We start from the raw sequence: 121,896 nt of genomic DNA, 5'->3' as shown, positions 1-121,896 counted from the left end.
AGACTTCTTTCATTTAGGGGGAAACAAATTTCCATAATCCTAGGAAGAAACTGTTGGATAGAAAATCGAGGAAGTCTAGCCTTTTCCCCAAGAAACTTGAAGAAAAGCTGTGGTAAAACAGAACGGACATGTGAATGCCCGGACCCTGTGCCCGCGACACACCCCAGGCACTGCAGACCCGACGGGGAGTCCGCGTGGGGGACTCGCCGTCCGCACACCTGCTCACAGTGCCTGATGCCTGCTGGTGTCTCTCCAGAGAGGTGTGGGATTCCAGCTCAGAAGCCGTGTCTCTGAAAGAAAAGCTGCTTTAAGCAACCGTTTCAACCAGGACCATGAACTTTGTCCAGAGCTAGCTTCACAGCAAACAATCTGCATCAAACTGTTCTGAGAAATGAATGTAAATTGTGAGAAAGGCAGCGAATGAAGAAATCCAGGAAACAGAACAAGGCTATTAGATAGTAAGCGCATGGGCTTAAGTGAAAGGTGACAAAAACAAGGTCAACGGTACTATAAGAGAGAGACGATAGTTCAAAATCCAAGCCACGAGAAGGCCGCTGACGCCAGGAAGTGCGGATGTGCTCTGGCTGGGGCTGCAAAAGTGACGTTCAGGAGAGACCCTGGAAGCGGACACGTGGGCTCCGATGGGCAGGGGCCTGGCCCACAGCTGTGTGCACAGCAGGGCCACCAATGGTTTCAACTGATTGACTTAAATACAGAAAAAGGAAAGAAAGGTGTCAGCATTTTTTTAATCTTAAGAAGCAAAATAAAACAAGATTAGGATGCTAGTGGTGAGGCCTTTTGAAAAGAGAGTTTCAGAGGCTGGTTCAATTCCCAAAACACTTGACTTTTGTTAATTTAGTTTTTAAAGAAAGGCTCAGAGACAAGCGACGTCAGCACAGGGAAGACTGGCAGCCCCTCGGGCTGAGCCCCGCCCGCCTGGCCCACAGCACGCCCAGACCCCACAACCCCAAGGGACTGGCCGGCTGGGGGCAGACAGGGTCCTGGCACACTTCTGAAAGTCGGGTGAGAGGGTGTGAAGGACTCAGTGGGCCGAGGGGCTTCTGCGCGCATCGCCGAGTGGCTCGGCTCACCCTCTCACTGAGCCCGGGCGTGAAGAGACGGCCAGGACGCGGCTCGCACAACACACGCTCGGGGGGAGCCCGGGCTTCTGGGGGGCCAGCTGGGGTGGGGGACCCGGGGCCTGGGGGGCCTGCAGTGCGCGTGCTGGCCGGGGGGGTGCAGCCACAGCCCAAGGAAGGCGAGGCCCTGGGGGCTCTGACAAGAGGTGCAGCAGGAGGGGGCTCATGACAGACGCGGCTCTGCACCTGCTGTGCGCCGCGCCGGCCCTGAGAAGCTGGGGTCCCGGGCCGGCGGGTCCCTGTGTTGGAAATGTGCTTGGTAGGTAACAAGGGCCCACTGGACGGCACAGGGAACTGTGTTCAATGTCTGGTGATAACCTACAGGGGAAAACAATCTGAAGAAGTACATATATAAAGCTGAGCCACTTTGCTGTACACTTGAAATTAACATGTTTTAGTAAATCAACTGTAATTTTTAAAAAGGAATAAAGACACTTGGCAATCTTTGGCACAGAAGAAGGGTGTGCTTTATGACTGGGAGTCACTTCACAAACCTCACAAACATCTAAATTAGGTCCCATCACCAAACAGGTGCATTGTGAGTTTGGCAATGGAGGAGGTATGTTCACAGAATTTTTATAAATCTGAGTCTCTGAAAGGCACTAGGAGAGATGGCAGTTTAAAGACATGCTGATGGGAATTCTGTGACAAGGAGAAAGGGGATGCTTCAGCCTCCGTTTACCTCCAGTGAGATGTAGGTTTTCCTACACAAGCCTCTTACCGGAAGGGTCTCACACAGGAGCAGGCAAAGATGCCAGGAAACAAAGCAGCTCTCCCATCCAGGGGTCTCAAAAATGACCACAGCAATCTTCAATTATCTTTGAAGAAAGGACCAGAAAAAAATGAAACGAACGTGTGAAAAGTCAGTTGACTTTTAAATTGTGTCTCTATAGAGAAAATGAAATGGAAATAATTGGCCAAGTCTCAGGAGTCAGTAAATGAGATAAAAACCAAATCAGAATGGCGGCAGGCACTGAGGGACAGGCCACAGGGAGACCAGCAGGCCTCAGGGCCGCGGCATTTCCTAAGGACCTGTGAGCACCGGTCGCACATGGCATGTGTGACACCAGAGTCCTCTGGAATGAAGGAGAAAAGAAACAATGCTGTGAAAGTGGATTTTTTTTGTATTTTACATTTATTGACATGCCAATAAATAAATAAGAACAAAAACAAAATAATATCATGGTAAAAAAAAAAAAAAGGAAAAAGCCATGGACGAATACTTTCAAACTGCAATAAAGTGTATTTGAAAAAATATGCCTCTATGTTGGTCTGTCACACTAATGCATAATTTCTGCAAATTTGTCAGTGATTTTGTCAAAACTGAACTTCTCTTTTTTTGTTTAAGTATAGTCAGTTTACAGTGTTATATCAATTTCTGGTTACAGCATAATGTTTCAGTCACACATATAAACTCGTTTTCATGTTTTTTCATTATAGGTCACTACAAGACATTGAACGTAGCTCCCTGTGCTGTATGAAGAAGCTTGTTGTTTATCTACTTTATGTGTAGTAGTTAGTGTCTGCAAACCTCAAACTCCCAGTTTATCCCTGCCCACTCCTCTTCCCTCTCTGGTCACCGTAAGACTGCTCTCTCTGTCTGAGAGTTTGTTTCTGTTTTGTAAGTAAGTTCATTAGTGTCTTCTGTTTTCTTTTTTTAGATTCCACATATGAGTGATATCATGTGGCATTTTTCTTTCTCTTTCTGGCTGACTTCACGTAGAATGACGATCTCCAGGTCCATCCATGGTGCTGCAAATGGCGTGACTTCATTCTTTTTCACAGCCGACTAGAAAACTGAACTTCTCTTTATGTCAGACTTGCCAGTCTACCTTCATTCATCATTGATCATAGACCAATTTGGCTTTAATTTTGAAAATTTCCTTTCATGTTAAGCAACATACATACAAATAGGAAAACTATTAAACAGAAGGGTAAGATTGGGAGAGGTTCATAGAAACCCCATTTCTCTTCAGATTCCACAAAGAGCATGTCTGTGCTTCTTTGGGACCAATTCTGGTGGCTCTCAAACGTCTGTGCAGCCAACAACTCGTCAAGGCAAGTAAACGTTCAAGTGGCCGCACGTGGTCACGCAGGAGCCAGGCTGAAGTCGCTGGCGGTCCCCTCCTTGGCTATTCTGAATCTACTCTACAGGCTGGAGGCCAAACTTCCCCACGGGGCTTGTGCGGCAAATCTTCGGAACTTGGAAGAAGAAGAAGACAGAACAAAGAGGGCGGATCCCCTCCCGCCAGCGCTGCTGATAACCGGGAGTTCTCCACATTCGCGTCCGTGGAGGATGCACTGCTAACTAAAGGCTGTGTAATAAAACCCTGCACGTATGAAGCTGGTGTTATTTATCAAAACTCTACAGCAGGCACAGCCTTAGACTCATACAGACCTAGAACTTAGACCTACAGAAGAATTTGGGTGCGGTGTATTTCAACATTGGAACGGTTCAGGGCGGCTGGCTCTTGGTGGTGGTAAAAAGCAGACCGACTTTCAGTTGTGTATCACTGAAAATAATCTTTAATAAATGCTCTGTGGCCAGTGTGTCTCCACATCTCCCGCACAGGGAACGGCGGACCCCTGTGAGGAGAACAGGCCTCCCCCATGTCCTGGGGCTGCACCCGGGGGAAGGGGTATGTCAGGTCTTGAGGGGCACCCAGTGACCCAGCGCCCGGAAGCCCCAGCACTGGGGGGCTCGTCCTGCAGGTGGCATGTTTGTGCAGAAGCACCTCTGCAGGGTCGCACTTCAGCACCTGGTCACCCTGCAGATCCCGTGAGCGCGGTGAGTACCACTGGCCACACTTCTGGGGCGCCCAGCCGCCCCCCAGGGCCCTGTGGCTGGGAGCAGGTAGTCCCTCTGCCCTGTGAGCCTGCTTCCCCTCGCTCACAGGTGTGACCACCAATAACCTTCACGCCCTGACTGTTTCTGCCTCTGAGAACTCGAACCGGCACCACCTGCCAATTCTTCAAGGTGACAATGAAACACGTTGTCAGGCACCTCGCTTGGCAGGTTGTCTTTGGGGGCTCCTGTGGGCTGTCCACCTGGGCTGGGATGCCTGTCCCCCCAACTCTGCCTCCTGCCTGTAGCCCAACCTGCATGGCCTGTCATCGCCAGGCCCGCCCTTGGCTGCCGCTGCACTTCCCTCCTAACGAGTGCACCCGTCCTGCCTGCACCTCCGCCCCCCGCCCCACCGCCAACGTGCCGCAAGCTCCCACCTCGGCCCCACCCCCAGCACACTCTCCACCAGGCAGTGGTCTTCTTGGCCTGTGCTGGTGCTTCCATGTGCAGCATCTGGGCACAGAACACTCCAGATTGACTGCCTTCTCCCCTCAATTCAACAGTCTCTGAAGACAGGGCTGCCAAGGCTAACTCCTCCGCTCCCTCTGGGCAGCCCTGGGGACCGTGGGGTGACAGGTGCGAGCTCTCCTCCCCTTCACGGACGGGCATGGTTCACAGCAGAAGTCAGATGCTGCCTGACCCCGACGGCCGTCCCTTGGAGGGTGTCTTTTCTCTGGAGAGGCCACGGGAAAGTACAGATCAGGGGCACACGGGCAGGCGTGGATGCTTCTAGGTTGCTTTTTAAAGATGAAAGCAGTGAGTCACAGGCCAAGCTCCTGATGGCCTGCTTTTGGCGCAGAGTGTGTAGGAGAACCCAGGCTGCCTCTCAGACCGGCTGCGGCACTGGCGCCGACAGCCAGCTGCTTCTTGGAAGCGGTGGCACTTCCTCCATCCTATCACTGTGTGTCCGCCCCCCAGTGCTGAGGGTCAGGGCTACCTGTAGGAGGGAGTCACGCTGCTGTGCCCCCCACAGCCCACAGTGTGCAGAACTCCCCGCTGGCCAGCTTTGCATCGGTTTGGGTGGACAGGACAGGACACAGAGTGGGAACTCCTCCCTGATGTGGCCTCCCGCCCTGCCCAAATCCGGCTGGGCCCTGCACCCCAGTCCTCAGCAGGCTCTCTCTGTAACCCTGTCTCCCCGACCTGCCGTCAGCCCCAGGGGTCGCAAGGAGGTCACCGCCTCTGCTCCAATGTCCACTTTGCCTCCCTCACCTCTGTCTTCGATGAGGGTCTCCATTGAGTGATCTGAGCTGAACGACAGCAAATCCCTGAGCTTCTTGCAAAAACCCCACTGGATCTCCTCAATGCATTCATCCACGGGGCATCAAGGGCAGAGCCCCACCGCTTAGGGTGCGGGTTCCAAGCCCCCCGGGCAGGGCCAATTCTGTGTTCCTGCAGAGGCCTCCAGAGCCCTGGGACCCTGTCCACCTCTCCAGGCTAAGTCAGGCCCGCCAGTGGAGGCAGAAGGCAGGCACAGGGGCCACGCTCGGGGCTCCGGCGGAAAGAAGAAACAGCTTTTCCTCGTGCCAGCCTGTGTTCCTCCCTGGCCTCCCCACGAGGCCCCTGACCTTCAGGAGAGAGCCCCAGCATGGCCCCTCCAGGCGTGCTGGCATTTTGAAGGGAGCGGTGGCCTGGTGCGGCTGGGCCAGGCTGCCTGGACTCCAGGCCTCATCGGCCACTTTCCGGCCTGAGACCAGGCAACACTCAAGTTCTCAAGAATTTGGCTTCTTTGTCTGGAAACTGGGGATAACAGTAAAACTTATCCCATGAGTTGTCGAAAGGATGTGGTTTCAAGGAAATGTCACACTCTGAGTGCTCAGTGACGGCTGACCTTCCTGAGGCTGACCTTCCTGAGGCTGACCGTCTTGTCACCTAGCCGGGGGCAGAAGGGCCTTCCTAGGCCACACGGCGACACCCGGGCAGCCGTGAGGTGGGCTGTGGCAGCAGCACCGAGCTCCCGGGGGGCACCGTCCAGCTCTGCTCACCCCTCTAGGGGGTTTCTTCCACGCCGGTCCGGAGAAGTTCCCCACATGAGTGGGCTGCCTCCTCGGGGACTTCCCCAAGGTATTCCAGAGAACTGGGATCAAAGCACACCGCAGCCAGGCCGCCTGGTCACCTCTGCCCTGACCTGTGCATCAGGACCGGCACCGCCGAGCTCCCGGCGGGCGGGCGATTCGGGAAGGGCGCGGCAGGGCAGAGCCCAGGCCCCTGTGCTGCGCGACCGTGAGTATTGAGGCAGGAGAGAGGCAGCCACCGCTGCAGGCCCCCTGAGATGCACCTGGCCTCTGGAGGTTCACGAGGGCCTCTGCGGACAGGGAGCACTGATCCTGCCTCACACCTCCTTACCACCACATCAGCGTGGCTTCACACAGACTGAGGAGGGCCGACCATCTGGCCCAGTACATGGCGAGGCTCTGCAGACTCCCTTCTGAGGAAGCTCCGCACCCCGTGGCCTCTCGCTGTGAAGGGCACACCCTTTGCAAAGCAGAAGATGACATTTCTCTGGTGCACACATGGAGGCCTTTTGATTTTTATTTTCCAAAAGGCTCCCCACTGGTGCCTTGGGGAAACCCAGAGCCTACTGAGAGGCAGGCCCGCTCACCAGAAAGCACGGTTCCTGTTTGTGCTGGTCTGGCCACGTCTGAGGTGAGCGGACGCTGGGGGGGGGGGGGGCACACACATCAGTGTTCCATCACACGTGCCACTTGTCATGCGTGTGCGTCCCAGAGGCTGGGCGCTGAGCCCCCGTGAGCTGTGAGCCTCCCTGGGTCGAGCTGGGCAAATGCCCTTGGCGTGATCAGCATTGTTTCCAAAAACTGTCCCAAATTAGAAGGAATTGTTCACCCCCAGAATCAGTCCCCTCTACCCCTACAGTCTTCCCAAACAGGCCTTGGCATAAAGGATGTGCTCAGGTCCAATCCCATCCCATCTCCCCTACCAAACCTGCCCCCACACATGCAGCCGGACCACCTGGATCAGAACACGGGAGGCCCTGGGCTTCCAGTTACGAGAGCCCTTTAGATACCCTCTCTCACAGCCGAGCCCGAGGCTCCAGGAAAGTGAACTGCCTACTGCTAACTCTTCTGACCCACAATTTGTCCAGAGCCGAAGCAGCCCAGGCTTGCAGGTGTTCAGCCTGGACTGTGACTCTTCCCCCGGCAGACGGCCCCGACCAGCACTGCAGCCTCTAATCCACTGCTGCCCGACGTGGCTGAGGCCACGCTGCAGCCAGAACACTGACTCTGACACTGGCTGAAATAATCACGTCCTGCCGTTGCAGCCACAGTTCTCAAAATCTCACTGGGAGGAAAGCAAGAAAGCAAAGGGTCCGGGTGAAATGCGGCCGGTGTCCCCGGAGTCAAGCATCTGACAGCTGGTGGGCCCGGGGCCTAAGGAGGCCCCAGCAGACCCTCAGAAGGGACAGTGGACATTCTCAAGCCTCCAGCACAAGTCAAAGGCAGTTTTTTTTTCTCCGTTTCTCCTTGTCTCTGGGCCATAAAAAGGAAAGGGAAGAGGAACTTCCCTCTGAAGTCTTGGTGATTTCTTGTTAAGTACGTCTGTAAATACAAGCGTGTTGAAAGCACATTCTTGATAAAATTATTAATAACTCAGAGTCAGGATGGGAGGGGTCATCCAGTGTGGGATCACAGGATGTTGAGTCTCTGTGTGTTCCCCGTTTCCAAGACTAGGTGCTAGTGTGTAGGGCAGCCCGTGGTGACCAGCTCTGCCTTTCCTGGGCTCCCTGGCCACGCCGTCTAAGGAACCTGGGCTCACAGGATTCCTCAAAGGCTAAGGATTTCTCCAAAATAAAGCGAAAAAGCAACAAAAGACAGCTGTGCATGCGCGCGCGCGCGCACACACACACACACACACACACATAGGCACACCAACCACCAGAACTCGCAGGCTGTCTCCGTGCACCAGCAGCAGGAAGCAGCCCCAGAAGTCAGGTGTGGGGTTCCCTGCTGAGATAGAAGCTGGAAAGAACCAGCACCTTTTACACAAAAAAGCCACCAGCGGGAACCAGACCCGGCGAAGCCGAAGGTTAACAAAGGTGCTCTGAGAAACGGAGTTAAGTCAGAAGCCGCTGGGCAGGGGCAGGCGGCCTGTGAGGACCAGCACAGGGACGTCAGGAGGGACTGGAGGCTGCAGACATGCCCCAGGTGGCACGCGGCCCACACCTCTCGGGACACCAGGTGTCAGCCCCACGTCCATAGCACAGGGCAGTGTCTCAGGACTGAACATGCTTTCCCTTTTTTTTTCAGCTTTATTGAGACATAACTGACATATAACATTGTGTACGTCACGGTGTACATCTGCTGGTTTCCAAAAATCTTGATAATGAGAGACAGACAGCCTGGTTAGGGGATAAAATCAGTCTTCACAAAGCAAATATTTTATCTTTCCCAATAAATTAAGAAGCTGGACATTTGAATTGAACATTAAGTGTCACAAGTCTGCTTCCTGGAAGTCGGTTATGGGTGTGAGGACAGACCTGAGCACCCTTTGTGCAAAGCAGGGTCCCACCAGGGGTGCACCTGTGGGGGTCTTGGGCCGGCAGCACCCTTCAGTCCCTCCTGGACAGGGAAGAGCCCACACCCTGCCACGGCGGGGGAGACCAGACTTGGGAGAGCCGCACCAGGAGCATCCCTCCTCCCCCAGCCTCCTCAGCCCCTTCCCCTCCACACCACAGTCCCCTTCCAGGCCCCCGTTTGTCACCTGGATGGCCGTGGTCATGGCCTCCTGACCAGCCCCTCATGGACCCCCACTCCCCTCTGCACACCTGCCACTGTGCCAGTGCGCCCAGCACATTCAGGAGCCCCCTCCGTGTCTGCAGACCGGTTGCTCACAAGGCTCCACGCTCGGGACCAGACCTCTGAGCTGGTCAGCTCCAAGGCAGGTGTGAGGGGTCACCAGTCATCGGACAGCAGCACCAAGTGGACAGTGGACGCCTGGGCCTCTGTCTGTGTCTGCAGCCTTGTCTGCAGCCCCCATCACCGCCCACCCGCACCGGTTCCCGTCACACACAGTGACTGTGCGGCCTCTGCCTGGACTCCCCTCTGCCCATAGTGCCGCCCGCTCAGCACCCGTCTTCAGGCCTCCAATTCAGTACCACCTTCTCTGAGGTGCCTTCCCGAACACGATCTCCCTCCCCCAAACTGGAAAGGTATCTCCCCTCCCCACATGGCACAGAAGCACCTGCCCGGTGCTCACAGCCTGCTCTGCAACTGCCAGTTTTCCTAGCTGCCACCCCCACCAAGCTAGTCTTCTGAGAACCAGGGGTGGGTCTGTGTGTCCTGCCTGAGTCCCACAGCACCTGCTGGGACAAAAGAGCCTTCGTCAAGCGAACCAACAAGGGGCTGGATGACGGAGGCAGGGCAGGCCTCCCTCATGGTGGACCTGGGCTGGGCGGACCGGTGTTCGAAGAAAACCACAGAAGAGGCAGCCTGAGAAAACTGCCCGGAGCCATGGCCCCCTTACCCGACAAGGAGGGCCCTTGGGGCAGGGGGAGTCCACCGTCCCCATCTCCACGAGACCCAGACACCTGGTCTGGTCACAGGAACTGACCACCACCCCACAGTGGCCCAAAACCACCCCCACAGAGAGAGCGGGGGAAACAGGCAAACAGAGGCTCCAGCTTCATGGCCACGCATGCTGCAGTGGTGCTGGCCCTTCCCCAGAGGCCCTGGCGCTGGGGCCTCAAAACCTCTGCGTGCAGAGCCTGGGGCACCCGGCCTCTCCCTCTCACCCTGCCCACTGACTTGGGACCAGGAAACGCAGGTTCAAGCAAAGCATCGCTAACATCTTTAGTTTCTGGTATGTTTCTTGGGCTCTCTGAGCCTCAGGTGAATGAAATACTATCTTCTCTCCGGTCTACACCACTGCGGGGGATGGTCTATGGCCTGCAGAGCACCGGACAGCCACCTGGCGAGGGGCCTGTGCACCGCCCAGGGGTCTTCCAAGGCTCGCCCTGGGCTAGGCTGCTGCTCAAGTCTGATCTTCACAGGAGGGGACTGGGGGGCATCTCAGGGCTTCCAGGTCCAGCACCTACACCTGGATTACCCATGCTTCACCCAGGCGGGCCTGTTGAGTCAGAACAAGCCTTTTAATGCTCCAAACGGATCTGAACTGTCATCCCACACTGGCCAGGGGCTGCTGGGCACAAGGGGTCCTCTTCACCCAACTCATCGCCCCGCCCCAGCCCCGACTCAGAACACAGGCCAAGCACACACCTCCGCCAATGAGCCCACCCTGTCAGCTCCCTGAGCTCAAGCCAAACCTAGCCTTTAAGTAAAAGCTGGGTTTCCTGCTCCCCTGCTGGACTGAGACGAGAAACGCTGAGAAGCTGACCTCTTCCCACCAGTCAGTGCCCTCAGGTCGAAGCCGAGCACGGAACCGGGAGGGGGCTCTGGACGCCGCATCCCCCGGGAACCCCGCCCGCGGGGATCCACGCTCTCCCGCAGGAAAGCAGGTCACCACCCCACCCTCTGGAAAGCAGCGTCCCTGCCGCAGCAGCCCCCAGACAGCCTGGTGGCGTGGGGTCCCCACCCGGCTGAGGAGGAAGGCGGGCGGTGCGGCTCAACGTGAAGGCTGCCTTCACCAGCAGAAACGCGTGCGGGCGCCAAGGCCACACGGGGAACAAAACCGTAAGAAACACAGCCCGGGAGCCAGCTCTCCAGGAGCAGAGGGGGCACGGCAGGCCGCAGGGCTCAGGGCAAACAGGGAGCCGCAGCAGTGGGACCAGGTGAAGACAGGTCTCTCTTGCCAGAGACGGCACATGGCTGGCGACATGTTGTACTGGTTTGAGAGGAAAACAGGCAGGTTCACAAACCACTTCTGGACACTTAAACTCTGGGTTGCTTTTCTTCCTGGCAGCACCAGCCTAAACTCTGTGGCTCTGCAACATTTCAGAAACGCCAGGAACATTACAGTCTTCGGAGAAAGGCCCAGGACTTCAGAATCCCCGAGGCGGCTGTGAAGAAAGAACATTGCTGGCAACAAATGTAAAACGACACTTTAAGACACAGGAATACGTTTAGGGTCCACGCTGGACACACATATTTACGCGTTCAAGCTGATATCCTAGTACTTTTTCTGTTAACATGTTTGCACTCTCTCTCTCTCTCTCTCTTTTTTCGGTTTAAGGAAAAGTCACTTTTGAGGCAAACTGTCTTGGCTGCAGACGGGTAACTCCACGTGCAGGCCTCCCTTCTCCTGGCCCCGAGGAGGTCGCCTATGACACACTTTCTTTTTATTCAGGGACCCTTTTGTGGTGGAATTCGGAGAAACTGGGCTGCAACGTCTGTTTAGGGAGAGGCTGAGTGTGTGTCTTCACCTGCGTGGCTCCTCATGCTGAGACCACCTGAGTCAGCACAGAGGCCTGGACCGCGGGGCTGCTCACCGCGCACAGGTCACGCCTGGCTGGTGACTCGGTCTGATGTCAGGTTTACCCACCAGGAGGCACCCCTGCAGCCCAAGTCAGAAACTCTGAGTAGCCCAGTGATGTGATCCTTTGCCCTCTGGCTTCAGAAGCAGTTGTGATGGAACAGTTCCAGCTGCGAGGCAGAACTGACTGGAATAATGAAAACACCTCGAAAACACTTAACGAGGTAGCTGAGAGCAGGTGTCGAATCCACAGCACACACAAAGGGGCCTGATAGGTGCTCAGGGACTTTTAAACGCATATTCAAGCGGAAACCGTGACGGTGCCCAGAACCGTTCCTTCTTCCAGCTCTGAGGTGCGTGCAGACCTCGCAGAGAGGCCCTGGCAGCAAGCGGCAGGCGGCGGGGAGGGGCGCAGCTGGACAGAGGCAGAGGGCGGACGTGGGGCTGCTCCCCATGCGGTGAAAGCACGGCTGGTGCGGAAGGACAACCACCAAGGGGCACTCAGGGTGTGAAAGGCCGAGAAGGGGCTGACTTGGGCGGGAGGGGTCGAGGCCGGGCTCACCACTGCCCCAACCTCCAAGGGTCCCAGAAACATCCTCAGGAGGCAGCCTGGGCCCCTGCCGCCCAGCACCAGCACCCTGGGCTCCAGGGAGGCCGCTGCCCCCCGAGCCCTCCCCACCGTCTGCTCACAGGCACGGGCTGCCCTGGCTAAATGGCTCTCCCAAGGCCAACTCCAAACGCCCCCCCCGCCCCGTGGAACCTTGGGAAAAGCAGCGCAGCCAGTCCCACGGTGTGGGGTTTGTGATGGTTCCCGTAACGTGAACATTCAGAGTTCACACTCACACATGCACAGACATGCTCACATACGCATGTGCACACAGGTGTGCACACGCACCCCAGCTCGCCAGGACACGAGGGGCAGCAGCATCCAGGCAGCGCAGAAGCTGGGGGGGGGGTTCTTGGGAGGGGCCTGATCCACCGGACACCCACTTCCAGTCCTTGGGCCAGGCCAGCAACCAGGGTGCCCAGCAGGACGGCACGGAGGGCGAGCGGGAGTGGCAGGAGCGAGGCTCAGGCTAGGTCTCTGTGGTGTGGCTGCTGTGGGGCAGAGGAGCCAGGGCCTGGAAGCTGCTCCAGCGCCTGGTGCCAGGCGGGGGCTCTGCACGCCCCTGCTCTTTATATTTACCCAGGATGCTTCTGGCTGCTTCTGCGTCCCGCAGAGGGTTCTCTCCATACTCCTCCCTCAGCCACTGCCGGAACTGGAGAAGGTGGAAAAAAAAACCGAGATGCCACAAAGCTGCACCCCAGGACCCCCACCTACTACCTGACGGGCAGGTTCTGCCACTGTAAATGGGAGCATATGCGTGCTGAGGCTGCCAGCCAGGGGCAAGGAGGAAGAATGACTGCTTCTCCCAGGTCTGGGCTTGAGAACATAAAAGCAAGCACACTGAGAAGGTGCTCGACCCAAAGGGAGAGAAACAGATGCCCATGTGAGGCTGAGGAAGGAGGCGAAGGGCAGTGAACAAGAGGCCAGTGGTGGCTGCAGTGGGGATGAGGGCGACCTGCCCCAGATGACCTCTAGGCCTCTCCGACCTCCAGGAGTCTAGCGTGTGCGCAAAGACCGAGGAATCTTCCCAGGGCCGCCGCCGCCGCCGCCGCCGCCGCCGCCGCCGCCGCCGCCGCCGCCGCCGCCGGCCCCCAAGCGTAGTTACCTGGTGGACTTGGTGCTTCTCGAACTCCTGGAGCTGCCTCTGGAAGCCCAGGTTGGGGTTGGCGCAGGACCTCCCTGCACGCACGGTGTGGAGGGCGTCTTCCCAGCCAAAGTCGGTGACTGTCATGATGTACGCGACCACCAGGGTCACACTTCGGGAGACGCCAGCCAGGCTGCAGGGCCGAAAGCCGCAGGGCAAGGGAGGGTCAGTGACTCTGTGGACTTGTTTAGGAGCCCTCCTGTCTTGGATCATGGGTGGACAGCAAGCCAGTACGTTACCAGGAAATCACCCAGACACACACCGGCTTCTCTCTACTTTGGGATGCTAGAATCTCAGGCATTCTTTTTCTGTGTGAGCCTCATTTTTTATTGGTTTTCTACTGGCTCTGGCTCCAGACACTCTGCTTCATGATCCCCTACTTTTCCTGAGCCCCTCTTCAGATGCTCCCCACTCCGCTGGGCAGTACCATCACTAAAGCCCGTCAAGGAAGCACGGGGGTCTGAGAATAAACCCGGTTACAAACTGCAGCCGTCTAGAAGGTGTCACTCTTTAGGTCTGGTTTCTCAGCTACACAAGGGCCAAGCCTACAACTTAGAAGTTCGTTGAGCGTTCTGTGCTCTGCACACCCCTCGGCAGGGCACCGGAGCCGGCAGTCCACGTGCTCTGGGGGGCGGGGGGACGCTCTGCAGGCGGTAACGGGCAGTTTCTCCAGCAGGCTGAGGACGGGGACCGATTTTAAATGCACATGCAAATGAAGGCGGTCACAGAGGGGTTGTGCTGCGTCAGACTTGGAGTGTGCAGCAACGGTTTACGATGGGGAAGTGTAAGCGAGTGTCTCATTTTTAGAAAGGCCTATGTTCAGATTTACACAACTCTACGAAATACGAATTCCTAGAATATCAGGCCTGCACACAGTCAAATATAAATAATAGTAATAGTAAAAATAAAAGAACCGCTCTCAAGTAGCGGTTCTGCCCTCAGGCTTTGTGTCAGAAATATCGAGAGAGCTTGTTTTAAAAAGGCATCCTCTTGGGCTGCACCTGGGGAGATGCTAACGCCAGGCACTGCACCCAGGACCCCTGGAATGGCTCCGACGGCAGCGTGAAGTGCTGTGAAGCAAACGCGAGTGAGTGTCACAAAACCTGCACTTTGTGTTCATTACATGTCCTGCTCTTCCTAAAAGTAAAATGAGGAACCACACTATGCCAAGCAGCCGTCGAACTGCCCAGTGCCCTCTCCCCTGCTGCGGGATGCTGGTCTCAGAACCGACCGTGGCTCTCGTGAGGCTCCTCTGGGCACCACCAAGGGGACCCCCGGCCCCTCGTCCGGGCGGTGGCTGTCCTGGGAGACAGCGCCTGCATCTGCCAAGAGCTCTCCCTGCAGGAGCCGCTCTTTAGGGGAATTCAGAAGAGTGTTGCGCCCTCAGTAAACTCATTCAAGAGCTCGAACCTCATTCAAGAGGCAGCAGCCCTCTGCTCCAGAACGCTGGCTGCTGGTTCCCTGGACCTGTTACCCCTGCGAAGACTAGCTTATGTTACCCTTATTAGCTATGTTATCAGTACAAGCGCTGGTGGTAATAAAATGAGAGCTGACCTGCCCTGGGTGCCTGCTGTGTGCCAGGCAGGTGCAGCTACGTGTGCTGGAACAGCTTTCCCGGCACAACATGTGTGTGCACAGGTGTGTGCACACGGCCCACACAACGCGTAGCTGAATGTAGGCGGACGGCTGCATGTAACTGCTTAATTCTAAGAGTCTAGTCGGTTCTCTTCAAAGTACAAGGCAAACACACACAAAAGCCCCAGTCTGTCAAGGGAGAAGAAATGGTCATTCTGGTGTGACAGGAATGCAATGCTGAACACCCGCCCATGTATGCAATCAAAGCTCCAGAAGGAAACAGTGTGGTGAAAGCCACTGAGGTTCAGAGCTGAGTGTATGTTCCCTGGAAAGGGGGTTTCTGCTGCCCAGTCTGTCCCTGCGGAAACCCAACTGAGAAAATGAAAATCCTGAGTGAAAAGAAAAAAGAATGAGACAGTGACTAACAGCCAGCAGGGTCGGGGGGTGTGTGTCCGCGGTTCGGGGAGATGCAGGAGCCCTTCGCACACGGAGCGGGACTGCTCAGCTGCTGCTGCTGGCCAGAGGTGCACGTACCAGTGTACGAGGCAGCCCTCGCCCCCGAGCCGGCACTCATGGATGAATTTAATACTTTCTCTGAAATGTCTTGTCCTGGGGGAGGAAAAAGAGAGAAGTGACATCTCTCTACTTTACTCAACATACGATGAAAAGAAAAGTCCACCTGAGGTTTCTTGAAAAGGTCTCCAAGCCCCACGGCATCAAACCCTGGTCAGCGCCTGGGCTGGAGCTGCCTCGGCTGTGGGTCCGAGGAGGGCAGCCCCCACCGCTGAGTGCGGCGGGAGTTCTCTGCAAGGAGTTCCCGAGACACACAGCTGCCGCTGACTTGTTGGGGGTGGGCCCCGCCCCAGGGTCCGTCTGGGCCCCTGAACGCTCACTGCACACAGAGACCCCAAACAGCCACCCCGTGAGGGAGGCGCCCACCCAGTGCAGGTTCCCCGAGCCCTAAAGCCAGTCTGCCTGACCATCCAAAAACCTCATCTTCTCCCCAGCCTGCTCCCCCTCGCGGAGGTGGGTCCTGTCTGCTCCTGCCCCAGTGCTGGGAGGTGGGAACTGCAGCTCCGACCCTGCCCGGCCTCACTGGCTGAGTGGCCCCAGGAACCTCACTCAGCCTCCCTTGGCCTCACTTACGAAGCAGGAGTGATGCCTTACAGGCTGAGATGAAGGAACAAAGGCCAACATGCTTTGCAAACTCTGAAGGGCTGCACGAGGACGGCTCTGCGCTCTCTCCTTCTGACCCTGAGCTTTTCAACCATTCACGCCCAGCTGTGTGCGCCAGCCTGTTCCGGACGGGTCGGGGGGTGAAGTACGAACTACAGACTACGTGCTCTTCCAGGTCTCCTGCCTCTGAATGGCTTATAAAGAGCAAAACACCTCAAGCTGACCACGGACCAAGTTCACAACACCTACTGAGGACTGACTGTTTAGCAGGAGCTCTGCTGAACTGCAAGGGATTCAGAGGTGAGTAAAGTGTGGTTCCAGCTGCACTAACCAGGTCTGAGTCTCATGAGGGCAAACGAAGCCAACAAGAGTGGGAGCAGGTGGGGCACAACCAGCTGGGCGGGTGCCTGGCTGGACCAGGGCAGCCGGCACAGAGGACACTGAGTGGCAGCCATCGCCCACAGGCTCCAGGCTCTTGCCTGAAACCTGACTGCCCAGCAGGGCGAGGTGTGCTTCTGCTAACGTTCCCAGGAACAAGCACTCTCAGACGTGAACCCACCGAGTGACTCAGGGCATCGCGACTCTACCCCCAAAGCCCGCTTGGTGTAAAACAGGTGAGGAAAGATTCCTGCTGGAACCCTGAAACCTGAAGACCTCAGAGCAGGGCTGTGAAGCAGAAGCCACGGGGGCCGGGCTGCGAGGCAGGCAGGGGTGCAGGGTGGGCCCCGGGGCCACGCACCGCAGCGGGGGTGAAGGCGGGGGTCTGGGAGCGTCCACCCTGCCTCCCAAGTGACACCAGCCATGGCGCCGGCGGCGAGCTCCCTGGTGACGGACGTGCTGACGCCGGGCAGATGCCTTCCATCACAGCGATGCTGCCTGGGCGGCAGAGCGCCCCGTCCCATCTTCCCTCCCGTCCAGCCACGGGGCAGGCGGTGGGGTGGGGCTCCCGGAAACTTCCCCTTCGTGGTAACTGGAAGGTGACTCCGCCCCAGGTTTCCTGCCAGGGAGGCTGAGGAGTGGGCTTACACCCGTAAGTGTGTCCCCCGCCCTGCGACCACAGGGGGTGGAGGGTGGCGGGATGGGGTTGGAAGGAGGGCTCCCAGGAGCTGCTGCCCAGGCCTGAAGCACCCACGAGGCTTCTTGTAAATCACTCTCTTTATAACTTAAAACACTGTCAGTCAGATATTCTGCTACTTACAGAGGATACAAGCTACGTGGTATCGGGTGCAACAGCTTAACAGACGCTGAGCCACTGGATTGGCCGAGAAGCGGCTCCAGGCTGCCCGCCTGCCATCTGCCTTGTGGTTTATGCAGTGTGGCAGTCGTCTGCCTCCGCATAGAGGCAGACCGTGTAGAGCAGACAGGCCAGACGGCCCTGTAGGTCCAGGGCCAGTCCGCCCAGAACCCAGGCCCACCCCAACTGCAGGCTAGAAGCTGGCGGGTGCAGCTAGAGGGCACACACCTCTGTCCACTAGGCCGGCCACATTGGGGTACCCAAGAGTTTCCAAGAGGCCCTCCCCATGCCTGCAGCCCATGCTTTTGCCAGAACACCTTCCCAGAAAAGGAAGAGCAAATCCAGAAGTAAATGAACACACTGAGAAGGCCCCACCAGCTGGGCGGACTCACCGTTCGGGGACGTGTCGGTGCTGAGGGGTCTCCAACATTTTGCAAAGATGACAGCTGAGTGCCTTGACTGAAACCTCAGAGTGAGAACAGCGTCTTATGTCTGCCTTTTACACCTGCAGGTCCCGAACCACAAGCACTACGGAACCAGGTCATAAATACGGTGTAGGATGGGGTTCAGGAGTCAGAGTAAGAGACTGGGGGTGGGATGTGGTCAGCAGGGTGACATCCAAGGAACTGACAGCCAAGGAAGCCGGGAAGAGGTGCCCCCGGCCTTTCTGCACCAAGTGTCAAGTCCAGAAAAATCCAGATGGCCCCTGTCAGCACAGTGTGGGGACAAGACTGCAGGGCCCCGCCCAGGAGGGCCGATGTCAACGAAGGGGCTGCTCAGAGCCCTGCCACGTACTTAGCTCACGAACATAACTGGCACGAGGCCAGGCCAGGAGGACATTCCTAGAAGTGCCGCTTCCAAGGAAAGCCAGGAGCAGGCGCACTCAGTGCTGCTGGGGTGGGTTATTTCCAGGGAAGCTCATGACATGAGCCTGAGCCCGGTCACCACACTTCCTCCTCCAGGGCGGGAAACACCCAGGGCTCCAGCCCGCACATTGCTCAACTCCTGACTGCGGAGCGCGTCCCACCACCAGCTATTTATTTCAGTGACACCGGTTCCCCATTCCTGAGCTTCGCTCTTCACCTTTACTTAGTTCCGTCGCAGGAGAGCCAGCTGGGCTCGTCCAGAAGCGAGCGCGCCTACACACTTGTGCTGCTGCCGGCAGCCGCAGGGAACTTGTGGGCTGGCGAGAGACGTCCTCAGGGCCCAGCTAACAGCCTGGCCACTGCCACCGTCCCTCCCTCCTCTGTGTCACTGACCAAGCGCCCCTATCCCTCCCTCTCATCCAGAGGCCGAGAGCAGTACCAGCCAGGTTTCCTTGACCTTCAGGAAGGGTGGTGGATAGATCTAGCAACACTGCACTGCACGATGCTCGCTTTTGAGGCTGAACAATTGCTTCTTACTGTGAGATCGCAAGACTTGGAGGCTGTGATCCCCCGTGGGATCTGAGGCAGCGCTGTCCTGCCGAGGAGGACCCTGCTTGTGGGAGACGTGGACGAGCACCTGGGGTGGCAGCTGGGCTGTAGAGACAGCATGAGCCACACGCTCCAGGCTGCTTCTCCCTCCCTGAGCAAAAACCCCTTAAGATTTTTTTTCTCCCAAAAAGCAATGTTTAAAAAGAGGTGAGAGGAGCGTCCTCCCTGGGCCCAGGTGCTAGAGGGCAGGCTCAGGTCAGAGGGCGGCTTCCTCCTGGGTGACCTGCCCCTCTCACCCCACCCAGAGAGAGGCGAGCAGCAAGGAAGCCTCCTCCCCCGGGCAGACTGCGCGTGGCCTTCAGCACGTTTGCGTTCCCTACACGCCGACATCTGGAGAGAAGCTGGGGGGAATGTGAGTGCTGCACTTGCATTTTGCCAGAAAAGGTCACTTTAAAAACAAACAAGCAAACAGTCCTCTCCGCCATCTACTGTAACGCATCTCACAAAGAACAGCCCCACACCAGCAATCACCGGCAACAGCGTCCAAGACTGAAACATATGTTTTTAAGTTGAGTAAGTGAAGTCTCACGGAAAACACAATACACCTTTTCCACATATTTCTGAGGGCTGCCAAGTCCCCAGGGGTCGTGCGTGTGTGCACACACCTGTGCAGCTCCGTCGGGAAGCAAGACCACAGCACTCCAAGGCCCACACAGCTCTGATCTTGCAAAACTGCTTCTTATAATGAAAAGGAGGAAAAATGTGACACAGAGAGAGAGAGAGTAAAGTACAGACACGAGCTACACCAGATGCACAGGCAGGAGGTGCAGCGAGCCAGGAGGCTCTGACGTCTCAGACACAAGCTCTCTGCATCGCTAGTGCCTCTTCCCCACAAAAACCTCAGGAAGCTTAGAACCTGCTTGACTCTCAAGACTTGTCGCAAGGCTCTGCTGTGAAGATGTCGGGCTGCCAGCTCCACAGCACAGGCCAGGCGGCTGGCTCCAGAGGGAACACAAGAAAGGTAGGTGTTTCCTTATGGTGTCCAAATGCGAATGCCAATTTACTAAATATTAAATGAGAATGGATAAAATAGGCCAGCCAATGGGTATCTCCAACCATTCACTCTCAAGACACATTAACAGCCCTTCCTTGAATAGGCGGAAACCAGAATCGAGTTTTTAGACTTTTAGTGTCCGTCAACAACACTCTGACTGCCTCACCTAACACTGCAGAAATCCTGAGAGAGAGATTTTGGACAGGAGAAGTGAGGCTAAAATGACTTGCCTGAGGAAGCACAGAGAGAAAGCAAAACCAAGTATTTCCAAAAGCCTCAGCTCACTCGACCGCCGCACGCCAGCCACTCGGAGGAGGCGTGTGCGTCTGCACAAGTCCTGGGATGTAAACTCTGATGGTGCGAGTCAGGCAGAAGCGCTGGCCCGGGTCTGAGGTTACCGCCACTGTGAGAGCTGGAACTTCCTGGCTTTGCGGAGCAGGGTGGTGGGGGACTGGGCTGAAATTCTAACGTGTTACTGTCGTCTCAAACCAGGTTTCTGCATTCTAATTCCTGGAAGATCAGAGACGGGGTTTGTGAGGAGTACGGCCAAGACAGAAAGCTGACCTTTCTGGAGCGTCTGCTGGGACTGAAAGCAGTTCATCTCCAAAGGCCACAGGCCTCTTTGTACACATAATTAGCAAGAAGAATTCCTGGTGGCATAGGCCTTTGTGGGGAAAGAGTTAGGATATAAAGCTTTAAATTATATCCAAAGTTGGAAATAATTTTTAAAATCTGTAATGAAGTTTAAAAGAATAAGCAATACAGTTTTATAGAATTAATTCTGTCACTGAACATAGGAACGGCTAGGCACCAGGAAGTCACGGTGGCCGAAGGATTGCTAGTTCTCACTGGGCTACCCGAGCACCGGGAGGGCCCGTCTCCTGACCGTCTGCCTCGGTGGACGACACAGCCGCCGAGGGTGCGTCACCGGCAGGTGGTGAGCAAGGCTGTTCGCGGGGAGGTGGGTCTTAAGAACAGTCGAGTGTTCCGCTGGCCGATGTCGACAGTCACACCACATCGTGGACACCTGCTCACATTAAAAGGTGCACTGTGCTTCCATGAAGCGTCTGAACAGCCAGCAAGAACCCAAAGCTACTGCACAGGCTGCCTCCCAACACACGAAGACACTCAAGTTCCAAGCATAACCTCCCGATCTCCATATTACTTCAGTAAAGCAAGAAGCATTTACAGCATCACGGACATTTATGCAGCCAAAGCCTTACGCATATGTAAGCTTTGGTATTACTAACGGGTCAGAAATAAAAGGTTCCCCAAGAGACACACACGTGCCCGTGAACTCAGCTCCCAACGGCACAGTGCCATTTCTCCTGCCTTTCGATGAGCTGTGGTCTCGACTTCCTTTTCCAGGTGAAGCAGAGGTCTGCTGCTGCACGACTTCACTCCTTCTCCCCGGCATAGCCCACAGCCCCGTCACAGCTGCCCCAGGCTCAGACACTGCGACAACTGCCACTGGACCTGGCGCTCACCCCACACTCTCATCCCGATATAAGGAAAGGGTTACAAAGGCAAACCACACGTCTTAACAAGACCCCTGTACATATTTGGGACAGGAGAGAACTGGTTCGAATCTTAAGAGCTGGTCCTCTGGACCCAGGTTGACAGACGATATGAACTGACCCAGGAGATGTCAGAAGTCAGGCGAGCGGCTACGGCACCGTCCGCCCCACCCCTTCCCCGGGTCATGTCTGCCCAGCAGCTCACTGGGCCTCCAGAGCACCAAACCCATCTTTCCTGTAACTCTCAAGATGCATTAATATACTTTGAGTAAAATATACTCTTATTTTCAAAAGTGCTCAGAGGTCACAGAGAACACTTTCACATACATGATCTCATCTCTGAAAATCCTGAAGGCAGGCATTTTCAGATGAGAGAACTGAAGTTTGGACGGGTTAAAATGACTCGCCCAAGGCAGATGGAGCTGGTTTTGAATCTAAGATTTCTGACTCCGGGTCTGCTGCTCGCTGGCCGCACAGCACAGGACCACTCAGCAGTCAGTCTGCACGTGGTGGGTCAGGACCCTTGTCCTGGACGTCGAGGGGCCTGACTCCAGCAAAGCTGAGAAGTTCTGGGAGCAGCTCGAGCACAGTGGCCACCTGCTCTGACCACCAACGCCTAGGAGGTGTTGGTCTGACTCTTCCAAAGAGTCACAATGCCAACCAGCTATTGACAAGTTCAACAGTATATCAGAATCTCGGTTTGAGATAAGAGCAAAGCAACCGCTCTAAAAATAGCCACCAAAACATGGGCAGAAGATTGCTGTGGTCTCGAGAGAAAGGCAGTGGCTTACTTCCTTCCGTGCACACCATGCCCTGCAACCACTTCTGTTTCTTGACACGACTGGTAACCAAGGAAGTGCTCTGACACTTCTCCTTCAGACCTAGGCTACCGCTGTCTTCCTAGGGCCCTACGAAATCTTCCCTTCACCATCCTCGGTCTCACAGATTGGCTTCTGTGACACACGGAGAGGCAGCGTGGGACACAGGCCTTGGGTGGGATGTACCTGCCCGCATCCAGCTCCTCCCCTCTTCCTGGGTCTGACTCTGCACCTCCTGCCTGCTCGCGCCCCTTCTCCTCTCCACACAAATCCCTCTGACTGCAGCTGCCCCCCTTTTAAACAGGTGGATGTCTGTTACTGCCATAACAAGTTACTGCATAACCTGTGGTTTCTCTGCTTCCCAGCAGTGAAAAACCAAGGCTGGCTGCTATTCCAGCACTGGACAGGTTTCAGAGGGGCGGGACCCTTGGGATCCAGAGACTACGTGGTCTGCACTTCTCATACGTAGGACTTGTAGGCAGCAGAGCTTAAGAATCATGCCGATGGGTCCTGGGAAGCCTGTGGCCTCCCAACTTCACAAACATCGCAGCTTACAGGTTCCCTGGTGAGATGCAGAAACCAGTGATTCCAGAAGGGTTGTGGTGTCCGACCTGAACTGCACAAGCAGGTGAGCCTGAGAGCGGAGGCTGGGTCACTGGGTGCACAGCACAGCCAGGTTACTGACTTCTTGCCTCTCAGCCTGCACGGCTCGAAACCCAGGCTTTGAGAAAGCTCTCACCCACTCCACGTCATCCTGGGCACTTCTGGGCCCGGGGAGTGCGACGTCATAGCTGCAACCTCGGAGGGTCTTCGGGCTCCCTCCCCCCCACCCCCAGGCTCGCCCAAGCCTAATCCCACGGGTCTGGGATGACGGGGGTGGGGTCTGGAAACGAGAGCAAGCACGACTCTGGAGGGAGGACAGAGTGAAAGCAGCATCAGAGATGTGCTTGGCCATGGGGGAGACAGCGCGGGGCTCCTTCAGCCAGAAAACCTAGTCTCTCAAAGAGACACTGGGTGGCCACTAGCCCCTGGAAGCTCTGGGCACTTGAAGTGCAGCTGTCCAAGTGGAAATGGGAAGTACTCAATTATTTTGCTTTTTTAAGTGTAAAAAGCATACCAGATTTTGAAGGCTTAGTATGAATAAAAGGATGTAAAATATCTTTTTTTTTAATATTGAGCACACGCTAAATTGATAGTATTTTGGATATATTGGGTTAAATAAAACATATGATTAAAATTATCATCACCTGTTTCTTTCTAACTTATTCAGTGTGGTTCCTAGGAAATTTAAAATCACACACGTGTGACTTGCATTTGTGGCTCATATTCCATTTCCATGGGACAAGACACGGCAGCTTCTAGGGAGAGGGCGAGCAAGCTGAAGGTCTGGTTTGAGGCACCCTTCACGAGATAAGCCTCCTTTGACGCACACCTGACGGGCAGTGCTGTCTGGGGAAGGACCGGCAAACAGGGAGCACAGACCTCTGTGGGCCTCCCGCCTCCCCGCAGGCGTCAAGGTCCCATCGGCTCTGATGCCTTCACAGTCCTTTATTTGCTTTTAATATGCCCAAATAATACAGGGGGGGAAAAAGCAACTTACAGGTTTTGAGATGGTGAATCCGCTGCTGGAATGCACAGGTATTTAACCCCCTGTAGAACGATAAAAAATAAAATAAAACAATGATACTCAGTGAAGAAAAACATTTAAAGGAACTATTTACTCAGGTCAAAATAAAAAGTAAAAAGGAGAAGTTTTCCACTCATCTTTTGTTGCCAAGGAACCGGGGAAAACTCTTTAATTAAGGTTCCTGGTTATTTTCCATGACCATGCACACAAACATTCATACTCTAGTTTGCAAACAGCTTGGAGGTTAGAGTGTATCAAAAAAGCAAAACAATTGAGTACTTCCCATTAAGTGTCCACAAGTTCCAAGACTGTTATCTCAGATGCTTGTTCACAAATTCTACTTTTTAACTCTATTGCATTTAAGATCCTGACTGGTCAGAGAGGAAACGCTGACAGTAGAAACAGTAACATGATGACAGGTTATGGGACAGTCGGAGGGTTGGGGGGGTTACAACGTCACTGATGCGGGACAGGGGCCGCACACACAGGAAACAATGTGATTTATTTTACTTGCTGTTCAGAAGAGTAAAAGTTTGCATACCAAACTAATACTTTTTTTTTTTAAAGAATGACCCAATTTCAAAAAAAATGATCTTCATATAGTTTGCTGTAAAATCTATAAAAATGTTTATGTAAATTCATACTACAAAAATCATGGTAAGTTTGAGTTTTATTAAAACCTTGGTTGCTTCTTCTTTGGAGGGATTTAAAGTATAGTGCAAAAGGTCTTCCATGTTAAGTAAAAATATAAAATCTAGATAGGTCTCAGTGACCTTTGCAAAAGAATATGGTTTCACTAAGACTTAAATGAACCACTTTTAAAACTTCCTCTCTTGGTAGCCTAACCTAATAGAACCTGGCCACCATGTCATAGATAATTAATGAAGGACACATACCAGAAGCTAGAAAAATAACTGACCTAAGAGAGAAAACGAAGGAGAGAAATGTAGGATCGTGGTACAGACAGCCAAGAGTCCCTCAGCAGTCAAAGTCGAAACAACTTGTCTTGCAGAATTATTTGCAACTTTTCCACAGCAGGTCATTAACGTTCTACTGTCAGGGCAGGTGGTCAGAAACCCCTGTGCAGCATCTGCTTGTGCAGTGTGCTGTGAGGAACGGCGTGGTCCTTCCCCACGACGGAAATCCCACTTTTCAACACAGAAGCTACGTTAAACCAGGTTTCTCAACCTCCTCTGCTGCTGGGTGTAGACTCAGGCCTGGTTTCATCATCTGACACACCTACGAGAGGCGGATTTGAAAACAGGACATGGAAGAGTCAGACAGGTAAAGAGCACCTGTGTGGCAGGTGCAGGTGGCGGACGTGGTGGGAGATCAGGTGGCAGCTGTGTGCTGCGGTCTGGGTGCTGCTCCTGGAGCTTCAGCTGGAAGCCTGTTTCCCCAGCTCCTCCGAGGAGACCACAAGCTCTCAGCTGTCTCTTCACAAAACACCTTCCCGCTGGAGCGGCTCAGAGTGGAATCTGCTGTCCACATCTAAGACCCAAGCGACACGATTCCCCTTCCTTCCCCACGAGAGGTCAAAGGAGAGTTTCCTGCTTAATTCACGTGTGTGTATTTTGAGTTTTGGGTCCACCATTACATCCTGCACCACAGGCTCTTCTGAGTCTTGACAAAGATGGGTCCTACTGCCGCTCGCCCGCGCAGGGCCACACAGGCCCAGGTGTGGAGGGCGGCTGCTGGCAGGAGGCCGTGGAGCAGCAGAGCTGCCCACCCAGCCTCACTCCGCCGCCGCTGCCTGCGCTGCCTTGGCCGGCTTCCAGGGACGCTGCTGGGCGCAGAGTCCCAGCTGCCTGAGGTTCCAAAGCACCTCCAAGCCAGGCAGGCTTCAGAGCCCAGGTTTAAAGGGAAAGAAAGCATAAAAGGAAACAACACTGTGAAAAGCTGTCTCACTCCGTCCGTCCCGTGCCTGGTGTGGACACGTGCTGCCCCTCATGTGTCCATGGGGAAATGACTCAACTGCCTTTCCCATCTACTCGCGAGTGAGAGTCGGCCAGGGATCAGGCCCAGAGGCTTGGGAAACGCCTTCCGCCCACACACGTCCCCCGCTTTCCCTTGCCCCGTCCTTCCAGGGACCGGGAGGGAGGCTCTCGGGTTCCACTCTCCCTTCCACGCGGGCTGTCGGCGAGAGCAGCGCCAGACGACAGGGTGAAAACGCCTGCTCGCGCTGACGGAGCCCACATAACCGAACGCCAGCCCGGCCCGCAGGTCGGGAGGAAGGAAACACAAAGAAATGGAGGACAGCCAGAGGGGCGGCTCTCAGTCCTTACGAGCGTCTCCCAGGAACACAGGCCCCGGCAGGAAGCCCCTGCCTTTGTGGTGCCTGATGCACAGAAGCAAACCGGGAGCAGTGCCCGGGGTGTCCCGGTGTCCATGCCCCCAGGGGGCCAGGAGGGAACTGCCGGCCACGTAGGGTCCTCACCCTCCTGAGCTGTGCTGGTGGCAGCAGCTACAGCTTCCCGTCCGTGAGGCATCTAAGGAAGAGCCGAGGGCCTCGCATCCGCACCTCCGCGGATCCCCTACCCAAAGGCAGGCACAGGAAACGTAACAGAGCAACAGCAAAAACCACCTTCCCTGGAGCGATGCCGGGCAGACAGCAGGCACTCACTAATGTCTGCTGAGTGACGAGAACTAGGTGACATCGACCGACACGAAGGCCACACCAGACAAACACTGCAAAGTGCCCATGCCTCATTCTGGTGACCATAGAACGAGAGAGCTGGGCTGGCAGCCACGCCACGCGAGGCACACGGCACACGGCACGCGTGCTCTGACAGCAGCCTCCCACCTGTCTCCTCCAACGGGACGCAGCCAGGAAGCAGCTCACCAGAGAATGACAATAAGGAACTATGCAAATTCAGTAAAGAAAGGAGTCAAAACTGTCAAAAAGGTTCAGTTGCTCACCACCCAAGAACATCTATTTATCTTAGCTTAGTCATTAACAAACACGAAAATGCTTCCCTCTCGGAGGCCACAGACGGCAGAACATGAGGGACCTGAAAAGGGGCTCCAGACGCCTGCACACTCGTACAGTTCAGCCAGTTACTAATTCAGAAAGCAGCGAGAGGGCCTCAATGCTGCGAGGAGGCCAGACAGGCTTAAAGTTGCCCTAGTGTCACAGGGCTGGGCTCTGCCAACGTTCTAGCCTGACGGGGAACGGACTGTTCACCTACTTGGACCCCAACAAGGGCCGTTCACCGCTGGAGTTCGTACAGGCAGAGACGAGGGACAAGGTATGTTTAGCTAAATTACGGAAAGTTTAGCAAAAAAGAAAGAAAGAACATCTCATTAGAGGAAAAAACCGTAGAACAAGCTGAAAACTTCGTAAGCAATAAAAACACCAGCAGTATCTCCACTGCTGTAGAACTTCCTGTGTGGCATTCCTCCTTCATACTCCCTCTAACATGAAAAGTCCCTCAGACTGGTTACCTCCCTTGAACTAGAATTCTCACTAAGTAAATAAAAATTCAGTATTTCCATGATATTTTAGAAAAGTGACTAGTGGAAAAGTCACTAGGAAGCATTTAGGAAGCAATAAATGTCAAGTTACAGATTTTCAGTTTACAGAGCTGGCCCAAGCAGGCGCTGAAGCCCAAAAGCAAGCTCGTCAAGACGGTCGAGATTTCTAGGAGAGGCAAAGGAACGGCGACTGACGGCTTTGGGCTGCCTGACATTCTGCATGGCCTCCCGCGTCCTGTGCTGATGAGCCGGGGACTGGGGGTGGGGAGAGAGGCAGATGCTCACGCAGTAATCACAATGCCAAGTGACGCATCGATGAGTGTGATGTGTGCAGGGAAAACGTCAGGGAAACACAGGAAAGAAGTGAGAGCGGGCCGAGGCCCCCCAGGGGAAGCTCTGCGATGGAGGTCTGTACCAGGTTCTGAAAGAAGCCATCGGCACTTCTTGGCTGAGAAGAAGGTGTATTCCAGAGGTTTTTCTTGAAGAAAGGTTAAAGCTTTCTAAGTGCATGCTCTCAAAAGCTGTAATATTTTTCAGTTTTCTGTTTCAACAAGCATAGCAACCACCAAAAGTACAGTTTCTGCCTTTCTTTGGGCCTGAAACCAGATCACACTCAAATGATGCGACGGCAAGTACTTGAAAAGCAGGGCCAAGATTCTGATTTCAGGACCAGTAAAAGGCTCAAACTCTCGTTTGTTTCAAGTACAATTTCTAAAATTCCGTGCTCTTTTCTTTCTGAAACAGCACAAGTAAGAGTCTTCTGAAGAACTCAGATGACATGCTGCTTTCCAGAGAGAGCCCTTCAGAGTCTGTCTGCTCTCTCCCAGTGCAGCCAGCGAAGACCAGCCAGAAAATCACCCCACCTTCTGCAGGGCAGGAGAGGGAGTCCCCTGGGGGGCCTGAATTGGAAAATGCAAGCAACAGCGACACAGTTAGGAACCCTGGTTTGTCACCTATCCCACTCAGGGCCCGGAGCAACCAAGGTGCGCAGGAGGGCCCCCCGCAGAGACGGCGCTGGTGCTTTGACAAGCACGTCTCGGGGCCCCGGGCCTGCGCTGACCGGGCTCTGCAGCCCCGCACGCCCCTCACTGCCTGACGTCACGCGCCCACCCACGGGCTGAGAAAGGACGGCCAGGACCCCGAGAAGAGCTAACGTCACCACATTCCCAACAAACTCGGACTCCAGAAAAGAAACATAAAATTAAAAAAACTAAATTTGAACTGTCTGATCAGAAGCAAGATCAGTTTATACACTAAGAAGAAAAAGTCTTTCCCACTTGAGAAAGTCACTCTCTCCACGACCTCTTTGTCATAAAATAGACATAACATAAAATTTACCATTTTAACCATTTTTAAGTATACAGTTCACTGGCATTAAATATATTTACACTTTCATCTTCGAGAATGGAAACTAGGTCCTCATTAGACACTAACTCCCACCTTCCCCAGCGCCTGGCAACCTCCATTCTACCTTCTGTCCCTGAATTTGACAACTTCCACACTTTCATACAAACCTAAAGGTAGGTAAACTCTGAAAAAATTAGTCTGGCCACACTTTTGAAGGTCACAGACCCAACAGATGGCAATGGCTGACTTGAAACTGCTTTGGGACGAACGTGCCGGCATGACCACCTCACCCCCCGGCAGGAGACCCCCCTGCGCCGCGTCTCACCCCAGAGAAAGCGAGTGAAGGTGTCCAAGTAGTTACGAACGTGGCACACGCACTGTAATTACTGTTTCTCCTCAGTTTAAGAGCTGCCACACAGCCAGTAACATTTCCAAGGGGAAAAAGCACGAAACAGGAGTATGTCCACAGAGAAATCACATCTGGAAAAACGCATGTGTGGCTGTGGACTAGGAACCGGAAATCAGCATGAAACACAAAAGCAGGCAGGTTCAGGGGTGAGGGTCTGCCAGCTCTCTTTCGCACCATAACAAAATCTCCAAGAACGACTGTGAGAAGTCACGGGGGAGAAACACAGCGCTTCGGCTGAGCCACGCAAAACCCGTCAGGTCTGAACTCTAAAGTGCAGATGCATTTTCTTAACGTGCCCATTTGCCGCTGATTCTTCCTGCACCCGCTAAATTTAGGAGACACTGCCACAAATAACAACTTCCAAGAACTCTGCGGTGCTCGATGGGGTGGGGAGGGTGCGAAGGTCAGAGTGCAGGGACAAGATTGAGCCCTTGGTTTGATTTTGTGAGAAAAAAATGCAAATGAGAGCCCGCTAGCACCTGCTGGCTTCTTTCAGGTTAGTCAAAAAATGACATCCATCTGACTTGTCAGGTCAGCAGGTGGAGAACCCAAATGCTTATTTTGGCTCAAGCTACTTTTGCCAAAGTGGGCACAGTCAGCATGCCGGCCTTCTCGGGCCACGCGGCGGCAGCCAGGCACCACCCGCTCCAGCCCGCCGCCCACTCCCCCTCCTTCCATTTCCACTGCCTGGGGGCCGGCTGCGTGCCTGACATGGCTCACAAACACTGGCCGGTTGCAGCGATCTCCCCAAACCAGGCAGTTCCACAGCGCGGCCTGGCGCGCATCTATGCTGCACCACACGTGCCCAGAAACCACCGTCCTGAGGAACCAGCGTAGGTGGGCACCTCAGGAGCACCGCACAGATCCCGCTCGTGAGAGGTACAAAGGCAGACTTTTATCTGATCGTGCCTCTCGGCTACTGAAACCCGTCCCATCTGCAGAGTAAAGAAGACCCTCTCCGAAGTCCTTCGGCTCCCCTCCCCAGCTCCCCGAGCCCCAGCTGCCCTGGCTGCCTGCGTCTCCCTCAAAGCCCTGCACCCTCCTGCCCAGCCCGCCCCGGGGCGCTCTTCCCCGCTTCAGGAGTCCTCTGGCGACGCTGGCTGCTCCTCTGACTGCCCCACAGACCCGGCACCGGGGCCCCAGCACAGGGGACACAAGTGCTGGTGAACGGCCAGCCTCTCCCGTGGGCCCCAAGGCCTTCCATGCTGCGGGGACCCGTCTTAGTCATCTTTCCTCAGCATCCCAGCACCTCTCTTCAGAGACTAGCGATGAATGGTCGCTACGTGAAGGAAGGGAGACCCACTTCTAGAATCTTGAGTTCCAGCGTGCCCAAGAGCACCGTGCCCAGCCGGCAGAGGCCCCCATGGTTCGGCAGGCCAGGCCGAGCGGTCTTAAACGGCAACACCTCCGCTTGCAGTTCACTCCATGCTCTAAACCGTCTCAGCAGGATGCCGTGCTGGTCTCACTAGCAGTGGAAAATTACCACTAAGGTGGAGGTAGGCCAGATGCTCAGAAGTTTTCAGGACTGCCTGAATTGGGGACTCAGTGGCTCCAGGCTTCAGGCCCAGCACAGGCTCCTGGCATGTGCAGCCCAGCTGTGCTCCCTGTCACCTGCCGTGAGACAGAGGTGAACAGACTGAAGCCCCTGTCCACCTGCATGGTGCCTGCAGCCCCTTTCACAGCAGAGTGCTGCCTCGAACCTTTAGGGCCAAGAGCCGAACCTATTCACCACCTGGCCCTTGACAGGTGTGCTGAGCCCTGGTCGGACAGCGATGCTTCACAGTCGGTCTGATGGCCTGGAGCTCGCCAGCACATCACACGTCACGCTTCTCTCCATGTGTCGGAGATGTCTGAGACAGCCTGGGACTGCTGGGCTCCAGACCAGGCCTCGTGCCCAGCTCCCTTCCTCACCCCGAAGAGAGAGGGACGAGGGAATTTCCCTCTTTCACAGGACTTTTTTAAACAAGGAGATTAGATGCGATCTGTGAAACACTGAGCAGCTGGAGGGGCTGATAAAGGGCCAGCGCAGACCAGGCTGCGTGGGCGCCCGGAGGGCCACGCTCCCACCTAGTCTGCCACTCGCCTGGGCCCCGCCCTCACCCTCCGGGCAGGAAGGGGCCGCTCACTTCGTAAATCCAGCTCCCAGCTCCCCTCTCGGAGAGCGCAGCATTGTCTGGCATGATACGGTGGCCCCTTCTGCAGGTTACTGAGCAGGTGAGCCTCAGACTCTCTTGCTTACAGTGGAGTGAGACCCCTGCAGGGCTTGGGCACCTGAGAAGCTCTCTCTGAGCAGCGTGCCCGGTTCCTCAGGACCCGACGCCGCCTCCTCCACGCGGGACCAGACCGAACACTGACTCAGAGCTGGACGCTTCTTCCTGGGAAGCTGGCCAGTCCTGCGTGGGTGGGATCGGGGTCGGGTCAGGGTCAGGACACACAAAGGCGGGATGTGGTAAAGGCCAGTACGTGAGCCGCACAAGAAGGGCACGAGCTGAGGGCAGCAGGAAAGCGCGGGGGCTGGAGTGGAGGGAGCAGACAGAGGCTGTGAAGGAAGCGTGTCCTCCACGGGCCAGGTGAGTGGCTGGTCAGAGATCGCACCGGATGTGTCTGGCTCATAGGTCACTTATGAACCATGGTCTGGGTGCCAACCCCCACATATGACAGGAGAGGGGCGTTTTCCTCGCTCTGCTCTGCTTGTGGGCTGGTCAGGGTCCCGCGCCTCCCTTGGAGGGGCAACACTTCACCAAGCCCTTCCTCCCCCACAGCTGCTGCTGAACGCAAGCCGAGGGCTATTTTTATTTTGACAGCTGCATCCTCTGGCAAGAGGCACAGAAGGAAGAGCCCATGTGGGGAGGTCAGCGGTCCCTCGCTCTGGGGGGGGGTGCCTGGTGGCGCAGTCCCCACGGCACCACTGGGGACGCAGCAGCAGGACCGGCTCCCATCAGAGCTGCCGGGAAGCCCTGGGCTCAGAAGCACCAGGGAGATGACGCAAACCTTTGGGAACGTTGTTCCTGCTCCGCCAGCCAGGGCTCAGGGGCTCTGCCATGCGGTCTGAACTAACAGTCTCTTGGGGCAGATCTGGGAGTGTCTTCCCCTGGAGGCTGTGGGGCTGGTCTCTTGGACAACGGCTTTCACCGAACAGGGAAATTCCAGTCGGACCAGCCCCACCACCACCAGGCCCCGACGAGTACCATTCAGGAGGGCCTCTAACTGCCCTGGTCGGGAACAGTTTCCAAGACCAGAGGGTTCAAGCCAAGGTCTGGGCTCCACTCTGTGTCCGAGATGCTCCGAGTGACCACGCCACGGTGGGGAAGCTGTCCCTCTGCAGCCGTTTAGATGACGAGGGGGCGGCCTCTCCTTCCCCTGCTCTGCATGCACAACCTTCCCTTAACTGGAAAACGTCTAGGAAGCAAACACCACGTCCACAGTTGGCCCTAAGAAGGAGGCTCCCTCTCAGACTCCAGGTGCGTCTGCCTCCTCACCTCTGCCCGGGGCTGCAGCAGCCATGGCCCGGCCCCGACCTTCACCTCCCTCCACTCGATTCCCCCTGGAAGAGAGGGCAGAGCTGGCCGGAGGTGCCCTGCTCAGTCATGAGTGTTGGAACAGCTGTGCTGGCCATGGCGAAGACTGAAAGGAGAGAAAGGGGCTCTCAATCCAGACCTGGGGCCGGACACCCACCTCTGCCCCGGCTCACACAGAGATGTCCCAGGGGTCAGACCCGAGGGGGAAGCACCTCCGGGGATGTGGGCCCGACCTCAGCTGCGCCACGGCCCCACCCCCAGCTTGTGAAGTCAGGTTGGGGCGCTCCCTTGCAGGTGTGGCAGGCACGGGGTCCACCTGCAGCGCCTACCAGGTACTGAATTATTAGGAGCACCTAAAAATGGCAAATTTGCGTAAACCAGGCTACATTTAAATGGCTAAATTTTCTTGTGGCTAAAAACAACAACAGTGCCCGTAGAGTCGTTTAACTCTGCTTTAGGTTTTAACCAACTAACCACCTTTAGCTTCTCATTCAAATTGGCGACTGCAGACTCCAAGGCCATTCACCCAAGGAGCCTGCAACCCCTCCAGTGCCCGTGGGCCAGACACCCGTCACCAGTGGGGTCCCTGCTGGCCTATAGCCACACACTGTGCCGTCCTGACCTGGGACCAGAAACACATCTACTCTTCCTTGTGGTTCCTGCAAACAAGGCTCCTCTTCCCTTTTAAACTCCTCAGCAAAACTGCATCCCCTGCGGAAGCCTTCCCGGTTTGCTCCTATGCCTCTCCCCGCTTCCAGGATCCACAGGACCCAACACACTCATGCACAAGAGCCTCCTCGTTCAGGGCTGATGGCCAGAGGACTGCACGGACCCCGAGCCCCTCCCCTCCAACTCTTCTGCATCCTGCGGTGCCGCTGCAGGACCTCTCTGTGGAAGTGACTCTTCCGATTACAGAAAAAAAAACCCAGTTCAGTCCCTAACAACTTCTGCCCAGGATTACTGCAAGAGCTCCCCAGCAGTCTCCTCGGTGCCCCCTCCCTCACTCCAGCCCATCCCCCAGTCGGCACCCTGGAAAAGGACCCTGAGCGTGTCACCTGGCTGTTCGTGAACCTTTGCTGAGTCTCTGCTTCACACAAGGGCAAGCTCAGACTCCCCGCCTTGGCGAGCGGGGCCTAGTCTTCCCTGAGCCTCCTCGCCCAGCCCGGCTCCCTGCAGACCTGCTCTGCAGAGCCTCACCCGGCGGGGCTCGCCCTGCGCTGTGTACGCCCGGTGCCTCTGACACCCCGCGCCCCCTCTTCCGCTCCAGCTGCCCTTCTGTGCCACCACTCCCCAGCAACCCCTGCTATCCTTCAGGGTCACTCCACGGGGCCGACTCCTCGGCGAGGCCTGGCTGACCCCACGGGGCTGGCCACTTTCTCCTGGGCGCCCCCGGGCCTCCCGCCCCGCCACGCATTCACGGCTCTGAACCGCTGCAAGGGTCTCCATGCCTGCCTCTTCCAGAGCTGGGCTACCTCTTGCTTCTCTTTGTGTTTTGTCCCCAGTCCCTCCTGCAAGGTGGGCACTCAATTACCATCTGCTGAGTCTGAAGGAATAACTCCCAACTTAGCCAAAAGGAGAACTGAAGATGGCACCACCCTCACCCCGCGATGCTGACCACCCTCTTCACTCTACACCCAGCCCCATCCACATGTCCTGCGGCCCAGGGCTTATTTCCCCGTTCCCAACAGCCCGGAAGGGCTGGTCCTATGTGAGACAACCCCCTTCACACACACACACACACACACACACACACACACACACACGCTGCACCAGACATGCCTCCCTGCTCCTCTCCACAGAACCTCCCCGCCCCCGGCCCACGGGCAGGGGGATCCTATCCAAACAGGCATGTGCTTCAGCACTTACGGCACTGTTGTTACAGAGTCAGTGCGCACTGCCCCTCCAGCTGGAGCAGAGGGGCCAGGCCACGTGCCACAAGCTTCTCCCGGGATCTTGGCTTGGAGACCCTGGCAGGTCTTGCCACTGGCTTGCTCCCCGTGGAGGACTGAGAGGGGCCGGACTGGGAAAGCCCGCCCAGGAGCAGCGCTCAGCACGTGTGCGCAGCGCTTCACAACGCGGAGGGGGGGGGTGTCCGGAGAAGAGGGGCGAGGTGGGGCTCAGCAGGAGATGCTCCAGAACTGGGGCCTGGCTTTGAGGAGAAGCCCAGGAAGGAGAGTGCTCTGGAAAAGTCTTCACCTGCACGGAGAGGCTGGTCGGTAAGCGTGAGGACCAGAGAGACATGCAGGGAGCTCTCGAGGGCCAGGCCACAGGGAGCCTGACACAGGGCTCCTCCACCTAGAGACAAAGAGCGACTGCCTTCTCCTCTGGGCCCAGTGCAGTCCTGGAGGGTCTCAGGCTCTCTGTCCAGCCGTGCTGGAGTCTGGCTTCAGAGCCAGGTGGAGCTGCCGTCTTTGTATTTGACTGCCCACACAGGGAACTCACACGCAGCTGGATTCAAGAAAGAGCAATTACTAGACAGTTTTCGATACCTACCATAATCATTTCTATTTGAGTCATTTCTATTTAAGTCTGGGGTTGGCTTCAAACAAATTTACCTCAACGCATGAAAGCTGCAAGCCTTGGGTACAGTAGGTGCCACTGATACTCGGGTTGCGTCAAAGACTTTACTAGAGAGGTGGAAACAACTGTCAACCCGAAAACTGCTCCAGGTCAAACAATAATTTGTTTTCAAAGGCCCCGGATCTCATGAGCAGTCATGACAGCGTGGACTTTTCTGTAAGGCCAGTGCGGCAACTGAACTCGCCCTCACTGGAAACAGGGGCCAATCCCAGCAGGAGTCCCACCTACCGCTTCAAGCTGCAGCTGGGATCTGTGAACCCCAGAGAAGGATACAAACTCATTCAACGGAAACAGCCCAGCAGAAGTAGAACGTAACTGATACTGAGTATGCGCACAGCTGGAAAGTGTTCAAGGGCTGCCTTCTCCCTCGAAGGTTACGATGACTGACAGAGGTGCTCTGTGCCCACTGACCATGGCCGACATCACACGTCCAACATACGTCCACGGGCACCGGACTCATCGCAGCCAAGCCTGAGCACCCAAATGCAACCTGCCCGTCACTTCCACAGACGCCGAGCGCGGCCACCTGCCCGCCCCCTCTCCCTACCTTCTTCATTCAAGAAGATACTATGAAGATGCTCCCACTGTAGAAGATAAATAGAGAAAAAAGTGAAACTCCTCCTTCCCTCCCCCTCCCCGCATCCTCCTCCTCTTCCCCGCTCAGGAGTCTGGCACGGCCCTTTCGGACCCTCACCCTGTGCGTTATGCACTCAGACATGTGCACACAGAGACGCACAGCTGACGTGCGACTTCACAAACACGGGATCACACTGCGGATATCACTCTACAACTCGCTTCTTTTGCTGAGCGATTCTCCTTCTCCTGTGCACACATCTGACCCTTCCTCTTCTTTCTGAACCGCTGCAGGGAATTTCTCAATATGGATGTATCACAACTGACCAGTACCCTTCTGCTGAATGTGTGGGTTGGCTCAATTTTTTGCATTCCAAACACAGCAGCAGTGAACATCCTTGCCCACACTTGTGTGTGTGGGACAATTATCTTCCTTGTGCCAGGGGAAATGTGGCTGAGAGCTCCTGTGACTTAAAGGTCACAGACAGAAGGGGCCCCGGGGTCCTGAGAGCAGAGCACCGGCACGTCTCCAGATGGCAGAAAGGCAGGACCAGGGGTGACATGCCCCAGGTCTGCCTGCAAAGCCTCCAGAGGAGGACACAGGTAAGAAGCGTCTCCCTCTTGAGGCAGGACACAATCCCGGGGCCTCGAAGGTTCTCTCAGCCTCTCGTGATCTGGCTAGAAGCTCCCTGAAATCTGAGACCACGTCTCAGCTAACTCTGCCTCCACCTCAAGTGTGCTGCCTTGGCTGCGCAAGTCTTCTTCTAACTGATCACCCACTGTCTGTGTCCTAGGTCATGCTGTCCTCCTTGCAGGACCAAGCTTCTACTGCAGATCAAAGGGCCACTGGGAGATCAAAAGGTCACGTGGTTGCAGTAACTTAGCAGGAGGTAATTCTGAACTAGAGGCCACGTCCACTCTGCAGGGCAGGACCCCTGCACCTTGCTGACGGGGAGACGCCCAGGGCGGCTGTGCTGCATTAGCCAGACCTCTGGCCTCACAAGTCACTGGTGATCAGTACATCGCTCTTGACGCTGCTTTTCTTTCAGGCCGTGAAGGGAGCCACAAGTGACCCAGGACGTGACTTCTCAGTTGGGAGTGGAGCGGAAATGTTCTGGGCCACGGGGTCAACAGCAGGCTCCCAAAGGGGCCCCGAGAACCAGACCCAGGCTGAGCGCTGGAGACACCAAAGAGCTCCAAAGTGGCGCCTGCCTGCCGTGGCCTGAGACCAGCTCAGGAGCCTGGACAGAGGCAGTGAGGCTGCAGACCATCGAGCAGAGGTCAGACGCCCACTGGATGACCCCCCAGAGTCTGTCACAGAGCACACACAATTCACGACCCAGCAAAGAGCACAAACCACGTGTTACAGAAAAAGGGAAGGAGTCCTGAGGTTGGTGGGTACAGCGAGTGTCCTTGTCAGAAGAAGAGCTGGGCTGAGCTTTGAAGGAGGCTGGACCTGGGTGGGCAAGAGGAGGGAGGAAGACAGAAGTGGACAGAGAAGCACAGTTTCTTAAACTTCAGGCGCTGTTTCACACTTTGGGTTTGGCTTCTCTGACATCTGGGAAGCCAACAAAACTTCTGAGGGTGAGAAATGGGGTGGGTCACCAGACAGACACGCAGCAGTGGACCGAGGTCCTTCCAGGAGCCTCTCGGTCTCAGCAGACCGGACCTGTCCTGGGGTATTCACTGGCATGTCTGTCTGTGCAGACACACAGACAACAGTAAGAACCAGCACCAGGAGCAGCAGACACCTACACATAAAACTAACAAAACTGAACTTGGAGCCTGGATGCCTTAAAAAAGACCTTTAGTGTTTAAGAAAATAGAAACTGAATCAGCAGAATAAATAATGACCTACGAAAACATCCTTTTCTTAAAAATAAAAGCAAAAGCTTAAAAAGTTCTAATGTGAAAGTCACAACTTAAAATGGGGAGAAGACCCAAGCCAGACTCGAGCTCAGACACCTGCCTGCACACACACGATACCCTGATCCGAGTGTATGTGTATCAACTCTTTTCTTCTATTTAATCCTGAAACATAAATCACTTAAAAGTCAAATTCCCTGTGTGGCTAGCCCAGTGAAGGAATGAGAATACTTTTTAAAGCATTTTTGTTAATAGTGAAAAGCAGTTTTGTTTCTTGCAGGTACTCTGGTTAAATGCCCAACAACGGTACACATGAAAAATGAAACAAACTCTGAAATTTTTACATTAGAAAGATAGAGTTCTGTTTATTTTTTCAGGGGAAGGGAGAAATCTTTCGTTGCTCAATATGACTACAAACAACACAGGGTTTCTGATTTGAAAAAGCACCACCTTTGTGACAGGAGTTTTCACCACAGGCTCAAATCTGGAGCAACCAGTAGGCGCTGAAGACACAGATCACAAATGGGGAAACACCTTCAGCAGACTCATGTGATGCCCCCGCCCAGTCCTCACCGTGGCATCAGAGGGAGGAGCTTTTCCCCCTCAAATGTTGTAATTATAGATTTGGGCTAAATTCCTATTTGAAATGCATGCATGTGCAAAGGTTTCTCCCCCAGGCTCTGCCACTTGCTAGCAGGTGATGAGAGGGAACCACCGGGTCTGGCTGTGCCGCCCAGCTGGCTGGGTCCCCAGGGTTCCTGGGGTCACGTGGGGCTGGTGTGACCTCGTGGAGTCGGGGCCCCCCTAAAAGTCAGGTCTTGGTTCTCTGCCACCTCCTCCTGGCTGGAACGGCTCCAACCAGATTTTCCAAATTCCCAGTTATCTCCAAAGACCTGGCACTGCAGATTGTCCAGACCCACCTGGCAGAGGAGGAAGCCCTGTTCCCTGAGTGATTCCTGCCCTGAGCCTGAGCCCTTCTCCCACTGGACTATAATTACTATCAACATGTACAAAATAGCCAGAACAGGTACCTTGTTTACACACTGAGGGCTTCTTCCTGGCAGACACAGGGATGCATTCACTTTAAGGCCAGCACCTGTCCCAGGGCCTGGCCTGTGGGAGGAGCTCAAAAATGAGTGAATCATCAACTCCCTGCCTTCAGATGGGAGAGCTGTCTGGACAGGGGGCTCGACGGTGCAAGGAAGGCATTCACAGCAAATAAATCAAAATAAAAGCATTGCTAATTAAAAGTAAAGATGAGCAAGACCCATGCTGATGATGGCACGGGGGGGCAGGGATTTTGATACACTGTCAGATACAAACGGCACCTTTCCAAAGTGGATGTGCCAACATCTACCGATACTGCTACCAAATCAGAAGCATCAGTCATGCGAGGAAAAGACCAAGGCAGTGAAGCATGCTGGGAAAATCTCTGCCTTGGAAGGGAGATCTAGGTTTCCATCAAAACCAGCTGTGGGATCGTGGGAGTCCCCTCGTGTCTCTGAGGTTCAGCTTCCTGGCCACACAGTGATGGGGGTAGGTGGGTGAACTGCAGGACGCTGTGCAGCTGGGATTTCTACATCAAACAAAGAGCAGCAGGCGTGGAAATGGGGCCAGAGCTCCTCGGGATCTCAGGTGCTAGTTTAGGGCTGACTTGGTGAGTACGAAGGCTCCTATGTTTCTGCAAAGTCCCTAAGACTCTTTATTCTGGAAGATCTAACCCTCAGATACTCTTCTGAAGAGACAGCAGTTGGAGGCTTGGGCCTGTTTCCCTCCACCGACACCTTGCCCCAGGGTTCAGAGGATAAACAGACCTTGTTTCATCCACCAAAGAAGAACCTGTGGTGTCTTGCACAGCAGCAGGGCTCACAGAACTCCCACACGGATGTGACAGGACTGAATCCTTTCAGTTTGAGACAGTAACTGCCTCCCCACTTCCAGCCCAGCCCAGCCCAGCCCAGCCCAGCCCAGCCCAGGGCTGCCCGGATAAAGCGAGGGGCCAGTCGATAAATGTGCATGGCTTCGAAGATCTCAGAGAGGGAAGGAGGTCCCAGCTCTTTCCTCTCCCATCCCTTAGCCCCCCACCCTTCATGAGGGGCCCCTCATCAGGCTGGTTGCTCAGCCCTGTACATGATCTACCCTCTCACCTTCATCCCAACCCCATTTCCCTCCAAGGACCAGGGCCAGCATAACATGGAGCTGCTGAAAGATAAAATCCATCCATTAATTCCCTACCAACTCCAAACAAATAACTTCCCTGAGTCATCTCAGGCTGACTGAAATTAAGGCTTCTAGAACTGAATTTGAAATTTAAGAGAGACACCTGCCTTTACGCAGCAGGCAGAGGGCTCAACAAAGGTCCGCAGCTACTGGGGCTCTGGTGAGCTCCCTCTGCTCCGATCACTTACGGTGAACGTGCCAGTTCACATAACTTTTCGTGCCTCAGTTTCCTCCGCTCATGTAATCAGAGAAAACCTACTGCTTTAATTTTTAAGTAAGAATATATTCCTGAATTAGTTGTAAAGTTAAAAATAAATTATGAGGGGCAATGTTAAGCTACGTCATGCTACAGAACGGTGGTCTAACCCTTAATATATGTGAGATCACAGGAAAGTACTTATTATTAAGCAAGATAATAATAGCACACAAAGACTGAAGCAGAATGTCGCCAAGTAAATGCAGTCCCTTGGGGAATAAAAAGGGACATGCGGCGCGTCACTGATGGGGGGACATGGTTTGCCCAGAGTCCTGAGGTTTTTACTCAAGCAGTGGCCTCCTTACACTGGGTCACAACTGCATCTGTTTTAGTCTCCAGACCTCGTTGCCCACGTGTAAAACAGCGGGGTGGGACAGACAAGAACTGGGGCTCTGTCATTCCTGACACCTGAAGGTTTTGTGTAAGGGCCACGCTCCCATGTGACAGGTGCTGCCCTGCGTGGGGCGTAATGTGGTGAGGCAGCCCGGAGGGCGAAGGTGGGAGGACGTCTATGCAATGCTCTAAAATAAAGGAACCTCCAGCCTCACCTTGTGATTCAAGAGGAAGTCAGTCATGACCAGTTTGTGTCTGACTTCTGGTCTAGGCCGTAGCTCGGCTACATGTTAAATACAAACCACTGCTGATGGATGAAAAATGGAGTAGCTATTTTCAAGGGAACTGTTAGGCTCCCAAAAAATGATGTTTTGTTGTTGTTGTTTTCAACAAAATCATGCTGCAGCACAAGTTGCAGAACCTTAACAAAAAATCATGAGCTGAAACAACAGAGGGAAGTAGAAGCTCAAAAACCTGGAGGCAGGAGTAGGGTCTGCTCACCCCCGTGGTCCTCTGCGGTTTGATGTCGGTAGAATCACTGTTATCCTGTGTTCTCACTCGCTTTACACTAGCTAAAATGCAGCAGCCCTAATGGTCATGTAAAACAGACAAATTTGAAATAAAAATACATTACCCACTTTTGTATAATATGAATTTAATTGAAAACTGCTTGAACTAGGATTATTGCTTTCAGAACAAGCCACCCCTCCATCTCACACAGCTCACCCTAAAATAGAAAAGCATACACATCACAACCACACTCACATTATTTTCTAAAAAGAGGTAACTTGGGGTCTGTCAAGGCTAATAAACAGAGTCACAGGTTTTGCTCCCAGCCAACAGCTCAAATCATCCATTAGGGTAAAACTGCAGATGTGCTTGGAATCAGTGAACAGGCAGACACACCCTGTTTACTTTAAACCCTAGACACACAAGCTTCTGCACTGACAGTCTCTGCACCAGAGCAACCCTGGAAAACCTCCAGGGACAACTGACCCTCCATTGCCTTTTATTCCCAAATGCAAATGGCAGATAATTGAGCTTAAATGGGAGGGAAAGTCAGGAAATGTGCAGCCTGATTTCTTCTGGATTCTAAAACAGAAGGTAATTTAGAAAGGAATGAAAATGGGTTTTAAGTTGCCATAAAATCCAGAGGGAGACGCAGCCCCAGCTCACCTTTGGCATTTAGCCAGGAAAGCAAGTGAGCAACACAACAGGAGCAGTCAGAACAGGAAGGCGCCCTTCTGCCGAGCCGTGGACCAGGCAAAGGCACGCAGAGCCAGCAGTCCGGGAGCACACTGGCGTTAGCGGAGCACAGCGGCTTCACCCACGCCAAACACACCCAGGAACACAAGCGCAGACACGTGCAGCCGCCCTCCCTCACCTCCAACATCGGCCTGGCGCTGTCGTGCACAGACAAAATGTGTGTCACCTTGTTCCTGCTCAGCTGCTCTGCATCTCTGGCATCTGTCACAGAAGAAAGAAGAGGGCATTTTAATATATTCTGCAAGGGAATTACTCCTAAAGGTTATAGCCAGAAAAAGACACAAAATGACTTGCATATTTCTTTCTTAAAACATCGTAACTGACTATACCAGAATAATCTAGATCTAGGGAATTCAGAGTTGTTGCTTTTACGTATTCTGCAGACAACTAAGTTTATTTCTGACTGGCACATCTTTTGATACAAAGTAGTCATGTATCCAGATGACTAAACATTACAGTCGATTGTTGCTGTTTAAAGGAAGCACAGCTGTGAAATCATTTTGTAGTTGACACTTGTCAAGCTGCAGACCCTTAAGTTAGTCTTTCTTGTGAAACATGTAACAAGAAAGATGTTTAAAATGTTTTTTAAAATTACTTCTTAATGATTACTAATCTAGGTTGAAATTAAATACAAAAACAACTTACTATATAAGATATAGGAACCAGCCAGAGATGATTCAACCCTAATGTCAAACAGCAGGGAACGGGTCCAGCTGCAGATGTGGTTTTTAACATCTAAATTCACTTTACGGCAAAGCCAAAAATGGCACATTGTCTGGAAATTCCAAACAAAATGGTCCATAAGTTATCAGCTGGCTATTGAATTATATGCATTTGCAACTAAGGAGACACCAAAATTTCATCCCCTTCCAGTGCTCCTACCTGTAGAAGAAAGACTGAATGAACTGGGAGGCCAAGTCGGAACCCTTCTGCTAACCTACAAAACAGGGGTCTAGCAAAAAACAAGGGGGTAGACTCCCCCTCTGTCCCTGTCCTGGCCTGGGACAAGCTTTTTAAAATGATACAGAGTAAAACGGACTGAAAAAGCAAATGATTAGTTACGATGTTTCTGGAGAATATTAACAACATGGAAAAAGCTCAGGATACAGTAGGAAGCATGGGGCCAGGGGAGCTGGTACCCAACTACAAATACAGTGTAAACTCAATTCATAAAAACGAATGAAGATAAACACACATAGTGGGGAAAACTGCTACGAGGAATTAGCCCAAAGAGTGATAATCTTGAGATGGAATTACAAATGTTTTTAACTGTTTTCTTCTTTATACTTTGTGTGTGTGTATTCAACACAAGCAGTTATGGACATTTAACACGCCCATGAGCTGACTGCCCAGGGTCTCGTTAAAAAGGCAGATTCCTGGGCTCCAACTTGGCCCAAGGTCTGCGGCAGGCTCGGGAGTCTGCACTTCTAACGGGCCTTGATGATCAAGCAGAAACGAAGCATCACTGCTCTAAATACTCTGCAGTAAGCATGTAACCAACACGTTGGAGGTCAGGAAAAAAGTCTTCGAAAGTCATCACCACAACCTAACTTTAGAATATTTTCATCGTCCTATAAATATACTTCTGTAACACAGATTAAGGTAAACAACAATAAACATGTGGTTTGGGAATAAAATTAAACGTTTCTGAATACAATAATCCTTGATGCCACAAATGAGAAAACTGGCTGCTGGGCTCCAAAGAAAACAGAAGCGACTCCTGGAGGTGCTTCTGCTCGGTCCTCCCTCCTACTTCATTGTAGCTCCACCCACATACATGCGGCACTTTGGGGTCACTCTTTCCCACAAGCGCAGGCTCTGCCCACCCACATTTAAGTGCATAAATGCTCAGCTAGAGCTACCGCAGGATGACGTTCATTCTTCAGGCTGACAAGTGATGGATGCACGGCTGCCTGCAGCCACGGGCACCGTGGTAACGAGTGTGAATGCTGCTGAAAAACTGGCCGTGGGCTCATCAGCTGGCCCACAGGCATGTGCATAAGCCTGGAGTTTCATGCCAGCTCTCCCGGAAATCTCAGGAGAACTTAGTCCTTTGTTGCTCAAACTGGGGTCTGCCAGGCAGCAGCATGGCCCCGTGTGGGAGTGAGCTGGAAAGGCAGACTCCCAGGCCCAAGGCAACCCACACGATCAGAATCTGCACTTGAATAAGAGCCCCAGAGGCCTGGGCACACTGCACACACGGAGCCCCAGAGGGCCTCTGGTGACTGACCTTTGACCTGGTGCCAACAGTGCCCCTGCCCCAATGCAGCAGGTTGGTGCCATTTCTAAGCCAGAGCACAACTCACAGCCTCTTGCAATCACAAATGCAACACGTCAGTACTAATAAAACCAGTGGGAAGATTTAGCTTGGAATTCACATGGAAAAAAGTCTAGAGGGAGACACACTGACCACGGTTACCTCGAGGTGTGGACTTTGGGGAAGTTTACACTCTCTCAGCATATTTCTATCATGTTTGGGTTTTTTAACTTTTATTTTATTTTAACTGATGAACCCACATTAGTTTTATAATCAGGAAAAACAAAATTTTGAAAATGCTGTTGACAAAATTCATCATAAATTGCATTAACAAGAAACACAGTCAACCATGTTCTTCCCTATTTCCATCAGCATCTCTCCCAGCCCCAGACTCCTGCCCAGTCTTGATGCCAGCCTGCTTACCCTCACATGGCTTCTGAAGAAGCAAATGTCACCTTCACACAGCAGGAACGCTGAAACAGAAACCGACCCAGCTGACCCTTCTCCTGTGCTGCGGCACGCTCCCCGTCCAGCTCAGAGAAGGTCCCACCCACTGCTGGTAGGACTGGCACCTGAGGTAGCAGGTGCCTTCCTGGAAGAAGCCGTCCTCAAGAGGGCAGAGTGACAGCCACCTGCTTCCTTAGGATCTTACACCGACACAGAAGACGAAAGGGATGACCAGCTGTAAGATGTGGGAAACGCCAGAGTGGCCATGAAAAGTAAGCTGGTCAGGCAGGACTGTCTCTGAGTAAAGTGAACAAAAACATATTGCAGAAAGCACTGAAAACCAGCAACATCAACCAAGCGCTCTAGAGAAACAGGTATTTGGCAGGAAAGAACTCCCTAGGGGGTGCCTTCCGACACTCTGATTCATGGCCTCTAGAGCACAGCCGTGCAGGACGAGGACAGGAGGGAGGAAGGTCTCTGTTTTAAAGGGAGCCACTGCCTCTGCTCTGGCCATCGACCCCCGGCACTGTTTGGAGTCACTTTTGAACAACTTTCACTCCCAAGCTGAGATCCGCCGAGCGACGAGCAGGAGATTCCAGTCTGTTTTGTAGTTACACTTCCCACTGCAAAGTTAATTCAGCAGCTTCCAGACTTACAGATTATTATTCATTACAGTAACTTCTAGAGTTATAAATTTGCTGCTAGTGGGTTCAACCTTTCAGTAGACACATTTCCAACCTGGGGTGAGGGCCAAAATGGGGCAGTTCCTGCCTGTCCCCTCCTTTACCAAGTTTGGTGCTGCCCTTGAGCAAGTGTTTCTGTGCCTCACTGTTCTCATCTGTAAAGTGGGAGAACGGTCAGATCGTCACCTCGGAGTGTTGCTGGAAGTACTAAATGATAAAAATTGCTTCGAACAGCGCCTGGCTGGCTCATAGTGTGTGTTATTGTTACCGCCATCATTCCTAACACCATCTGGACCAGATTCAGGCCCACGGCTGAGGTACGGGCCTCAGTCTCCACTAACTTGGAATGCTTCCAAAAGCACACTGACTTCAAAGACATCTGAACCGCTGCTCGCAGCCCTGCCGGCTCTCCGAGGCTGAGCTGGCACAGGCCACCACAGGCACACTACACTCACCACCCTGGCCTTGCCTGCGCAACTGGGAACCACGGCCAGTCTCGGGGCAGACACAGGACAAAAGCTCTGAGGCCTCAAGCGTGTGCACACGTGCATCGCCGCACACACAGCGCCCGAGCCGGCTTTCCCTCTTCTGGGATTCCGCGGACATCCTCAAACACAAGGGCTCCCTCTGTCAGCTCACACTCACTTTATAAAATTGAAGTGTGGTTGATTTACAGTGTTGTATTAGTTTCGGGTGTGCAGCATGGCGATTCGGTGTTTTTACAGACTATACTCTCCTTAGAGTTATTACAGAATAGTGGCTGCATCCCCCGTGCTGCACAGTAAGGCCTCGCTGCTTATTCACGTGACACACAGCAGTTGTGTCTCTCAGTCCCACACCCCTGTCTTGTCCCTCCTCCCTTCTCTCTTCCCACTGGTAACTGCTATTTTGTTCTCTATATTGGTCAGTCTGTTTCTGTTTCGTTATATTCACTAGTCTGTTTTACTTTTTTAGATTTCACATATAAATGATAACATAGCAGCATCATTTGCAGTAGCCAAGGTATGGAAGCAACCCGAGTGTCCATCAACATGGACGGATGAAGATGTGGGACACACACACACACACACACACACACACACACACACTGAATCAGCCACAAAAAAGAAGGAAATTCTGCCATTTGCAACAATGAGGATGGACCTGGAGGGCATTACGCTCAGTGAAATTAGTCAGACAGAGAACGACATAAGTGCACATCCACTCCTGCAGTGTGTGAGGAAGCGGCCACCCCACCCCCTCCCCGGAAAGAGCTGCCCTTCCACTCCCACCTCCCCTCCTGGCGCCGGGGCAGAGGCAGCTGCAGGCACCTCAGCTGAGGGGCTCTTGTCAAAGACTGGGCTCCAGAAGCTGGGTTTGTCTGTGGGTTTTTCTCTAGGTGGAGAGATCACCAGGTGTTGGGAGACCGTTTGTGATTCACTGCAAAGTTAAAAAGGAAAAAAGGAAGTTGCAGAGCGACATGTAAAGGATCGCCTTGGAAGGAAGAAGGCAGGGAAGGCAGGAGGAAGGAAGAAAGGATGGAGGGAGGGAGGCAGGAGGGAGGAGGGAGGAGACAGGGCAGGAGACCATGGGCTGCGGCGCAGTGCCAGTCCACACTGTGTGAAAATCAAAGATCGCTCAGAATGCCAAACAATTTTTCATTAATTTTTCTTTGTACATGTCTATATTGGTTGCTGTGTTATAATAAGCATGTATTCTTTGTAGTTTAAAAAGAGAAGAAAATGACTAAATGAGACATTGTGGAAGCACACTTTCCTCCCCACTTTCCAGAAGTCAGCACCCTCTTACCTCGGGCTCCCACGCTGACTGAGGCTGACCAGTGCCTGCCACACATCTGTCCCCTTCTCACAACAGCCCAAAGTAGGTACATGGTTCCCATTTCCCGGGGGGGGGGGGGAGGCGAGGAGGGCCTGACGCTGGCGGACCCATCGAGTACCAGGCACAAGCTGGTGTGTCAGCCTCATGCGGGCTGGCCTCTCACGTCCAGGCTGTGTCACCATCTGGCTCATGGGCTGCAGGGTGACCGGACTCCAAGGTGGGCCTGCCCCTTGGCTTCTCTCCATCTGCAGGACCCGATCCTCGGACCCTGAATCACAAGAGGACCAGGACGCACACGCACATCAGACTCCCCGCGAAGGGCCCCACGCCTCAGGCACTTCCAGCACGTTGTGGGGTGAGTGAGTTAACTCACAGGCATCTGCACACACACAAGGCCTCCTTCCAGCTTGTCTATGCACTGCACCGTCGTTCTCGTTTTAGAAAACCTTGCACCTCGTGTTTAATGCATGTTCGGTGAATTAACGAGTGAGTAAAACATGACCACATACTAGTGTCAGAAAAACTGAGGCCAACAACTAGACATCAGCTGCCAGAACTAGGAGTGACCTGCGCGGCTGTGGGCGGGGCTCACCCCTGGGCGGCCTGCGCGGCGGGGGCCCAGGAACTGGGGGCTGCTATCCCACTGTGCACACATTTAGAAAACTGGCACAGATTTTAGCACAAAGAGCCTTCGGTCTCCCTTAGAGTCACGTGAGCGTCCTTCTAGAAGAAAGTGACCTTCTGTGGGTAAAGGTAAAAACTCTGAGAAACTGCTGGCAGAAGTATTGAATCTGATCGGTATTCATTACAATTTGTGGTCTGTAAAATCATTCACCTAGCAATGCTACTTTCAAGAATTCGTCCTAAATCCTGTTTGTTCTCAAACATAAAGACATTCCCCTCTCCTCAGGAAAGCTGCTAATAACTCACTAAACAACCACAAAGGTATTAATGATTCCAGCACAATTCGCCTTGCCTACCGAAAGCACTTGCTGCCTTTTCAGAACTACGAAGCTAATTTAGGAGCTCCAGGACTATTTTTAACATGCTCTAGCAGCAAGTAGCAGCTGGCAGCTCACTGTGCTGGATTCTCTTTGAAGCCAACTAGCTGCCCCAGGAGCCCAAGGGGAAGAAGAGGAAATGGATGTCACGCAGAGAAGCCATAAAGATTGTCTTAACAATTAATTTGAACCTGAACTCACAAGTTTAGGTAACAACCAGAAAACAAACAGGAGGTGTTCTGGCTTGTCTGGCGAGGGAGGCGTTGTGACGCATTGGGCCTCTCCGACCCGCACGGCAGACGTGCTTCTGCACGTGTCCTGGGCCCCGTCCGCGGGCAAAGCACAAGGGAACCAGGCTCTGACTCGCACTCAAGACACCTCGTGGTGGGACCAGCCCCGTCCTGCAACCTGCACTCTGCTCCGTGGGTCTCTGCTCACTTCTGCAACTAGATTCTTTTGAGACAAATGAGCTAAAAATAAAGTCAATAGCTGACAGCATATCAACAAATACTGAACAAGCTGCAGGGAAATGCATAAGAGGAAAAGGAACACAGGATAAGAATAATCTGCTAGAGACGAGGCTGCCACTTGCTTTCCTCAGGTGCTCAAAAAGTAGGTTTCTGAAATGTATTAGTAACTAGAAAACAAAAGTGATAAAAGATGTTAAACAAGTTACATGGCTGCCAAATGTGCCTTTTAGCATCTTCTTTTGATAATAAAGCTCCAGCAAACATGCATAGTTAAAATGGAGGTCAGCAGTCAAGGTGGAACCTGCGGGGCTCCACACCACTCAGCCAGCAGCCACTGGCCAAGGGTCGGGGCCCGAGGGCGAGGCCACAGAAAGGCGCCCAGGCATAAGTGGTGGCCTCACCCAGACCAGACTTCATATGAGCTGAATCTACACCTCGACTCCACCGTGTATGAGAGCCTCAAACTGGTCTGTAAAAAATGAGATCACCACTGGTGGAAGCCACCCACGAGCCCGTCCACAGATGATGGACAAACGCAATGTGGTCTAGACACACAGTGGAGTATCACTCCGCCTTCAACAGGAAGGAAGTCCTGACACCTGCTACAACATGGGTGAACTCTGAGGATATAGTGCTCAGTGAAATAAGCCAGTCACAGACGGACTAATGCTCACACAAGGCCCCTAGGGCAGTCAGACTCTCAGACAGAAAGCAGGGTGGTGGTTTCCAGGGGCTGGGGAGTTAGTGTCCAGTAGAGACAGGGATTCAGGTAGGAAAAATGAAGGAGTTCTGCAGACAGACAGCAGTGACGGCTGCACAATAGTGTGAATGTACTTAATGCCACCGACCTGCACGATGAAAAAATGGCTAAAATGGCATATTTTATAGTTTGTGTATTTCACCGCAATAATAAACGAAGAGAACTTACCTTTGAAGTTGCCGATATACAGGCCAGGCAGGATCTAGGGGAGACACAGACCAGACGCGCGTGTTACAGACCTGAGGCTGATGGCATCTGGCACAGAGGCGGGCCCGCACCAACGGTGGGAGCACAGCCCCGGCCTGTGCACAGCACTCCCCCCGCCTGCACCTCCCCAGACGGACAGCTCGGCTGCCAAGGCACCCTTGTCTCCAGGGTTCGCCTGCCCACGGCCACTAGGTAGCTGCTCAGGTAGCCCGTGGGTGGCTGCCTGTTGGTGCCATCAGCTCACACAACGTAAGAGACCAGGGTCCCCACCAGCCTCCACGGACACCACACAGCCTCCCTCACCTCCAGCCCCGAAGTGCTCATTCTATTTATTTACTTATTTTTTACATCTTTTTTGAAGTGCTCATTCTGAGTCCAGCCCCCAAATCAAGTGCCTCTGCCCCTCCTGCCTGCCTATCCCCCAACTGCTCCTCTTCCCACTGCACCCTCCACATCCCCACTTCTGCCACTGAGGCCTCTGCGCACACTGCTGACAGCCAGGCAGCCCCATCCTGGGCTCCCCATCCCCGGGGCCCAGTTCTGACTCACACCCTGGGGAGGCCTGTCCTGAGCCCCCACTTCAGCCCCCACCGCCCTCTGTGCTCCCCTCACAGCGATGTTGTCACGGGCATTACCAGGTGGGGGGCCTGTCCCCTCTGCCAGGCTGGAGACCCCAGGGCTTGGCCTGTGATTACCACTCAGTCAAGAGCTGCTGAATGAAGGAACCAACTGTTCAAGTTAATAAGAATATCTATTTGCTCCAAAACATCTACTTCGTCTAAAGCATGGTTCTCAAACCAGATTATGCATTAGAATCACCAGAATCTGTTAAAAATTCAGATTTCTGGACAACCCCCCCAGCCCCAGGCCCCATATGAAATGATTCCGTACATCTGAGATGAGAACAGGGGACTGTGACTTTCACAAGCACCCTGACTTTGCAAAATACAAAGCTAATTCTTATCCTGCCGATATTTTGTATGGAAATTGAAATCCAAATATGGACACTGCTTTGGAAGCCACCCGCCTGAGGTGATTTCCAGTGCATATGGCATACTGAGCCTGGTGACACTTCACTGCAGCCCCCAGTGCCCTGGGGACACCCCCTCAGCCCCATCTGCGTCTCGCTCCCCAGTGGTGCCCACTTCTGCTAAGAAAGCTGAAAGCAGCAGGTAGTGATGTCCTTCACATGCGTGGACTCCTTTGAGCATCTTCCTGACAACCAACTGCCTGCTAAAAACTGATGGCATGTATGCAAGTCCCTGCAGGGGGTCTCCTGGGGCACAGCAGTCCTGGGTCCAGGGTCAGCCTCTGTGTGAGGGGCCATAAAACTGATCGACCAAACTGGGACACTTGTGAGAGTGAAAAGAAGGACTATTAATAATCACTCCAGGACAATCAGCAAAACCCAGAAGTGACCTGGGCATGGGGATGTGTGACCACTCAGGCTGACTCAATACCCAGAGGCACAATTAGCTCTGAGAGGGCCCCAGGGCACTGAGAGGTCAGTTACATCCGTGTCTGAAGTCACAGCACTGACGCTGAGGGTTAGAGTGGACCTAGCAAATGTGAAACAGTATCTTAGAGGGAAAACCAGCACCACCGCCAAGGAGCTGAAACCCTTGACAGGTCTTTCCTGAGACAGAGCCAGTCTTCGGGATTCTCTTGGGAGGAACGGTGGAGGAGACAGTTCGTCATTCCTGCTCTGAAACGTAAGAACAACGCAAGCCCCTCCCCCCCCCCCCCCCCCCCGGAGAAGCTCAGACTGCTGTCCTCCGGCAGCGCCTGCCTGCAGAGCTTTGTCCCGTGGTGTCTCCTGGTCTCCAAGGCCTCTCCTACCTTGATAGGACGTGACATTAGGGGCTCCAGGGCAAAATCACCACTCAGCTCCTTCGGCTGATGGGGACAAGGACTTCCTCCCCGACCGAACTTCGAGCCTTCCCCACCAGGCCTGTCCTTGGCTTGCCAGATTCAGCGAAGAATCCCGCCGAGCCAGCGGTCAAGTATCCACCCTCTCTCGGTATCAGTCCACCTCCTTTTCCTCCACCCTTGGCATCTAATCAAGTTCTATCAGTGACTTTCCATCCACTCCCTGACCTGCTTCTGTTGTACTGGGAGTGGAGTTCCATCTCTCACTTGCAATGGTCTGGAATAAAATCTTCCCTGCCATTTGTAACATGGCAAAATTAACACTGACCACAAAGGCCTTCCAATTCATACAGTCGACAGTTCCAATGGACTACAACATTGTCACAGAGCATGTCTGCTTCCCCAAAGGCACAGAATATATTACAGTGGCTGAATGGTTTACTGAGTCCCTGTCACACACAGGCACCTCCTGGGCACTCAGGACACAGGTGTGACCGAGAGACACGGCCCTGCCAACGTCCTACCTCCCTTGCCCAGGGAATGGGGAGGTGCCTTAACCACTCTGGGGTCCCCAAGGACTTCCAGGAGGCAGTGACACTCAGGGAACCTGGCAGCCAAGAGAAGCGGGCCAGGAGAGAGGGAAGGACAGGCAGGGGAAGCCAGGCCCTAGAAAGACACCAGTATCTCCTGGCGAGACTGTGAAGGAGGTGGAGATGGCAGGTGCACAAAAGACGGGCAGCCGCTGCCAGTGTCCAGGGCTCCAGGTTAAGTGTCACTAAGATGCTCAGGTGTGGGGAGCTGTTAGACAGAAGCAGATGTTTTCATGTGTTTTATTCACTGTATCTTGGAAATATCCTGGTCAAAATAAAGGAATGCCTTCCTGACTGTGCTCACCCCTGAAGGGGACACGGGGGCTGGGAGATCTGGCGAGGACCCCACTCTGCATCTCTGCACTTTTCCGTATTGTGCACATGCATGACTTCAATTTAGCTTTGTTAGAAAGTCAAAGAGGTTATTTGGGGAAAAGATTACGGCCCATTTTGTGTTTCTTCTTTACACTTCTACCATCTCTTCTAAACATGAACAGATACATCTTATATTACTTTTAAATAAAACAAGGGCACGAGATTAGCTCAGCTCTGTCCTCTACTACTCCAGAACCATGACTTTATGATTCCTAAATCCACCCTCCGGGACTCACCCCCAGTGAGGCTTCCACTCCCTGCTCCACTACCTGAAACAGACCCGCACAATCAATTCCTCCTGTCCCCTGGTGGTGTCACCCAGAATGAAACCATGGAGCCCACTCCCTGCAGGGCACCCCTCCGCTCTGCTCCCATCACAGTCTCTGCCCCTCAGCTGTGGGGCCAAGGACCCCCGTCCAGAAGCTCAGTGCACACGGGGGCCGGCACCCCAGCCGCTGAACTCAACTCTGGGTCTATCAGGTTAATTCTCTAAAGTCATATTCTCATTGGGTCATTTTCTAAACCAAAGTGTTTAGTGGCAAACCCCTTCCTAAACAAAAGAAGGCTGAAACGGAAAATGAATGGAGAATCTCAGCATGGCTTCCTACCTCTAGAGGGCCTCCCCCTCTTCTTCCATCTCCAGCCAAGCCAGACAACCTCTATTTCCCCAACATCCTCTTTCACTGCCCCCAATATCCTCTGTGAGCAGGGAGGAGATCCTCAATGCTTGGGGTCCCTCATCCCTTGGGTATGCTCAAGAATTATAAACCTTGTAGCTGACCATTATTCTGTTGGTTTCCTAGCCTCTGAAGCCCTTTCCTGTGTTTCGGGGTCCCCATGCCCCTCTGTGGAGTCATGGTGGGAAGCAGAGCCCAGCCGGTACCACACAAACAGCAATCACCAGGTTCCCACCCTCACTGGCCTGCCGGCTCCGGCAGGGACAGGACGTGGGCCTGAAGTCTCCACGGCTGCTCCAGACTGGGCTCCAGAGACCGCCCAGAGTGCCCTCTCTTGCAGCAGGTGAAGCAGGGCTGAAGGAACACGCAGGGACCACTGGCAGCAGCAGCCCATCCTGGGGCGGCCCCAGAAACGCTCTCACCAGAAGTTCTAGGACGTGCTCCTGGCAGAGCAGCCTGAATCAGGTTCTCCAGCCGTCCTGGTCCACTGACCTATTCTACCTAAAACTCACACTTGGATCCTGTGCTGACAACCAGGAACCCTGATGTAGGCCTTTCAACGCAGAAAAATGCACAAATGCAAATGAACTGCACAGCCCTTCAAGGAAGTCACAGCCTAGCAAAGCCCTACCCACCTGCAGGAGCAGCCGCATTGGCACTCCAGGAGCCGGCTCCTCCTCCTCTGGACACCACTCCTGCTCAGTCAGCACTCACTTCCACTCCTCCACGGGTCCCCAGTTAGTCTGCTCCTCTGGGAATCTGCACTAGTGCCTTTGTTAAGCATCTTAGCACACCCTCTTCGGTGTACGGCAACAGCCTCCTAGAGTTCTCCCTGCCTCCAGACTTATCCTTCCAAAAGAACGCTCAACCTGCCTCCCAGGTGCAAAGCTGATCTTGTGACCTCAGATTAAAATCTTCTTAAGGCTCCAAGTAGCTATCAGAAATTCAACACCTCAGCAAGAGAGACTGGCAAGGATGGAGGCTGCTTTGTCTTGGCCTCTGCCCCAGGCCTCACACTCTCCCCAGCCCTCCTCATGGCCAAGGCGATGATGTGGACATGCAGGCCAGGCCCCCAAATCCAGTACCCAGCTTTTATGGAGAACAGCCCAATTTCCAACTACTGTGAACTAAGTTTAAAAAAAAAAAAAAAAAAAAGAACCTTAAATATTGTGATAAATAAAACACATCTGCAGGCTGACTGACCCACAGACATCTAGTGTATGACCTCTAACCGCTGCCTGAGCCGTATTTGTATGTTTTCTCCAAAATTGAGAGGTTCTCCCTTGGTTGGTGGATACTTAAGTAAATCTTTCTTCAGTGAATGAGGGAACAAACAGACAGTGTGCACCAGGTGCGAGGGGGCCAAGCAAGGAAAAGAGAGTGACGGAGACCCACGGTGGGTGAGGCCTGGGAGATCGGGCTTTGCCCTCTTCCGCTCTGGGAAGGTTCTGTTCGGGGCCAGGGACACCACGCCGATGGCTCTGCGGCTGGAGTTAAAGGGCAGTGACACCCAGATGGGACCCCAGGGAAGAATGCTGGCAAAGACGAGGTCTGAACTTAGTAAAACTGTGAGATGCACATTTTATATGCATTTAAATATTTTAATTATAAAGAGAGGACAGAGTTGTATCACTAAACTTTTAACTCCATTTTTCAGACCAGGAGACCAAGTTACAGTTTCAAGGACTGGAAACAGAAAGCAAATTGCTCAACCCCAGTTCCTGTGGTTTCTTCCGTATGGAATTACAAAGCAAGATTGGGAAGGCTGGAGGCCTGGCCATTGGCAAGAGGAAGTGCATCTTTGTTTTCAAGGAGACTAAAAAGCCCACAAACACTTACACTTCTACACCAGTCAGCCTCATAATTCAAAGTCCAAACTCAAAAAATCTGGCCTGTTGACCTCCCTGATGTTACTGTTGCTGGTAACCCTAAGCACAGAGAAAGAGAACGTGAAATGAAATGAAATGAAATGAAATGAGATAAAATAAAATAAGTTTCCAGCAGGGAGCTGTTTCATGGAGGAGGCCAGGGAAGGGCAGAATGTTCATCTGGGACAGAGTGGCTGGCGGGTGGAGAGTCTGAGCTCAAGCCAGAAGCAAGAACACGGCGGGAGGGAAGCCACCAGGACGCAGTGAGAAGCAAGGATACATCAAGGAAAAAGCGTGCAAATGCAACTTGGGAATGTTCTATGGTTCTAAAAAAGCAAGCAGAGAACTGGTCCTGACCATCTTTGGGCCTTGAAACCACTGCTCCCTCCGCTGAGGACGTTCCTGCCCACCGTCCACCTGGGTGGCTGCTGTGGCCCCAATAGCCAGGCATAGAGATAGGCTCTGAAGACACAGTCACTGAATAAACGGTGACGAAACAGCACACACCACAAAGGAGAATGCTCCGACACTCTGCTGGTCAAAAACGATTCTTGTTTTCTGCAACAAGACTGTCTGGGAGAGATAATGAGGCCGATTCCTTCTGCAGAAACCCTCTGTGATCATCGTAAGTTTTCCCCATGGTGGACGGCCCCTCTTGACGGTGCCCTCACACCCGCACCGCACCCACACTGACCACAGATAAATGGACAAAGTCAAGTCCTTAGCCACAAACAGCACTTGGGCACAAAACAACACTGCTTCTAAGACAGGAGATGTTCTGAGTTTATTTTTTAAACATTTCCCTTAGTACTGCAGGAAGCTATGGAATCTGAGAGCACCACCCAAACAGATGTAAGATAAAATTCCTGATTAAGTAGCAGCACAGGGTCATAGGGTGGAGGATCTTAACTCTTCGCGGGTCAGAGAGGACTTTCTGGGTTTCAAAGCCAGCGGCGAGGGGAGACTTCGGTGGATTCCCTGAAGGTTTACATGTCACAGACTTTCTTAATGCCATCTGGCCATGGACTTAACCACTTTGCATTTATGAAAGGAAGAATCTGAGGATACTCTTGTGTGCACTTAGAGCATTGCCTTAAGCATCTGTTTCTTTAGCATGAAATAAAACTGCACTATTGAGAATGGAAAACATTCAGGAGGTGGTGTAGAGAAGACAGAAACCACCAGCACGGCACCATCTGTCCATCAGCCCCAGAGCCGCAGCTGCACCGCCGAAGTCCTCGGGGGCTCACCTCCAGGAGAGGACACTCCTGCAGGCTGCCCGGGACCAAGCTGGGTGGCAGGGTCTTCCTGTCTTTCACGTTTATTTCCCACTACGAGATCTGGCACAGCGCCTTGACAACAGCAGGTACTCAGTAACCCAATGTGATTAACTGCTGAACGGACAGATGAACGAATGATCTGTCCTGGCATGAACTGGCACTCTAGCTCAAAGACAAGACTTGTACTATCTTCAGGACCCAGAGGAACTGGGTTCTGCCACCTTCTAGCGTCAGGACTTTGGCCATGCTGCATACTCTGTCTGAGTCTCCACCTCCTACCCCGCACAAAGAGTAAGACAGACTGACCCGAGGGCTACAGCGAGGCTGGGCTTTTGTGAACTGCAGCACATGACACTAGGCTCCAAAAACAATAGATCATGACTGCTGTGTTCTCTTCTCTGTTTCCTAATCATCTCCAATCGGCCAGAATCCAGGAGCCTCTTCCCATCCACTCTCCACGCAGCATGCTGTGTGCACCTGAGACGGACACGGTGTTCTGCCACAGGAGACTGGGACGAACTGATGAGAAGATTCTCCGTGAGGACATAAAACATATTTTTTTAAACTGCTAAATTCAAACCAGGAAGAACAGAATCTGCATTTAGTTCATAAGCTGTCTTTTGCCAAGGATGACCGACTTCTGTGACTGGAAAGAAGTCCTGTCCCGGTCACCTCAGGGCACACACCCTGCAAATGAAGTGTTCATGTTTATCTATAAACGTTCTTAGGAAAGGATTTCTATGGCTAGCACCTTATACTAATTCCACTAAGTCTGCAAATCAACCATTCATTCTTTTACAGATGAGGAAACTATGAAGCCTAGTTCCACATCACACACTAATAAATGAACTAATTAAGGCTTTTAATTTCTAGCTTCTGGCAATCTACTCTGCCACTAAATGACCTTGTAACTTTGAGCAATTCTTCAGATCTAAGCCTAAAAGTTGTTATTCCAGTAGGATTCTTGGCCTCAAAGGAAGGCCACTTCTGGGCCAGGCCATCACGTCTACTCACCCGACTTTCAATAACCTGCCATCTCTCCTCTGGAGCCTCCACTCCTCGCCACCTTGTGTTCCTTCTCTCTCTCAGACTCCGTCTCTGTCTGTCTCTCTCTCTCACTCACCGTAAAATACACACACACACACACACACAAATCCCGTGTTGTGTAATACAGTAGGCATTAACCACAGTGGATATTCAGTACTTAAAATGTGGCTAATCCCAAATGAGATGTGATTTCAGTATAAAATACATACCAGACTTTGAAGACTTAGTACAAAAAAATATATATATAAATCACTCTATGAGTACTTTTATCTGTTGGTTAAATGTTGAAAAGACGATATTCTCAATATATTTCAGTTAATTAAAATATATTATTAAAATTAACTTTTTTCACTTTTTAAATTGGCCACTAGACAATTTTAAATTGCATATACAGCTCACATTGTATTTCTATGGGGCAACTGCTGGTCCACACCAACGGTTCTGTGAAAGACCTTCAGCACTGACCCCTCCCCGTGCCCCCTCAGCCAGGACAGCACCTGGCTCATAGTAGGTACACAATAAATACTTGTTGACTTTAACTCTGGATGCTTCTCCATATCTACATCAGAGATAGTGGCTATATTTACAATACAAGATGGTTATGGTAACAATACCATTGAGAAATGTACTACTTTCTTTGAAAGGTAAAAATCATGCTATGAATATGGTTGCTTTTGCTGAAAAGCCTGAAATTCAGTTTGAACACTCAGGCAATGATTTGTATTCCTAAACATGTTCTTTGAGTTATAATGGAAAGATACTACAAATTAAATGCTGAAAAGAGGTGGAGAGTGAACAGCTCAAGTGGAAAAAATTGTACAAAGAACCAAAGGAAAGCTGAGGTATGACCACAATTGATGGCAAGGCCCACAAACTCGTGGAAGCCCCTTTTTTGTTCTGTTTTCATTTAAGAAGCAGGTCAGGGTACTGACGGATTCTAGTGCTAATGGGAACATAATGCAAGTATTTACCCAAAAGGGAGATGGTCTCTTTCCAAATCTGATCACGGCTCCCCACTCTTTCCCCTCAAAGAAGCCCTCGCACACAAGGAATACAATCCCTGCTGCCAGAAAACCTCAGGCACGCAGGCCCAAATCACAGACCCGTCCCTTCACAAGCTGTCTCAGGACACAGCGAAATACAGTGGGCAGGTGAGGAGTCAAGCAGGCACACCGGTTACCTCTGCTGCCTGGACCCTAACACGCCGGCTGGAAGAACCACACCACTGCTGGCCCCAGTGCTGAGACACATGAGGTTCATACCCACCCAACAGGAGGGCTGAACACGGGCGGAGGTGTGGGTGAGTGGCACACATGGGGGAAGAGAAACGGGAGGCCAGAAACTAATCTCTGACCCAAGACCACTGCAAAGACCTGTGAAGAGGCACTGTTTTTACTGAGGGCTTTTTAAGAAAAGTTTTTTCTTTTCTTTAAACCAGCAGTACCAGATCATTAAATCCTTAACCCTGTGTCTAACAGGAATACACCCCAAGCAAGAGCTGGAATCTGGTACCTTCCACTGACTCGAAAGGCACACACCATCCCACCGCCTAGGAAGAAGGGTCGGGGGCACCGGAACGCAGAGGGCGGGGGCCCGGCAGAGACAGAGGAATAGAGCGACCGGATTTTCTGGAACGCAGAGTCCGCACAGCAGCCAGCCCACAGGTCGCCCCGCTGAGGACGCCCGGGAGCCGGGGAACATCAGCTCCGAACCTGCTCTCTCACCGCCCCCGCCCCAGGTAATCAGAAGCACCTCCGGACTTAGGCCTCAGTCAATTTTTCTGTGCACAAGAAAAAGTTATCTGCGCACACGGAAAAAAAAAAAAAAAGATCTGGGAAGAGGAAATTACGGATGAGAAAACACTGAACTACTCCAGTTTAGTAATGACGTGGTGGTGATGCTGCGAGAGCCGAATGTCGGGGTGAAGGGGAGGGGGAAGACGGAGAAACCGCAACCTCCTGAAGCTCGGCCCAAGTTGCGGCAGAACAAGCGCCGGCGCTTTAGAGGGGCAGGGCTCGTTCTCACCGCAGCGCGGCGCGCCCGGAAGCGGCGGGGCCCGGGGCCTGGAGACCCTGGCGCGAGGCCGGGGGGGGGGGGGCGCAGACGGGGACGCCGCGCGGGGCGCCCCCGCCAGCAAAGCGCAGCGCACGGAGGCTGAGAAGCCAGGCCCAGGGGCACGACTGAGACACGTTACCTTGTTCATCCCATTCCCCATGACGGCCGCGCGGCTCTAGCACCCGGGCGCGGCGGCGGGCGGACTGAGGGCATGTTGGGGCGGGCGGGGAACGGGCGGGGCGGGCGGGGCGGGCCGTCGGGCTGGCAGCATACGCGACAGTAACTGGGACGCCCAGGCCCTCTGTCTGCGCGGCTCCTGCCGCGTCCCCCGCCCCCTCCCGAACTTCCCAGCCCTGCAGAGGCACCGGCGCCCCTGCGGGAAGTGGTCTCGCTGTGCCCCTCCCGAGGGAGCCCGGGCGCCCGCCCCGCCGGGCCTGGGACTTGTGAGACACGGCTCCCGGGGCCGCGCCGGGGGCTCGGGGGATACGGCTCCTCGGCACCGGGGTCCAGAGCGCACGCGCGCCCAGGCCCAGCCCCAGCTGCCCGCAGCCGCGATGCGCGGTCGGAGACGGGCCGGGCGGGGCCAGGGATCGCGCAGGCGCAGCCCCTGCCCAGTGGGGCGTGTCCGCTCCCCAGGGATCAGGGTCACCAAAACTCCCGCAGGCCTTTCCCCGGGGCGCCTCAGGGCCCTTTTACCAGCAGTTGCCGCCCTGCCTTGACTGCCTGGGTGAATCAGGTGCTAATTGAGCCTTGGTCGTGGCGGCTTCCCTGCCTGGGTTTTCTGAGTGCGACCGATTTAGGCCCGGTGGGGGGATTCCTACGGCCCTGCCCCACCCACGAAGACCGAGAAGGCTCACCCCGTGGAGAAAGGTGGGCTCGGTGACTCATCTCTGGGATGACCTAACCCCCCTACCCTGGCGGAGCTGATGTCTGGATCTCAGACCACATACCCTGGCTTGGGACGTCTAGTGTGTCCCCTCTTCACGTTGTAAGCTGGCTCTAGTAGGTGCATGGGTGTGTTGATACAACTGCTTCTGGAAAGCCCCTGTCCTTGCTAAGCAACAAAGTAACGTCTGCACTGTGATTCAGTGGAGTGGAATACTTTCTAACCTACCAGAACTGTGTAAATATTCTGTCACCCTTTCTAAACTCCTAGCTTCTTCCCTGCGGACAGAACCCTTGAACTAGGGGTTTCTCTGTTTCTTTTATATATCCTCAGCAATGCCCTGCACATAGTGGGCGCTTGATAACTATTTGTTAAATAAACAAATGCATCATCCCAATACAGCTGGGCTCGCCCCTGATGACTTCATTGTATCTGCTCCTCCTTCCTCCCAGAGTTACAGCCACACCCGCATTCTGTGTGTTCCTGGGACCTGCCACCCTGGTTGCTTGATCACTTGATCACGCACTTGAGTCTTTGCATGGGCTGTGCTCTCTACCCAACCAGCTCAATCCCAAGCTTTCACAAAACTGGCTCTTCTCTTTGAGGTCTCAGCCCACATACCACCTCCTCAAAGAGGCTTTTCCTGACCACCCAGTCTAAAGGAGATCCTCCAGGCACGATCGTATTACCCCCCATTTTTTCTTCATAGCACTTAACTTGAATGGACATTATCATATTTATCAGCTTACTTTTTACTGTCTCACTGGAAAGCAACCTACAGGACCTTGTCTGTCTTATTCACTGCTACAGCCACATGGCCAAGGACAGTGCCTGGCACAAAACAGGTGTTCAGTAAATACTTGTGGAATAAATTAACGAATTCCAGAGCGCTGAGAAAACAGTAGTGAGGTTCTGAGGAATACTGATATTTTGAAAAGAACTTGCAGACTCCTTCTGTTCCTTCCAACCACCTTCACGTCCTCTTTTCCCTCCTGCTTCCCAGTCACCTGGACCAACCAACTCCTCCTCCTCTGCTCCGCACTGTCATCACCTTTACTGCCTTCCTGCTTATGACACAGCATGGTTAGTGGACTGCCTAGGGACTCCCAAGACCAACCTCTGTTTCTAAGTCTCAGAGTGACATTGGGCAAGATGACCAACTTTTCTGAACCACTCTTCTCCTCCTTGAAATGAGATCATGGACTGTGAATCTTCGAAACTCCTGTCCCACCATCAGTGAGTGACTTTTATTTCCCTCCTCTCCTTGTGCTGTTGTTGCTTCCAGTAGTCAGACGAACTGTGGAAAAGCGACCAACTCGTAAGTTAGTATTTGCCTGTGCATGACGGATACATATTCAGTTTTTCTGCTGCCATCCATTTGGAACATTTCCTTTCTTTTATTCGTTTCTTATAAACTTAATTTTCTAGCTGAGATCGTCTGCTTAACAATCTCTCCTGAACTCAGACCAGCCATAGCCGTCTCCTGAGTCAAGCTCGGCACTGTGGCCTGCACACAGTAAGGCCCTACGAGAACCACGTGCCCAGAGCTCATTTCAAATTCTGCTTGTTGCTTAAATGAGGAAAGGTGAGACTATTAGCACCAGAAGTCAGAAGAGTCAGATTTAAATTTTTTTCGTGTGTGTGTGCACACGCACCAGGGAAACTCCCCTTGAGAGGCTCTATCTTCCTCCCCTCCTCCCACCCCGTCCTTGAACCTAACCGCACCTCTCTGCATCATGACACAAAAATTACGTCTGTCGTGTCTTGCCTTCTATGACTAAAGGAAAGGAAAAGAGGAAGCCTGGCCCATTTTGACGGGTCCTGGTTTTCTCTTTTCATGTCCACAGCACCACCTCAGGGGTGTTTCCGGTTCTGCTCGTGCTGGACAGGGGCCTGCTTGCTCCCAAGCTCCTTCCCGTCTTCCTTCTTTTTCCTTTATAGCTTCCTCCCTTATAGAAAGGGAGGAAGAAGACGCCTGGACAAGGCTGGCGTGCTTCCCTTGTGTTCCCTCTTACTCGCAGAATTGCTGAGCATCATAAGCTGGTGGGATTTCACTCCGTGTGAGATCTTGACTCCCAAGACTTTCCTTCCTGCTGTTTTCCCGTTTCTCAGCACAGCCAACACCACAAAATCTGGCAGCAGCTGCCAAACAAACAAAGCTTTCACACGTGCAAAGTGAGGCACGGTCGCTAGCCACGTGGGCCAGCTGGGACCACGCACTTGTGGTTGAGGGTGGCCAGTTAGTGCTGTGCTTGACGAGCAGTACCTGTGGCCTTTAGGGTGGGCGTGTGTGAAAGCCCGCGAGAAGTGCCGCCATTTGAGCCGGTGAGGTCATTGGGGGTGTCACTCACAATTCAGGGAACTGAGAGAAACCTCAGCCCAAGCGGGATTAGTTAAGTGATCTTCCTCAACCTTTTGGACATACTGTCATGCAGAGTGTCTCAGCTTCAGAACTGCTGACACCTGGGGCTAGACGTATGTGTCTGTTTACCAAGCTGCGAGGCCGTCCTGTGCATTGCAGGGTGTTTGCAGTGCCCCTGGCTTCCGCTGCTCCACGCCGGTGGCACCTCAGTCGTGACAGTCACAGGTGCCTCCAGCCTTCAGACAGTGAGCAAGTGACCTCTTGCCGCTGTCACTCGGGCAGTGGGGCCACAGGGGTGCGGTCTTTCAGGGTGCCACTCTCTGCCTCTGCCTCTCTCGCTGATGACCAGTTACAGCCGCACAAGTACGTGGTGCTGGCCTCCGCAGAATTCCCAGGCCACACTGTCCCGTGAGAACAAACAAAGAACACGAGGCCCAGATGAAGAGCTAATCTAGCCAAAGCGTGACTGAAAGAAAAAGAGAGCTAGAAACCAACGAATTGTGAAAAGAAGAAAAAAGGCGGCGTCTGTAACTACTGAAGCAAGAGCACAAGACGTTTTCTCTGCTTCTCCAGAACTGTCCAGAAAGAGAGTGGAGTCCCGCTGCCTGCCTGGGGCCTGACCATGAGGACGTGCCCTTCAGTGACATCAGCCTTTGAAAGGCCACCGATTTCCAGCTCTCCAAGCAGTCTTCTGATTTTGAACTTGGTTTCCTCCTTCCACTTAAGGGGTTTGGGGAACTTAGGTCTCAGAGCACAGGCATCCAGAGAGTGTGCGTTAGGGGAGCAGCAAGAAGAGTGAATACCCAGGTTGGTGAGCAGGGCCGAGAGACATGGTGGAGTCAGCACGCTGTGTTGACATGTGGAGTTCCCAGCGGGGCTGGCAGAGGCAAGGCCCGTTGTGGAGGACGAGCTCCCAGGCAGATTACAGCGCAGAGTGTCAGGCAGAGGGGGCATAAGATAGAGCCCTGGTTCTAAAGGTTGGGGAAGGTGACACTGTTGTCAGCCTACAGGTCCTAACACGTGTGCCTGTATATTGTCAGCACTCCTAGTTTCCAAAATTGTAAGCTTCCTGAGGGCAAGGACGAGTTGTTGTCAGTATTAGCATCCAGCACCTAAAATAGTTCCCACTTTGTGGGGAAACATTCAGATGTTTGTTGACGGAGGAGAGAAAACACAACTGGGAGATTGTTGCCTTTATCCAGATGTGAGGGTCACAAATAATTCATCCTTTTAGATGCCAGACACTCTGCCAATGCTGCATCTGCCTAGCCCGCCTTTTCCAGAGCAAGGCAGTTTCCACGTGTGATGGCTGTGATCCGGGAATGAGCAGAGTCCTACTGCGCTCTGGTGAGAGAGAGAGAGAGAGAGAGAGAGACAGAGCCAGGGAGATGGAGACACTCAGGCCGACAGAGGCTGCACACAGCGCTCCGTGCACGGCCGCCCTCTTCCTCCGGACGTGCAGCTGGCGCTGTGGTGGGCAGAGCCCCGCACTCTCTGTACTTGACATCATGTTGTCCCTTGAGCTTTGGCTGGGAAACCATTCTTGGTTTATGAACACTATCTTGCAGGTTGGCTGAAACAGTTTGGCTCTACCTGTGACATGTCTCCCCGTCTCTGCCAAGGAAGGTCCACTTGAGACAACAGACAGGCCCTTTGAAACGTCTCGTGGTAGACGACCCAGCCCCAAACAGCTGACGAGATCGGTGTATTTTTATAGAATAACCGTCTTTCTCTGTGTTTAACAGGACTGGTGTAAGAGACAACGTGGGACTTGACCTCCTCCCTGACTTGCCTGGGCTCAGAGAGTCACACCCTCTGTGTGTCACTGTGTTCACGGGCTCCAGGTCTCTACAAACCTGTGCAGAGTGACCACACGGCCTGCACTCTGGTGGAGAGTGGGGGGGCCCTGAGTGTCCCCTGCCGGAGGGTCCCCTCCGCCTGCACGGCAGCCTGCCCTCTTGGAGGTGCACCTCCGCTTCTTCGAGGCCTTTGGGGGGTGGGGGCAGCCCTGGAGTGCGGACATAAGAGAAGGCAGCAAGGGTCCAGCTCCGAGAAGCAGCTGGGCAAGGGTGGCCTCCTCAGAGAACCGACCCTCACCTGCCGAATGTCACTTGAGGGTTCTTCCCGATTGAAGAGCTTCACGTTGGCTAGTTTTGTTTGTTTGTTTTTCTCCTTCTTTTACGTGAAACAGAAATTGAAGTAGCTTTAAAGACATTAAAACATGTCTGGGTAGGGGGCTGGAGGAAGAAGGGGGTTTCCTCAGAGAATGGAATGTCCCAAGAGAAATTTCACTGATGAGGGGAAGTCCGTCTCATGTGACATAACGGTGTCATTGTTCACCCCTCTGTTGGGCAGTCTGTTAATATTTATCATCAGTTTGATTAGTCAGTCACCAGTAAAGCCCTGTGAATTATGGAGAGACCACTGTACATACACTGCTGCTCAAGCCAGACAGCAGGGCAGGGTCGCCTTCTCTCTGCTCCACGGCCGGGTGTTCGTGTCTCCTCCCTGAACACTGCTCAGTCTGCGGGGACACCTGCCTCTGCCCAGACAAGGCGGCTTCCCCCAGAGCTGCATGTTTTACTCAGAGACCAGCACCTTCCCAGTGCTAGTTGGCCTGGACTTTTTATCATCTCTGTCAGGCCCACGTGCCCTTTCCATGCGGGGCTTCAGCCTCCGATCTGCACAGGCAACGACTGGCCCAGGAGCGACAGCTGCAAAGAGGAGCGACCACCTCAGCACAGGTGTGTCGTTCTCAGGCACTTTGGGTGCATTTCTCTTTCTCCTCGCAGACACCAGGAACCCCTGGGAGAGGACGGGGACGGCAGAGGCAGCGCCCGCCCTGCCTCGTCGGTGCACAGCTCCCATGCTGTACAGACTGGAACGGTGTCTCGGTCTGAACACAGTTGTGCGCGGCTTCACAGTGCCGTCAGTTTCTCCTCCATCTGCTCCAGAGCACAAGGGGGTGCTTGTTCTGCCCCTGGAGCTCGCAGGGCCCACGATGGTCCGGCGGAAGACGCAGTTTGTCTTGAAGGTGGTGGTGTGAGACCGCTGTCTCTATACACAGTAAACTGTGACTTTTAAGTGGCAGTTGCCCCTCCTGCTGGCCCAGGGTTTGTGCAGTGATGGTTAAAGAGAGACTGAGCTAACTGGGATACAAGACAGCACGATACGTGGCCATCTTTCCTCACTGCCATGCTTTGTATATGTAGAATTTATGTAAAATTTGTATAATTTTTGAAGTATAGTCATTTACAATATTGTAAATAGATATTTTTTCAGTTATATAGTTTTCAGATTACTTTCTATTATCGATCATTACAAAGTATTGAATATAATGAAAATGTACAACTTAAGGTTTTGCTTTTAAAAAAATCTAACTGTTTGTACTGCAGTCATAACGACCAAGCACACGGGGCAGGAAGCTCCCTGCTTTGTGGTCATTTTGTTCAAGTCACGGTGTAAAGGGGGGTGTGTGTGGTTTGTCCCGTGAGTGATAGCAGCTCTCGAGCTTCAGAGTCAGTGTAAGTACTGGTTACGTACCTGACTTGTGGGGGGTGCACAGGTGAGGTGTCTCAGCTGCACAGACAGAGCTACCTTCAAACAGACCATGCTCTCTTCTAGTTACTCAGTGTGAGGGTCACAGAGCTAAGGCAGGAACCCCTTAGCCTTCTCTACCTGTGTCCTAAAGAAATACGCGGCTTTAGTTTGCATCAATCATTTTCTGGTTTTTAATTTTATAAAATCTCTTATTTCTAAAATGTTTAGTCTTCACATTGAAAGGGGGGCAATTTGGTCCTTTCACTCAGTCTAAAGCATCTATCACGAGGTGACCATCTCATCCAGCTTTGCCCAGGGTTTCCCTCGTTTTAGAACTGGAAGTCCTGTGTCCCAGGAAGCCCTTTAGTCCTTGGCAGTCCAGGACAGCCGGCCACCCAGCACCGCGATGCTCCGGGACGGCCGGCTGCCCTGCACCGCGATGTTCCATACACTGCGATGTTCCAGGACAACTGGCTACCCTACACTATGATGTATTTTGGGGAAATATACAGCAGCTTTAAATGAGGAAATATACTTAACTCTTACATAAGCACCTTCCTCTTTATTTACAAATAGTTCCAGGTGTAAAATGTTGAAAAGGAGTAGCTGTCTCCCACGACTGGGCCGAGCCAGGCAGGTTTTAGCTGCTTCTGCACAGGCAGGAACTGGCCTGTCCTGAAGGGCTGTGGCAGGCGGCTGACACTTTCCAGGAGGGAAGTACTGGCTAGAGGAAAGTCAATGTCAGTTTTTCTCCCTGAAGGAAAATACATGCTGACCTTCCCCAAAGCAGGCCGATAGCTGTGTTAGGTTCCACCTGAACATTTCCCCCAACACCTATCCCAGGGTAATCATGCAAGCCTAATAAACTTTCCTTACAATATTAAATGTAAGAGATCACAGCGCTTGAATGAGTACTTATTTGAAAGGAAATGGATAGTCTCCTAAGTGGCTAGATGTTCATAAAGTGGAGGGTTTGGGTAAAGACACTAATTCATCATCCTCTTTCTCCTTTTAAATCCCAACACCACCTGCTATTCCTCACCCTGGTTGCTGCTCCCCAGATGTCTAGGTCTTGGAAGTCCTTGTGCATCCACATTTCTAATCCACATTGAGGTGCCTTTTTTATTCATTCAACCAACACTTATTGAAAACCTATTATGTTCTAGACATCATGCCAGAAGCCAAGGATATAGAAATAAAAACAAAACTGTCACCACACTTGACTCACATTTATTTATAAGTTCACTGGAAAGAGGGACTTATGTATAAATAATTTCCGTGTAACGTGGTATGCTCTGTGAAACTGGTTTTCTGGAGCTTAGAGGAGGGCACTCTCAGAACCGCCTCAGATGCCTTTTCTTCCTTTTGAAAATAGGCATCTTGCCCTTTCCTTACATCTCTGCACTTCTGGTGTGCAAGTTTGTCTCAAACATGCACTCTCATGTGTGTTTCAAGCACAATTCTGGTTATTTAGGGCCAGGAATATAAGATCCGCCTGTCTGATTGCCACATTCAGGAACTCTTGGTTCATAAAATGTCACTTTCGGAACTGTCATGCAGAGAATGAGGCGTGAGCCCGACGCCAGACACATAACAGCCCTGGCAGTGCCAGCGTGTGCTCATACACCAACACCGCCTGCGGTGGCTTCCAAGCCTCACTGTCCCCACCCCCTCCCCTTGCCGTTTAGAAGGCTCTCACGAGTACCATTCTTAAGAGAAGACTCTGGATTTTAGCGAAGCCACAAATATGTAAAAGCAGTACACACACACACACACAAAGGTTTGGGAAACATTCAGCCTTGTGGAGGGAAAATTTTTCTCTTATATTTCTTGACGGTAACCTGGCTTCAAGAGACAGATGGTTGGTGATGAGCTTAATCAGCGAATCACATTTGGCATGCATTGAAGAAGACTGAATCGCAGGACCTGAAGGGCGTTTGAAGACCCTCAAATTCTAGTCCAAGCCACTGGGCAGCTGAGGCACCAAAACATAAAGTGGTTTTGCAGGGCCGCAGAAATAAGCATATCAGAAAACACCTGCTGCTCCAGGTTTTCCCTCGTCCCCTAGCCTGCCCATCCTCTGGGATCCACCCACCTTCCCCTAACCAGCCACCAGAAGGTTACCCCGGCACAGCTCAGAGCCTCAGGACTCCCCACTCCAAGCTTACTTTCTGTGGGCAGGGCAGCACCACTGCACGGTGGTGACTTGGACACCCACCCGGAGAAGGCTGGGTAAGATTCCAGCCGAAGGCACGGCGGGCGACAGCTGCTTCGGGTAGAGGAGGTGTGTGAGCAGCACAGGTTTGTTCTGGGCTGCAGAGTGGATGGTGGCCATGGGCAGAGCGGCAGCGTGAGGAAGTGAAGTTGGGTCAAGGTGAAGTGTGGGTGCCTTGAACACCATGTCTCTGAGAATCGTATATTAGGAGGGTTAACCTGTCAGTAGTATGACAGTGGAAGAGGTAGGGAACAGGGAGATGGATCCACTCGGAAGCTATTTGCATCAGATAGAGATGACGTACTGGGTTCTAAAGAAATGCCTAGAAAGAGGGTGATGGGGAAACGGGGGCAGGGAGCGTCAGGCAAGGATTAAACTGTGCGACAGCGCCTACTGTATAGGCCCTAAAGACACAAAAATTAAAAGGGTTAGGGTTAGGGAACGGGGGTAGGGTCAACTTAAAAACGTATTTATATGCCATGCCATGCCAGGATGTTGAGACTCCTTCTCAGAGAACTTGGGGACCCCTCACAGGATCTGGACTTTAAAGTGAGCATCTTGAGGGCTTTTTGGAGGATGTCATATTTTAGTGAAAGAGACTGAAGGTGGGGAGATCAGTTAGAAGGCCACTGACAGATGAAAAACAATGAGAGCCTTAAATTAAGGTTGGCAGCAGGGATATAGAGAAAGGGGCTGGTTGGGGAAAGGGGGAGAGGGAGAATTCACAGGGCTTGAAGTCCAGCTGGATGTCAGACACTAGAAGGAGATGAGAGCAGAGAGCGACCACGTCTCCAGCTTGGGTGCCTGCATGGACGGTGGTGCCGTCCACGAGTCTGGGAGCACAGGAGGAGGGACAGGCTTGCGGGGGGAGCGATGGCTGCTGTCTGGACGTGCCAGGTTTCAGATACCTCTGGACTATCCAGGTAGAAAATACAGAGCCCCACTATACCGGAAAATACAGAAAACCCTGTGACGACTTAAATGTTGCTGTATCTTATAGCATAAGTCACAGTGTTTTCATTGCTCTAAAATAATTACTTTTCCTACCTGTGTTATGAGAGATAAGAAGCAGATACCACAATAATTAGGTCATAGTTATAAGCATGTTATTTCAGTAATTTTAAAACAAACAATTATGGAGCTGTAATTTTACATAAAGTGCTGAAATAGGTACTGAGAGATAGGAAGGTAATAGTGAAAGACGGAAAAACAGAGTCTTCTAGGAAGAGCTGTTGGAGTTACAAAAATGAAACAAAAGAGTGACCCAAAAAGAACGGAAGTGCTGAGTGTGGAATAAATGTGGAAGTGGTATCACTCAAGTTTTCTCACTGAATACTAGTAAGCTGAGCTGCTCATAAACCACTTTCCAGCTGTATTCTCAGCAACAGAAAAAAATGCTGGGCAGATACAGGCAGCAACCCTAAACCCACTGGTGGTGCAGGTTAGACATGCCACGCAGTAGGGCTCTTCCCAGTGTGTCATTTCAAATTAGTTACCTCATACAGGCAACAAATAATGAGGACGTGAACTAAGCAATACTGAAACTTGCAGAGATAATAAAAATACCTGCATAATCTAAGTAAGAGAATCCAAAGATGATTTTGTGAAATCATGATTTGAAATTATTTTATTATTCACCTCAATGTCAGTGGTTTGGTAGTTCTGACAACCCTAACTACCATCTGCAGATACCCCTTAGGAGCTAAGTGGTTAAAATAAAAAACCGCCTCCCTGGAAATTGGCTCTCAGTCCTCCCAGAAGTCCCTTGCAAAGACATCTGTGTGGTTATACTGTTGGCTCAAAAGTGTCCCTAAAACATATTTGGATGATAATAAAGAAATGCATTTTCTTTATTGCAACAGAAGACCTGGGTGCTCCGTTACGTCCTAACTGAAATTTCAGTTTCATAGTAAAATACGAAGAAAGGCTAGTAGTTCTAAATGTAAAGAAGAGGAGGAGTCTTACTCCTACTGTAACAAGTAGCAGCTCGATAAATGATACAATAAGTTTTCTTGAATACATCAGACACCTGAGGTCACAGGTTAACTAAATAGCCCCCGATCCAAGGAAAGGCAAGCCCTCTCTCTCAAGGACAGACGGACGGCGGGGTAGGGCGAGGCAGGAAGAGTGCGGGCAGGTAGGACCTCAGATCGCGCGAGGCCAAGTGGGAGCCAGCGTAAGAGTCGACATGAGAAGAATCTGTGCCACCCGCAGGCTCTCCCCATGTCCATGAGACGTCCATCAGACTCCTATCGGTGAGAGTGGGGCGTGGGGCAGGAGTCTGAGGGGTGAGGGTGCAGACATGGAGGAGGGGGTGCTGCCACTTCGGGAAAGCCAGGAGTCCCACCCAGGCTCTTCTCCCCTGTGAAACTAAAGCCTTGAGTCACTGGGAGAGGGACATGAAATACCGTCAGGCTAGGGCACAAGCGAACGTGCGTGTGTCTGAGGAAAGATTAAGAATAAAACACGCTCTATCTTTGAGGGAGGGGCAGAAGAAGGTCCTGGCCCAGGATCCTACACTGATACCTTAGGGATCTCCTACCACTGGGAGAGGGCAGGCGACTCCAACACACAGGACTACCAGATTTAGCAAATACGAGTAGAGTTAAATTTGAATTTCACACAAACAAGAAGTTCGTGTGTGCGTGTAAGTATGTCACCTCTAGTAGACTGCTCGTGCCTGTTACTTAGTGTTTTCTGTCTTTGTGGTGGGAAACAGGCGCATTCTCTGCGGTCCTGGTCTAGTTCAGTCTCAGACAGGTCCCGTGTGCCTCGGACTCCTTCCCATGGAGTCAGACTCTGCGGCTCTTTGTAGAGTCATGTTTCAGTAGGGTTGTCACGGAAAACCAATTAAATTTGAATTTGACATAGACAACAAATAAATTTTCAGCATTAGTATGGATGATTAACTTAAGGCTTACGGTTCTATGACTCAGGTACTATACTTCTATTTTAACTGATCAAAACCTGAAGTTAAAAAAGGGTAACTCCCCATAATCACGTGCTAAGTGGAAAGAGTGGTGTGGCTTTGGGACTCCAGCCCCTAACCATCCCTTTACGTGAACTCTCCCTGTATCGTGCACACTTCCTCCCAACGCTGTATTTCATTAGTGATAATTACAGAACAACCCCACATAAAACTCTAGCAACTATTTTTAAAATAATAATTTTGTTTTTAATCTTTAATAGTATTAACAAATATGTTGAACTAATAGAATAATAGCTTAGAATATTTTGCTTTTCACTTTATACACTTACATTTCTAGACAACTACTTTGATTTTAATTCTGCCAAAGAAGAGCACCTGCTAAATATTTGTCTTTGCTTGGTTGGGTTTATCAAAGTTGGTGGAGGAAGCAACAAAGAGGAACCACAACTCCAGATATAAATCTGGAGAATAACAGAGAGCACTATAGAAATTTTCTTGTCTTCTTAGAGCACAGACTAAGAAAGAAGGATCACACTGGGCACAGTCAGATGTGTATCTGAGAGTTCTGGTAAAGCGCATTTTCTTTTTAATTCAGAGAACATACAGGTTGAATTTTATAAACCTAGATTCTTGACTTTCAAAAATTCTTTTAGTTCTAGGGTAGATAAATTGAATATACTGACATAATATTATGTGTATGTGTTAATTTTCTATTGTTGCTTTAACAAGTTACCACAAACCTGGTGGCTTAAAACAACACAGATTTATTAGCTTACAGTTCTGTAGGTCTGACATGGGCTTCACCGAGCTAAAATCAAGGTGCTGGCAGGTGGCGTTCCTTTCTGGGAACTGTAGGGAACGATCTGTTTCCCCCTCACTGGTTTGCTGGCACAATTCAGTGCCTACAGTTGTAAAACCTATGTCCATGTTTCCTTGCTGGCTGTAAGCTAAGGGCTGTCTGCAGCTTCTGGAGGTCATTAGATTTCTTTCTCCAACTTCACGGCATTGGCAGCTTCAATCCTTTGCACACTTCATCTCTCTGAACCACTCTTCTTTCATTGTCTTCCACTTTTAAGGACTCACATGTTTACACTGGGCCAGGAGAATATCTCTATCCCAAGGTTCTTCACCTTAATCACATCTGCGAAGTCCATTCTGCCACATAAGGCAACATATTCACAAGGGATTAGGATGTGGGCATCTTTGACTTACTCTGCCCACCACAGAGCATTAGTTAGGAATTTTAAAGCTGCAAATCAAATAGAAAATCTGACTAACGGTGATTCAAAGAAATAGGAATTTCTTTTTCTGTGATAAAACGAAGTCTGGAGGCAGTGAGATTAGATCTGGGTGGTCCATCAAGGGTCGTGTTTCCTCCTTCTTTCTACTTGAATTGCTGCTGTCGCTGCAGTTCCAGGCACTATGTCTGCTTTCAAGGCCAGAAAAAAAGGGAGAGCTACTCCAGAGTCTTTCTTTCAAACTTTTCTTTGTGTCTCTGGTTAGAACAGGGTCATATGGCCACTCTTATTGGAAGAAAGGATAAAAAAAAATAGAGTATCTGGCAAACATAAGCCATATTGTCTGGAAAGTCTTAGAGCAATTATGCCATCTCATGAGAGCATGATGGGAAATGCCTGGGATCTTGAGCAAAGAACAAGGAGGGCTGTCGAGTAGTCAGTGAGCAATGAGCTGTCTCACAGAATCAAAGGGAAAAGAGAGCAACCAAGAGGCAGGAGAGAAACACCCAGCACGTCTCCAAGTATCTGAGCAGCAGGAGCTTGTGTTTTCCCCGTAGTGCAACAATGTGACCCTCTTCCAAGAAATCCTGATCTCTGGTTTCTTACTTTCAGATTTTAAATCCCTGGGAGAAAAAAATTTATTGTCCCAGGTTAGGTCAGATGCCCACCCCTGGGTTTATTAATTATGGCCCTGAGGTCAGGGGCATTTAGTGCAGACAAGGCCTAACTCTGGAAGTCTAACCCTGTGTACTGAAGACTATTCTCTGAGAAATAGTAACTATGAGATGAACCTCTAGTAAAGAAAGGTGGTCATGTATAATTTTGCTGAGGCAAATTTGAATCGTTTTTTTTTTAATTTATAATGTATAGGACCAAGTCACTTAGTTGATCTGTGTGCTTACCCACTGATTAGTATCCAAATTTCATTTAGGGTGTGTTGTATTCTATTCTTCATCATAAGTAGGTAAAAGCTTTGTTTTTGTGAAATGGCCTCAAAAGAAATTCAAGTGCTATGATACAAAGATATTTACAACTTTGGAGAAATGGAAAAGTTTTCAAAATAATCTGACAAATACCGAAGATTTATTACACGATTATATTTTTAACATAAGGGAATGATCTCATCCCATTTCACAAATAGCTTTCAGCAATTAAAAAGTCACTTGTAAAGGTTAGAGTGCATGGCATATAATGCTCCCAATATTAAAAAAATTTGTCTGTCTGCCTTTCTTCTTAGAAACAGCAAACCTTGAGAGATGGAGAGAATCTAATTTCCAGAGTCACATATTGTAAGATTCAAATGTCCAGGTTTCAACAATAACAGCAACAAATTATAAGACATACAAAGAAACAGGAAAGTATGAACCATTCAGAGAAATAAAATAGATGGACAGAAGTGATTCCTGAGGAAGATCAAATGCCAGACTTACTGGACAAAGATTTTAAAACAGCTTTCTTAAAGATGCTCAAATTGCTAAAGAAAGATATGGACAAAGTCAGGAAAATGATGTATGGGCAAAATAGAAATACTGGTAAAGACATAGAAAGCATAGAAAGAACCAAACCAAACCAAACCAAACAAAAAACAAACAAACAAAAAAACAAACCAAACAAACTACCACCACCACCAACAAAAAACAACTTCTGGAGTTGAAAAGTACAACTGAAATGAAAAATGCACTAAAGGGATTCAAAAGTAGATGTGAACAGGAAGAAGAATGAATCAGTGGACTCGAAGAAAGGACAACTGAAATTATGAAGTCTGAGAAATAGAAAGAAAAAAGGTTAAAGAAATGGGAATAGAGCCCAGGTGATCTGTGGGACATCATCAAGAAAGGGAATGTATGCATTGTCCCAGAAGGAAAGATAGAGAGAAAGGGGCAGAGAGATATTTCAAGGAGTAATGGCTAAAAACTTCCCAAATTTGAAGCAAGATATGAATCAACAAATCCAAGAAGTTCAATGAGATTCCAAACAGGATAAATTCAAAGGGACCCAAACTGAGACAAGTTATACTCAAACTGTTGAAAACAAAGACAAAGAAAAAAAAATCTTGAAAGTAAAAGAGAGAAGTTGTTCATCACATACAAGGACCCCCAACAAAATTATCAGCATATTTCTCACCAGAAACCTTGGAGGCCAGAAGGCAGGTGGTTCAGATAATTAAAGTGCTGAAAGAAGAAAACTGTCAACTGAGAATTCTATATTCAGCTAAACTCCTTTTCAAAGTAAGGGAGAAATTAAAACGTTTTCAGATAAACAAAAGCTGAGGGAGTTCATTAGCATTTTCCCTCCCCACAAGAAATGCTAAAGGAAATCCTTAAGGTTGAAATAAAAAGGTGCTAGACAGGGACACAAAGCTATTTGAAAAAATAAAGATCTCCAGTAAAAGTAAATGCACGGGCAGTTATAAAAAAAATTAGTATTAGTCTCTATTTGGTTTGTAATTCCTTTTTTTAGATTCTACAAGTTTTAAAAGACTAATGTATAGAAAACCAACTACTAGCCGTTGTTTAGGGAACACAATGTGAAACTATGCAACTTTTGGCATCAATAACTGAGGGTGGGAATGGAGCTGTATAGGAGCAGAGGTTTGGCATGGTATTAAACTCAGACTGGTATAACTTCAAATTAGAGTGTTATAACTTTAGGGTGTTAAATGTAATCACCATAGTAACCACAAAGAAAATAGCTATAATGTATACACAGAAGGATATGAGAAAGGAATTAAATGTTTGCATCAAAAAGGCCTGTGAGAGATGAAAACCCATTATATATTAACAAGTTTCAATACAGCAAGATTATATAACAATTATAAATATTTACACACCTAATAACAGACCCTGAAAATACACATGAAGCAAAAACCTACAGAACTGAAGGGAGATACAGACAGTTCTATGATAATAGTTGGACAATGCACTGCTGCACCCTCAATCACGGATAGAATAACCAGACAGAAAATAACTAAGGAAACAGAGAAATTGAACAATATAATAAACCAGCTAGATCTAACAAACATATACAGAACACTTCCCCCAGCGATGGAATACACATTCTTCTCAAGTGGCACGTTCTCCAGGATAGACCACACGTTAGACGACCAAACTGGTCTCAATAGATTTTAAAAGACTGATATCACACAAAGTACCTTTTCTAAACACAAGCTGAAGTTAGACATTAATTAGAAATAAAAAAGAAAAAACTTACAAATATGTAATGCAAAAGTATAGTCTTAAACAAGTAATAGGTCAAGAAAAAATCACAAAGGAAATTTAAAAATGACTTAAAGATGAATGAAAATAAAAATACAACACACCAAAATTGATAGGATGTAGTGAAAGCACTTCAAAGAAGGAAATTTATAACTGTAAATGCTTAAATTAAAAAAGAAGAAAGATCTCAAATCAACAATCTAAATTTATCCTTTTAGGAACTAGAGAAAGAAGAACAAACTAACCTCAGAAGGAAGGAAATAATAAAGATTAGAACAGAGATAAATTAAATAGAGAATAGGAAAACAATAGAGAAATTCAGTGAAGCCAGAAGTTGGATCTTCAAAGAGATGAACAAAATTGACAAGCATTTACCTAGCTGGACTCAGACAAAAAGAGACTCAAATTCCTAAAATCAGAAATGAAAGCAGGCACAATACCACCCAGTCTGCAGAAATACAAAACATCATAAGAGGCCACATAAACAGCGGTGGACCGACAAGTTGTATAACCTAGATGAAACGGACAAAATCCTAGAGACACAAAACCTACCAAGACTAAATCATGAAGAGTGAGGATATCCGAATAGACCTATAAATAGTGAGGGGATTGAATCAGTAACCAAAAACCTCCCAACAAAGAAAAGCCCAGGACCAAATGGCATCACTGGTACATTCTACCAAGCATTTAAAGAAGAAATAACATCAATCCTTCGCAAACTCAAAAAAAAAAAAAAAAATGTAAGAGAAGGGAATTGTGTTCTTAACTTATTCTAAGGGGCTACCAATATCCGGATACCAAAGCCACAGAGCACTACAAGAAAAGAAAACTACAGAGGAATATCCCTTATGAATACTGATGCAAAAATCTTCAAGAAAATATAACCAAGCTGAATTCAGCAGCACATTAAAAGGATTATACACCATGGCCAAGTGGGATTTATTCCTGCAGTGCAAAGATGCTTCAACATACGAAAGTCAATCATACAATACACCCATTAACAAAATAAAGGGGGGGAAATCACACGATTATCTCAACTGATGCAGAAAAGCATTTGACAAAATTCAGTGCCCTTTCATGGACTGAAACACTGAACAAATTAGGAATAGACAAAAACTACTAAACATAGTGAAGGTCATATTTGAAAAACCTACAGCTAACATCGCACTCAGTGGTGAAAGACTGAGAGCTTTTCCTCTAAAATCAGAAGCAAGACCAGAATGTTATTTTTTACCATTTCTATTCCACAGAGTACTGAAAGTTCTAGACTGTTTTAGTCAGTTTGGGCTGCTGTAACAGAACACCATAAACTGGGTGGCTTAAACAACAGACATTTATTTCTCACAGTTCTGGATTCTGGGAAATCTAAGGTCAAGGTGTCAGACAATTTGGCTCCTGGTGAGGACTCTCTTTTTGGTTTGCAGATGGTCTTCTCCTTGCTGTTTTTTGCATTACTGAGAGAGAAATCATCTCTCTTGTACCTTTTTTAAAAAAAAAAAATAAAGATATGAATCCCATTCATGAGGATTCCAAGACCGAATTACCTCTCAAAGGATCCACTTCCAAATATTAACACACTGGGGATTAGGGCTTCAACATATGAGTTTGGTGCAGGGGTGGGGTGGGGGGTTGGAAATCCTATAACATAGACATAGCAATTAGGCAAGAAAAAGAAAAGATATTTAAATTGGAAAAGAAGAAGTAAAATTGTATCTATTCACAGAAGGCATGATTTTACATGTAGAAAACCCTGAAAATTTCACACACACACACACAAAGAAGAAAAACTGTTACAAGTATACAATTTCAGCAAAGCTGCTGAATACAAAATCAACACACAAAAATTGTCTGCTTTTCTATACACTTACAGTAAACAATCCAAAAAGGAAATTTAAAAATCAATTTAATTTACAATGGTGTTGAAAATAATGACATTAAGGAATTAACTTAACCAAGGAGGTGAAAATCTCGGTTTTTTTTTTTTTTTAAATTGAAGTACAGTCAATTACAATGTGTCTGTCTGTGGTGTACAGCACAATGTCCCAGTCATGCATATAGAAGCATATATCCATTTTCATATTTTTTCCATTAAAGATTATTACAAGATATTGAACATAGTTCCCTATGCTGTGTGGAAGAAACTTTTTTAAAAATCCATTTTTATATATAGTGGCTAACATTTTTAAATTACAAATTCCCAAATTGATCCCCTCCCACCCCCTTTCCCCTGTAACCATAAGATTGTTTACTAAGTCTGCCAGTCTATTTCTGCTTTGTAGATGAGTTCATAGTGCCCCCCCCCACTTTTTTTTAGACACTACATATGAGTGATATCATATGGTATTTTTCTTTCTCCTTCTGGCTTACTTCACTTAGAATGACAGTCTCTAGGTCCATCCATGTTGCTGCAAATGTCATTATTTTTCTTTTTTATGGCTGAGTAGTATTCCATTATATATAACATCACGACTTCTTTATCTCGTCGTCTGTCAGTGGACATTTAGGTTGCTTCCATGTCTTGGCTACTGTATATAGTGCTGCTATGAACATTGGGTGCATGTGTCTTTTCGACTTAGAGTTCCCTCTGGATACATAAGGAGGTGAAAAGCTTGTACTTAAAACTGTAAAACATTGTTGAAAGAAATTAGAGGTAAATGGAGGTACATCCCACATTCAGTTGTCATAATTTTAAGATGTCACTACTACCCAAAGGGGTCTATAGAGTCAATAAAATTCCTATCAAAATCTCAACAATGTTGTTTGCAGAAATAAAAAAAATATCATCCTAAAATTCATATGAAACTTAAGGGACTCTAAATAGCTCCAAAAATCATGAAAAAAGAAGACCAAATTTGGAGCCCTCACACTTTTGGATTTTAAAACTTACTAAAAAGTTACAGAAGTCAAAACGGTGTGGTACTGGTACGGACATACAGACCAACAGATGGGACAGAGAGCTCAGAAATAAGCCCACAAATATACGGTCAAATATTTTTTGACAAGTATACTAAAAGCACTCTAGGGGAAAAAAAAAATCTTATTTTCAACAAATGGTGGTGAGAAAACTGGGTATCCACATGCAAAAGAATTAATTTAGACCTTTACTTAATACCGTACACAAAATTAACTCAAAATGGACCAAAGACCAAAGCATAAGAGCAAAAGCTATAAAACACTTAAAAAAATATTAGGGGCAAAATTTTATGACATTAGATTTGGAATATCTTGGATATGACACCAAAATCACAGGGAATGAAAGAATAAATAGATAGATTCCACCAAAATTTAAAACTATTTGCATAAAAACATTACCAATACACTAAAAAGGCAACCCACAGAATGAGAGGAAATATTTGCAAATTGCATACCTGATAAGGGACTGCTATTCAGAACACATAAAGTGTTCCCAAAGCCCAACAGCAACAACAAATGAACAACTCAATTCAAAAATGGGCAAAGGTCTTGAACAGACATTTCTCCAAAGAAGGTTATACAAATGGCCAGTAAATACATAAAGTCCAGAGTCACTAACCATTAAGGAGATGTACATCAGAATCACGAGGTTCCATGTCACAGCACTAAGACAACTGTTATTTTAAAAATCCAAAATGCAGAAAACAACAGGTGTTGGTGAGAATGTGCAGAAATTGGAGCTTTTGCCCATTGCTGATGAGAATGTGAAATGGCGCAGACACTACTGGCACAATATGGCCGTTCCTCCAATAGTTAAACATGGGATCACCGTATGATCCAGCAGCTCCACTTTTGAGTATATACACAAAAGGGCTGAAATCAGGGACCTGAACAGGTATTTGTACACCTGTGTTTATAGCAGCTTTATCCCCAGGAGTCAAAAGGTGGAAACAATGCAAGCGACCATCAACAATTCACGCTACAACGTGGATGAACCTTGAAGATGTTATGTCCAGTTAAATAAACCAGATATAAAAGGATAAATAGGCAATTCACATGAAATGTCCAGAATAGGCAAATCTATATAGACCAATAGTAAATCAGTGGTTGCCTCAGGTTGGGGAGATGGGCTTGGGAATAGGGACTGACTGCCAGTAGGTACTAGGTTTCTTTCAGGTAATTAAAAATGTTCTACAGTTAGATTATGATGATGGTTGCACAATTCTGTGAATACACTAAAAACCATTGCATTTTACACTTCAAAAGGGTGAATATTATGGCAAATAAATTATATCTCAATAATACTGTTAGGGGAAAATGCTGAGAAGATTTTACAAAAATAAACTTTATATACTTAGAATTTCAGTAGAGGGACAGAAGTCAGTTCCTGGACCCCTTCCCAGACTCAGATCACCTCCTCTCATCCACTCCCAGTCTCAGCTTTTGTCACTTGTTCTTATTTTTGCCTTTGCTCAGGCCACAAAGGACTCTTGCTCTTTTCTCCCTGTTGGCAGTTAGATACCGTCCGTTCCGTCTCCTGGGCGCGTTAGCTCTGAGGCTCGGCTCGGGGCGCGTGCCGGGGCTTCCTGAACAGCCGCTTCCTTCTCCCTCTCTGGGCTTCGTCAGAACCGATTTGAATGCCAGCTTCTCCCCTCGTGACTAGCTGTATAAACTGGGGAGTTTTCTTAAATCTTTAAAACTTGGCTTCCTTCCTCATCTGCAAAATGAATAGATAATACTCGTACTAATTTCCTAGGGTTTGTGAGAATCAAACAAAACATTGAAATGCATCTGAAGCACTTAGCGGAGTCCCTGGGCCATCCTAGTGCATAGTGAATGCCTTTATCCTTTGATTTTTCTAAGGCAGAACACTTTCCTTCTTTTGTTTTTTAGGGTGTCACTGCCAATGACAGCAGAGTAATTGTACAAAGTTCCTGTCGTGTATTTAAAAAGAACATCTCACTCTATGGTTTCTGACTCTTCAAATGTGTGGTAGGCAGACAAACGCCCTCCCTGCGAAGATGTCCACACCCCAGTCCTCCTGGTATCTGCAACTATGTTCCCCCAAATGGCTAAAGGGGCTTTGCAGGCGTGCTTAAGGTTAGGAACCCTGAGCTGGGGAGAGTGTCTTGGCTCAATCCTTGCAAGTGGAAGACGACAGAAGAGTGGTTGGAAAGATGCAACGTGAGAAGTGCCACTCCTTTAATGATGGAGGAAGGGTGCCACAAGCCAAGGAGCCCGGTGGCTTGTCGAAGCTAGGAATAGCCCTCAGCTCACAGCAAGAAAACAGAAGCCTGGGACCTACAACTGCAAGGAACCAAATCAGGAGGAAGCAGATTTTCCCTACAACCTCCAAAAAGGAATGTAGCCTACGATACGTTGATTTTATTCTTGTAAACATCATGTCAGATTTCTGATCTACAGAACTGTAAGCTAATGAATTTGTTGTTTTAAGCTACTAAGTTTGTGGTAATTTTAGGGCAGAAACTAATACAAAATATTTATTTAGCGAGGGGCACAAGGCCAGGTGGGCTGAGGGAGGTGGGGAAGGGCAGGAGCATAACCTTTACGCTCTGGGGGAGAGAAGTCGTCTGGCTGGAGAAATACTAACTGGTAGTGATGCGACGTTTAGTGTGCTCTGAATGCAGAGCAGGGGAACTAACCCACATGGAGGGCACAGGAAATTTATGATATTTCAGGGAGTCATGACAGTATGACACCCGGGAACTTCAGAGACTTCTGTTCTCAGCTCTTTTTTCTCATAGTAAGCATCCAGTTACTCTCTGTCCTTGGATGTAGTCTTTCGCTCCCATTTTTCTAAGGCTTCTCTACCCAACTGGAAGAAGCCGTCAGTGTAATTTGCATCTCTGGGGGCCTTCAACAAGTTCACTAGCCCTCTGCCCGCCCCTGAACGATTCCTTTTATGGAATTTCATGTAGCAGGTTGGGAGCACTAAGACCTCAGATTTAAGCTGTAAAACTTGAGAATACAATCCAGTAACACAAAGAGCCAAGTGTTAGATTGGAAGGAGCGCTTTCTCTTCTTTTTTCATGAGAAGTGACTTGAGATGAACAAAGGTTAGTCTTGGCCATAGTTTTAACTTGTTCTCGTGTGTTTGTATTGATGTGTAACAGTCTGCCTCAAGAGCAGAATAAGGTGGGTCATACTTTTTTAAATGAACGTTTTATTTTAGAGTAGGTTTAGATTTATGAAAAAACTGCAAAGATAGTGCAGAAAGGGGCCCTATTTCCCCCATTGTTTTAAATCTACTGTCTATCTGTCTATTATAGAAGTAGAGTTGATGTACAATAGTGTATGTTACAAATGTGCAGAGTGATGCCTCACGACTTTTAAAGGCTATATCAGGGGGGTGGAGGGTGGGAAGGGATAGACTGGGATTTCAAAATTGTAGAATTGATAAACAAGATTACATTGTATAGCACAGGGAAATATACACAAAATGTTATGATAACTCACAGAGAAAAAATGTGACAATGAGTGTGTATATGCCCATGAATGACTGAAAAATTGTGCTGAACACTGGAATTTGACACAACATTGTAAAATGATTATAAATCAATAAAAAATGTTAAAAAAAAAGGCTATATTCCATCTGCAGTTACTGTAAAATGTTGGCTGTGTTCCCCACGTTGTGCAGGCTATCCTCGTCGCTTATTGTATACCTAATAGTTTGCAAGCCTTAATCTCCTGCTTCCATGTTGCCCCTCCCACCTTGCCTCTCCCCACAGGTAACCACTAGCTTGTTCTCTATATTGGCGTGTCTGCCTCCTTTTTGTTATATTTGTTCGTTTGTTGTATGCTTTAGATTCCACATATTAGTGATATCGTACAGTGTTTGTCTTTCTCTGACTATAATATCCCCCATTGTTAACATCCTACAAAACCATAGTACATTTGTCAAAACTAGGAAACCAACACTGGTACATTACTGTTAACTGAACTCCACATTGTACCCAGATTTCACTAATTTCCCACTATTATCTTTTATCTGTTCCAGAATCCCATCCAGGAGACCACAGTTACACTTAGTCGTTGCCTCTGGCCCGCGATGGGCTTGCAGACTTTCTTTGTTTTTGATAACCTCGGAAATTTTGAGGAGCATTGGTCAGATATTTGTAGAAATGTTCCTCAGTTTGGGTTTGTCTGATGTTTGCTCATGGTTGGACTGTGGCTATAGGCTTTTGGAAGGAAGACTGCAGAGTCACGTGCCGCTCTTATCAGTCATGTCAGGATCACGTGCTATCAGTGTGACTTACGAATGCTGATAGTCTTGACCACACGACTGAAGCAGTGCTTTCCAGATGCCCTCACTGTGAATCACGCCTGCCTTGCCTGTGTTCTTCTCTTTGGAAGCAAGTCATCAAGCAAAGTCCATGCTCAAGAGGAGGCTGGGACAGGGGAGGATTAAGCTGTACTTCCTGGAGGGCAAAGTATCGACATAAATTATTTGTAATTCTTCTGTGTGGAAGGGCCTCCCTTCCTTCCTTGTTCTTTCTTTCCTTCCTTCCTTCCTTCCTTCCTTCCTTCCTTCCTTCCTTCCTTCTTTCCTTCCTTCCTTCCTTCCTTCCTTTCTTTCTTTCTTTCTTTCTTTCTTTCTTTCTTTCTTTCTTTCTCTTTCTTTCTGTTCTTTCTTTCTTTCTCTCTTTCTTTCTCTCTTTCTTTCTTTCCTTCTTCACTTATTTATTTACTCATTCAACCACTTTTTTTAATCAGTATGGACTCGTGGGTATTTATTTCACACTTTGGGTTATAATCCAGGACTGTGTTATTTATTTTGTTGCTCAAAGTTTTCCAAATTTGGTCATCAGGAGATCTTTCAGTTTGGCTCCCATGTCCCTTTGACAAGTTCGAATCAGTTTATTTCTTGAGTACTTCCTGTCTTACTGGCACTGCTAGATGCTACAGAGTCACCTTGTATTTTCCCCATCATAGCCCTAGAATTATCCTTTTCTCCAAAGAACCCTTGTTCCTTTTATCAGAGAATGGTATTGTTAGAAATCACTATCTGGGTATGCTCATTGCTACTATAGTCCCACTGCTTCTAGGCTCTCTTAGTAGACAGGACGTGTGTGTGTGTGTGTGTAAACCCATGTATACACAAATATCTATAATTTCTTTATCTATGCATCTGTGTCTGTACTAAGCTAAGCAGGGTTCATCTTGATGTCTCCAACTCTAACCTAGTACCACATACTTCATTCTAGGGAGTAATATTTCAAAATTAAAAAAGTAATATCAGTTTCATCAAATCATCAATTTACATTTAGCACCACTGGCATCACCTTTCTCTCAAAACCTTCATATGACTCACATATTGCATAGAGACTCAAATATCAATTCTCAGCTTACACACCTATTTTTACAACTTTATTGACATTGGCATAATTGATATACAATACATGGCACATTTGAAGTGTATAATTTGTTGTTTTGCTTCTGAAGCCATCACCACAAGTGAGTGAATAAATTTGTCCAACAACCCCCAAAGTTTCCTCATGCACCTTTTAGTAATGTCTCTCTCCTGCACCTCTCTGCCTGCCTTCCATCCCCAAGCAACCACTGAACTGATTTCTGTCATTAAAGATTAGTTTGTATTTTCCAGAATTTAAATAAATAGAATCATGGGTTTTTGTACTTTCTTGTCTGTGTGCTTTCACTCTGCATCATTATTTTGAGATTCATCTATATTGTCGTATTTGTCAATATCAATTCCTCTGTTTGCAGATGACCTGATCCTACACATACAAACCCCTAAAGAATCCACAAGAAAACAAATGCAGTACAGTTGTAGGTTGCAAGTTCAACACACAAAAACTTTGTTGTGTCTCTATATGCCAGCAATAAACTACCAAAAAAGGAAATTTAAAAATCAGTTTCATATACAGAAGCATCTAAAAAAGAACAAATACCTAGGAATAAACTTAACCAGTGAGGCAAAAGACTTTACACTGAAAACTATAAAATATTGCTTAAAGGAATTAAAGAAGACAAAAATAAGTAGAAAGCATCCCATGTTCATGCACTAGAAGACTTAACCCTGTTAGGTGTCACTGCACCTGAAACAACCCACAGAGCCAATAAAACCCCAGAAAAAGTTGATCCTCTTATTCATGGGAAGTGGCAAGCCCCCCCCCCCAACCAGCCAAATAATCTTGAAAAAGTAAAATTAAGTCGGAGAACTCACACTTCCTGAAATCAGAATTTACTGCTTAGCTACACTAATCAAAACAATGCGATACTGGCATAGGGGCAGATATACAGACAAATGAAAGAGGCTCGAGCATCTAGAAATAAACCCCTACGTCCGTGACCACCTGATTTTTCACACGGTGCCAACTTCATTCAACAGAGGAGGAAATCGCGCCTTCAACAAACGGTGCAAGGAGAACTGGATTTCCATGTGCAGAAGAATGAAGCTCAACCCCTACTTTATACCATACACAAAAATTAACTCAAAACGGGCCAATGACTTCACTACAAGGGCTAAAATAATGCAACTCCTAGGAAAAAAACATAAAATCTTCACGACCTTGACTTTGTCAGTGGGTCCTCAGGTAAGACACCAAAGGCACAAGCAGCACACACACACACAATAGGTCAAATTTTAGAAGTTTGTACATCAAAGGACACTATTAAGAAAGTGAATGGGAGAAAGACACTTGCAAATCATATATCTGATAAGGAATTGATATCCAGAATAAATAAAGAACTCCTCCAACTCAACAGTAAAAAGGTAAAGAATACAATGAATAAAATGGACAACAGACTTGAACAGACATCTCTCCGAAGAAGGTGCACAAAAGGCCAATAAGCACACGAAAAGGTTCTCAGCACCATTAATCGCCAGAGAAATGCAAATGGAGATCAAGACGAGACACACTTTATACCTGCCAGGGGGCCTGTAACGAAAGAAATGGAAAATGACAAGCGTTGCCAAGACTATGGAGAAATAAGAGCCCTTTTACATTGCTGATAGGAAATCAAGATGGCTTCGCCACTGTGGAAGATTTTGGTGGCTCCTCAAAAGATTAAACATACAATTACCACATTACCTAGAAATTCCAGTCCTAGGTATACAGCCCCCAAAATTGAAAACAGGAACTTAAACAGATACTTTTATGCCAGTGTTCATTGCGGCATTGTTTACAATAGCCAAAAGGTGGAAACCATTCAAGAATTCACCAGCAGACGTATGGATACATAAAATACATACATACAGTAGAATATTTTTTGGGCACAGAAAGGAATGAAATTCTGATCATGCTACGACACAGACGAACCTTGAAAACAATATGCTGAATACGATAAGCCAGACACAAAGGGACAAAAAAGTCATGCTTCCTCTTATTTGCAGTAACGAGGACAGGCATATACATAGAGACAGATGTAAGTTAGAGATTCTCAGGGCTGGGTGGGGCTGGGCAGCGAGGGTTCATTGCCCACTGGGTAAAGAGTTCTGCTTGGGGTTATCGAAAGAGTTTTGGAAATAGCGATGATGGTGGCACAACACCGAGAACGTAAGCAACACCACTGAACTGCATGCCGAAAATGTTTTAATGGTAGATTTCATGTTGTACGTATTTTCCACAGTAAAAAAAGGAGAAGAAACAGCAGCCTCAAAAGGGAAAAAAAAGGGATGTGTTATTTTTCCAGGCACAATTCTCAGCTGCTATTGTACTGGAGGTCTCAAACAATCGATTCTTGTCTTCTGTATCAGTGGCAGAGCACAGTAACTTTACCAGGAGTTCTAGGGACTGAGTTGCTTACCATTTATTTAAGAGCTTTCTTTGTCTTCCTCCTCTGTCTGCCTCACGGTTGATGATGAGATCTGTTACTGTAACACTCCCCTCATTACTCCTGGTTGTACTGGGTGGATGGAAAGACCCAGAACTTTTGCTCTTCTTCCACAAAACACTCAAACTATCTCCCAGTCCCAGCTGAACCAAGCAGAAAGACGAGTCACTGACAGCTTCCTCAAACTGGCCTGTCTGGCAAATATGTGTGATTACAAATAATCTTCAAGGAAGATGTATTTCAATTCTGCTAGAATGAACTGGGTCAGGAGAGCTTTTCTCGAGAGAGAATGCACAATGGCAAATATTTTGCAACCTAACTCAGGAAAGTCAGAAAGACAGATATATAATCACAAGGAGAGGTTCGCCTAAACTGTGGGTAAGAAAGCTTCTGAGATCCTGGCTGTGCTGCAGTCTTTGGGTGTGCCACAAGTAGGAAAAATACACAATAAGTGTAAATGTTAATTGGTACTCAGCAGAGTGCCACGCAAGGCCAGGATGCTCAAAGATGTGCAGATGTAGCTGAGATAATAATATTGAAATTATTTATCTTCTTAACAGAGACAGAACTTAGGTCAGAGCATTTAGCAGATACAATGGTGATAAGATGGCAGGAGAAGAAAAATGGGAAAAGAGAAAGAATGTTAATGTTGTAAGCGGGACAATGTCACCTCAGAACTTATGTTCAAGGCATAGTGTTCAATAAAGTTCAAATGTTATTTTGTGCTTGAGGAATAAAATAGAGGAAAACGTTGAAAGAGGGGGATGTTTATCTGTAACCTGAGCAGGCTAAGAAACAGAATTCTGTTTTGACATTTGAGATAATTAAAACCTTATAAAGATTTTATAAAATTTCACTATAATTTTTTCTCTAAACTGACAAAATCATCAAGTCTTTAAAAAATAGAGTGCAGAGAGAGAAGCAATTTTCCATATTGCTGATGGGAAAATACACTAGTGACACAACTATAGAGGGAAATTGGGTAACACTTCCCAAATTTCAAATGCAGGTACCCTCTGAGCAGCAATCTCACTTTTAGGAATTTATCCTAAAGATACATTTTCACAGGTGTGAAATAATATATGTATAAAGTTATTTATTGAAGCAGTATTTATTCCAGCAAAGAATTTGGAAACAACTCAAATGCCCATTAGTTACGGTTTGCTTAAATAACTGTGGCATGCACTCTCGCACACACACACACACACACACACACACAGGAACACTACATAGCCAAAATAAAGAACAATAAAGTTGATAGAGAAGGGTTACCAAAAATATTGTTAAGTGAAAAAAGAAAAATGAATAAATGTGTGTAGTGTGTTAACTTTTTCTTAAAAAATAGGATAGAAGAGCATACGTGATACAGGTTTGCTGACATGTGCATAAGCAACTGAAGTGTTTCTGGAATTACACACGAAATTTGGAGAAAGTGGGTTGTTTTTTGGAGGGAAACTGAGTAGAGATAAGAGGAATACTTTTCATTGTACACTCTTTTTTTTCTTTTGCATTTCAAATTTACTATCTGCTTGTTCTAATCAAATAAAAGTGGATCAAAGTAAAATTTTTGAAATAGGAGACTACCTTCCGTGCAGTAAGGTTCTAACTCAGCGGGTCTCGTCATCTAGACTCGTACTTCCCAAAGGGAGGTCGGGCCCCTGCCCGGCTCCCAGGAGACAGTCTCTAAGCCTTGTCAGTTAAGAGTATCATTGTTCACCTGAGGCCACATCAGATAGTTTATGCTGATACCATGATGTATGGTGGGGACCTTGGAACATGTGGAATCAGCTTACTTCTTGAGGGAATGGAGACAAAAGTCAGCCACGTAGTCATCCAGGTCTACATGACTGACCCCCAATAAAAACCCTGGACATAAAGGCTTAGCTGAGCTTACCCGGTTGGCAATGTTATCTGTATGGTGTCATGCATCATCGCTGGAAAAATTAAATGTTATCAAAAAGACTCCAGTGGGAGGGGCCATGTGGAAACTTGCGCCTGGCCTCCTGAATTCTGCCCTTTTTTTTGTATGTGCCCTTTTTTTTTGCTGACTTTAATCTGTATCCTTTGCTGTAGTAAATTGTAACCATTAAATATAACAGCTTTGCCAAACTCCATAAGGTCTAATGACTCATGAAAACTCATTCTTTATTTTTTGTTGGATTTTTAAAATTGAATTATAATTAACATGAAATATTATATTAGTTCCAGGTGTACAATATAGAAATATGGTGATTCAATATTTTTAGACATTATGAAATGATCACCACGTAAGTATACTTACCATGTATCCCCAAAGTTGTTACAATATTATTGACTATGTACCCTGTGTTGTACGTTACATCCCTGTGACTTTTTGTTTTATAGCTGGAATTTTGTACCTCTTATTCCCCTTCGTCCATTTTGTCCACCTCCCATATTCTCCTCCCCTCTGGCAACCGTCTGTTCTCTGTATCTATGAGTCTGTCTGTGTTTTGTTTTGTTTGTTTTGTTTTATAGATTCCACTTACAAGTGAAATCATACGGTATTTGCCTTTCTCTGGCTTATTTCATTTAACTTACTGTCTTCCAGGTCTACCCATGTTGCCTCAAATGGCAAGATTTTGCTCTTTTTAATGGATGAGTAATATTCCATTGTGTGTGTGTATAAGTGTGTTGTGTGTGTGTACACATCACATCTTCTTTATCCATTTACCTACCAGTAGACACTTAGGTTGCTTCCACAATCTGACTATTGTAAATAGTGCTGCAATGAACATAGGGGTGCATATATCTTTTTTGAATAAGTTTTTTTTTTAATTTCTTTGTATGTATACCCAGAAGTGGGATTCATGGGTCATGTCGTCATTCTGTTTTTAGTTTTTGAGGACCCGCCATACTGCTTTGCATGCTGCTTTTGCACTAACAGTGCACCAGGGTACCCTTTTCTCCACGTCCTCGCTAGCACTTATTTTCTGCCTTTTTGATAATAGCTATTCTGCCAGGTGTGAGGTGTACCTCGCTGTGCTCTTGACTTGCATTTTGTTGACTATTAGTGGGTGCTGAGCACCTTTTCATGTGCCTGTTGGTCATCTGTACGACTTCTTTGGAAACTTGTCTAGTCAGGTCTTCTGCTCTTTTTCTAACTGGATTGCTTGTGTTTTTTGATGTTGAGTTGTACGAGCTGTTTACATATTTTGGATATTAACCACTTATCAGTCATAACATTTGCAAATATTTTCTCCCATTCAGTAGGTTGTCTTTTCATTTTGTTGATGGTTTCCTTTTACTGTACAAAACTTTTACATTTGATTAGGTCCCATTTGTTTATTTTAGCTTTTATTTCTTTTGCCTTGGGAGACTGATCTAAAAAATATTGCTACGATTTATGTCGAAGAGTATTCTGCCTATGTTTTCTTCTAGGAGTTTTATTGTTTCCAGTCTTACATTTAGGTCTTTAATCCATCTTGGATTTATTTTTGTACATGGTGTTAGGGAATGCTCAAATTGTATTCTTTTACATGCAGCTGTCCAGTTTTCCCAGCACCACTTATTGATCAGATTGTCTTTTCTCCATTTGTCTTTTTGCCTCCTTTGTTGTAGATTAATTGACCATGAGCATGTGGGTTTATTCCTGGGCTGTCTATTCTGTTCCATTGATCTATGTGTCTGTTTTTGTGCCAGTACCACACTGTTTTGATGACTGTAGCTTTGTAGTATAGTCTCAAGTCAGGGAGCATGATTCCTCCAGGTCTCCTCTTCTTTCTCAAGATTGTTTTGGCTGTAATTTCTCCATTTTCATTTCTTTCTTTGTTAATTTGTGTCCTTTCTCTTTTCATCTTGGTGAAGAAAAGAGTCAGCAATAAAAAACCTCCCTGCAGACAAAAGTCCGGGACCAGATGGTTTCATTGGGAAATTCTATCAAACATACAAAGGAGAGCTCATATCAATCCTTCTCAAACTCTTTCACAAGGTTGAAGAGGAGGGAATGCTCCCAAACTCATTCTATGAAGCCACCATCACCCTGAAACCAAAGCCAGACAAAGACACAACCAAAAAATAAATAAATAAAAAAGAAAAGAAAACTATAGGCCAACACTGTTGATGAACACAGATGCAAAAGGGGGAAGGGGGGAAGAGAGGGACCCTCCCCCATGCCCACAGAGGGACTGTGAGTCTCCAGCCCCACAACCCTTGCTGGTGCTGAGGCTGGATCTGGGCTCGTGGCCTCTTCTGGTGAGGCCAGAATGCCGGTGGCAGAGTATTAGTTGAGGAGGTGGGATTTAAATGCACACTCTCTTTTCAAATCATCATTTAAAACTTTTGCTGGGATCTCAAATTTTGGTGCACTATGGGTAAAGGTTTATCAGTTTCAGTTTGGGCCCACAAGAACATTCTCAGTGACCTAGAATCGTCAGTCAAGTCCCCACCTGCTCTTGCCTCGACCCAACTTTTCAGAAGCACTGGAAAGAACATCTTCCTTCTCTTCTCTTCCCCCATCTAACTCCTCAGCAAGGAATACGGCGTGTGCTGCCCAGTACAGATCAGCTTCAACATATAAAGTTCTCTGCTCCACACCCTGCCCCACTTTGCTGTTTCTCTCTCTCTCTCTCTTTCTTTCTCTCTCTCAACTTTTTTTAAACAGCCCGACCGCAGGATGCACCTGTCCTGCTCCCCTCCTGGGGTTAGCCCAAGGAGCCAGGTGCTGCCCTTGCTGGGGGAGGCCTACAGCTGCTCTGCCTGTGGGCACGCGGTAAGCTGAAGACCATTTGGGGCTGTGTGCAAGCCAAGAGTTTTAATCTAACCTCACCAGTAGCAAAGCCAATGTGTTGACCCATATCTGGCTTCTGTGTCTGTCAACTAATTCACAAAGCTATCCCAGGAGGTAAAGCAGCATTCTCAAACTTCAAAAGCAATAATGGATTTTATTTTTCTCAAAAATGAAAGATACTTAAAAGTTAACAAATAAAAATCAGCTAATACTTTTATGTAATAATTCTACAAGGCTTTAGCAAGGCCTAAATCAGGCATGCCAGGTTTAGTTTCAGAGATGCAGGGAGCTTTTTATCTGTTCTTGCCTGGAAGGCAAGTGTTGGGGGTTCTGTGGGAGCCCGATGATTAGCACATTTCATTCCCACCCGAGGTTTGAACCAATTAAGAAATAAGATTGATGATGTGATATATTAATAAAGGGCTAGCTTATATTTGCAGGTGATTGTGGGCTTCCCAACCCAGTCACAGGCAATGTCAGAGATCCCCCATGGCAGGCCTGTCCCTGCAGGACTTGCAGCAGGAGGAGCAGCGGCGAACGCGGGTTTCCCATGAGCATCCTGCTCTTGGGAAGATGGCAGAAGGCAGCAGTTTTGCCTTCCGAATTCTGCCAGGCGAGGGCGAGGAGTCGAATCAGGAGTGGGTGATAACCATTCCCCTTTAACAACAGAAATGGAGGTAGGAGCAGTGCAGACCACGTACAGGTCATCCTCAGGTGACTTGTCAAAGCTGAGTTGAGTGCCTGGCTGGCTCAGAGCCAGGAGCAGAGCTGGGCACAGTGGAAGCTGATGGGAAGCGTGGAGAGAACCTCTGCACTGCTCACCGGCTGGCTTGCTAGCTTGCGCCGCCTTTTTTAATGAGGTATACCTTACACACAGTAAAGTGCACAACACTGTTGACCTTTTATATGTAGACACTCATGTAACCTCCATTAATCTGAGATATAGAACATTTTCTGGGCTGCTTTCAAAAGACCCGGCCCACACCGTCTGCTGGCCTGAGGACTGCCCTAGAGACTTTGCTTTCATAACATTTGCTTTCTGTGCTCACTTAACAAATGCAATCTTTAAATTGCACCCACTTTATCAATTCTAGCAATCATTTCCATTTTTAAGCATTGAAAAATTAATTTTTAAGCTTAAAAATTCAACTTATCAAGAGATTTCAGGGAAGTGATTATCTGTCGCAGGCATTGACTTACTTCCTCTAAGAAACTGGAGGTTTTCTTTCCCCTACGGTGACAGCATCAGATGTAGAATTACCTCACCAGTGGGAGATTTCTCATCATTAATCAGCCAACAACAACCAGAGCAAAACAGAACACATTTTCAAAAGGAACCCACTCCTCCAGAAAGTATTTCTTCTTGAGCTCATCCAGTGTCTCAGAGGAAGATGTGTTGGCTGTGTAAGTGGGTGTGTTGTCCTTCGATGGTGCAGGGGAGTTCTCAGGCTGAGACACTTCTCGTAAGCATTCTTCCCCAAGGAATTTTAGATCTAAGTTAAAATTTAAAGTTATTAACTTTAAATGATTAGCTTAGCATTTTAAAAAATAAAATTGCCAAATGTTTCTTCCCTTAAAAAGGCCCCATGAGAGGCGAAATGAAACCCAGGGAAAGGGTATTCTTGCCCCAAACTGTATATAAAAAATACATGAATATTCAATATATGCACATATACATTTTATATATGTAATAAATCTAATGTAACTACAGCACTGCAGCTCTCCTACCATGTTGTGTGCGTATGGTGACCAGCTGGCGGACTGTGTAGACACTGACCTGCAACCTTCCTTTGAGCACCCATGCAGGGCCAACAGGGCTCAGGCTTTGACACGGCGTTTGCCAGCCAGTCCTGGGGGGATGAGAATTCTCAAGCACAAATCAGGTCAAAACACCATCCTAGTAGCACTAATTTAGATCAACAGAGCACGTATCTTGATGCAAACACAACGCTTGGCTTGAGCATATCCAGGGCAGGACCAGACTTCAGTGCACTATGGCAGTACTAACTCAGCTGTTAACAGCCCTGATTTATGCATTTGCTGTCAGTTCTCCGATTTAGCTCTGAGCAACAGGACAAGTGTTGGGTGTTGTGCACACACAACATTGGTGGCAACTAAAGACTGATTCTCCAGAACAGCAAGCTGGGTCACTGCCTCTAGCTGGCAGTGAATAGTTGTGTCTCTTCTGCAAAATTAGTGCAAAGAACGAGAAGTTGAGTCAGGCTCATTTCAGCTCTAAAGGGCCACGAGTCTCCATTAGGAGCTTTCCGCAGACTTTAAGGTCATGACTAATAGAAGGCAAATGCAAAGGGGCTTCCCGGTCTGCCTGGCCACTCTTTTTTGGTATCTGTATTTTTGAAGGAATGTGAGAAGCTTTAAGAAAGACCTTTAAGTCACTGATCTCAAAAAAGATGCCATTCTATTACCACTTCCTTCTTGTTTGATGCCTTATGAGAAAAGACACGCTGGCCACAAGAGTCATGATCAGCCTTTCTTTCTATCACAGGGATCAATACACGATTCTACACGCACTCTGTCTGGTGTCAAGTTTCACTGCCTTCTAGGAACTTCTATGTCAGAATTGTGTGGCTTGTTCTCTTGGGCTGATATTCTTTTAGTTTCTTTTTAAAGCCAAAGGTGGCATTCTCTTGGGGAGCCTTTTGCTACTATTTCACTTTAAGTTGATAGTATTCATTTGTGCATTCACTCAAAAGCATGTGCTGAGTACCTGTTCTGGGCTAGGGCCCAGTGTGGGGACACAAGTGAGCTAATGTTGATCCTGGGCCTGGTCAGAGCCAGAAGGCAGAGTGCCCTTCTCAGGCACGTCCCCCCAGCCCTGCCCTTGTGGTGGAAGACCCAGAGGTGGTCTTTGTGGGACAGACCCTCTCCAACCCCTTCTCTAACTCCGTCACAGAGGATTGGATTGGGAGGGGAGTGGCTGACATGAACTGGGCCAATCACAGTTCACTCCTAGGAATTCAGAATTGGCATTGAGAGGAAGTTTGGTCTCCCTCCATGTAAAACAATGTGATTGTCAAAGCTATTTTATACCAAGTGGCAGCTACTGGAAAAAATGAAGAATTAAGCGGGCTGACAGGACAATCGGAGATAAAGATGGAGAGAGATGGCCTCCTGGGTGCCCCTCACACCCAGTTAATGCCTCTGATCTTTTACTGAGTCTTAATTGTGTTTCTGCTATGATTTCACGAGGCATTCCACAGCCCTGTGTTCTTACAACAAATCTCCCCTTTTATTTAAGTTAGTGCCAGTGTGCTTCTGTTGCTTACGTTCAAAAGAGCCTTAACATTGTGTCCGTGACCGTAAGCAGATCTGCACTTAGTAAGGCAGACAGAAAAATACATCCTGCAGTACTTCCCAGAGTGACAGGATTCTGCGTTCCTGGCCAGGAGCTGCCAGTGTTTTATTCACCCCTGCATCCCTGGCACATTGCAGGAGCTCAAGGGATAGAATGCTGACGCTACAACTAGTGGGTGAAGGGAGAGCCTTGAGACCCTCAGCAGCTCACTTAACCAGTCTTTCTCCAGGTTCTTCATCTGGAAGAGCCCTTAGAAGTTATTCGGTTTAAGTGTTGATTCTACAGAAGAGGAAGCTGAGGCCCAGAGAGGTAAAAACCATTTGCCCAAGGTCACATAGCTAGTTAACAGCAGAACTGAAACTGCAATTCACGTCTCCAAGTTCTGAAGCCAGTGTTCTTTCTACTACCCTGTGATACCCTGGTTCTCTTCCTGTTGAACCAGCTTCCATTGGCCTCAATCGATAATACAGCCCAAAGCCCCCAGAGTCAGCCTCCCTTTTTAAAACTTCCTCGGTGTGGGTTCCTAAGTCAGCCATTATGTAGAAAAGCTCTTGAAAAGGAAACTCACGGTGTCGATTGTCCCTGGGCTCCGCCGGCCACAGACACTGCTCAAGGAGTGGGGGAGGGGACCACCCAGTGCTGGTGTGTCAGGAGTAGACCCAACACAAGGAAGCCAAGACCACTCCCAGAAGAACTTCTTGGTTTTATTGTCCAGTGAGATGAGGTTTTTCCTCCACCCTTGCCAGTCGTAAGAATAAGTGAAGAATTGATTACGTCGACACTGATGAATGAAAACATTCTCTCAATACAATGATGTGAAAGCCATATCTGAGTGAAACCTGGAAAAGACTTAAAAATAAAAATAAATCGACCTGCCAATCAAGAGAAGCAAAGAAAAAATTTTGCATTAAAAAGAAAGGCAAGGGAATGGTGAACAAGGAGTTTATGATGGTAGTTACAGTCCTAAATGTTTGGTGGTGGGAGGCAGAGATATAAAATGGGAGAGGACCAGAACACTGGAATTCAGAGTGCTGGCTTGTGTATTGGTGGTGATGGGTTCGTGGCTGGGTTTTTATATTACTAAAAATAAATAAATGAGTGAATTAATAAAAGAGGGCCACACATGGACCAATTGTGAGTGTATCATGAACCAAGGATTATGAATAATCTAATTCTGTGCAGGTAAGTTCCATAGACAAGAAAGAAAGTGAAAAAGAAAGAGAAATTATGGTGTCAAAATAATGTTCTTGTTTCTGTCAAACTGGAAAATAAACATTCTGTGACATAACAGGGATTGTTTTGTTATTATCTTACCTGCTGTGACAATTACTTTGTCATCGTCAGCTAGAAAACAAGGCTGTTTAATCTGTTTAAGGTCTGAGTTAAGGGATACCTGCTGACACATGCGTGTCGACCGTACTTTACAGAACACTTCATAAGAAGCAATAGTGCCTTGCTTACCACTCAAGACTAAGACCCTCCGTGATGCACATGGGCTTCCTGTATGTGGGCACGGTATCACATTGACGTGCCAAAACTTGCTTTAGTTTCAGTTATGAAATACTTGAGGACAGACTTTTTCATGTCCCATGATGTTTATTAAATGGACAAGAATGTATGTTCTGAGACCTTCTGAAACAGGGGTCAAGAAGCAAACAAAATAAGGAGGAAAACGAGAAAAACGGACTAAGAAAGTTGAAGATGGGTTTTGAGCAGCAAAACAAAGCTGCCTCGCTGGTGTTTTACTTTTTATTGATAGTTGGTTTCCTGTCACCTGATGAAATGAGAACACACATTTCATAACCTACCTAGAGATCACTGCTTTTTTAAAAACATAAACATAGACAAAACAAATCTGGTACAATAGTAACATTTGTGGGCTTCTAGTGAAGGAAATACGGGGTTCCTTTGGGTTATTCTGCAACTTTTCTGTAAGTCTGAAATTATTTCAAAAGAACAGATTTGTTAGTAAATAAATAAAGCATATTTTTAACACAGGCTTTGGAATGCCAAAGAGCAAGACTGCCAATCAATCTGAAAGTTTTATGTGAAGACTTGGACATCAGTAATCAAGCACTATTTTTAAAAAGATAAAAGAACAATGGCTTTCAGAAAATGTAAGAAAAATGATAGAATTGAGTTTCACAGCTTACAGCGAAAAAAAATGTGGCAATGAATATATGTATGTTCATGTGTAACTGAAAAATTGTGTTCTACACTGGAATTTGACACAACATTGTAAAATGACCACAACTCAATGAAAAAAAAGTTTTAAAAAAGAAGAATTGAGTTTCATGATCACCCCGGGGTTGCACATGGTTGGTGCAAAAGCATAAACCAGGCTCCAGGTCATGGAGAGACTGCTGGTTTTCCTCTCGTGGCCTCTCACGCAGCGGCAAGGAGCATTTAGGACAAATGCAGATGTGGGGAAATCATTCAGTGGGCAACTTTTAGATAATTTCTGTGCAGTAAGATCCCCTAGACTAAATAAAGATAAGAAATACTTACTTCTTGGTAAATGAAATATTACGGTGCAGGGGTGATAAGGTAGAGGCCGAGGGAATGGCCTACAGAGGAAGCTGTTAAACCCCTCAAGAGAAAAGGCCCGCCCATGGCTATTGAAAAACCCAAATCCAAGATGGGGGTATTGCTAGGAAATTCTACCTTTGCTAAAAGAGTTTCCTCACTGCAGTTTGAACACAGGTTTAAGGGGCACTTGGTGGTGGTGGTGGTGGTGGTTAGTTTTTGTTTTTCAAAATACGTTGAGGGGGGTGGGAAATAAGTGATCTTCTAATAACAGCAGAATTGAGGCCCCTGTGCTCAGTCACCTGGGAACTAACATGAGAACCGTAGTCTTTTTGCCTAGTTCTTTGTGAAAGTGGTTCTCCATTAATAAATGTGAGATTTGATTCAAAAAGAAAGAAACTTACAAGTAACTTTCATAGAAGAAACAGTATTTCTCTAACTCCGGACAATTCTAAGGAGGAAGGAAATGTAGAATTTCATGTTCTCGATTCTGCTGAAGTTATGAATCACACGTTTGCTGAGAGTCACTCACTGTCAGGGCTGTACGATGCCCACACCGGCCAGGCCCGTTAGTGAAACGTGATGGGCCCACTTCTTATCCATGTGGCCAGGCAAGACAGACTCAGATCTTACTAGAGCGTCTCTCCTCCACCTTCACCCCCCCCCTGCTCTCATGCATTCCTAGAGGAGGAGCATTAGCTGGAAGGAGCCCATATGCGTGAAGAGAACCCAGGGGCAGCAAAATCTAGAGGTGTCTGTAGTGTGTAAACAGGTACTGGTTTTCCTTTCTCATTTTTCCTACAGTCACTGTCAGGGAGATGAACATAATTAACAAAAGGTAGTAGATTAGAAAGAGAAAGAAGTTTCGAATTAAGTTCTTTCTTTTAACGTATGTGCACCAGAAACAACCACCAAAACTGACAGAAGAAGGAACAGAAAATCTGAATAGATATAAAACAAGAGATTGAATTCGTAATCAAAAGCTTCCCACAAATAAAAGCTCAGACTCCGATGGCTTCACTGGTGAATTCTACCAAATGTTTAAAGTCTAATTAATGAAAATTTCTCACAAACTTTTTCAAAATACAGAATAGGAGGGAGCACTTTGCAACTTATTCTATGAAGCTAGTATTACACTGATACCAAAACCTGATAAAAACACCACAAGAAAAGAAAACAAAACTATAGACCAATAATCCCTTGTGAATATAGACACAAAAATTCTCAGCAAAACACTAACAAACTGAGTTCAGCAACATAGTAAAAGGAGTAATTCAAATGGGATTTATCCTTGGAATCTATGGTCGGTTTAACAGTGAGAAAGCAATCAAGGTGATACACGTAATAGTAAAATAAAAAACAAAACCACGTGGTCATTCAACAGATGGAGAAAAAGAATTTTACAAAATCCAACACCCTTTCATAATAAAAGCATCCAACTGACTAAGAATAGAAAGGAACTTTCTCAATGTGCTAAAGAGTATCTACAGAAAGTTCACAGTTAACATTACACTATATAGTAAAAGATGGACCGTTCTCCCCTAAAATCAGGAACCAGACAAGAATGCCCACTCCCACCACTTCTGTTCACCATTGCACTGGAGGATCAGGGCAATTACACAAGAAAGAGAAATAACAGACATCTGTATTGTAAAGAAAGAATTAAAACTATCTCTATTTGCAGATAACATGATCTTACATATAGAAATCTTAAGCAAGCCTCAAAATAAAATATTAGAACTAGTAAATGAATTCATCAAGATTGCAGGGTACAAGGTCAATATTCAAAAGATAATTGGTTTTATACACTAGCAATGAACAGTCTGAAAATGAAATTAAGAAAATAATTCAATTTATAATAGTATCAAAAAGAATAAAAGAAAATGCTTAGGGATAAATTTAACACAAGAAAGACTTGCGCACTGAAAACTATAAAACTATCAAAAAATTGAAGAAGACCTAAACTAATGGAAAGACATTTCACGTTCAGGACTGGAAAGCCTAACACTTGCTGTTAAGGTGAGAAGACTTCTGAAACTGATCTACAGATGTAACGCAATGCCTGTCAAAATCACAGTCGGCTTTTTTTTTTTTTTTTTTTTTTGGCAGAAAACTTATATGGAAGTGCAAGGGACCCACAAGAGCCAGAACAATCGTGTAAAATAAGAACAAAGCTGGGAGAGGATCTCGCCCTTCCTGATTTGGAAGCCTGCTACGAAATAGCAGAAAGCAAGACAATGCGGTCTGGCATAAGGGAGACAAGCAGATCCATGCGAAAGAATTTAGAGTCTAGAAATAAACCCTCACATTTGTGGTCAGTTGACTTTTGGCAAGGGTGCCAGGACAACTTAATGTGGAAATCTTTTCAACAAACAATGCTGGGACAGCTGGTGACCCACATAATAAAGAATGAAGTTGTGTTCCTTCCTTACATACACAAATATTTAACTCCATGTGGGTCATAAACCTTAATGTAAGGGCTAAAATTATAACACTCTTGGAGGAAATTATAGGTACACATCTTCATGTCCTTGAATTAGCCAAAGCCTTCCAAGATACACCACCAAATCACAAGTGACGAAAAGAAAAATACATAAATTGTACCTGATCAAATTTTAAAACTCCTGTTCTGCAAAAGACAGCATCAAGAAAGTGGAAAGTCAACCCACATAATGGAAAAAATATTTTCAAACCAAATGTCTTTTATGGGATTTGTATTCAGAATAAATACAGAACTTTTACAACTTAATAATAAAGAGGAAAATAACCAATTTTTTTTAAATGGGCAAAGGATCTGAATAGATATTTCTCCAAACAAGATATATAAATGGCAGATAAGCACATAAAAAGATGTTCAAAATCATAAGCCATTAGGGAAATGAAAATCAAAACCACAATGAGATACTACTTCAACCCATTAGGACGACTATAATCAAGGAGACAAATAACAGCAAGCGTTGGCAAGAACGCGGAGAAACTGGATCCCTGTTGCTCTACTGACGGGAATAAAAAGTGATGCAGCCACTTTGGAGAATAGTTGGCAGTTCCTCACAATGTTGGATACCGGCTTCTCATACAACCTAGAAATTCTACTCCCAAATGTATATACACACTCAAGAGAAAGGAAAACGTACATCCGCACAAAAACTCGTGCATAAACGTTCATAGTAGCAACAGTTTTTGTAAAACCCAAAGATTGGAAGCAATTCAAACAGCTATCAGTTTATGAACTGATAAACCAAACGTGGTATATTCATACAGTAGAATATTATTCAGCCATGAAAAGAACGGAGTGTGATACAGGCTACCACATGGTGAGCCCGGGAAATGTGCCACGTGGAGGAAGTCAGACAGAAAGGCCTCCTGTCGTGTGAGTCATTTATATAAAGCGTGCAGAGCAGGCGAGTCCACAGAGCAGAAAGCAGACCAGCGGTCGCCAGGGGCTGGGGGGAAGATAGGGGACGGCTGCTAATGAGTAAGAGAGGTTTTCTGGGAGGGATGATAAAAATGTTCTAAACTAGATAGTGGTGATGATCACACAATGTGTTGAATGTATTAAAGATCACTGAATTTAATACTCTTAAAGAGTGAACGTGAAAGGTATCTCTATAAAGCTGTTACACAAAAATGTGCACCCCTTCTCTTTAGTCTCCCCCTCATCCTGGTCCTTTTCCCAAGGCCTGTGCTTGAAGGTCACAGGCACTGCTGAGGAGAATGTGAGAACATGAAGATAACTCAGTGCAAGTCTCTGCCACAACTGGAACCAAGTGCACGTGTGGCACTAGGAGGAGGGCACTGTCCCCGCAGTGTGCCTGAGTCATTATCACCGTGAGGGCTCGCTCACCATGATGCTGTGGGAGAGCGTGGGCTTGTGGGTGGGGGTGTGTTCTGTAAAATGAAGACATAAGAAAGCCACGCTCAGAATCACCGGAGCCCTGCTGAAAGGAGTCTCTGCCAGGTTTTGTTTGCTGCTCTCCTCTTTGGCAGAAAGACGTCAATCAGGGGGAAAAAGTTCACATCAAGAAAAAGTTTTTCCTTAAACAACAAGTTCACACTGTGCAGCACAGGGAACTGTGTTCAATATCTTGTAGTAACTTACGGTGAAGGAGAACATGAAAACGAACATATGTGTGCTCCTGTGTGACTGACGTCTTGTGCTGTGCACCAGAAAATGACACAACATTGTAAACTGACTGCACTTCAATAAAAATATATTTTAAAAAAAGAATTGTTTTTCTTCAAAACCTGACAGAAACCAACCAAAAGTAAAACAAAGAACTTCAAGCTCCAACTCAATTTTACTTCCTGTTCATCCCAGATTGTCAGGAAAACTGACTGTCAGCATGGCTCTCCAGAGAGACCGTGCGGTCCTTCAGTATCAAAGGTTGTTTTCGAAGGTGATGTTTACTGATGGGATGACTACGTTCTAGAGCAAGAGTTAGACCAAAAGTCCTTTAATTCCGGGGCTGTCTCTCCTCTTGACATTTCACAGAAAGTTTCAGAAATGAGAGCTTAAAGCAACAAAGAAACAGAAAGAAATGTGGTTCTCTGCTTATTCCTAAATTAGCCCAAAAGACTCCGTTATCATTTAGGGTTTCACTCTGTATAAATGTGTATGTGTGTGTGTGTGTGTGTGTGTGTGTGTGTGTGTGTGTACACATATACATGCAGTGTATGATTGTGCTGATAGTTGGCCACTGTAACCTGTAAGGCTGAAATTCGTCTAGCCTTTGGTCCATGCCAGAAGGTGAAGAGGTTCTCTGAGGGAGGAGGCAACAGTTATCTCATCACTGGTAATGAAATATGTCAAAGAATAGTTTTACAAAGAAGGTAAAATCAGACCCTCATACAATCACAAAATGAACAGGTATCATACCTTCTGTTGTACTCATTAATTTAAAACAGGAACCAGTAGGGTGTTACAACCAGTTCCAGGGGGGATTCTAAGAACCATACGCATATAGGGAGGGAACAAGAAACTATAAACTTATAGTCTTAACAGGGCAATGGTCAACTGCTTTCCAGTAGGGACACTATTAGTTCACATTAGCCTGAACAAGAATCATCTGCACCAAATATCCACCCACATTTTCTCTACCCACTTGAGAATCTTCCACAGCTGTTTATGACAAAAAAGTAGCTGAGCAAGGCAGGCCTCAGGACACCACAGAATGCATCAGTCTTGGTTATTTTCACCTGTAATTGGACATGTACTCCTCCTCTGTCTCCCGTGGTTGGAGTAACCCTGTCATTCAGCTAATTTTTAAAAATATGATCAAGGTGAATTATTCTAGACAAGAGGTTAGCTTGTGTTTGTGGAAAAAGGGGGAGATATGAAATCCTGTGAAGTGGCATCACCACGGGGAAAGAAGTTTTTTCAGTGATGCTCTGTGTTGACAAGAGCAGAGGGAGAAAAGTGACCTGATGTCTGGGGAAAATGGTCTCTGCTGATGGCTGTGCCATTAGCCAGTGGTTCGTCTGTAACTTCAGAAGGAGGACATCCAGGACCAGTGCTGCGGATCAGTCTGCCAGGAAAGGGAGGGAAGTGGAGGGGTGGGGAGGGAGATATTCCTTCTGTATGTGTGATCTCTTTTTGTCTTCACAGCAGCCCTGGGCAGAAGACTGATGGTCACTCCCCTTTAGAGAAGAGGGAACAGGGGCTTGGGGGCTCAGGATGCCACCAAGAGGAGGTGACCGAGGCGGGCCTTGCTCGGCCCATCTAGTTCTGACGAGGGCTGACTCCTCCACCAGGCGTGGGAGGCACAGGGACTGGGGCTCATGCTACTTTTAGGGCCCTCAAAAATGATCGCTTCTAATTTCTCTTTAAATGAGAAGAAACAATAAATATAATAACAGTGAGTATATAATGATGAGTCCAGCCTGGATTTTGTTTATCGTTATATCAGCACAACCATAAAATAATTTTTAAAACATTTTGTACATAAGGGAGCCACAAAGGCAACAGTACCTTTGGCTGCATCTCACAGGATGCCCGTGCCTTTTCAGAGGAGATGCTCGCCCTGGACCCAGTCCCAGGCCCGAATAATGCTCCTCTACCTCCATGTAGTCCAGGCCAACCTCTCCTGATTCCCTGCTCTGGAAAACATGGTTCTTGGAATTTGTTCCAAGTGTAAGAATAACTTGTCTGTCTCTAATATTATTTCTTAAACTCCTGGTCAAAGGACACAGAAAAATAGGGGAAAATGGGACTGTAGAATAAACCAGGGGAATTCAATAGACGGACTTTAAAATGACAGTTACAAGGCATCGTACAGAGTACTGTCCAAAGCAATAGCTGTAGTCACTGAACTGGATGCTGAAACGATGACACTCAGACTCGAGGTACGCAGAGAAGTCATTCCCACTGAGAGTCCCCAGCACTCCAAGCCCTGAGCTGCAACGTGTCTGCTCACTGCGTCACTTCGCCTCCGCTTCTGGGCAGCAGTGGTGAGTCAGGAGCCTCAAATGCCCAGGCGATGTGGAGGGCAAGCTTTTCTAGGGAGTGTGGTGGAGGTGAGTACCTCTCAGCTAGAGATGAGAAGGCTTGGCTTCTGGCTCTGGCTCTGATATTAACTGGTTGCCTGACCTTGCAATGTGGGCCGCTTCACTTCTCTGAGCCTCAGATTTCAACAGTTTTGATTATGACATGCTTGGTGTGGGTCTCCTTCGGTTCGTCTCCTGGAACTCTCTGGGATTCCTGGATCTGGATTTCGTTTTCTTTCCCAAGGCTAGGAATGTTTTCAGCCATTATTTCTGTAAAGAAGTTTTCTGCCCTTTTCTCCCTCTTGTCATCCTGGTACTTCTGTAACTCAAATGGCAGTCTGCTTGGTGGTGTCCACACGTCCCTTAAGCTATCTTTGCTCCCCCCGCCCATTTTTTTTTTTCTCTCTGCTGCTCTGATTGGTGAGTAAATTGCAGTGTCTTTGGGTCCACTGACCCTTTCTTCTGCTTCATCTAGTCTGTTGTTGAACCCCTCTGGGTGTTTTTAGTTTAGTTATTGTATCTTTAGCTCTGTGGCTTCTATTTGGACCTTTCTTATATTTTCTGTCTCTTTGCTGAGGTTCCCATTGTGTTTATCCATTCTTCTCCCAAGTTTGATGAGTTTTTTTTTTTTTTAACCATTACTTTGAATTCTCTACCAAGTGTATTACTTACCTCTGTTTCATCAAGGTGTTTTTCTCATGTTTTACCTTGTTCTTTCATTTGGGGTATATTTCTCTGCTTCTTAATTTTGTGTGACTCTCTTGTTAGTTTCCACACATTAGATGAAGCGGCCACTCCTCCCAGTCCTGAAGGGCTGGCCTGCGTAGGAGACGGAGCTTATCACTCAGTCACTCCCTTGGACGTCTCTCGAAGCTTTGTGATTGTCCCAGCACCATGGTTCATTTTGAATAACTCCCAGTAACTGAAGGTGTCCCAAGACCAGTCAGCACCCCAGACGGGAGGCTGTGGTCAGCACGTAGATTCAGGATGGTTGGAAGGCAGACCCTCTGGCAGCAGCTTTTAAAGAACACAAACACATACAGACCTGCAGGCCGCAAGTGTAAGCCGTGCTGGCCCTCAGAGCCAGGCGATCTGGAGTAGCTCCCTGGGCAGCAGTTCCACAAGCTGGGGCTCCAGATGCGTGCGTGTACATGCTCCTTTCTGGGAGCTACTGGCGAGCTGCAGTGGGGCAGAGGGAGAGCATGAGGCCGGCATCGTCCAGCCTACGCTCCCTAGGGCACGTCCATTGGCCTCCAGAGGTGCCAGGCCTGAAGACTGCCCTTAAGGCTGGGGCTCCGGGACAGGCAAGCAGGCCTCTTCCACAGGAAGCCTGGGTGTGTGTGTCCGTTTGCCCTCTGTGTAGTGCCCTGCTGTGGGAGCCTTCTGAGAACTGTCTCTCCACTGTCACAGTCCCGAGGGACCCCGGACTGCAAGCCCACCGACCCCCGAAGTCAGGCAATCAAGGGGCGTCTCCGGAGTGGCAGGTGCAGAAACCAAGGTGGCAGACAAGTGTGAGCTCCCCTGCAAGAGGCGCTGGCTCTCTGGGGCGTCGCAGAGGGAAGGCTGAGACGTGCCCTCGCTCTGAGTCTCAGGAAAGGGTTACGGCTGGTCCTTAGATGTGTGTTTGATTAGAAGCCCCTCAGGCTGCAAGTATAATGAGTAGCTAATTGGCCTCTTTCCAGAAAGATTTTGCTCCTGGGTTTGTTGCCTCTTGCCATACCCTGGGGATGGCAGCTGTTAAAGAACACCTTTTCTGTGGGACCTGCAGCAAGAGCCTGGCTGGTCACCAGAGCCGAGAGAGGCAGAGATGTCCCCTGGCAGTAGCCACAAAAATCTGGGTGCCAAAGAAGGCCTCAGCTCCTTTCTGTGAGATACTGGTGATCTGGGGCAAGGCAGAGGCCAAGTGTGAAGACGTGTCCACCAGCCTCCATTCCCTGGGAGCACCTCTGGGGGCCTCGGCAAGTGCGGCAAACCAGAAGCCTGTCCCTCAGGCCAAAGCCTCTGGACAAGCATCGAGGCCTCTTTCCTAGAAAGACGGAGGTGTGCTCAGCCTGCTGTCTGTGCAGCTCCCTGGGAGCAGTGTTCTGCCAAGAACTTTCCCTTCAGGTCTCACAGTCTCCTGGGACTCAGGAAATTAAGCCCCACTGGTCTGTAGAGCCAGGGGTCAGTGCGTGCCTCCTGGCTGGTGGCTGCAAAAACTGGGGCACCAGACTTGTGCAGAACCTCCTCTCTGGGCATCTGGCCCTCTGAAGGGTGGCAGAGGGAGGGAGCAAGGATGGCACCCATGGGCTGGAGTGAGGCAGAGGGGAAGTGCAAAGATGGCACTCCCTGAAAAAAAGGAGAAAAAAGAAAAAGAAAAAGAGGAGGGGTGGGGGAAGACAAGAAAAAGAAAGGGAACAAAAGTGCCTGCCAACTTTGTCGAGGCAGAGGGACAGCAGAGAAATGGCAACTGCCAGCCCCCAACTCTGGAGGGAATCCCAGCAGGACACCACCCCTCAGGCCAGTGCTTTAACATCAGGAGATGAGTCTCTTTCATGTAAGTCTGGGCACCTTTCAAAGGGCTGCTTCTGCACTGGGCCCCGATCAGATGAGTTTGCACACGAGCCCTCTCAGAGCCGTTCCTCAGTTCACCACAGCCCCACAGGTCTCCTGGGCATGAGCCTTGCTGGTCTTCAAAGCCAGATGTTCTGGGGACTCATCTCTCAGATTCTGGTCTTAAAAGTTGTGGAATATAAACCTCTTGCTCCTCAGGGAGAAGCTCTGGGTTTGGAGTTCCCTGCCAAGTGCGGGTCACCATGCTGGGGTGGGGTTGACGGTGCTCCTGTGTCTCAGCCTCTCCCATCCATGTCCATATGACTTCCCTCTTGTTTGCCTGATGTGAAGGGAGGGGTCCCTTGGCCAGTGTTTAGGTTTTTTTTCAGAGAAGGCTTTTCCACATACAGCTGTAGAGTCCGTGTGTCTCCAGGAAGAGATGAGTTCAGGGTCTTTCTACATAATCATTGTTGACTGAAAGAAAAAAAAAATCACAACCTAAAAGTCAAGAGTTATGTTTTATTTGGCGGACATTCTGAGGACTTAACGCCTGGCAAGTGGCCTCTCAGATCTCTCTGAGAGACTGCACTGAGGCAGCAAGGGAGGGTCCAGGCTGTAGGCACTGGGACATCAACGCTCACTGCTAATTAAGGGAAACCACATAGCTCAAGTTAAGGGTTGTAGTGCTTTTTTATGGGCGGGAAGATGCAAAATCTGGGCTCGTTGATATCATTCCTTTCATGTGGGCCTTAGCTATCAAACCAGCACCCTGAGCTTCCCACCTTGAGTTGTCTCAGGGGTGCCACAGGCGCGGCTGCAGAAGCTGAGGACCTGTCAGCAGGGAGCCTGCTTGTCTCCATCTCGAGTTCCCTCTGACTCACTGTCTGGGGTGGAAGTTGTGCCTGATGGCTGCAGCATCCTTTGTTTACTGTTAGGCAGCAATATTTTTCATTCACATCATCTTGAACTGGAACCTAAGCTTCAATTTTCTCATTATAAGATGGGTGGTGGTGGTGGTAGATCATTCCAGCTCTAATTTTATATGATTCTAAGGGGAAAAAAAATACAAATTTTCCGTGAAATACAAAATTTATGAAATACAACGACAAATTTTAAAATATTTAAATAAATCTGACATTTGCCCTGTTGACTGAAATAAAATGTACAACTTAAAAGTTGAGAGTTATGTTTTATTCGGCAGGCATTTCTGAGGACTTGAACCCCTTGGAATCCAGGATGACAGCCTCTCAGGTTGCTCTGAGGGACTGCTCAGAAGAGGTGGGAGAGGAGCAGGATATACAGGAGTTTTACAACAAAGGCCAGGTGGTTGGAACATTAAAAGATTACTAAAGAAAACCAGACACCTCAGGTTAAAAAAATTAGCACTTTTCTGTGTATGGGAAGGGGCAAAATTCTGGGCTCCTTGGAATCATTTCTTTGAGACACACCTGGCAATCTAGGGCCAGCACCCTATTTTTCCACGTCCCTCAGGGCACTGCTGAGGGCAGCTTCTGAGGCCGGGCTGCCTGCTGGTCTGCATCCTGAGCTGGCTGATGACTTGACGGCCACAGCGTTCTTTGCTTACGGATATGACTTGCAGTGTTTTTTGTTCACAGCCCCAATTTGCCAACCCCTATCCACATCTTCTTCCAAGGAGGGCCCTATCAATCAACCCAATTCAGAAAACTGCCTTTAGAGAGTCAACAAACATTTATATGCCTGAGAGGAATATTGAAAATTGAGTTTCACTCTTCTGACTGAGTGAGAATACTACGAAAATGGTTGGGGCAAGTGGGGGAAGCCTGAACAGTTGTACACATGAAACTCCCTGAAGGCATGGGCAGAGCTTTGTCAAGGTTGCCCCAAGGACAGAGACTGTGATTCAGTCAGTGAGACATGGCAGCAGTTCCAAGCCAGAGGGTGGAGAAGAATTTATCCAGTTGAAATAAAAATAGGGGGAGATGTGAAGTAAGTTTCTGAGCTGTATGGAAAGTACCACGGATGTTGTAAGAAATAACCTGCAGCTGAAATCTCACAACCAAGAAGTGGCTTTGCATCGACCTGGCCCCGTAAGCCAAGCCGTAACCTTGGTCAAGAGTTGACCCTGAAGGAAAAGGACAAGCTATGGCTTCGTTAATATTGTCAACAGCATTTGTTCTGGAAGCCCTTCGTCTACATCATTTTCATTCTATTTGCCTTCAGCTCCTGACCTCACACTGCTCCACTGTCTGGTTCTGTTCTTCACACAATGTGGAGAAGACCATGACATACTACTGTTACCCCCTTCTGAAATGGAGGCCCCAGGTCCAGCGTGGTCCAGGACTCCATTTAGATGGATCTGGACCTAGAATCTGTATCTCCAAGCCAAGTACGGTGTTTACATCTCCAGAGAAGTTACTGAATAAGGAGATATTTTTGCTATCTTGGATGAATTGCAGTTTTAAGGGTAGATGAAAACCAGTCTAAGAAATATGAAAGGAGCTGAGTCTGGTGTCATCTCCACTGTCACTCACAATGGTAACTGCAGATTTTGTGCACATAGCTCCTATCTCTGTGTAAAGGACAACTTATTCAAAAGAAGAATGTTCATATTGTTAAAAAATAAAAATTGAACTGATCAAATCTGAATATCAAATTGGCTTTATTCAATGATTTATAAATCAGGAACATTCCCTCTAGCAAATAGAAAGGAGCTCCACTGAACTGTACAAGAGGAAACATTTTTAAAGGCAGAAGGCAGGTGGAAGAATGAAGTCGTTAGCAAGCAATACATTGTTTCAGGCAAGGTCACCTTCCTAAGCGAAACAAAATGGCCTCTCAGGCGGATTGCCTCGTTAGTGTCCACCGGGTAGTTCCAGGTTGACTGAGCATAGGTTGCATTCATGGGGGGTTAAAACTTCAGTTAGGTCAGGTATCAAATTTGGTCTGCTGATGTGGGTTTAGTACAAGTGACTCCATTCTGGGCCTGCATTCTCCTTCTAAATATGTGTCTTTTCATTTAATTAAAAATTTAAAATCAGCATTTTGAAATACTGTAAACAAACTAAAAATGAAATTAACTCCTCAGATCAAATAAATGTATTATTTCATCAGTTGTTTCCATTTTTAAACTTCAAACAACCGTTTTATTTCTGTGAAGTACGTTCTTCCAAAAGTTAACGTTAATAAGTATTAATATAATGGTATATGGTAAGAACTCCCTCTTACTTTACTAAGAGACCTCCCAACTATGATTTTACTTCAAGATTCTTTATGGGATATATGTGTGTGTGTGTGTGTGTGTATACACACACACACACACACACACATAAATATTTGGTATATTTTATATATATATATATATAGAGAGAGAGAGAGACATATTTAAATGCCACTTGTTAATGTATGTAATTCCTTTTGTTAAACCATCCTCTCAGTTGCCCTTTGCAAGTTTGGGCTCAGGTTTGTGAAATTTCCATATTCTTGGATTTCAGTGCTGCTAGTGATCAACTGAAGCTTCTGGTTTGTGTGGTTTCCATTTTACAGGAAGAATGATAGGGAGGAACTGGACAATCAACTAGAAAATGAATTTAAGGATCACTGAAACAGCCTGTGGTGGATGGTGGGGTTTTTTTGTTTTTGTTTTGTTTTGTTTTGTTTTGTTTTTTGTTTTTTGAGGAGATTGTTTTTGTTTTTTGTGAATTTATTTTGAATTCACCAGGAGCTGTTATCTTTAGTCTCCAGTTTAGAACAGGTGTGTGAAACACAAATGGTTTTCATTTCTGTGAAGTTTCTTCTTCAAGCTTGAATAAAGTCTGTAGGACTGTGCACTGTGCTGTCTTCTATGGGGCTTTATGCTGGAGAGAACATTTTGATGGAAAGAACAAAACATTCAAAATTATTGTGTCATTGGTCATCTGAATTTCTTTTTAAAAGTTCTAATTATGAATAATACAGACACAGAAAAATGCACTGTGAGCATTTTAGAAAAAGAAAAAAACGTTTTAATTGCCCATAATCTAGGAATACTAATGATGACATTTCAGCTTTTAGGGGTTTTTGGTCTTTGTTCAATTTATATCACATGATATAAATGTAAGTTTTCACAAAAACAAAACTATAAATCTTATTTTGTAGCATGAACTTTCCAGGATATCACTGACACTTTTATGTGGTTAGTATCTATCTGTAACAAATTGTAATGATTGCACAGTTCTTCCGTTGCAGGAAAGCACTGAAAATATTTAGCGAGTGCAGTTTCTGATTTTTAAATGGCTTCATGTGACTCACTATTTAAGCAGTGCTTTCATAAACATTGTGCACACACACTTTGGGGTATAGATGTCATTTTTAACATATAATTAAAATTTTTCCAAGTAGAATTATGGGCATTCAAAATGTGAATGATCTTCTGATGCCTGTCGCCAAACTGCTCACCGCGAGGGCTGCAAACGGTTTGCATCTCCACCATTAATGAATGAGCCATGCGCGGTCTTTCAGCACGTCCAACGCGGAGCTGGTGTGTGTGTGTGTGTGTGTGTGTGTGTGTGAATACTACACACAAGAATGGCATTTTACTTTAGTTCTGTGCCAAGACTCTTATTTTTAGTTGAAGCTTGTCATCCTGAAGTGACATGAGAGAAGACAAAGAGTCAGACAGGCTGGCAGCAGCTTACGAATTTCCTTCTTATAGGCTCAAAGAGTGACATGAGGGCAGAATTTTCACTTCATTTTGTGTCATGAAAGCATTCCTCTGAAGCCCTAGATGAACAGTGTTAATGGGGATTGTGAGGGGACAGGGTAAAAGGGAATTACCAAGAAAGCAAAGATAGAAAAGGCACATCTGGAAAGATGGCCCAAGGAAGACGGTGTCATTGTTTACAGTTATAGAAAGTTCCATTTATTGTCCACACAGATTTGAGGTCAGAAATGCAAAGCCCCTACTCGATTGTAACAGTTCATCCTAGAACCCTCTTTATTCCCCTGTCGCCATCCCAGGTAAAACCTCCCAGAGACCTGCATTGCCAGGAGTGTGCAGAGAAAGCAGCGGGCCGTGGAAGGCACAGGTTGGTGGGACAGCCCACGTGGCTGTTCTTTCATTATTTCTCTGTCCCTCTTGGTCCTATGGGCCCCAATTCTTGAATTTTATTTTGCCAAACTCAAGTGAGCAAAGAATTCAACCTCTTCTCTCTCTGCTGCCCCTAGAAAGAGGTTTCTCTCTGTGAAATAATTAACCACATTCCCCCTTAGAGCCTTCAGTGTGTGGGTGGGTTCCTGGTCCTGGATGGGTCTCTGTAAGTTTCTTTTCTGCTTTGTGATGTCTGAAAGAATGGAAAATGAGGCCTAGAGAGAGAGCACAACAGATAAGTAAAATCAGCTCATCAAAGGAAGTTTCCAAAACCTTTTTCCTTTCCTTCTTCTTCTTTCTTTCTTGAATGGGAAAATATTTATGTTCACTGATCAGGGTTTGGGGAGAAACTTTGAGTTTAAATTCTCTTTAGGCTTCCCTGGGCTCACTGTGGAAAAGAACAGAGAATATGAAATGAAACCGAGTCTTAAATAAGACATGATGAGTTTCTGACAATCTGGGTGCAGCTCCGACGCACTGGAAGGCTGCGTGAGGACAATCCGTGAGGACGCTGCTTCGCCACACTCACAAAGTCTCCCCCTATCGAGACTGGTCCACCTTCCCGTGGCGTCATCCTCCCGTGCCCAACGCGACCTTTATCCAGTGTCATCTGTTGATGAGATTTTAGAGGAACAGGGAGGAGGAGGAGAAAAGGAAAGTTTGGGGTACTTGGTGCCAAGCAACAAGCTCTAGGTATTTTGAAAGGAGGGGACTTTAATGGACTAGATATTTATGAATATGCATGTGGGGGCTGGGGGTACCTTCATCTCCTTCCTCCGTTCCTTCCTCACCCATCCTTCTTCCCTGAAGGCTAGGGCCCCCTAGGCAAGACTCCAGTTTGCCACATCCACTTTCTTCTGCTCATCCTGGTTAATTAAGAGTCTGAAAGATGAGCACACCTTCCCTGGGAGTTGATAGTGAGACCTCAGTCTGGAAGACTTTGTGGAAATGGCTTTCTTATACCCTTGGAACTGTCTCCTGTGCCCAGCACTTTGTGACAACTGGCTATGAAGGCAGCACTTGGTACAGAGACAATTCATAGGGTTAAATCTCAGATCCCCACTTCTCTGCTGTGTGCCTTTAAGAAAGTCACCTATGCTCTCTGAACCTCAGGTCCCTCGTAAGAGAAATTGTGACCAGGAGGAGTGTTAGTCTGGGGACAAGATACAATAAACAACACGATACCTGCAAAGCTCTTTACCTGAGCTGCTTTTCTGCCATTTTAAAAATTATTATTATTATGATGCCTTTTCTAACTGGACTTGTGTTCCTAAGAGTACTATTCCATGTAAGAGTTATTTCTTTGAGCAAGACTGCTTGCGTGATTGCCAACCTCAGAGAAGAAGTAACACTCTCCAGGAGGCGCCTTCTCCTCCCTGCCTCCTTCCACTGCATCTTTCAGTGCAAGAGAGGTGGGGGACTGCCATCAGGTCCCCTCCACCACTCATTTGGGCTTAGGCGGGCAGTGTGGAGTAGAGACAAGAACACGACATTTCGGAACCAGGAAGCCTTCAGCGTCACTCCTGACTAGGTGGATTTGGGAGAACTTTCTACCTACTGAGTCTCAGTGTCTGTATTAGTTTCCAGGGCTGCCACAGCAAATGACCACAAACTGAGTAGACTGAAGCAACAGAAATTCATTGTCTCACAGCCTGGAAGCCAGAAGTCCAAAACCAAGGTGTTGGCAAGGTCGTGCCTCTCTTTCTCCCAGCGTCTGGTGGTTGCTGGCAACCCTTGGCATGCCATGGCTTATGGCTACGTTACTCCAATCTCTGCTTCTGTCGCCACATGGACATCCCGTGTGTCTGTCTCCTCTTCTCATTAGGGTACCAGTCACATCTGCCTGGGGACCCACCCTCCTCCAGTGTGGCTTCACCTCAACTAATTACATCAGCAACAGCCTTATTTTCAAATAAGACAACAATCTGAGGTTGTGAGGGGGTCAGGATTTCAACCTGACTTTTGGGGAGTATGATGCAACCTTCAGCATATCTTCATCACAAAATGGGGTTAATAACTCTCCTTTGCAGAGCTGTTGTGAGGATTAAGAGCAATGGAGCTTGGTGCCTGGCATACATAATAGGTGCTTAATGAATGGTAGTGTTTACTGTTGTTGTGAAACGACTGCCCTGGCTCATGGAGTACCCCAAGCACCAGGCTGGCCCAGGGCTGCAGGCCCACAAGTCCCTCCAGAAAGGTGCTGTGGGCTCGGCCTCAAAGAAAGCGGGGCTTTGTCCTGCTACGGACTGCAGGTTTCTAAGCACATTGTAAACAGTCCGTTAGTTTACATAAGAGAAGGAATGTTGTAGGGTAGGGAGTTCTGGACTAAGAATGGGGGGGCCTGGCCTGTCACTGGGACTCATCCATTCATTGCTGAGTGACCCCTGCTTTCTTCAGGATAGAAAAAAGGTGTTAGACCAGGGGATCTTTAGGGTCCCTTGTCAGCTCTTGTATTCTCACCCTCCCACACTGGTTTCAATATGAATGAACTCTGGAATCCTCTCTGTTCACCCAACAAGAGGTAAATTTCTGCACTATTGTTTACTGTTTTCCCACATCCATTGTTCCTTTAAAATGTAAAATTAGAGGGATTTCCGGTCAAGATGGTGGAGTGGTAGGACCATGAGCTCGCGTCTCCTCGTGACTACAACAAAACCATAACTGACTGTTAAGTAGCCACCAAAAAAAGACTGGAACCTAGCAAAAAAGATCTTCTTCAACTGGAAATGTAGAGAGAACAACAGCAGAATAGTAGGAGGGGCGTGCTTGTGATATAATCGGGCCCCATGCCTGCTGGATGGGCGACCCACAAGCTGAAGGATAATGAAGTCGCAGAGGCCCTCCCACAAGAGTGAGAGCTCTGAGCCCCACGTCAGGTGCCCCAGCCCAGGGCTCTGGCGTCGGGAGGAGGAGGACCCCCCAGGACATCTTGGGCTTAGCTCCAAGAGCCCCACAGGACTAGGGGAAACAAACTTCACTCTCTCGGGAAGCGTACACAGAATCTCGTGTGCGCCAGTCCAGGGCCAGCGGCAGTGATTTCATAGGAACCTGGCCCAGGCTTACCTGCTGGTTTCTGAAGTTCTCCTGGGGACGTGGGAGATGGCTGCGCCTCACCCAGGGACATAAAAGCTCATGGCGGACATTCTGGGAGTGTTCCTCTACACGAGTTTTCCCAGAAACTGACATTGTGATTGGATCATTAGCCCCAAGACCTAGCCCCACCCAACAGCCTGTAGGGACAAACATACAGGGCGAGAACACAACCCCACTCATCAGCAGACTTCCTGAGCCACAGATGCCTCTAGATACTGGTGGGCTCTACCCACCAGAGGTCCAGGACCGAGCTCCACGCAGCAGTGGGCAGGCACTGGCTCCTCCTGCCAGGAAACCTGCATAAGCCTCTAGTCCAGCCTCACCCACCAGGGGCAGGTACTAGAAATAAGAAAACAACAATCCCAAAGCCTGTGGAAGGAGCCCACACACACGGGCCAGACTCTACATTAGGACCTGCTGAACATTGGCCCTTGTTTGACAAGAGAGGAGTGCACTGCTGGGACGCAAAGGACGTCTCCCACAGAGGGCCACCTCTCTAAGGTCGAGAAACATAACTAACCTACCTAAAAATACAAATAGAAAGATAAACAATATGAGGCAGCAGAGGAATATCTTCCAGGCTAAGGCAGAAGATAAAATCCCAGAAGAAGAAATAAGTGATGAGGAGACAGGCAATCTATCTGAGAAAGAGTTTAAAGTAATGATGGCAAAGACGTTCAGAGAACTCAAGAGGAGTATAGATGCACAGAGTGAAGTTTTTAGCAAGGAGTTGGAAAATATAAAGAACACCCAAACAGAGCTGAAGAATAAAATCACTGAAATGAATAACACACTAGAAGGAACCAAGAATAGAATAAATGAGGCAGAAGAACAGATCAGTGAGCTAGAAGACAGATTAGTGGAAATCACTACTGCAGAACAGAAAACATAAGTAAAAAGAAATAAGGATAGTTTAGGAGGACTCTGAGACAACATGTATTAAAGACATGCAAATTAAAATGGCAGTGCGATATGAATGGCCATCCATTTAACAATGGCACCGAACAAGGTTTGATAAAGTCCAGTTTTGGTGAGGTTTACCTGGAAGTCCCTGCAGTGCTGCTGGGAGGGTAAATTTGTGCAGTACTCTTGGTGGACAGTATCTGTCAAAGTTTAAAGTGCATATATTCTTTTCCAGGCAAATCCATATCCGCCATGGATGTGTGTTTTTAAGTAAACATCTATCTATCTGTCTATCTATCTATCTATCTATCTATCTATCTATCTATCTACCTATCTGTCATCTATCTATAGATACCTATGTCTATGTCTGTTTATTGCAGTATTATTTGTAAGGCCAAAAAAAGCGGAGGAAGGAGGGGAAAACTCCTATTTCCTAAATGGAAGACTAGATAAATTACAGCATGTACATACTATGGAATATTTTGCAGCTATTAAACAGAATGAGGCAGATCTAAATATGATCATATGGAAAGTTCTGCAAGTCATATCATTAAGTGAAAAAGCAAGATTCAGAACGGTGCACATACACATGCTCTTATAAGCATGTATGTGTGGACATACATACGTATATCGGAATGTTGTGTATTTATATATGTGTATTTAGTTATAATGATTTCATTTGGGCATGAATTTGAAGAATTTACGTCATCTCTGTATTGGAGATGGTTTCAAGGGCAAGATCTGGAGTAAATGGAGTTTTTTTCTGGCGCCCAAGCTGTCTTCATTCTGAGTCAGTGCTAAACACAAGGCTATCTTGTCAGCTCAGGGCTCCAGGGGTCTCTGGCCGGGAGGCGGGTCCTGCTGGACGTGAGAGTCCACCTGTTTCAGGTGGTGTGCATTTGAAGCGCACGTTACACTACAGTACATTACAAGGGCCAGTGTCTTATGAGGCACCGGTTTGAGGGTTTCAGTCTGATCTTGGGGAGCTCCTAAACCTGAAGAATGAAGCCAAACCACACACACCCAGGTGAGTTTCATTTCAAAACCACTGAAACAGACGTGGATCCACCCGACAGCAGGAAGGTGAGAACAAGCCCACACGTCACCACCCAGTGCCTGGCTGAGCCCCCTCTGCTTTTAGATGCTCTGGGAGTGGTGCGATCGCGCACTTCTGTCCCTTGGTTTCTGGGGCACAGCTTCCAATGTCATCTCTTGTCTTGCCCTTCTTCCGACACAGGCACCACGAAAGGGAGGCTTGTCAGTCTTTTCAGAACGTAGCTGCTGAGATTCCACCAACACTGCCCGAGAATCTGGGGAGGACGTCAACAAGGACGCCACACATTGAGGGCTCGGGAGAGACTGCTCCTTTGAAAAAAAATTACATTTGCAGAAGTTTATTCTTTAATTCTGTTTGTCTCTCTGTCAATCTCCAAAGAAAGTGCTTGTCTTCAGTCTAAAAAGGCAGGGAGCATTCTTCCCAAGAGCAAACCAGGATTAAGCCAAAAAGTGTGTGGTACAATAGATTGTCTTTGGACTTATACTGACCCACAGAATGAAAACAGAAACAAGAGTTTATTTATTTGACATAAAATTTGTTTGCCTCAAAAAGTTTGACAACTATTAAGCCACAGTATCATGATGATATGATTGAGTTGTAACATAAATCCAGTTTAAAATTTTTCTACAAGCTAGAACTTTGCATTTTTGTGTAAATATTTCTGTCTTGTCTCCTTCCTCCTCCTTCCCATTGCTGCTGGCTGTTTGTTTCCCTCCTTCCTTCCCTCATACCCTTTGGAGCCTTTCTCTTGTCTGAGGACACATTCCACGTCTCCCCAGCCATTCCCTGCATATTCCTTCGTAAAAGAACCCCAGTTGTGTATAGGGAACAAATGGCAGCTCTAGAGAATGGCTCAAAAAAGCGCAGTAACTTTTTCCCCTTGCCAGGGACTGGTCCAGGAGAGAACCCGTGATCCCGTGTTGACCAGTGAGATACAAGAGGAAGTGTGCTGCGGCTGCTTAAAACTATTTTCCTTCCTGATGCGGGAGAGAAATGCAGGAGGAGACAGTCCTTTGCCGCTCCCCACCCTTCCTGCCTGGGACTGGTGTGGAGGCGCAGCATGCCTGCCGCTGGGGTAGCTGCCGTCTTTCCACTGTAAATGATGGACACTCCGTAGACAGTCCAACTGCCCATGGGTGGCAGAGTAGAAGGACAGAGAGAACCTGAGCTCAGCTGCGTCGCTGAGCGGCTGAAGTGCTGTGGATCCAGCTCTCTCTGAACTTTCTAAGTGAACTAGTGTCCTTGTGCTTTAAGCCAGGTTTTTCTATCACTCATAGCCAAAAGGCATTTAGTGTATACACAGGCTTAAAAATCGAGTGGGGAAAACTATCAAATCAAATAGGAAAGTAATCATGTTAATTACAGTTACCGAAGTACAATCGGAGAGCTTTGGCCACACCAAAGACTGAGCAATCAGCCCTGCTCAGAGGAGTGGGGAGGGCGTCCCTGGAGAGCGCTGTGGACGCTGGCCGTGAAGGGGCCTCACGGCAGGCAGTTCGTCTCATCTGGGAAGCTGTGGGAGGGCCGGTGTCCACGGAAGAGTGAGGACGCCTCCAATTCAGGGTCCGGAAAGGGCTTCTCTTCACTCCAAGTCCATGGACTGACTATTCTTTCAGAAAAATGCTTACCTTTGGTCAGAATGGAGTTGGGGGTCATGAGTGAAGACATCTGAGAAAAATAAGGAGACCCCAAATCATCCTGGCTGTGTCCCCAGAGGCAGTTCATTGCTGTCCCTGTGAGCCCTGCTGCAGGATGTGGCATCGCGGCCAGCTGTGCCCGCTTCTCTGCTGCTCAAATCCAGTTTCCCAGAGAAGACAGTAACACAGGCAAGTGGATGACAACTACCATCTACTGAACTTTCAGCGATGGGAGAGATGTCAAGTAAGTTTTTTAATCTGATCCTCCTAGTGAACCTCTTGGAAGACGCTATTCCCATTTCACAGGCAGGGCAGTGGTTGGTTAAAGCCCAGGCCCCCCAGCACAGGGAGCTTGGCTGCCAGCCCAGCCCCCTGTGAAGGCAGAGCCGGAGCCCCAAGCACACAACTGCTGTCTTGTCTGCGGCCAGGGGAGATGCCGGTCAGAGCCGGTGCCCCCAGAGGAGGTTACACCCTGTCTCTGGGGCTCTGCAAGGTGAGTCATATCCTTCACGAAGCTACTTCCCTGCCCGAGGCAGCACCTGCCCGGCAGCAGTGTGTGGGCCAGGGTGCTAATGGAGTCATGAGATTTGGGGCTAGAAGACTAAGGGACAGATGTGGAGCAGAGAAGGGAAGGGTGACTTGGAGCCAGGGTGGTGGGGGCAGAGAGTGGTCACTCTGGCCTGACCTGGATGTGGTTACCGTTTCAAGAAAGGCAGGAGTGATCCCTGGTAGTGAGGCATAAATGCTCAGATAATTGGGGTGAAGATACAAAGCTGGGGGTAAGGGGTTTGATTTTTCCGCCCAAGGCAGAAAGGTGAAGCAGAGACGCAGCTAACAGAGGTGAGAACCGAAGATGAGGCTGGGGATAAGGTTACATATGTTCAGAGAGCCCCAGACTTGAAGCTTGCTTCTTCCACTTCTGAATCTTTCTATTTCTTCTTCTGCTTAGTTTCTTAATCTCTAAATGGATATGGTAATACCGCCTTCATACAGTTGGTGTGAAAAGTGGCAGTAAGATTGGTCAAGAACCTCACGTAGTGCCGGGCACAAAACAGGCATTTGTACAAACAGTCCAGTGTGCAGTTGGAAGAAATGCATGCCAGCAATTCTTGGAAGGGTGGCCTTCACGCCACACTCTCAGGTCCTCCGGACGTTTCCAAATGTCTCACGGTTGGAGCTTCCGAGCATCCTGCAGTTCTGATTTAGGACAACCCAGTCCCTGGGAAAAAGCACTGCTCAGCAGCCATTCAATTCCGACTGGGACAGAGCTCAAAGCTGGAAATTAGCACCTGGGAAGCGTTCATGTCACATTCCTCAGAGAACAAACTCTTTTTCATGCCCTGACACCCCGCTCAGCAGGAAGGCTGGCGGCAGCTGAGAGGCAGGCAGGCGCTGGCACAACCCCCCCACCTCCGCCCCACCCACAGCCTGCCGGGAGTCGCTCCAGTGTTTCCATTTTGGGCAGGTGAAGGGATGAACAGAACACAGCTCACGTTGCTGAGCTCCCACTGCAGAACAGGCCCTCAGTCAATCGCGTTCACATGGGAAACGTGGGATGGATTTTCTGAACCTGTCTTACAGATGAGCGAGTTGAAGGTCAGAGTTGGGCAACTTTGAGTGGCCACTCAAAGGAAAACTTGCAGAGCAGGGATGCGGTGCCCAAGCCAAGCTGTGACTTTTCAACCACTGCTGGCTGCCTGGGGGCACCGGTACCGCCCACCTGCCCTGCTGCACTGCAAGGACTGTTAAATCCTCACGTCAACACTGTGCACCTCTCCGGGCCTGGCCTTCCCCTTCCTAAACGGGATGAGTAATCTCTCCACCTCATAGGGTTGCTGCAAAGATTTAATGAACATACATGCCCACAGTGTTCAACTCGGGGCCTGACACGTGGCCAGCCTGCTACCCCAGGTGATCAAGCTGGCTGTGCACAGAAGAAAGCATCTCTGTTTCCTGAAGACGCGCAGCCTTCAGAGTCTGAAGCCCAGCCCCCCTCCCCACCCATGCCCCTCACATCTAGTTGCGTGGGAGGGCTTCACAAACCTTCTAGAATCTGTGTTGTGGTCCAGACACCATTCTCTCACACTGCAGGTGGAGGGACAGACAGAATGAGATCTGGGCAACTTAAACACTAGTTGTGGAGACAGGACACAGTGACAAAACCATGTAAGATTACATGGGTTAATTGCCAAGTAAGCCTAATAAGGGCCGTATGTGCTGGAAGACTTTCTAAAAAATTACTTCTAAGAGAAGTGAGCACCTGATACATTGAGCATTAACAAAGAGAGTCTATGTTTGAAGCGGGAACTTAAGTTTGTCTGGTAACTGGACGGTGTGTTCTGGCTGTGGAGAGACTACACAAAGCAAAGGACGGGAGGACCAGTCAAAGCTGAATCCCTCTTTTCAAAATTTGTCAGGAACCTGATGGAGAAGTGGGAAAGGATTTTGTTACCGTCGTTGTTGCAAAGCCCAGTCGCTTCAATTCTAGCAGCTATAAACTAGGAACTAAACCACGAGCATGAAAACAGAAACAGCTTAATTCTAATGTGCTGGACTGCCACTAAATCACTCCTGTGCAGTCTTCCACCCAAAAGAAGTGACAGCCCCACGTTTATATGAACTTGCATGGGATAAAAAAGTGACCCCTTTTGGGGCCAAGCTTGTCAAGCTGGAGGTGCCTCATTGCTCTGCCTTTGGGTGTGAGGGGGTGGGAGGGAAGGGGACTCCCCACGTGAGACCTCTCGGAATTTCCACTCCCTGGACATCCGGCGACATGGAAAGTCAAGTGTGTGATCTCACACACATACGAGAAAGAAAAAGAGGCAGTAAATTATATAACTGGATGTGTCAGTATGACATTTTCCACCCTCAGATAAAAGGAAAACGAGGTTGACCCTCACAGACGCAGAGAATCTCCGAAACAGAAGCTCGCTTCCTGAGGCCGTGTGCACTTTCCAACTGAGAAAAACACAGCTGCCTCGATGTCCACCCTCAGCAGATCTGTTATGTTTAAAAGATCTTAAAACCGTTTATCTCCTTAAAAGGTGAGCCTGCAGCACGAGCATCCATGCGATGTTTTTAGCTTGTGTGCGTCGTTCGATGTTTTCATTCTGACAATTACAAAATACTCTCCACAGTAGTTTCCACCCTAACGTAAGCCAGCCCTCTAGCTTTACAGCCCACTTACATTTTCTTTTTCTTTTGAGGAAAATTTTGGGACCAAAAAACGAATTTTGGGGAAAGAAGCCAAAGAAGAAGTCTCACATTTGTCAACGTGCATGTGAATTCATTCACTTTTTCTGTCAACGTGCATGTGAACTCATTCACTTTTTCTGTCAACGTGCATGTGAATTCATTCACTTTTTCTGTCAATGTGCATGTGAACTCATTCCTTTTTCTTGTTGTTGTTGGTCACCTCACAAACATGGGGCCACAGGCTTCCACTCCTCTGGTGATTTTTCTTGTTGTTGTTGGTCACCTCACAAACATGGGGCCACAAGCCTCCACTCCTCTGGTGATACAGCTCTTCCAGCTCTGGGAGTTACAGGCTTGACATTTTTGCCAGTTTCGGAAGAAAAATAGGTTTCCTTTCTTGTCACTAAGTGCATTCTCACCCCAGATGCCTCTCCTTGCGTGTAATCACCAGGAGTGGGGACTCGCCGCAGTGGGCAGCAAAGCCAGCCGCCGGCCCCCAGTCAGCTCTCAGACGCCCCTCGCCCTCTTCGCCCAGCGCCCCAGGCCTCAAAGGCTGGAGACGGCTTGTTCTGAATTCGCTGTAGCCATCGTCCCCAAGGGAGCTCAGAGATGGAAGTGTTCCGAGGGCCCTGCTCGAGGCTGCAAGTCACTGCTTTGTGTCTTTGGCAACTTTGTTAAATTCTTTGAGAAGTTGCTAGTCTCTCTCTTTGTGAATGACCAACACCTCCCCCTCGTTTCGTGTTCCTTGTGGATCTTTTCAAATTTAGCCATTTGAGAATGCTTCTCTCTGTGTCACTGTGCCTCCCCTCACCCCTCAGCTGTAGTTTCACACAGCCAGCTTCGTGGAGCCGGGGTGGGGGTGGCATTTACAGGAACTGGGCGCTTTCCTCACACCCTCGGTTAGAAGTGCCACCTCAGGAGACAGAGCAAACACAGCACAACAGTAACGTGAAAGGTACGTCTGCATGAGGCTCTGCTCCATCTGGTGGAAAACAGGAGGCTTCGCGGAATGGAAATAAGCATACATTTTTTAGGGTCAGCAAGAACTGTCTTCCTTCTCTCCAGTTCCCCGGCATCCCCAAAGCTAGTCTAACACTAATATTTCATGACTTTGGCCGAGGGGCCTAGAAGCCACCTCTGCACGAGAAAGGGCGCAGCCTCGCCTGCACCCGTTTCTTCAGGGTCCCCGTGCGAAAGGCGTGAAAAGGTCAGCGTCTGCAGCGGGTACGCCGGCGGTGGTGGCTGCGGCAGGAGAGCCTAGACTGGCCTCAGGACAGAAACTGAGGCTTTGCGGGTTCAAGGAAACTGGGTTGAAGCAGCCTGAGGTTCAGTTTCTCCAGTAACTGAAATGAGGCTGAACATTTGATTTTCTCTCAAGACATTCTGCTCCGACTTAAATTCCAT

At 48.6% G+C, this 121,896-nt stretch overlaps 1 protein-coding gene and 1 long non-coding RNA gene across 20 annotated transcripts; one reads left to right on the top strand and one right to left on the bottom strand.

The window, feature by feature from the left end:
- Positions 1 to 6,502: 6,502 nt before the first annotated feature.
- DUSP22 (dual specificity phosphatase 22) lies at positions 6,503 to 59,373 on the bottom strand. Of its 18 annotated transcripts, none has more exons than XM_074347962.1 (8): positions 58,923 to 59,070; positions 48,984 to 49,017; positions 41,498 to 41,580; positions 23,511 to 23,560; positions 15,231 to 15,305; positions 13,083 to 13,254; positions 12,557 to 12,629; positions 6,503 to 10,957 (listed from the first exon to the last, which is right to left on the bottom strand). In XM_074347962.1, exons 1-8 carry the CDS (start codon positions 58,941 to 58,943, stop codon positions 10,911 to 10,913), a joined length of 555 nt encoding a protein of 184 aa, XP_074204063.1. In that variant the 5' UTR covers positions 58,944 to 59,070; the 3' UTR covers positions 6,503 to 10,910. The 18 variants fall into 18 exon arrangements, with proteins under 18 accessions (XP_074204063.1, XP_074204054.1, XP_074204058.1 ...); XM_074347953.1 differs by lacking the exons at positions 48,984 to 49,017; positions 58,923 to 59,070 and adding exons at positions 22,650 to 22,817; positions 42,025 to 42,042; XM_074347957.1 differs by having other exon boundaries at positions 6,503 to 12,629.
- LOC123612372 (uncharacterized) lies at positions 59,336 to 65,316 on the top strand. Of its 2 annotated transcripts, none has more exons than XR_012500852.1 (2): positions 59,336 to 61,254; positions 63,777 to 65,316. It is a non-coding gene; the product is annotated as an uncharacterized LOC123612372 (long non-coding RNA). The 2 variants fall into 2 exon arrangements; XR_012500851.1 differs by having other exon boundaries at positions 59,336 to 62,838.
- The last annotated feature ends 56,580 nt before the right edge of the window (positions 65,317 to 121,896 follow it).

The sequence above is a fragment of the Camelus bactrianus genome, chromosome 20 (assembly GCF_048773025.1).
Source record: "Camelus bactrianus isolate YW-2024 breed Bactrian camel chromosome 20, ASM4877302v1, whole genome shotgun sequence".
NCBI classification, from domain to species: domain Eukaryota; kingdom Metazoa; phylum Chordata; class Mammalia; order Artiodactyla; family Camelidae; genus Camelus; species Camelus bactrianus.
Note: the sequence above shows the minus strand (reverse complement) of the source record. Positions and strands in the feature narration are given on the sequence as shown.

Coding starts and splice junctions, on each gene's coding strand:
- DUSP22 (XM_074347954.1), bottom strand. CDS start 42,181: ATGGACCATTTTGTTTGGAATTTCCAGACAATGTGCCATTTTTGGCTT. Junction 15,306..23,510: donor GATTCACCATCTCAAAACCT/GTAAGTTGCTTT, acceptor TTCCTCCCCCAG/GACAAGACATTTCAGAGAAA. Junction 13,255..15,230: donor GAGGGCTGCCTCGTACACTG/GTACGTGCACCT, acceptor TCGGCCCTGCAG/CCTGGCTGGCGTCTCCCGAA.